We start from the raw sequence: 144179 nt of genomic DNA, 5'->3' as shown, positions 1-144179 counted from the left end.
TTTGTTTATTATTGTTATGTATTTTAGTATATATTTTATATGTAGGTGTATTTTTTTGTATAAGAATTGTTTGTATTTTTAATATAAGTGTTCCATTTTTAGTAGTTATTATTTGAATTGTGCGTTTTTAGTTCTGTAGCGGGTTGTGGGTTTAGAGGGGCATAGGGTGGAAAGTAGTTCAATTATATTAAATGTATTGATTATTTTTTATTTATTAATATTTGTTTAATTGAGATGTTATAGTGTAAAATAATGTATTACTGCCACTGTCCCTGCGTATGGCTGAATCTGAAACCATTTTCCGACGTGTCCTGAAGACCTGGCTATTTTCCAACTCTTAGCCCTCTATTGGTACCCGCAACTGCCAAATGTCTTAGCACGGGGACACCCCCGTTGGGGGTAGCTGAGCGCTTTATACGTTTAAAAAATAATAAATAATAATAAGTATTAATTCATAGTTAATTAATTTAATGTAAATAATTCGTAATTAATTATGGTAATTGTGTAATTAATTTTAGGCTTGTGTTGTGGTGTTTACATGTGTTAAGGGTGGGAAGGAATTAATTTTAATTGATGAATTAATAATTGGATGTTAATTAATTTTAATTGTTGGTAATTAAATAGGGTAATTGTGTATTTCATTTTAGCTGTGTGTTGTGGTGTTTATATCTGTTAACTAATTTATTTTTACTTGACGAATTAATAATTGGATGTTAATTCATTTTAATTAATTAACTGGTAATTAATTATGGTAATTGTGTAATTAATTTTAGGTGTACCCTTTGGTGTTTATAGATGTTAAGGGTGGGAAGTCATTTTTTTGTAATTGATGAATTCATAATTGGATGTTGATTAATATTAATTAATTGGTAATTCATTATTATAATTGTGTAAGTAATTTTAAGTGTGTGTTTTGGTGTTTATATGAGTAACGGGTGGGAAGTAATTTGTATTTAAGTAATTCATATATATTTGTTAATTAATGTTGAGATTTTGATATGTATTATTATTATTTTTTTTTTTTGAGTGGTCAGCCAGTTGACCGGCCTGAATTGTGGAAGCAAGTGGTGGTATCTGACTTAAACACTACTGCTGCGGTGCAGCTAAACCATACCCTGTTAGCCACAGCTACTGCAACCAAAGTTACAACTCCAACCTCAATTACCGCCAGCGCCACAGTTATAAATACAGCCGGTTCTGCAGTCTGCTTAACGCATCTCACCATAGATAACTTAACTAAACCTTTTACGGTCATTTGAAACAAGCATTGGCATAGCCAATAGGTCTTGCCTTTGGGACCTTGTAAGTGTTTTGCCATGCAGCACACTATCCGATATCCGAGGTGCTGTGCAGCTATACAATTACTACACACTGAGTCATGCAGTCTGATTCAGGAATACATGTTTTCTCGAAACACGGAATGGAAAGTGTATCAATTAAAGTGCACAGTTTGAAAATATTTTGCAAAGGACACCCTATGGCTTCTTTGCCTTTCAACGAGGTGGACCCCGGGAGAGAGCATCAAGACTATGGTGGGTGGCAGGGGAGGTTTGAGATTGTTTAAGAAGTTTAAAACACCTACGTGAGAGCAGTACATTATGCATAACACTACAAATCCATTAGCTGCTCACGCAAGGATTCCACACATGCAAAAGAACATACAGCAGTCACTGGCAAACCAAACCTTCATGTATGGGCGAACATCGAAAGTGGAAGCGGCATCAAAATAATACCATCTGCACTTAATATCATTAGCAACCCATCTGTGCAAAGCTAGGACTGCTATGTTAAAATGTATTCACAGACCATGTCCGTTTTACCCTGTAATATGCGCTGGCGCCAACAGCAACATAAGGGGCAAACCCTTTACTAGTTCAGCTGCAGATGGAAAAAGGTAAAACCTAGAGAACAGCAGAAAGTTATAAACTTTTGAACCTGCTCACATATGCCTAACAAGAATGGCTGAGTGGCCAGCAAAGCACTTGCCTGCAGCAGCTACCTACTCAGATGGCACCTCCAATTCCTTGTCACAAGCATTAATGTAAAAGAGAGCAACAACAACAGAAACCATATTGCTTTGGAGGCTGTCAACAAACAGTGATTAAGAGGTATTAGGGTTCCCTTAATAACACATGGACTTCGAGTCCGACAGCGCAGAGAACGAGCAGCTGAGCATTAAACTTAGCATGTGGTATTCAAGATCTTAAAAGAGACAGCCTTAGCATGTGTATATGGTCTAAACATTTTAGAGACAATAGAAACCAAGAGCACACAGGATCCTATAAACCCTTACTAACTGCGCTGGTCCTGAAGTAGACATGAAAGCTAAGTTAGCAGAAATAGTTTGCTTTATCCCCAAAACAAAGAAGTCCCAGAACAAGCCTACTTTGGCTTAACGCACCCCCCAACAAGTGTGTCCATAATGTGTGTTTCTATATGGCAACGTAATTAGACTTACCTCAAGTGCATACAATGGCAATACCATTAAAATAAGGTGCAACCATTCAAAAATGGCCGCTGATCTTACTTGAACAGGCCTGCAATCACCCCTTGTCAGTTTTAAATTCACTATGCACGCATTTAGTCACCCACATATAGGACCCACACCCCACACACCCCCATGCACCATCCGGCATGCCTCAAATGATCTCCGAAAAAGCGACCCTTCTGGGGACCCGTTGGGAATTGCAGCGCCTAGACTCTGCCAATTACACACAGTCCTTGAAAGACCCACCTCAGCCCCAGTCAGAAAGGTGCTCAGGGCCGTATTACCATCTGCAATCACTTATGGCAGCGAGGCCTTTTCAGGCCAACTTATTAAAACCATCAAAAAACTACACCTAAAAGTCTATAAAAAGAGTGTTCAAATTGCCTTATTACCTCCGGGGACCTCTGGTGAGACTTGAATTTGGCCTGGAGGGCATTGCATGGTCCAGTATGGGGTCCTTTCTAAAGTACTTTTATAGATGCACCACAGCGAAGCCAGGCACCTTGAAATATATCCTGCAAAACATATTCAAATATAAAAACAACCTGGGGTCCACTTATCTAACGACGGCAGAGTCACCCTACACATCGACTTGACCATCTTAAATACCCCATTACTCACTCACACTGCAGTAAAAAGCATATTGAAAAACAGATTAAGCTCCTCTCGAAGTCTGCCGACTTGTAAAATATCAAGTCCACAACACCACTAAGGGCCCTGGCACAATCATACAACAACGTCAGCCAAGTTGGCCTCCAGGCTCAATCTTATTTCAATTGCACAATCGGGAAAGCTTGCCTGTCCTAAATGTTGGCAGTGAGGATGCTGGCTTTACACATTAAAGACTTCAATACCAACTGGCCTCTGCTTTCTAAGATTGTCAAGTGCAGACTTTATGGCTACAAATCTGAAACCCTTCTAAACCTACTTGGCAGCTGTCCAACGTTGCTCGATCTCAGGCAAACTCTATTAAAGCCTTTTAACTCACTGCATCTGAACATGCAACAACGCAATGAACTGGATTTTTAGTACCATGTTCCCCTCGCATTGGCAAATATAGGTAAATTGGGAGCGTGGCCAAGATGGCGGCGTAGACGATTGCAAGTCCCGAGAGCTTCCTGCCCCGTCACCATCCAAGGCCGATTGTTACAGCAGTGTCCCCCCCCTGGACCACTACCGAGACCGGGAGGACATCAGAAGCGGGGTGGCAATACCCGACAACAAGAGACCGAGCGCCACTGACCTGAGAGGCGGCCCGCTGCTCTGGATCGCGCCGCGGACGCCAGAGGCGCGTGACCCCCGAGGCAGCGGTGTAGCCCAGCACGGGGCTGGGGACAGGTGGAGCGAGACGCCTGAGTCTGAGGGCAGGCGAGGCTCTGGTGCCCCGAAGGGAGGATCTGGAGGGCCCTGAGCCGCAGAGCGAAGCAGAGCACCCATCCCCCTGCCCTGAAGTGGCGCTGGGAGCAATTTAGCCGGGGGGGCGAGAGGCCGAGGCGGGAAATGGCTCTCCCCTCTCGGCTCGCCCACGGAGTGCGGCGCCAAACTCAGACCCTGAGGAAGAGGTGAGGAGCGAAAGGGGCACTGGAGAAAGGGAGGAGGCCACAGACTCAGCACAAGTGGGGCACCGGAGGAAGGAAGGAAGCCCCAGACTCGGCAATCGGCGCCATCTTGCAGGGAAAAGTGAAGCGGGCCCCGGGGTGAACCCGGGAGAGCCTGGACAGCAACCTAAAAGCTGTCGGCAGAACGCCCTCACAGGGAACCCCGTAATCACCCCACTGAGACCCGCAGACACTGGGCGGTGAAAAGGCCTAAGGGGTCGCAACACCTAGAGCGGCGCCATTTTGAGGAGTCAGGGCAGGGCAGGCCCAGGGGAGAGCCCAGGAGATCCCAAATCCCGGGACAGAAGACAACACGTAGGGGCCATAGGTGATCTGCATGATATCTACCAAGCCCGGATACTACCGGGGCCTGAGAGAACACGGCCAAACCAAAGAGGTCAGGAGCGGAGGCGGTGGCCCTGGGGGCAAGACGAGTTGGGGGGCTACCGAGTTCCTAAGAGGCACGCCCGGCGGGAAACCAACCCTCGGGGCTCGGCCAGAGAGGTTGCGTAGAGACCACAGCGCTGCACTCAGGCCCCAACGAACAGCGGGTCCTGGAAGAGCGGCTAGGCCCCAGGCACAACATAAGAGGAAGGGGTCTCGGCGGGGTGCTGGTGCCTGAACAACGATCAGACCCACAATAGGCACATTGGGATCGGGACCGAGGGCGGAGCCGACCCCCGAGGGAAACGTTGATACCCCAGGGCTACTCCACAGGGCGGTCCCGAGACGCAGATGAATACAAATGGCGGGACTAAGAAAGAAAGGTGACCGCACCCTCCCCGAGATGCTCGCCAAGGGCCAGACGAAGAACGATAAAGGGCCACCATCTCCGGGGGTTGGAAAAGCGCAAACGGACCCCGCGGGCGAAGAAGTGCCCATTACCAGGTCCTTCCTGGAGTCCTTCTTTAACTCCCACAGGCACAACTTCCAGACGTTGAAGCAAGAAGTGGCGGGAGAAGTCAGGGAAATCAGACGGGAAGTGGACGGTCTGGGTGAGTGGGTGGTCACGATCGAGGAGGCAGACCAGGCCAGGAGTGACGAGATTGAACAATTACAGCAGGAGGTTATACGATTGAAGGATCAACAGCTGGACCTGCAGGCACATGCAGAGGACTTGTAAAACCGGTCCCGCCGGAACAACATACAGGTCCGGGGAGTCCCAATCAAGGAGGAGGGGGCGGACATCACAAGCTACCTACAGGCCTTATTCCGAGACATCCTGGGGGAACCAGCGGAATTTGCAGTAAGAATTGACAGAGCTCACAGAGTGGGGCTCCCGAGACGAACATCTGCCCCACCCCCGGACATTTTGGCCTTCCTACCTGACTTCCCGCTCAAGGAACGGATCCTTAGAGAAGCTCGACGGCAACAGCCTATCCGTTTCCGGTGCCACCCCGTAGCCCTATACCAGGATCTACTAGCCATTACTTTACAAAAGCGGAAAGTATTTAAGGTGGCCACGGACTTCCTACGCACGAAGGAGATCCCATATTCCTGGGGCCACCCATTCCGCCTGATCTTCAAATGGAACAGGGCCCTACAGCAGCTGAGATCATTGCAGGACACTTGTGCACTGCTAGATATAGTCCTGCCGGAAGAGTCATCTCCATCAAAGCCGTCACAGGGCGCGTTCAGGGGAGGCTGGCAAAGGGTCGGCCGCAGACGTTCCCCTGAGACGCATTCGAAACCAGGGTCCCACATCATCTCACAAGAAAGGGTCACCACAATAAGAGAGGTTTCCAGAGAAACGTCATCCTCGGAATGAGCAAATAACTAGGGGGGACATCCTAACACGAATACAGTATGGGCCTGGGGGCGGGCGGGGGGCCATGGAGGCCGCCACTGGAACTTGCCTCACCAAGTAACAATACCACAGCCCTGCGTAGGACTAGCAGGACTGATACAATGGTTATCTGTCGATGTTGGGGTGTTGGGGTAGGGGGTTGTGGTTGGAGGTATTCTGGAAGGGGGTTGGGGGAAGAGGGGGGTCATGGGAGGGACAGTTCAGGGGAAGGGGGGAACACCGGTGTGGTGCACCATGGGCAGGGTGCAGGCGTCATTAGAGATTGGAGGCCTCTTAGAACAGAGCGAGGCCTTCACATTCCCCACTCATGGCGGAATCCATGTTACAGGTCCTCACCTTAAACGTAAAGGGGCTTAACAACCCCATCAAACGCAGGGCCGTCTTGTCCTACTTAGAGAACTCCCAGGCAGAGGTGTGCCTGCTACAAGAAACACACTTGCTCCCCAAGGACTGGCACCGGATGCGATCCAGGGCCTTCCCATTCCAGTGCTATTCTTCCACACCAGAGAAAAAGGCTGGGGTCGCCCTTATTGTGGCACGGCACTTCAAAGGGCAGGATAGGGGACAAGGTCGCAGAAATTAAGGGGAGATTCCTAGCTTACAACATCCAGATAGGAGGGTTGGTAGTCATAGGGTCACTTTATGCTCCAAATTCCAAACAGGAACCCTTTCTTAAGGGGGCTGTAGCAGACGTCTTGGCATCCAACACAAAATCCATACTGGTGGGAGGGGACACTAATTTGGTGATGGACCCCGACAGGGACAGGTCAGGCCATCGGTTTGGGTTCACAGGGGCGATCTCCAAGGAGGGGGGACAGTGGCTGGCCAGCAGAGGGGTTTTAGATTTCTGGAGAGGGACTCATCCTAACACCCGTGGTACACCTTTTACTCAAACACACACCACACATACGCGCGGATAGATCATTTCTTTGGGACTACTGAACTGGCCCCTTTGGTCACGGACATCGAGGTTGTCACAGCAGCACTCTCAGATCACGACGCACTCAAGATACACATACAGGTCCCACGAATCCCAGCACAGAAACGTAGATGGCTCCTCAAAGAAACTCTCTTACAACGCAAAGGGGTCACACAACAGCTACATAAGCGCATCACTGAATACCTGCACCTGAACGATACCACAGATGTTCCACTTAAAGCGGTGGTGCGGGGCGAATTAATCACGGTGGCAGCTGCAGAAGCCCGAGAACGTAGGGAAAAGCGACAGTCGCTCTCCGACCAGGTGCTCGAACAGGCCAATAGCAGAACGGGGCCCCCCAGAATTTGGCGCAAGCTTAAAGCGGCCAGGGCCCAATTGGCGAGCCTGGACCTGGATAGGGCAGAATACGCGGCACTGCGTCTAGGCCACACTTACTACATGGGCGGAGACAGAACGGGGCGCCTTCTGGCCAGCAGACTAAAAGTCAAGGTCCTACACTCAAAAATCTCTTCCATTCAAAATCACAAGGGGCAAACACTTCAGGGGGATGAACAGATCGCAGAGGCGTTCCGGGCATTTTATGCTGCACTATACACGGCAGAGCCCACCCCGGAACCGGGGACTGTGTAAGCATATCTTGAGGAGGCGGCTTTCACGGCCCTCAACGAGGCCAACAGGCGTTCTCTGGCCCACCCAATGAGAACGGAAGAAGTAGTCTCAGCGATAGCGCGGCTTAAACCGCTCAAAGCTACAGGACCCGACGGCTTCTCGGCGGGCTTTTATAAAGCCTTTTGCCCACTGATCGCACCGCTATTGGCCAGACTGTTCAACTCCTTCCAGGGACAGGGCTCTATCCCCCAAGATATGCTAGAGGCAGACATCATTGTCCTACCCAAGCCGGGCAAAGACGCATCCCAGTGTGCGGCCTACAGACCCATCTCATTGCTCAATCTAGACCTCAAACTATTCACTGGCATATTGGCTTCGAGACTGGGTCCCTGTCTACCAGGTGTCATCGAGCCAGATCAAGCAGGGTTTATCACGAATAGGCAATGCGCGGATAACACTAAACGCCTGCTCCACGTCATTGACAATGCCCATTTCAATGATTCAGACGCGGCCCTCCTATCGGTCGACGCTGAAAAAGCGTTTGTTAGGGTTGACTGGAGTTATTTAGATGAAACCCTAGAGCGGTTCAGAGTAGGAGAATGCTTTCGCACATGGGTCGCTAGTTGTTATGCGGCTCCCCAGGTGGTGATTCGAGTCAATGGAGTGTGCTCCCGGCCGTTTGACATCCAAAGAGGCACCAGGCAGGGGTGCCCACTCTCGCCCCTGTTGTTCGCTCTATACATAGAGCCTTTTGCACAGAAAGTCAGGGACAATCCGGCGATTGTCAGAATCACATTTGGCGGGAACCGCAGACCATAAGTCTCTACGCGGATGACATCCTCGCGGCGGTAGAGGACCCCACGAGGTCGGTGCTGGCGTTCCTGTCAGAAATGGAAGCGTTTGGAAAGGTGTCACTGTTAAAATCTAGATTGCGACGTAAACATTATCGGCGCCATCTTGTCCCCTTTTAGCTCAAATGTGCGCGTAAGTAGCAGCCATTTTGAACGCCATGGCCTCTCTGCCCACTGCCGATAGCCAGCGCGTCTCTCTCTCTCCCTCTCTGACCCCCGCCAGCATCCCCCGCGCGCTGACAGCCCACGTTCTCACATGCTTGGGCCATAAACCACCCCTTCAGCGCGGCCCTGCCTCAGAGCCACATCCCGTACCCGACTAACACCTCCCTCCGTCCCTTTAATGATCACGCATCCTTTGATGAACCCCCTTCCTCTGTGCCCGATTGTCCCGCCCGATCCCAGGCCATCACCTAGCCCTGCGGATACAGTTTATTGCCCCCTACAGTAGGAAGCTGTCCTTCTTCGAAGAATCTATGAATGATAAAGGCCCCCACCCCATGAGATCCGATCAGCCGCGCACATTCCGGGAGCCGGAGGGATATCCAGCTGCGCGATAGTCATCACCTACTGAGATCAGGGTGGGACTCTTACTGTAAATATGTGTGGGAACGGGTTTGGAGCGGAGATTCCGAGGATGCCGTTCCGTACATCAAAGTATTAACAAGAATGTGTTCTATGTAATAAAGCAATAAACCTGTGTATAAGAGGCCAGGCCTCAAGGATGCGTTTAGAGCACCTCAAGAAGATACTCTGTTGTCTGATTTGACGTGTTCTGCTCCGTCGGAATAAACTCCTGTTTCCTGCCTTCTGTCTCCAGCGCCTGCCTCTTTGTTTGGTAATCTCGAATGGTATGAGAGGCGGCTAACGCCGGGCAAATACTGAAGGGTTCTTGGTCGAATACGGCCCTACCGTTCACAATTGGCGTCCCAAACGTGGGGCCCATCACTGACGCGTGGATCCAGTGGGAGAGGTCCCAACGACAGAGTAAACGACTGCAACGATCGGGAAGAGCTCCTGCCCGATAGACCCTCGTCTGGCAGCTGATCATCCGAACTTCACCGGTTCCGAGCAGACCTCTCTCGAGTGATCTACGGTCCTGACTGGGAACCATCAGGAGTGCCACAGCAATTACGGAGAACGGAGGACGATCAGGCGCTGGAAGCGGAAGACGAGAAACTGTCCATGCGGTCCGGGTAAGGTCGTGTAACACGACGAATTGCGAATTGATTGTTTGATTGTTTGAAAATACTAGTATTACTCATTTGATTGTTTCTGAGAGATTCTCTATTTGCAAACAAGCACGGAGTCGCCATACTCTGTTTAGTCTTTGCAGATAGTGAAGGGTAGGTAACGCAGGCCTTTGCCCCCGTTGTAACCCGTCGTGCCTACTTCCCTCTCCATTTGATTGATTGTTATCCAAGCATTTACTATTTTGGAATTGGTTCTTTTTGGATCATTCTCTATTTACAAAAAAGCACAGAGTCGCAATACTCTGTTTAGTCCTTGTGAATAGTGAAGGATAGGTAACGCAGGCTTTTGCCCCCGTTGTAATCCGTCGTGCCTATTTTTATCCCTCATTTGATTGATTGTTTGACCGAACATTGGTCGTTCGGAATTGGTTCTCTTTGGGTTATTCTCTATTCACAAATAAGCAAAGGGTCGCAATACTCTGTTTAGTCTTTGCGGATAGTGAAGGATAGGTAGTGCAGACTTTTGTCCCCTTTGTAACCCGTCATGCCTGTCTTCGCCCTGTTTGTTGGTAGTTGGTTCAGCCCGGACCGCTTATTAGAGGTGAACCATCCGGCTCCACCGGAGGGCACCCCTAATAAGGACATGTTTACTAAATATGGACTAGTCACCGTGGCTTATAGCAAGCTGTGGCATAAATACACGAGGAAGGATCAGGGAAGTCAGTGGCCACTGATAGGGTCCTTCGATAACGACAAAATAAACGCGCTGGAAACAGCCCTTTATAACAATAAGACAACACCCACTATGCTCGATAGCTTCGGCATGTGGCTCAAAGAAACAAAACAGCGAAAGAAAAGAAATGAGGTCAGGTTAGAAAAGGAATTACGCAAGGCAGCTCACCTGGCCGCTAACAAATTAAAGGAAGAAATAAAAGAAAGAGAGGAAACCAAGCTAAAACAAGATTCCGAATCATCAGGCCAGTGTCCCGTCAGGACACCCTCTACACTTTACCCCGAGCTACCTTCGAAACAGCGAACGAACGATGATTTACTACTAGGTCTCCCGATCATCTACATGCCCCCTCCATACGCCCGGCGAGAGTAGTGCCGGAGCCTCGGTCCTCATGGCCTCTGCGCCGACCGAATCCCTTGCATTCAGCGCAGCACAAGCAGCAACTTCAGGTGATCCCGAAGCGGGGAGGAAAGACCCCGCGATATCGAATAGATTAAGCAAGGACGAACGAGCTGGGATCGATAAGATCGTAAAGACACTGGTGGTGCGAAAGGAGAATGAGGATTATATAATGGATATGTACCATACATATGCCAATAGCCACAGGCGACACTTTGTCGTACGCCTTTGTTACCATACCCTTAATGCCTACGAAGACCGCTACCAAGGAAAAGGCCCTGAAAATCTAACGACTCTGTATAGGAAAATTGATATCGGAGATGGGGACGAGTGTGACGTGACGAACCTCTTCACGCGTACGCTTGAAGTTCTTCGCCCCCTCACGGAACTGAAACCAGAAACTAACACCACGACTCCTGCAGTGACTGAAGCCAGAGTAGAAAAAATTGACACCATGATGCCCATAAAGGAGGCCGCCCCCTATTGGGTTCCCCCACGAGGACTGGGGACACACGACGATATTAATCACCAAGATGCGAGAGGGAGGGTAGTTTACAACTGGGTTTACCAACCATGGGATCGGCAAGACATCCTGACCTTCGGAAAGTCCTTGCCCGATCTGCGAAAGAACCCCACTGCCTTCTATACGGAATTAGCCACCGCTCTGGGTTCAACGATTATGACCCTAGCGGATATCTATTTGTTTTTTGGGTTATGTCTGCCAGCTGATGTGTGGAAGCAAATCCGGAAAGTCGACCACCTTGAGCTGTTCGGACATACCTGGGTACAACTCGGTGATGTAGATAAACAGCGAGAGCCAGGACAGAAACCTATGAAAGCCATTCTAGACCTACCAGATAAGATCGTGCAGAAACTAAAAACCTTAGTCCCAGAAAGGAAAGTGGACTGGTCAGTAGTAACGGCCTGTCGCCAGAAACCCCAGGAAGACGTATCAGAATACTTCTCCCGGTTTGAAACGGTGTTCTCCGATTACAGCGGCCAGGACATGATCACTGAAACCGGACATCACTTGTTTGTCCAGAACTATGTGAAAGGCCTGACACCAGAAGTCTCGCAGAAACTACAGACTAGTGAGAGTAGTTGGGCGGCCTCCAAGCCCGCAGCTATCCTTCAGATGGCTCAATACTATGAGCGACAAAAGAACGAGAACGATCAAGCGACTGAGAAAAAGAAAAAGGACTTAAAAGAGAGGGTAATGATTGCTCAGTTGCAAGGGGTGACTATAGGAAGGGAACAGTATAGAGGGAACTACCAGTCGAATGCTCCTAGAAATCCACCCCCTAGAGACCGCACACCCGCACCCGGCGCTCCACAAACAGACCTCGATGAGAATCAGTGTGCGTTTTGCAAAGGATATGCCCATTGGAAATCTCAATGTCCAGTTCTGCTGGAAGCACTCAGAAATAAAGACACGAGAGACGTAGCGGGCGGGCCGAGAAATAGAGGACAGGGACGAGGGCACCCAAACGACACCAACAATGACAGGCCTGGTAGACCGAACACATTTGACCGTCCCCGACAGAATCAGTGGCAACAGTCTGACTGCGACAATGCCCACGACTTTGCATAGGACTGCCAAGGGCAAGGAAGGGATCCAGTCGAGCTCTATGTTGACCAGCAAGGCCCTTATGTCACCGCTAAGGTCCTAGGTACGAAGTCTCCATTTCTGGTAGATACTGGTGCAACACGTAGTGCGTTGTCTAAGCGATTGATTCCCAGGGCACCCTTGTCTGGCTCACATGTGACATCAATAGGTTTTGATGGAACGCCCTCCACTAATCCCTTGTCCACACCGATCTCTTTTAATTTGGACAATAACACCACTGACACGACGTTTTTGCTCTCCTCCAACACCCCCGACGCCATTATGGGACTTGACTTATTGAAATACTTTCGAGCTACTATTAGGTGTTCACAAGACGGAGTTCGAGTCATTCTGTACGACAACCCAACACTGCTCAGATCTTGCCGCACACAACGCATGTTCTCTATCACTGACACTGATTTGTCCTTGCTCGACACCCTACCTCTGTACCTATGGGCAAAGACCGACTCAGACGTAGGACGCATGATGATAGACCCTGTACACATAACTGTTCGACAGGACGCAGTACTCCCCAAACTCCCGCAATATCGGATATCGCCCGAGGGCGAGAAGGCATTGGTAAAAATCATCCAGTCCCTGGTAGATGCAGGAGTGGTAGAAGAAGTAGTTAGCAATGTTTGCAACAGTCCTATCCTACCCATTGTGAAGAAGCAGGGTGAGGGAGATGAGAAAGCGTACCGCTTTATCATCGACCTACGAGAAGTCAACAAAGTGGTTGTACCCCAGTACCCTGTAGTCTCAGACATCACCACCATTCTGACCCTGATTCCTTCCACTGCCACCACCTTCACGGTAATCGACCTCAAGAACGCATTCTTCTCCATCCCCATTCACGCGGACAGCCGCTACCTTTACGGCTTCACTTTAAAATCCCGCTCATACAGATTTTGCAGAGCACCCCAGGGCTACACTGAAAGTCCCAGCATCTACAGCCAGGCCCTCAAGAGACAGCTGGACGCAGTCCAATTGCCGGATGGAGTGGTGTTGATACAGTACGTCGATGATATCCTTTTGGCGGCCGACACCACTCCACTTGCAGTCACGGCCACCATCCAACTCCTGCACTTCCTCGCGGAAAATGGCCACAAGGTCTCCAAGAAGAAGTTGCAATTCTGCCAACCTCAAGTCACTTACCTAGGCCACCTCTTGTCCAAAGACGGGAGAAAGCTCACACCCGATCGAATACAGGCTATTCTAGAGACCCCTATCCCTAAAACCACGAGGCAAGTCCGCTCTTTGGTGGGCCTCACCTCCTTCTGCCGACAATGGTTGCCAAATTTCAGCCTCATTGTGAAACCACTACTTTCCCTACTGTCTAAAGATGTCCCCATTCCGCTCCCGTGGACCCCTGAATGTCAATCCTCCTTCAAGGAACTGCGAGACGCCCTTTGTTCAGCGCCCGTCCTAGGAACCCCTGATTATACAAAGCCCTTCTCTCTCTACACTCACGAAAGGGAGGGATGTGCTTTGTCTGTCCTGACTCAGTCCATTGGCCCCAAACAACGACCATGTGCCTATTTCTCTGCCACTCTTGACCCTGTAGCAAGAGCTTTGCCTGCCTGCCTTCGAGCAGTAGCCGCTGCTGCTGTCTCTATCCGACAAAGTGAGGGAATCGTACTCTCGAATTCCCTCACGGTACTAGTGCCTCATGCTGTTGACACCCTCCTAAACCAGACAAAGACACAACACCTGACCAGCGCACGACTAACTGGGTACGAACTGACACTGCTCGCACCTCACATCACGCTGAAACGATGCACCACGCTGAACCCAGCCACCTTGCTACCTCTGCCTGAAAACGATCCCGACGTGCCCCCAATACATGACTGTGTGACCCTCACGGACGAACAGACTAGGAGTAGAGTTGACCTCCGAGACACTGCCTTCCCAAACCCTGACGGAGAGCTATGGGTGGACGGCTCTTGCATTAAACTCCCCGACGGCACCACCTCAGCTGCCTATGCAGTTACCACAGCCCGAACTGTAGTTGAAACCGCCCGCATCACGCAACGATCCGCCCAGGCGGCGGAACTGATTGCCCTCACACGAGCATGTATCCTAGCACAGGGGATGACAGCAAACATTTACACGGACAGCCAGTATGCCTTCGGGGTGGTTCATCATTTTGGGCTCTTATGGAAGGAGAGGGGATTTCTGACATCTCATGGTACACCCATCCTGCACGGAGATCTAGTCTCCGCTCTGACTGAAGCGGTTCTCCTCCCCAAACAACTTGCCGTAATCAAATGCCAAGCACACAAAAAGGTGACAGACATCATTGGGCAGGGAAATGCACTGGCCGACATCACTGCCCGAACGACAGCTGAGAAAAGGACGACGACTCGCATGTACATGACAAGGTCACAAACAGAAAAATGGACGGACGCTAGGGAAACTATTAGGGACATCCAAATGGCCAGCTCACCACAAGAATTGACTGAATGGGCACGGGTGGGATTAAAAGATGATGAAGGCTGCTGGCGGACAAAAGACACGAACAAATGGTTGCTACCCAACTCATACCTGATCCCCATACTGACGATGGCCCATTCCCCTGCACACATAGGATCTGCCCCTATGGCCGAACTTGTCTCCCGAGTTTGGCATAACGACAGAATTACAGACTCGGCCAAACGATTAGTCCAACAATGTCTAGTCTGCCTGCAACACAACCCTGGGAAAGGAACTGTCGTACCCCGGGGAGGGTTTGGGGTCCCCAACCATCCATTTGAAGTCCTACAGATGGACTATATCCAGTTAGAGCGATGTCAAGGACTGAAGTATGTACTTGTTGTTGTGTGCGCTTTTAGCAAATGGGTGGAAGCCTACCCAACGTGTGACAACACTGCTATTGCCACTGCAAAAGTACTACTGAAAGAGTTCTTCCCTCGCTACGGCCTTTGCCGTATTTTATGGAGTGACAATGGCCCCCATTTTGTAGCCGAGGTTATCCAGCTCATCCTGAAAGGACTGGGGGTACGACAGAAATTCCACGCAGTTTTTCACCCCAATCTGCTGGACTGGTCGAGCGGCACAATGCCACATTGAAACTAAAACTGGCGAAAATAGTGGCTACCACAGGACTAAAATGGCCAGACGCTCTTCCCCTAGCATTGCTGTCAATGCGTTCCACCCCCACCAAACACCACTTGACCCCTTACGAGGTCGTTTTCGGCCGACCCATGAGTATCTGGTCCGCACCCAAACCAACATCTATTCACGACGTCCCGGACGTCCTAATGTCTGACTACCTGTATAACCTAACTAAAACACTGTCTGTTATTCATCATCAGGTGCTGCAGGCCATCCCAGATGCTTCCAGGGGCCCCGGACATACCATCCGGCCTGGAGATTTCATCCTGATTCGGAACTTCCAGCGGGAGAAGAGTCTGGAACCTCGCTGGACGGGCCCCTGGCAAGTCTTGATCACCACCCGAACAGCTCTTCGAGTGGAGGGGAAGCAAAATTGGCTGCATGCACATCATTGCAAGAAAATCTCTCCGACCCTGACGTCGACCGAAGACGTGACCACCCAAGAAGAGCTCCTGAACAAAGACCGACCATCCCTGAGCTGCTACCCTGAGACAGAGACACTCGAATTGGCGAAATTCCCTGATCCCACTGTGCCATCCAGAGAAGGGTATAACCTGCGACGAAAGGAGGGAGCTTCGGCTAAGTAGACCACTGACTAAGTTATCATTCTCAGTGCGGCGGCCTAGCACTACAAAGGTTGCCAGGAGAGAAACCAAACGAAGTCTGTGGTTCTGCCCACTACCGAGCACCTTGAAGATGATGGAAGCGCCCGATACGAAGATGATGGAAGCAACCGGACATCCGAAGACCCGCTACAGGAACCCGAAAACTGACAGTTTGCACAGCTCAAAGACTATTGCTCTTCTTATCACTCTTCTCCTTTGCCTCCTCCTCATGACTACCTTCTGGATCGTGGAAGAGAACGCACCGGCTCATAAGACATTTCTAACGACTGCACAGCCTACCACCATGAAAGAACACTACCTGGTCTCTCTTTCACCTCAAATCCAAGAAAGGCGTAAGGAGTTCTGGAACAACTCCTTCGTACAGTTGCTGCACCAACACAACCTTGCTGCAAATGCCACAAATTGCTGGATCTGTGGGTTGATACCACATGCCACCGGACATTCCATCCCCTTCATCCCTTCACCTTTCTCTGTTCACGGCTCCTGCCTTGCCTGGCTGATCCTCTTGCAAGAGAGCTACAGAGACAACGCCACTTCCAGCAAAAGTATGTCACACTTTTATCATGGAGTCTGGCTGAACAAAACCGGGAGAGTTGCTGCTCCTTTTTGCCCTCTATCCTCCAATGCCTCTGTTCACATGGACATCCCCGCCAAAGAAAGGGTGGAGATGCAAATATTCAACAATCCAGCCAGACCCACCTTCTCCTACCTCCCGAAACGAACCGCTGCCACCCTGACTATGGCCCTATCTGTCGTCAATGTCTCGGGCCTCGTATGCATCACAGGCCGTGGGACACAAATGGTGGGCCACAGCACTTGCCGCATCACCAGAACTTTGTACTCAACCGACCCACCCTCTTTTGTCACCTCTCCAAACATGTACTTCGTCTGTGGTACAAAAGCCTACACTTGGCTCCCAAAGGGCTGGGGAGGTACCTGCTACATAGCCTTCATCCTTCCTCCAACCTATGTGGCTCCGGCAAGCCATCACCGACAGAGACGAGCAAAGGACATCGAGCGGGCCGACTCCACTGGAGCACAATTCTTGGATGCAATGAAAGGACTTGTTCCACTTTGGGGTCCGATGGCGAACAGTCGTGCCATTCGACATTTATCCCAGGCAGTCGAGACAACGATGAACATTACAGCTGGTATCCTCACAAACAATACAGCCGAGCTTCAGGCGGTCCGTCTGGTGGCTCTTCAAATCCGTTTTGTTCTGGATGTGGTTCTGGCGGACCGTGGAGGAGCATGTCGTATCATCGGGTCCAGCTGTTGTACCTACATACCAGACAATTCACCCTCCGTTTACAAGGCCATCGAACACCTCCACAGACTCTCCTCAGAAGTTCATCAGGAACAAGAAGGATGGTCGCTCGGGAGTTGGTTCTGAAGTACTGTAAAGGACTGGGGATGGAGGTTGCTCATGATTGTACTGATACCAATCGTCGTAATATGTGGACTCTGCCTGGGTATTCAATGCTTGCCACCTCTGTGTTCACTGTTTGCTAACTGTGTTTGCCCTAAGACTCCGAACTTTGAAGCTGAACGCATGAAAGCCTTGTATGATGTAGAAATCCGTAATATGATGGGGATAGACATAAATTGACAAGCTGGCTAGATATGTTGAAAAGGGAGGACTGTTAAAATCTAGATTGCGACGTAAACATTATCGGCGCCATATTGTCCCCTTTTAGCTCAAATGTGCGCGTAAGTAGCAGCCATTTTGAACGCCATGGCCTCTCTGCCCACTGCCGATAGCCAGCGCGTCTCTCTCTCTCCCTCTCTGACCCCTGCCAGCATCCCCCGCACGCTGACATCCCACGTTCTCACATGCTTGGGCCATAAACCACCCCTTCAGTGCGGCCCTGCCTCGGAGCCACATCCCGTACCCGACTAGCACCTCCCTCCGTCCCTTTAATGATCACGCATCCTTTGATGAACCCCCTTCCTCTGTGCCCGATTGTCCCGCCCGATCCCAGGCCATCACCTAGCCCTGCGGATACAGTTTATTGCCCCCTACAGTAGGAAGCTGTCCTTCTTCGAAGAATCTATGAATGATAAAGGCCCCCACCCCATGAGATCCGATCAGCCACGCACATTCCGGGAGCCGGAGGGATATCCAGCTGCGCGATAGTCATCACCTACTGAGATCTGGGTGGGACTCTTACTGTAAATATGTGTGGGAACGGGTTTGGAGCGGAGATTCCGAGAATGCCTTTCCGTACATCAAAGTATTAACAAGAATGTGTTCTATGTAATAAAGCAATAAACCTGTGTATAAGAGGCCAGGCCTCAAGGATGCGTTTAGAGCACCTCGAGAAGATACCCTGTTGTCTGATTTGACGTGTTCTGCTCCGTCGGAATAAACTCCTGTTTCCTGCCTTCTGTCTCCAGCGCCTGCCTCTTTGTTTGGTAATCTCGAATGGTATGAGAGGCGGCTAACTTCGGGCAAATACTGAAGGGTTCTTGGTCGAATACGGCCCTACCATTCACAATACGTTTCATTAAGAATGTTGGGAAGTCCGTGATTTTACCGTTAGGGTGTAACGCCCGCACAGCCAATGGTAGCCCCCGGCGTTATGGGGGTCTATCATCTCGTATGTCACTGCCATACCTGGGCATATCATTGACAGCCAGCACGGCACAAACGGTCGAACAGAACTATACGACACTGCTTACTCAACTCCAGGGTGATCTGACATGATGGCGCCAGCAACCACTCTCTTGGTTGGGGTGAGTGGCAGCAATAAAAATGTCACTGTTGCCAAACGTCCTGTACTTATTCCAGACCATACCGGTAACGCCACCGATAGGAATGATCAAAAAGCTGCAACACAACATACGACATTTTGTCTGGGCAGGCAAACGACCATGCCTTCGCAGAGACCTGACCAGATGTGCCACTTTGGATGGCGGCCTAGGGGTTCCCGACCTCCTTAGATATTTCCACGCATCGCAACTCCGATACCTTCTGGAATGGAGTCGCCCAGAATCAGAAAAACTGTGGTTGTTCCAGGACCGCGCAATGGCTCAAATGTCCTTGTGGAGGGTCCCATTCTTGAGACGCACCGACAGGCCCTCATACATCAAGAGATCGCCTATCACCCGAACGGTGATGCAAGTGTGGGACAAGGTAGTGGTCACCAGGGGCCTTATCACCTTCCCATTGCCGTTGTCACCCCTGTTTGACAACCCGGCCTTTGAGCCGGGGACGATCCTTGGGTCGTTCACCCAATGGAGGTCGTCGGAGTGCAGGTCGGCCGGCCATCTATTCGACCTAGAGGGTTTTATGCAAATACATACCTTGCAAGTAAACAACACACTACCACAGATTCAACGCTTCCAATATTTTCAGCTCCGGCACTGGCTTACTACAAGGGACGTGCTGCCACACGTGAGCAGATACCTCACGGCCTATGAAAGGTGGCTGCATACAAACGGACAGATAGGCAGATGATCACGGACCTTTACAAATTGCTAAGTCCGCCCCCTCCCACCACACGCTCTGCTGGCCAGAAGCGCTGGGAGTGAGAATTGGGTCGGTCCTTTACAGACAAAGAATGGCAAGACATATACTTCAGAGCCCACCACACTGCTCGAAACGTGGCAAGTAAAGAATCAGCGGTTACGATAGCCTACTACTGGCACCTAACACCGGCACGGCTACACCAAAGTAATCCACGCCGCGACCCAGTGTGCTGGAGAGGGTGTGGACAGATATGAACCCTAACCCACATACTATGAGAGTGCGCAGAAGTGAAGGAGTATTGGGAGCAGGTGCTTACAGACATAGACAAACATTTTGAAACGGAAATTCCCCGATTCCCTGCCTACGCAATACTGTGCCTCCCCAACAAAATCACGTCCCCACTCAGGTCACTCAGAGGGAAGCAGTTGGGGCTAGCAATGGGGGCAGCGACACACCATGTCTTATCGCTATGGGGCACCAAGAGAAAACCCACGCATACGGAATGGCTTCAGAGGCTTTGGTACACAATGGGCATGGAGCGGATACAAGCCTCCCTTACCCAGACGGGGGACACTTTCCTGGAAACGTGGAAACCCATGGTCTCTCTTCTGTCCGATGAATTTAATGAGCTCACGTGCCCGAAATATCTTAAGGTGTTACGCTTGGCTGACGAATTCACTAGAAACTTGGAAGCCTCAAAATAGAGCTTACAAATGCACAAATACCAGACAGCGATTAGTAGCTATATATTGACCACTCCGGGGAAGGGGGATCCGGGAGGCGGAGGGGCAGGGAGGGGTTGAGAGGGGGGGAAAGGTTGTTGTTGGGGTTGTTGATGGTATTGTCGGACGCCGCCGAGCCCACACCCACTCTCATGGACACATCACTTTAAACCAACAATGGGTTCGCCCTCGAGGGAAAGGGGGGGAGGGCCGGGCTGAGGTAGGGGGTGATCTTCGCAATTTGCATTTGCCGACTTGTTATGTGTTTGATGCAACAAGATACAATAAAAATGATTTAAACCAAAAAAATAGGTACATTTTTCAAAGCTGTGCAGGACCTTCTTAAAAACACACAACAAAGCATAGAGATGCCTGTCGATTGATAACTCTAAGTCCTTGCGCCATGGACACTAGGCATTGTAATGTTTGACCTCTTTGTAATTGAGTCTTAACATTTGCTATGTATTTATTCAATTTTTGTGGTTGATTTTAAACTATTTTCACTTTCTTTACAAAAAAATCCAAACTGGCTCACTCATACAGATTTTAATTAGCCAAACATCTTAACCCCTCCGCTGCGCCGAACGTTCCGCGCTGGTGCGGAACGTTCTATTGCGCGGGTGGGGCGGAACATTCAGCGGTCATGCGCAGCACTTCCGAGGTAGTGCACACGACGTCCGCTGAACGTGCGCCGCACAGAAGGGGATAAATTCAATTGAAACTGCCTACACACCTTGAATATCATTTTTGGGCACTATGTGCCGGTCATTGCAAGTATCCACTGTTCTCCTTTTTTCTCAGTATAATGAGCCTTTTAAATGTTTTATATTGTCATGGTTTTAAGCAGGCTACACAATAAACTTTGTATTGACTTGTATTTGATATGTATTTTGGGTAATTGTTTATTTTTTTGTCTGTTTTTACTTTTAAAGGGGTAAAGGGTAGGTATTAAATACATTTTAATTAGTATATTTTAAGTTGTTAATAGTAATAGTTTTTACTTTATAAATAAGTTTTCATTCTGTTTTATTATTTTAGAGTTTAATTTAGGTGTGTGTTGTGGATATCATAGTGTTAAAGTGTTTGTCATCAATTAATGTTCATTAGCTATTTTTATTAATAATATTTTTTAAATTGATTAAGTAATGATGTTCATTTTGAGAACAGAATTAATAACACATTTTGAAGTGGTTTGTTATTGGTGTTGTGTTATAGGGTAGGAAATATAATCATTCATGTATTAATTAAATTATTTGTAAATTATAAATAACTTCTAGTTTGAAAGAATTTCTTTAACTAAATGTATTTATTATGTTATATTATATATTATTTGTAGGTTTTATATTTGTAATAATTATAATCTTTTTTCTTTTTATATATTTAATATATTAGATTTTTCATTTCTAAATATTGTTTAATATTGATTTTTTTTATTGTTTAATGTTTTTAATGTTTGTTTTAACTGTTTTAGTGTGAATAGTAATTTTTGTCTCTTCTCTATCCAACACTTTTCCTACTGTTGCACTCACTGGAGTTGGAATAGTATATTTAATTATTTTGCTATCCAACACTTTCCCTACTGTTGTATTGGGAAATTTAAGTTTAAATAATGTTACTGTATATATATATATATAATTTATACTTATATATCAATACTTTCAAAATAATTAATAAACTATTTTCTTTCATTCATTTTAAAACTTTAAAATTACATAAATACATATATATATATATATATATATATATGTATTTATGTAATTTTAAAGTTTTAAAATGAATGAAAGAATATATATAATTTATACTTATATATCAATACTTTCAAAATAATTAATAAACTATTTTCTTTCATTCATTTTAAAACTTTAAAATTACATAAATACATATATATATATATATATATATATGTATTTATGTAATTTTAAAGTTTTAAAATGAATGAAAGAAAATAGTTTATTAATTATTTTGAAAGTATTGATATATAAGTATAAATTATTATTTGTGTGTTTATCTTTTTTGAATTACGTTTATTTGTTATATTTTGTTAAAATGTAAATGTAATTACATTTGTTTTGTTAAAATTAATATTTAATATATATTGTTTTATTTTATATATATATATTTACATCAAGATTTTTTACTTCTATATTTTTTGCTTCAATATTTTTGTACTTAACTGTTTAGGTATGGGAGTCGATATTTGAGTGGTCTGTATGTTTTTCGATATTTTGAACATCAATATTTATGTCATTGATATTCTATCAGTGAACCAGGATGACTGGAAAAGTGCTACAAGCAGTTCCACTTACACTTCAAAGTGACGGAAGCGTGGAGCTTATTTAAAGGGTGCCCCCCAGCTGCGATAATTACAGGAGACGAATTTGATGGAAGAGGCCACCGAGTGAGGCCCGCCTCGAATAGGGGAATGGAATTTTGCAGCAGTTAGGGTATGCGGAGGAACTGTCCGAAGCACGGCAAAATCTATGTTTTAGAAAAGATGAAAGCTGCATCAGTGGTCGTAGAACCGTACCTGCACACTGTGGCCGAGATTTGGAACTTTCCCTGTAAATGCGTGACTCGCACTCGGCACACGCTGTGAAAAGTGGGGTTTTGCCATCATCGACACTGAAATCCAGAAAAAGAGACGGAGGACAGGTAAAGGGCACTCTGGGGACTGTTGTCCTATACAATTGAATGAGATACCAACGAGACATGACAGCAGAGGAAACTTCGAAAACGAACAATTTAGGGGTTACTATTAACCTAAAAACAATCACTTGAACACACCTCTGCTGTTGGGATGAATTATAATCGCTGAAAACCGTTGAAGAGTGATGACTCAACTGTCCCCTTAAATCTGGCAGAATTTTGGACTTGGTCCTTTTTCAGTGTTTAGGAAGTTACGTTTTTTAAATCTGGAACGAACCCACAGTTGCAAAAGCAATCGGCATTTGACAAAGAGTCATGGGACTCGAAACGCGTTATGCCTGAAAAAATCTTTGCAATAAAAGCAACTTGAAGAGAATTGCTGGTGTGGCCTGGCTTGCGTCGCAGAAACAGCGTGTGAGATTGTTTTGGATATATATATATATATATTTATGTAATTTTAAAGTTTTAACATGAATGAAAGAAAATAGTTTATTAATTATTTTGAAAGTATTGATATATAAGTATACATTATTATTTGTGTGTTTATCTTTTTTGAATTACGTTTATTTGTTATATTTTGTTAAAATTTAAATGTAATTACATTTGTTTTGTTAAAATTAATATTTAATATATATTGTTTTATTTTATATATATATTTACATCAATATTTTTTACTTCTATATTTTTTGCTTCAATATTTTTGTACTTAACTGTTTAGGTATGGGAGTCGATATTTGAGTGGTCTATATGTTTTTCGATATTTTGAACATCAATATTTATGTCATTGATATTCTATCAGTGAACCAGGATGACTGGAAAAGTGCTACAAGCAGTTCCACTTACACTTCAAATGGATTTCCATCCTGCACAAACAAAGGAAACTGACACCAGACCTGCCCTGCCTTTTTTCACTGCTCGAAGGTTTGGAGCCTTGACAGGGGAAGAACTTTCCAGTAAGCAGGACAAGGAGCCCCCACAAAAAGGCTGGCATCAGGTATAAATATTGGACCTCCAGAACCACTCTTCAGAACACACCTCTACCTGTGAAAGTTACAGAAGAAGGACTGCCCTGCTGCTTGATGACTGCCTTGCTGTCTGAGAAGGAAGATTGGACCTGCTTGTTTTCATCTCAGGCTACCCAGAGTGACTCCAAGGGTCAGTTAACTGACCTCCAAAGAAGAAAAGGTGAAAATCCCAAAGTTTGGGCTCTTGTGACACAAACAGGCCTATTTGTGCCAAGACTCTGCCACCCGCATCAACTACCAATGCGAAGCTCCAGTGAAACATGCTCCTCGCAGCAACAGTGGCTGTTAGCAGCGACTGGCACCACGAGACCTGCACTTCGAACTACAGCAATGAAAGCTCGGTATGACTGCCAGTACGAATCTACAACATCAACCGTCCATGATGCTTGAAAAACTCTTCGTGCTCCAACAAAGACCGTCCGTGGCACCTGAGTGACTCTTAGCACTACAGCAACGACCATCCACGAATGTTAGCCTCCTCCTCGTGGTCTCCTCCACCACGAACAGAACTGTTCGATCCAGACTTAGAAGCTAACTTTGCAACAGGACTAACCTGGTCCCAGTGTTTGTGCACATGCCGTCATTGTGTGCCTGAGTGCGAGTGGTGCTCTATGCTTTTAGGCACTATTTTCACTTGAAATTTTTAAGTTGAATATCTCTAGTTCTATTGATTGGAATTTTATAATCTTGGCAAAATTTTATTGATTAAATTGCAGTCTATTGTTCTAAATTGCTGTACAGGGGGCCGTGGCAAAGATGCCGGAGTGAGTAGATGTGAAATCGGTCCCTCCACTCCTGCCTCAACAAAATAGCCATATCCCGGGGTGCCCATCCTCCGAGAAGCAGTGTCCGGACGGGCATATGCTCGGAGACATATGGGGTGACACCTGGGGACTTAAACTGTACTAATTCCCCAGAATGGAGTGGAGTACGTGCCGAAGGCCTCGGCATCTAGGTGGCCACCCTCGAGCAGCGAACCCAGCACAGCAGGAAAGGCAGATGGTCACCATTGTCCGTGGCCCCACCGGAGAACAAAGAGAGAGCAAGGGAACAGCGGAGCGGGCCCCACGATGACAACCGCAGAACACTCGCCTCAATGGGCTGTGGCTGAGAGCCGAGAGTAGAGAGGCCTGGCTTGGGTGACCAGCGCACACCAGGGGTCTGGAGAGGCAGAGGCGGCCCGGGAGCTTCCCGACTTCCGGAGGACTAAGCGCTAGAGGCCAGAGGGGCTCATTTGGGCAGCTGGAGAGCAAGGTGAGAGCAAGGGGGCACAGGACCCGGCCCGACAGTGACAACTGCAAAACAAGCACCTCGGAGGGTGGCGGCTGAGGCCTGCGAGTAGAGATGCCTTGATGCGTGCGGCCGGTGCGCACCAGAGACATAGAGAGGCAGAGGAGGCTCAGGGGCTTCCCGACTCCCAGAGGAATGAGCACTCAAGACCTGAGGGGGCTTTTTGGACAGCAGGTAAGGGAGAGCACCTGAGGAGCATGGGCCCGCCGTACCCTGAGAGACCTTCTGGGGCCTTCCGGTGCGGATGCTGGCAAGCCCGATTGGGCTCTGCTTAGGGTAGCAACGCGGTACCAGAGGACCGTTGAGTTGGGACACCAGCAGTGACCGTGGGAGGGGTCGCCCCATTTCCCCACCATGCATCATAGGAGTCCCTGGGCCTAGTGGGCCTTCCCAAATGACTTGTGAACTGCCCACATTTTGAAGCGCGTCCTGGTAGCGGGGGAGGCAACCGAATATACCAGATATATCTCTGAGCTGGCCCCCACCCATCCAGAGAGCTTAAAGAGGGCTTTGGTGGTGAGGGAAGAGTACTGCCAGTCGGCTGTGACAAGCCGGCGGGTTGTATTATCTCTCTGGAGTGGGGCCCCGCGACAGGAGCTGGACAAAAGTGAACACCGAGGTAGGTGTCTTGGGCCCTATAGCTAGTAAACCCCCGCATCAAGGCGTCAGAGGTGCCTTTGACTCCAGGACATGTTGTGGGCTGTAACCGAGTAGGGTTGCGGAACAGCCCTGGCGTCCCTACGACCAGGGAACTATTTAGCAGAGGAGGCGGCTTCCTAGCTTCTCCAGCGGGGCAGACCTGATCTTCTGCTGCAACACTGCAACAGGTGGGAAGACCAATGTGTAGGCATGGCGGCGGTCACTCCGGGCCCTCCTGCTCACAGGAACAAACATGGCGACAGCGCAGACCAAGAAGGAGCAGTCTGTGAAAAACATGCTTACCAAGCAACCTACTCTACACTCCACAGAGCCGTCTGGGGCCTCAGATGTCCCCTCACCTCAGCCTGAGAATGATGAAGGCAAGAAACTCTGCCCCGGTACACTTCCGTGGCCACTCCCTCCAACTCTTCCAAGATCTCTCGGTAATCACTTTGCAGAAAAGAAGGGAGTTCCACCCGGTGGTGGCCTTTTTACAAGAGCATAACATTTCATATTCATGGGGCCACCCCTTTTGGTCAGTCGTTATTTGGGAGGAGAAGACTCATCAGTTACGCTCCGTCCAAGCAGCCTGCAACCTTCTCCACATAACATAACATGTGTATTTGTAAACCGCACGTTCAGCCGGAGGTATTTTGGTGCTGAATAACAGATGTTTATTGTTACCCAACTCAATGGTACTCATTTTATCGACCTCAGATGGATGAAAGGCTGAGTGACCCGCTGGGATTCAAACCTGTGACCATGAGGTCGAACACAGGTCCCTGCAGAGGACGCATTAGTCCATTGAGCCATCAGACACGGCATCTACACAACTGAGGGTGCCTCTGGGAACAACACATGACCAGGCTTTAGGCCTAGTAGGTATACGAGATGGAGGAGGAGATCGTGGGGCAGGGGCCTAGCTTAGTCGGATTCAGCCACAATAGGAGAGGAAAGCAGTTCTAGAGAGCCTGTCTGGAGATATGACGCACGACCAAAAAAGGACACAAAATAAACCAGGATTTTACACTACAGCAGCTGTCAAGGTCGGGTGGGGAAGGACTCCTGGTGAATACTAATGGCCAACATGGACCCCACCTTTTCTCTTACTCCGGAGATGGGAGGGTTGACTTTGAGGCTCCGCCCCTTTCAGAGACACTGCAGTTCTTTGGTTCAATTATTTTTAGTTAATAGGTACCAATGCACGATACCACAAGGGGCTCTAGAACTAGATGACTCTGTAACTACCCCACATAAACTACTGAGATACAAAGGTCCAGCACACATAGAAGCACCCCATTATAGGCAAAAGAGCGATAGGGAGGTGCATTGCATAAATCCACACCTACACGATGATGGACGATGAATGTCTGAAGATACTCTCTCTTAACATAAAGGGCCTGAACAACCCTGTCAAAAGGAGTGCCATTAGTTCATACTCAGAGCACACAGAGGCTGATATTTGTCTCCTTCAAGAGACCCATCTTTTAGCAAAAGACACACACAGGCTTAAGTCTAACGCATTCCCACACCAATACTTCTCCTCCACTGGGCGCAAAACAGCTGGGGTGGCAAATCTTTTTGCATGCAAGTTTCGGGGAACAATATGACCAAAACGTATGGAGCTCAAGGGCCACCTCTTAGTACATCTAATACATCTGGGGACATTCTGCAGCACACATAGAAACCGCAAAACTTGGGGCAATGAATCATTTCTCCTTTTTGCGCAAGTTGAAGACCAGGTTTTCCCTGGTCTTATTTTTGGCACTGCCCCATATTTACACCAGCTTTGTAAATAGGGGGCAGAGTCAAAAAGCAATGGTGTTGCAGCAGAACGACAACTGCAAAACCTATTGCCAGCCCCTTTCAGGCTAAGTGCTGCATGAATAGGGGCATAATAAGGTGAAGGGTTTATTTCCACCAGAGTGTCAAAAAAGTGATGTTCTGGTGGCGATAACCCCTTGTAAATATGGCTCTGACCGTCCACTGCTTCCAAAGTGATTTGTTGCCTTTTCACGTATGGGCTGTTGAATTAACTGTTATATTCAGACGATCGTTGTTTCCATTTAATTTGTAGATTCCCCTGGCGAAGGGCTCATTGGAAGCCCGGAATGCATTGGGAAGCACATTGTATTCATGATTATCTGAGAACTCAATGTTATGAATCAATAATTTTGTCTTTGACATTAAATCGACTGGATTCACATTTCTCCATTGTATTGAGACTTTTCTATACCTCTGAACTATTGTTCTTTGAGAACTATGTTGTTGAAATTGTTCTAAGAAGATGCTTTTGTAGATATGTATATTTAGGTTGCACATTTTGATACATTGGTTGACCCTATTGAGGGCTTCAGTAGTGCACACTGTTTCCTGAGCACTCGCTCGGGTCATTAGTCATGTTATATCATGACATTTTTCTATAAAAACATGAATCAAACCAAGTTTAATAATAGCAAAGACAGAAAAGACTTTTAAAAAGACAATCACATTTGTCATCAAGATGTTAATTCATAAACGTACATAAAAACGGCACACAACAAAAATTACAATTTCTTTGTCAAAGAGCCGTTCTGTACTACACAAATTTAACAATACAGTGAAAGCGTTAACACATTTCGGTGGGTTAGTACGAATGAAGACCACCTTCTTCAGGACAATAAAACTATATCTTCTCCTCTCCTATGTGTTTCTCATCGGTCCGGTGAATTACACTCAATGAAACTCCGTTCCTCAGAGCAATAAACTTGCTAATAAACAAAGATTGCCCAGGGGCGTAGCTAGAGCTTGTGGCGCCCAGGGCTATCCCTCAGATTGCCGCCCCTTGAAGGGGGGGTGGGGGGACGCAGGGCGAAAAAGGATGGTGAGCACTTGAAAGATGTCCGAGAGACACGTAGTATTGCTGCTTATAGTTACCTCGATCATGCAAGTTACATGCACATACATGACACGGTCAAAGGCTACACAGTTGAATACACCAGTGACTGGCAGTACAAAAGAGAGAACACGGACTGCATGATCTATCTGGGGACTCAGAAAACCCACATGTGACATGCGTGGGTGGCGTGAGGTAGTGTCTGCACCTGAGCGGTAATATACCCCAGGCTGTGCTGGAACACATACATTCCTGGCTGTACGGTCACTGTCACATATTCTGTGTAAACTAATCAATGCTGCGCGCTCGCTCCTTGCTCTCAGTGTGGCAGATAGCAACGAGTGTGTGTTGCCACTGCCCTTTATCAAGATCGCTGGAAATCTGGCAATTTCTGTGGCGGGGCCGTGGACGCATGTGGCACACTGACACCAAATTACTGAGCACACAGAGGGTCCTCAGTGGATATATTTCTGTCGTTTGTGTGTTTATTTATAAAGGTTTCTGTGACATTATGGAACATTCAGCAGAATCATCAAAATATCCATCTTTAATCGTTTGGCTGCACTTAGTAGATTTTGCGTCACGAGGCAGAGTATTATGCAGAAAGGGTCTCCTTGGGCACAGGTAGGAGATCCCAAGGTGTGCCACACGTTTATTGACATGCACTGCCTTGTCAGGATACGGGTAATAAGTACAATTGGGTCATACTGAACCCCCTGAGGCTGACAGCGACCTCTCGCCAAAGGGTGCCCCCTTCGCCCTCCTGATACCCAAGGGCTGCAGGTTGGCAGGGAGGAGCCATGGGGTGGACATCTAGATTCCAGCAGTATAGCGACATTGAGTCATGAATTGCTGCGTGGTGATGTCACTGCGCCAGCGTCACAGACTCTTCAAAGTGCCTTAAGGGTCATCTCTCCAATTCCATGTGTGAAGGGCTTCTGAGAGTCTGACTGTTTCTGATGGGGTAGGGGCATGGCAAGGGGAGATAGTAGGCCTAGAGGTGTAGGGGTGAGATAATGCGAATCAGTAAAAATAGCTTCCCGCACAGAGAGGTCTAAATTAAGATTATAGTCAGTGTTCACTGCCAGAGGTTAGGTAAAGTAAAAAGTCCTTCTCCAATTTTAATATAAAAAAGAAAAATAATTAAATACACTTTCTTCGAAATGAGGTAACGGTGTGGTTTACCAAGCAGCCACAATGCACTTTTCCTGCTAGCGAAATAACGCTGAATATCTTTAATGCACATAACAAACAACCCTGTTGCCCACCACAGAACAGAACACTAACCCGAGGCTCCCTGGCAGGTGCCAGCTGTCAGCGCCTTCAGTCAGGCCCGGCCACCTCAGCAACACGTAAATAACAAAACAAACCCCCTTCTCCGTTAGACGAAAAACGGACTCTCTCGAGGCTCAGACTCCACAGGTAGAAGGTTGTCTTTGCAGAGGCTGCTAGTCACAGGCGCTATCCCCTGTGCTCTCAATGCCCCTTTCATCCTTCTGGGATTTATACGGCGCAGCATTGGACCGCCTAAAGCCAGGGACACTGGCATTTTTGTGCAGCAGTGGGAAACCAGATTATGCGGCGGAGCTAACTAAAGGACGCAGTAAAGAAATGCATTTTAAGAGGCGAGGCAGATTATGTGGCGTTCTACGTGTGGTGAGGCAGATTATGCGGCATAGTATGCTACTGAAAATGCACAGCATGGAGGCATTACCCCAAGCTATTTAAACATTTTAGAGCTATTCATATAAAACATGTATGTAGATTAGAAACACTAATTATACCCATTTAGTAGATCGAAATGACAAACCTATTCACTCCCAGTTCATAATGTTGTCTTGCACGGAAGCAGGAACAGCATCGATTCGAACAATGTCCTTTATACTTCCAAGAATTAACTCCTCGCCCTCGACACGACGAGAGCGTAGCGGTGAGCGCATCACTGCTATGTTCTGATCGCGAGGGGGGGCAACAACGGTCGGAGCTAGGAGGACGTCACTAACGCAGCGGGAGTGGGACTTGGGCCGCGCTGCACTGCAGCCTGCACTCCTGACCTACGGTAACTGCAGCAGGCTGCAGGCAGGCACAGTGCAAACGCGGGACTCAATTAAATTGCCAAAAGTAAATCCTGCGTTTGTGTGCACTGTGGGCAGCCTGCAGTTACTGAAGCAGGTCACGTCAGACTCAGTACTTCTAAAGGCCGCCGCAGCCGCAACGGGCCTCCAGACAGTGCCAGGCGGCCGCCTAAAAAATGGTGCCGCCTGGGGCGTACCGGCCCCCCCCCCCCCGCACCCTCCTAGCTACGCCGGTGAGATTGCCTGATTATATATATGATTATGCCAATAATTTATCCTGTGTATCTACTAGATGTAGAGAGCCACCCGGGCTCCTCTATCCAATGTTGCCGTTTCACCCATGCATCCCCACACCCCAAGGCGGGCTCGCTCCGGGGTATGAATAAATCAGGCGGAAGACCGCTCGGGGTCTTTCCGGCGCAATACTAACTTGTTGTCACCATGTCTCATTAGCCTTCCTCAGTCCTCTATCCAGGCCCTGTCCTGGCCCACCACATTGGCGACGAGGCCGGTCTGGACACGCGCGTGCCCGCTCGTCTCCTACCCCTGGAACGACGGCACACTGTCGGCATGTGGCAAGAAAAGCTGCTGAGCCCACCCGCTCTTGCTCCGGCGTCTGGCCGCGCTACCTTCCCGGCGCGCGCTCTGGTTGGAGGCCCGCCCACGCGTCTCCTCACGGGAGCGCTTTTGGCTGGCGGGACTCGCCGAGCGCGTCATCGTCGGTGAGTAATCTTCTGGCTGCCCCCCCCCCACCTGCGCGAACACCCTGCGGCCTGCCCGGCCCCGTGTACACCTCCCGTGGCGCACAGTGCTCCGCGTGAGAGCAACACACGACTGAGGCCCTGAGGGGGAGGGGCAGAGCAGAGCGGCGAGCACGTGGGGCCCCGCGAAGAAGAAAGAAGAGACCCTCGCCACGCTCTGGCTAGCGCAAGGAGCGGCACACCCTGGCAGAAGCGCTGAGAATTAAAGGGCCCAGTCACCTCCATACACAAAACATGCACTGGCAATGAAACATCACGCGGGGAGGCCCCTGAGGAGACAGGGTTGGACACAGCACTGACACCAGACACACACAATTGAGTTTTATCTCCAAGATCCTTCTTACCACCGACTCGCCCGAGTTTACAATCATGGCACATTGGTTCAGACACCAGGGACACGGGGAGGGGGGTGGGAGGAAAACACTTACACTGACCACTAATATGCAGGGAGCTCATTCACCACAACGGAACGAGGGACTGCTCCGAGGGGCAGAACACCCAAAAGCGGAGAGGGCTGACACACTGAGCCATCTGTAGCTGGAGATTGTACGCCACGTTAAGTGTTTAGCTGCCGCCCAGCCTCCGGGATGTGGGTTGTATGGCTGTGTAAATTATTGAGGAAAGCACAGATATGGAAGCGATTATGAGACCGACCTGGTACGTAAATGTTGTGACCCACATTACCTCTGCAATAAAAATTGTTTTACAAAAAAAAAAAAACATGCACTGGCAAGTGCAAGAGGCTGGACAGAGGTTCCAGACAAGAGGAACATCACCAGTCATCCTGGTAACAAATAGGAGACAAGTGGCTGGAACACACAGTCGACAGCTACCTCACCCTCCCTGCCATCCAGTACTACAACACACACACGCACCGCGACACGGTGCAGATGAGCGGCCGGAGCTGCCCCGCTCTGTCGGTGACCCAGAGGTGGACCGTGCCAGTGCACTGCGACGCCAAGAAAGCGCGCCCACGTCTACGTGGGAGGAAGGAAGCTGTTCATAACTCACCTATCGCTCCAGTGAATACCGGAAAGACACCTGGAAGGGCTGAGACATGTCGAACCCTGTGACGGGGTCAGGCCAATCAGGCGATGGCCAGAACCGATCGCACCACAGCCGCCTGGCCCTGCAGAAGCTGCCCAGAATCAAGCTGTGATGCTGGCCCCCCAACCGTCCACTCATGCGCACACAGGTGTAGCGCCCCTCCCTCCATTCAGCGAATCGGCTGACCCCGCGACAGCAGCGCCGAGATGGAAGGCCTGGCTAAGGAGGCTCAACCTCTACTTCAAAGGCACCCGAGAGACCGACGGGACGGTCAAGAGGTCCCTCCTCATCCTATACGGAGGCCCAGAAATCTACGACCTCTTCAAGACGCTCCCCAACACTGGGCCGGACGACGACTACGATGCCATTTTGACCCCCAACTCAACAATGACTTCGAGAAGTTCAAGTTTAAAAGGGCAAGTCAAACCGAATCTGAATCTGTGGACATGTACTATGCAAGACTGCGCCGGCTGGCCAGCACTTGCCCTTTCCTCAACCCGAGAGAGGAGATCAGAGATCAGATCATAGTGGGATGTCGATCAAAACTGCTGAGAAAACTCATCCTCCGACAGACCGGAATATCGCTAGACGAAATCTTGATTCTGGCCCGCTCGCACGAACTGTCTGACGCACGGGTGGAGGAGATGGAGACTGCCCTGCGCTCACCGATGGCCCTGCCCGCAGCTGCCAAGGCCACACCAATCAAAGAAGAAAGGGTTGATGCGATACAAAGGAGGCCCCAATCCGGTCGCTAGCGACACGTGCCTAACTGCAGTACACAATGTGCCTATTGCGATGAAGATCATCCGGCAACGGCGACATGCGGGGCAAAAGGGAAAACATGCCTGAAATGTGGCCGGCTGAACCACTTTGCAGCAGTGTGCCAGGGCGGACGATACAGACCAAATGCCCCCAGGTCCCGCGTGGCTTATGGACCCCGACAAGTGACGCAGCGAGTCCAACAGTTGTCACTACTGGGTGTGGACTGGGCTTGGAAAATGTGCTGGTACTCCATTATTATATGCCCCCTCCGTTCCTACAGCTAACCACCCCTCGTTACTGCCACCACATGCACATGTGCAGGCAGATTAGGTATTCACACTTTTTTAGATCTATATCCTGATGACCTCTTCCTCCCTCCCAGCAGTTACCGCTACATCTGTCCCTGCGCTGTTAGACACCCTGTATTTCCATCTGCAAGCCACCTGCTGTACGATTCACACCACCTTCTCTGCTTCTTCGCAGATGTGCACAGCACTAGAAAATGTCTACACTTCCATGTCCCAACGTAAGCTGATAACACACCTGGACAATCACATTCAACAGACCACTCCAGTGTCAGTTCCAAAAGCTCAGGAAACCTGGGACTCTGATCTTGGCACCCCCTTGACTGATGCCTAGTGGACTTTATACTGCAACCAACTTGGACTGCTATCCTCCAATTACCGGGTCTGCCTCATACTTTTTAAATTCCTACCTCGCTTTTACCACACACGCTACAGTTATCACTGATGGGACGCGTACCCGATTCACATTGTCAGTGCTACCTAGCAACCCACGCCAATTTTATGCTCTCAGCTTGGCATTGTTCCAAGATTGCTGCCTACAGGGCTGAGATTTTTCATATACTAGGGGATGTCCGGGGCATGCCAACCCCTCTCTCCCCAATCATTGGGCTGCTTGGCTATGTCAAGGACGTGCCACATGACTCCCACAGACTGGCTGCTATTAGCTCTTTATGGACAAACATAGAGTAGAAATTCTTTGGGGCAGGTGGTGGGCTCCAACAGCCCAAACTTGGCTCACCGACCTCATGTAGTGTCATGAACAACTATCTGAATGCTGGGAACTAATGCCACCAAGATCTAGACCCCGAGACATATGGGAACCCTTTACTACATTCCTCCTCCGTAGAAACTCGACCCTCCCACCATGGCGGGACACCCCTTGTCTACCGAGGGAGCCATCTGTGACTCATACTGTGATATTCATGTAGTTGTATAGTGTCAATTTCGGGCCCAGGTGACTTGTAGGGGAGGAACAAAGCAGTAGCGAGCGGCCAAGGGGAAGCTTTGTCTAGTTCAATTCTCACATGCGGCTGAAAAGTTGTGGGGTGAATCCAATGGTATAGGTTCTGGGCTGGGGTGCACAGGGCATATAACTGAATTTCAGAGGCTCCCATTCCCAATTGAGATTCCTTCAATGTAAGTAATTCGTAAGTAACCAGGGGTTGACGACCAGCCCATATCAATGAATAAAGTTGGGCCATACGCGTTTAAAAAAACAGACAGTGAGTGGAATTGGGATATTTACAAATAGGTAAAGGAACTTGAGTAACACAATAATTTTAGCCAGTGCGATACAGCCCACCAAAGATAGTGGTAATCTAGTCCACACTGGGATCCGATCTTCCAGCCAGTCAACGGCTCGCCCATAGTAGGCTTCCTGTGCTGTTTCAATAATGAGGATTAGCCAATCCCTGCTACAACGATTAGCAATATGGGACCATATCTCCAAGAATTTTTTATTCTCTATAAATAACCCTGGCTCGTTTCTAATGCGTAGCCCCAATGGGATTACCCCCGCTCTCAGATATCCCAAGAGGAATTCCGCATGGAGTTCAGTTCTAACTAACTTCTTCTTTAGATTGGGAATTTTAATCAATTCCTCATGACCGCTTTTGCTCGTCATGGTAGACCCCCCTGTTCTTGGGTGTTGGTTTAATAGTTTGTTGAATTGGTCCTCAGTAAACCCAAAGGTCTTAAAGGCTATCCATTTTCAGAATTCCGGGAACATTTTTTTCAAGTTCTATAGAAACGACCGAAGAATATATAATATTTCGAAACGGTCTTCTTAACAAACCTCTCCAGTTCAACAGAACTGTGCTATAGCCGTTTTGTAATTTGAGAGTGACCCCTTAGCACACCAGGGGAATAGGGTACTTTAAACAGTAAAGAAAAGGGGTTTCTTCCCTTGGCGGACAACTGAAATTACATACACATAGTGATTATCTAGGCCAACTAAACACATGAAATAGGATCTGCACACTGTAATACACCCACACAATAGCAAATATGATTTTGTTATTTATTTAAAAAAAATTCTTTCTGTGTGTTATGCTACATAAAAACAGATTATTGCGCGCCTTGTTAAAACAACTTACAATTTAATTAACATCATTTTATACACATACTAATAAAAACACATTAAATCACATTGCATCACAGTTAATTAACATCAATTAAAAAAAGGGACAAATGATCACGTTTGGGGGAGAGACAAGACAGACACTTCTTATTAGTCTTTCTATTTAACACATCTGAAACCCAATATTCACAAAATCTAAACCTGGACCCGCTCTATATCTTGTCTACAGGATAGATTTGGTTTCTTTGATTGTGCAGTAGTGGCGTCGATGCGTTTCGATGGCTTTTATTGGTACTCTGCCATCTTTTTCAAGACTAAATGATCAGTCTCTCCTGCTTCTAGTAGGTAGGCACTGGTTGGTTCTCCCTTATAAAAGATTTCCTGTAGAGAAACATATTTTTATGAGTATCTTGCGTAAGTGTCATCTTACTTTTATATACATATCTTACACATTGTTGCTGTCAGAATCAGCCCATTGTTTTATCACAGGTAACTGCATGTGGCTGCATCTCACTACAGTTTTATTCACAATCCTATCTAATAACAACATAATCATTTTACTACAATTTGATTATGAGACTCTTCTCAACACAGTCATATTCACATGTTTCTCAAGACTGCCTCCTCAACCCTATTCTACAACTTTTGCAATTTTGTGTAGACATAGCTTATCACCACCGGACCTGATGTTATGATATCGCAAATTAATTCAACCATCATTCCTTGTATTAGGACATACACGGTTTATTTCCTGGTGAGAAGTCTATATAACCTCCCTGGTCTTTTATGTCCTATACTTCTGCCTAGCAGTGATTTTCCCATTCATATATGCTGTCACACCTGATGTAAACTGGCTATTTATGTTATCACAAAATATTCTCATATTTTTTACCTGGTTACATCACCCTTAGCCGTATCTGTACTTTTTCTCTCGCATCATCCTTTTGATTCTTAATATGTTCCTTCTGCGACAGAAAAGATTGCCTTCATTGTTCTATTTTATCTATCTCATTTGCATTGTGACATATTCCATTAACCCAATCTAATTCACTTTACCTTGATATTAAAAAATACTTCTCCTAGGAACCGCTCTTTCTGCAACTGTGAGTTATCACCTTATTACCTATGGAGGAAGAGAAAACATGCTACCCTCATGTATATGGGATATATGGTGCCACTTTTCACTCTTCTAGCATTAGACAGCAGGATTTCTATATAAAACAAGCATTTGCAATGCAATAGGTCTCGCAGCATTAAAGTTTGAGTTACTGGCATTGTAAATGACAATGCTTTGCATTATTATTTTTTCTTTAATTTGCAATTGGTATATAACCATTGTTTGTGAATGGTTATGCTAAGCAAAGTTGGCAGTAATATAGAGTGCTAGTCTTGCTTGTTCTAAGCATGCTGATTTAAAGCACTCTGATACCTGCGGGTAAAGTTTGCGCCATATAAAAGTGAAAACGAATAAATAAATAATACAAGCATATCAAACTCTTACAGGAACAAGATTAAGCTATTGGTATTGTAAATGACAATGCCTTTTATTTATGTTTTAAAAACGAATCAAAAATAAAAGGCATTGTAATTTGCAATGTCAATAGCTCAAACTCGTGTAAATGCGAGACCTATTGCATTGCAACTGAGTACAGGTCTGTCAAACTCAAAATCAGTCCCAGAGGCCCCCATTCTTCCAGGGCCGGACTGGCTACCGGGCAGTTGTGTGTGCTGCCGAGTTGGGGGCTGATTTCTTTGCTAGGGACCTGCGTGTGAAAAACGAAATTCGTTTTGCTTTTTTTATTTCAATGCGCACGCAGGTCCCCATCAACGGAATAAGCCCCCACCACAGAGAAATTAGCCCCCAGCTCGGCAGCCCACACAACTGCCCGGTAGCCAGTCCGGCCCTGCATTCTTCAAATTAGAACTGACCCTGCTCCTTATGGGACTATTCCATCCCACACATTCACCTCACCCTGTGGCCCACTGCTTCAGTTGAGAAGTGTGAGCCCCCTTCCCGAATCTTACTGAGTAAACTGCGCCCCTGGGTGCTTAACGCTTATATAAGCTCTCTGGCACCCGTGACACGGGCTTCTGTCATACCATGACACACTCAACTACCGAACTTGGAAGAACACTGCTAACCAACTTAAATTTTGGGGTTTCTACCTTTAGCCACAGAAAAGAAAACCTGCCATCCATGCTCTAATCACTTCCAGACTTGACTACGCTAACTCATTTGTACCTGGGTCTGCCTAAATATCTAAATAGGAAACTTCCATTGGATCAAAACTCGGCGGCTAGGTTGCTTTTGAATCTACCTTTTATTGGCCCTAAATTATGGAGCAAGCTCCTTCGAGAGGTTTGTGCTACTCAATTAGGACAGCTGGCGAGTCTTAGAAAACATGAACATTTCATTTTTTAATCAAATTTAGTTGTCTTGGTCTTTTTTTAATCCCTTCTCCCAATACCCCAGATCTGGTAACCTGAGGTATCTAGCGCCTAGAAGCTCTTTGAGCTGACCCGACGCTCTATAAATTTACTTTATATTTACATGACATTCATTTTCTCGACCTCAGATGGTTGAAGAGCTCGGCACAAGCAGGGGCCCATAGATGGTACACGCACGATGAAGACGTTTTTTTGCATGGGGCACGTTATCCTTCTGACATATCAAACTAATATTTGAAAATGTAATCTTCGAATCACATCTATACTGCAGGTGCATTTCCTCCTTGTCATCTCACTTTAAAGGCAGATCACTGCACCAAGTGTATTAACCCACCGAGCTATCTGCGTCGACGGCTGGATACTTTACAATGCAGGGGTAAGGAAGTGACTTCCCCTGGCTACGAAAGAAGGAGGAAGACGACAAGCTGGCGCAGCAATGCATGAAAACGTTTTCTCTTGAAGACAGAGTGGTGAGAGCGGGAGGGGTCGGATGAGTCTGAGACAAACGCCACAGTTCAGGAAAGATGACCTATGGGCAGGCGGAGAGACGGGAGGACGAGAGAACAGGGGAGACAAGAGTAACAGAGGGTATACAAAGAGAGATAGAGAAGGGCGCAGAGAGAGTAGAGGCGCAAAGAAAAATAAACAGAGGGGCGAAATTTAAATTGAAAGATAAAGTAGAGCAGAACAAGAAAAGGAGACAAGCATGGTGGTTATCTTTCGAAAACACAGAAGTGAGTTAAGATCTAGAACCCGGCCCCAGTGCGCGCGGCTGTGAGGAATGCCACACGCGCTCCCTTCTAACCCTGCATTTACGGCCTTCTTAAGGGCTGTGTAATAGCCCTTAAGGTTTACTAGATTCTTATTTGGGGGGGGGGCTTAGCATGTCCAGCTCTATTCTTCTCCTTCTATGACAGCGTTATCCCTGTAAAATTATGCCTCGTGCTGGAACTTTGATGGAAAGTAGCTACGCAGAGGCAGCAAAAATGCAGCGAGACGTATTTGATCCCAAACCCGGACTAAGACGAGGAGAAACTATTCAGGAAATGGTAAACAAGCATTTGCAAGGCTGGCTCAACATCGCACGTTAAACTACATTCTGTGCTGGTGGATATATAAACAGAAGGTCAACGTATCGACCCTAGAGGAATAGCGCTGGTTTATGAGCGTCTAGAGTGGGTCGTCATCAGGCCTGGAATGTGATGGGACAGCCTATAAATGTAAGATAAAATTGTGGTTAGGGCCTTGTGGGAGATAACTTTAAACAAGGACTTTTGTCGGGTAATACTATCCATCTCACTTCAATTGTAGTAGGTGTGTAATTCAATAGTTTCTGGACTGTAGGGGTGGACATTGTCAGCCGACTAACTCCAGGCACGTTATTAGCGCAGTTTTCTAAAAATAAGAAATATGGTGAAACTCAGGTTACTACTCTATGTGAGAAAGGCCTGTCTCACATGTCTGTGTGGTGTGCGGCTGCGCAGTGGCCATCAGGAGGGCGGCCCCTTAGATACGGAGGGCTTCCCCCCGACCCTCTCTAGCCTTTCTCCTCCCCCGGGCAGGCAGAGTCCCGAGGGGAGTTAGGAGGAGCTGGGTGGGCATGTCCGGTGCGGCAGGCGGGGCGAGGGGTACTTAAACCCCCTCGCCATTTTCTCTGCCTCTTTCCGCACCGGACGCGCCGTAGTGTCCTCGTGTGGGGACACACATTTTCCCTCACCTCGGTGCCTTTTGGTGTGCCTCTGGAGGTTGCCCGGAGGCCTGGTCTGGCGTCGGGTGCGGTGCTTCCGCCGTTTGCTGGCTTGTTTTTTAATGCGGTGAGTCGGATGATTAGGTTGTGTGATGGCGCTTTCTTGCCAAGGGGGTAGCAGGGGTGCAGATGCCTTTGCCGCTGGTCCGTGCGCTAGGCCCCTGCCCTGCACCTTGGGAGTTTCGCACGGCTTTGGTATGTTCGCGGGCATTTGGGGTCACATTTTATGGGCCCGCTTTTATGTAATTGTTGATGGATGCCCATGGCGCTCGAGTAGGCAAAGAGGCTGTTTAATTAGGTCGGAGTGCGGGAGGTGTTTGCGACACAAGGCGGCGCCGTCTCTTTGATCTATCCTCCTATGTTTGGGGCATGTCGGCGGGTGTTAGTCCAGAGGTCTTAGTGTAATTTCGGACAGTCGGTGTCTTCACCTCTTCGACGTCTGATGCCCAGCAGGGCTATTCAGCTAGTTAGTTCGGGGAGAATCACCCCCTCGTGCCCGCTCCCCCCCTTTACGGGGGTCTAGCTGGGCTGGGCGGCCTGTTCCTGGGCCGCGGAGGTGAGGCTGTCAAGGGGCAGGAACGTGGCCTTGTGGCGCGGGGTGCGGCTGGACGCGTGGTTCGGGGGAGGCACCGTGACCCTGTGTGGCCCCTTGTCTTTTGTTCAAAAACAGGTCTCTGCACCTCCCGATGCCCTGGAGTGCGTTACCGTCAGGCAGGGGCAGTAGGTTTCGGGCAGAAGTCTCTCGCCCCCCTCCCCACCACGATTTAGCGGTAACACCCCCGCCCCTCCCCCATCGTCATGGAACAGGGGGCCCAATAGGAGGAGCGGGGCTTAATACCCATTTTTAGAAAGGCCTGCCCCGAGCATAGAGCTGCGCGGCCTCCTCCTGGCACGGCAGAAGTTATACGCCATGATCAGGAGCTGTTTTTGGATTTACGATACTCCCAATAGCTTAGGACACAGTTGGTAATTTGGTCTACTGGGAAAGGCACCCGTCCCCTGACTAGTAGATTGAAGGTGTGAGGCCTTATGGGGTCGGGGTTCAGAAGCGGCAGGTATTGCAATTTTCTGGGAATTTCGCAGTATCCTGGGTATGGTTTCTACTCAATACGTGTGGTGAGTTAGTCGGCAAGTGGCTTTTGATCGAGGGGCGCATTGCCCGATTGAGCTGTCCGCTGCAGCTCCAGGCAGTGCTCAGTGCGCACTTAGGGAGCGTTACGGAGCTCCAGCGGAGGTCTACGTGGACCGTTTGTACATTGCCCATAGGCTGTCCCGGGGGTGCTCGGCTGGGGGGTAGGGCGGCTCTCACTCGGGAAGCAGGGGACTACGAGACCTCCATGTGGTTCTTGTGTTCTTACTGAGTTAAGTACCCCATTTTAAGATACGCTTAATTACATCTGCGTCAAGCATGCATAGCAGAGAGGGTTTCTGCTGCCTCCTCTTCCCTCTTCAGATCGTTTCTTTAAATTATTCAAATATTGTGCTGTCGCCCGGCAGACCACTTCTCCGGCAGCATTTTCTGTGGCAGGGGCACTTTCTTCCCTTGTCTAGGTCCCGGGAGAAAGTGCGGACAGCATGGCTCTGCTAAGCCCTTCCTGGGACGGGAAGCAGAGAAACTTGAGGGTTCGGAGCTACAGTGGGACCGCGTCCAAGGGGGGCTTGGGGGAGGGAGCCGACCGCCGGGAGGTCTCCTCCCCCGGGCGGTTTGGGAGGGCTGCGAGGGGTATCACTTTAAGAGTGAGCAGAAGTTTCTAGATTTGGGCTGGTCTAGTAGGACCAGAATAGCCCAATTATAAACCTCCCTCCCACTGCCTACCAGCCACCATTTTAGGTTTGGTGACCTGGTGGCTAGGTGGGCTTATAGCTTTTTTGTGGTATTTAGTGTTTGTGGGAGTTAAGGGAGCGTTTAGTCTGTGGTTCGTTACTTGTTTGCTTTACTCTTTATTATGGAAGACCACAGGGTATTGGAGGCGATGCGCCTTCTTTCTGAGGCGGGTCGTTTGGACCTGCTGGTTGGAGGAGGGCCGGCGCGCCCCCAGCATCAGGCCTCCGCTGGCGTTTCTGCAGCAGTGTTGGCGTGCTCCCCTCCCATGAAGCGTCGCTCGGTGCAGGTAAGCGAGAGGGGCCGGTCCCGTGTGCGGAAACCGGCCCCTTCATTGCAGGCGCGTGCGGCGGCGGGGGAAGGGGGTGCTGAGGGGGAATTCGGCGCTCCCGCAGTTCGCGCTGCTTCAGCGCGACCGGGCTCTGTGGTTCGCCCGCGGTTGCAGGTGGGGGCTGGGAGCGCCCCGCTGACGGAGAGCGAGGTTTTCGGGCAGGCGGGTGAGGAGGCGGGGGCGCGTTTTCTGCAGGCAGCGGTGCGGGCGGGCCAGGTTTTACCGGCGGAAGCTCCCGCTTCGGAGTTCGTGCCAGTTGCCAAGCGGGGGAGGGGGGGGAGGAGAGGGAATAAGAAGCGCTCTGCTTCTGACCCACTTTGTGAGCGCCGCTTGGAGCAGGTGCTCGTTGGGTCTGCACGTGGGGCACGCAGGGGTTCTGTTCAGCTGGATGGGGGACATGGGGGTGCCCTGCAGCATGATCGGTCTGCTTCGCCTGTTTTGGAGCGTTTTGTGGCTGAGACTCAGCTGGAGGTGGACACAGGCGCTAGATTGTTGTTAACACCTTCTACTCGTCCTGCGCCAGGGCTCAATGTTGCTGGGGATTTGGTTTTTGGACATCCTGTTTCCGGGGGTTTGGAAGGCCAGGTGGGTCTGGAGCCCATTGCTGGACAAGTTTTTTCTGCATATGAGGTTGGGGCTATGCAGGGGAATTTAGGTAGTAATGTTGGCAGCCCTTTATTATTTTCTACCCCTGGTTCTTCTGTTGGGGCTGCTTTGTCGGTTGGGGGGGTTCAAGGGGGGAGGGTGAGTGGGCACAGATGGGTGAAGGTAGTTTTACGCCTGGCGCTGTTGTGGTCCAGGATTCTTCTCGGTCAAGGGGTTTTATGTTTCCTGGTTTTCAGGAGGGGAGTGATCATTTGCAGGGAGATGGCAGGAGTGTGTTTCAAGGGGGTCATGGAGCTGTTCATTGTGAGAGTCGTGGGACGGGCCCTGAGCATGGCACAGGGTTGGGGGGCCTGGGAAGGGAGGGATTGGACGATTTTGTGAGGTTTCCTCCTCCTGTGGTAAGGTATTCAGGGGCTGTGGGGGTCTCGAGCACGTTTTTGGGGCGTGAGGGGATTTCCAAGCAGGTGAGTGGGGGGCCTAGTCAAGGGGATGTTAGGGGTCCTTTCATCATGTTTGGTTCTCCGGGATGGGAGCATTTTGGTACGGCTGGTTTGGCACAGCGTGGTTTTCACAGGGATATGCAGGGCCACGATGGGGGTGCGGGGGCCCCTCTTCAGTCTTCCTCTGCAGCGGCAGCGAGCGGTCACTTGGATGAGAGTGATGGTGAGGAGATGGTAGGCGACTCTCCGATTAGGGGAGTGCCTTTAAGAAGTTGTATTAGGGGGCGTTCTTTGGAGAGGTTTCAGGGGTCGATGGTGGATGCTAATTTACAGAGGCCTAGGTCTGTTTCAGGTGTTGTTTTCAGGGACCCTAGCACACCAGTCCAAACTTTTTCTTTTCAGGATAGGAATAGGTGCGGAGGTCCAGACTTGGCAGGGCGCGGTCCAGTCCCATCACGCCAAGGGGAAGTGAGGAGAGTGCCTAGCGCGGCCCTCTCTGTTCCACCGAGGGATCTCGCCGCGGCCAGCACACGAGGGTCTGGCGTGACCCCGCTGGCCCCAACGAGTAGCAGGTATAGGTGGCAGGCCTTGCCGGCGGCTAAGGAGCTACAGAGTCAACGCACAGGGAGGTACGGGCGCGTACAGTCTGCTCCCCCTCCTGGAGTTTCAAAATCATTTAAATGTACGGTGGTTGATACCGGGTTGGGTAAGACCCGTGGTGATTTGTTGCACACCAGTGTCGATTCAGTGGTGTTGGACTACGACGAAGAGAGTCCTGAAGAAGGTGAAGTGCGGGATCCGGAAAGGGGGGTGCCCTCTCATGTTTCTTCTAGTGTGTTACAGGCTCCAGTGGTCCAAAGTCAAGTGCAAGGGAGAAGAGAGCACGGCCCATCGAGTAGGGCGCCTCGCAGACCGGATGCATTGACCTCGGAGACACGGGCGGAGCCATCGAGAGTGGTCTCTCTGTTGCCAGGTGAGCAATCAGCCACACAGGCCAAACCTACGATGGTGTCTGTGGGTACAGGTGGTGAAACCGAAGTGATTAGTGGTGATGGCCGTCTGGTCAAAGGTCGATATGTAAAAGACACAGCAGTTGGTACAGATGATGTGGTAGACGTTACGAACAAGGTGGTAGGTGATGTTATGGCTGGTGCTTCCAGCAAGGTTAAAGAGCCTGTGGCCAGTAAAGAATTAAAAATCAAGAAACTGCCTTACATGGGGGTTACGAAACCGTTAGGTGCTCATCTCATGTTAAGTACCAAGGAACGAATTTGGAATGGTGAGTATGTGGAACTACTGAAGCTACTCCACAGGGAAGTCCGGTCTAAAGAGGGGTCTAAGGAGGAGGAGTTTGAGCTGGCAAAACGCCCCAGAGTGCCTTTAACTATTGAAAACTGGACAGCTGCATTTTTGATTTATGCCAGTGTATATTGCGAAAAGTTCCCTGAGCGCAGCGTGTCCCTTTTTAAATACATGGACGTCATTCGCAAGGCCCAGATCACCGGGGGTGGTTTTGCTTGGTCTCAATATGATGAGGAATTTAGGGCCAGGATGGCTTGGGACCCGGAGGCTAAGTGGGGGGAGCTGGATAATGACTTGTGGCAACACACAATGGGGTCGGCGTCAGGGGGGAAAACCATTTTTACGGCCAGTGGTTTGCCGTTAGTTTATCGGCCCTTTCAGGGGAAGCCCACCCGGGGAGGGGTGGGGGCCACTGCAACCTTGCACTCAGGGTCTGGTTTCTGTTGGGAATTTAATAGGGGCTCCTGTACCAGGGAGTATTGTAAATTTAAACATGAATGCTCAGGTTGTGGTAGGAAACACCCGTTGTCCAAGTGTTGGGACAATCAGCCATCGGAGAGTACACATGGAAAGCAAACGGTTTCAGGAACATCAAATACGACTTCACAATTTTCAGGAGGAAGGGGATACAGAGGTGCTAAGGGTGCTGGGTCCAAGGGCTCGTACGCCAGTTAATTTAGAAAGGCTGCGTATTGCCCTCCATGGTTTCGAAGATCAGTCAGCAAAAGTTACACTGTTGGAAGGTTTTCAGTTTGGGTTCCGACTCGGTTACTTAGGTTCTAGGGAACGGAGGTGGTCTGCCAATTTAAAATCAGCTTCTGAACATGCCACAGTGGTACAAGACAAACTTAATAAGGAGGTACATGAAGGGAGGATGGCTGGCCCGTTTCACGATTGGCCGATCCATAACTTGATTGTTTCACCGGTTGGAGTTGTCCCGAAGAAAGAACCGGGACAGTTTCGGCTGATTCAACATTTGTCATGGCCTGAAGGGTCGTCTGTTAATGATTTCATTGACCCGGAGGCAGTGTCTGTCTCTTACTCTTCGGTTGACGTGGCCATGTCACTTGTTGTGACAGCGGGCGCAGCCGCTGAGATGGCTAAGTGTGACATCAAGTCTGCTTTTCGGTTATTGCCTGTTCACCCGGACGATTGGAGCCTTTTAGGTATTCAGTTCGCTGGTAAATGGTACGTGGACAAGGCGTTGCCGATGGGCTGCTCCATATCATGTGCCTTGTTCGAGTGTTTTAGTACTTTTCTGCAATGGTATTTTTCCCATCAGTCCGGTCATACCCTGGTAACACACTATCTCGATGATTTTTTCTTTGTCGGATCCCCGGGCTCCGCGGAGTGCCAGAAGGCTCTGGACACATTCCAAGGGCTCATGGAGGATTTGGGAGTTCCTTTGGCTCCCGAGAAAACAATGGGCCCTGCCACTGTCCTCTCCTTTTTGGGTATTGAAATAGACTCTGTGGTTATGTCTGCTCGACTGCCCGAGGACAAAAGGGTCAACATGATTGAATTACTGGATGTGATGTTGTCAAAGAGAAAAGTGTTGGTGAAAGAGATTCAAGTGCTTTTGGGTCATTTGAATTTTGCCTGCAGAGTGGTGAGAGCGGGCAGGACCTTTTGTAGGAGACTGGGCAGGGCTTTGGCAGGTCATCATTTGCCCCACCATCGTGTTCGTCTGTCTGCTGGTGTCAAGGAGGATTTGAGAATGTGGAAGTTTTTCCTGAACTCCTTCAATGGTGTTCCTTTGGTCAGAGAGGTTGACTTTCAGTGGGATGTACAAATGTTTTCGGATGCTGCTGGCAGTGATGGTTTTGGGCTCTTTTGGAATGGTAAATGGTGTGCGGAACGTTGGCCCGATGAATGGTTGAATGGAGGTCGCAGCATCACTTTCCTGGAACTGTTCCCCTTATTGGTCGCCTTGACACTGTGGGGGGAGGAATTGGCGCACAAGAAAGTGCTGTTTCGTGTGGATAACATGGCGGTGGTGGAGATAGTGAATCGCCAATCGGCCAGGGACGAACAAGTGTTGAAACTTATGAGAGTTTTTGTTCTTGGTTGTTTGAAACACGATATTCATTTTCGTGCTTTACACATTCCTGGCGTGGACAATGACATTGCGGATGCTCTGTCTCGTTCACAGTGGGGGAGATTCCGTGGACTGGCGAGGGATGCGGACAGATCCCCGACTCCGATGCCGAGTCATCTGTGGCACGTCGGCGAGGTCGGGTCGTTCAATTGGTGGTAGGTTCTCTGTCTGTGTCCACGCGTTCTGCGTATTCCCTTGCGTGGAAGGAATTTCTGGAATCTGGTGCTGTCAGAAGGGAGGATCTGTCGAGTCGGTCGGATGATGTGGTCAACTTTATACTGGACCTCATGGATAAGGGTTTGACCAAAGTAACCATTGCTGGGAAACTGGTGGGGATTGCTTTCATGGGGAAGTTGTGGTGGGGCTATCCTCCATCTGCGGGGGAAATTGGTAGAAGGATGCTTGAGGGCTGGGCCAGGGAGCAAGGGCACGTTGGTAGATCCAGAGCCCCTATATCTTGGCAAGTTCTTGCCAGGTTAATTACGGTTTTGCCTTTAGTTTGTTCGGATGATTTTGAGGCATGTCTTTTCTCAATGTTGATGGCTTTCATGTTTTTTGGTGCTTTCAGGGTATCGGAGTTGTTGGGTTCAAAGTATAAGTGTGGATTGTTTTGGAAGGACGTTTTTTGTTATGATGAGGGAGTTCATGTATGGTTGGCCAGTTCTAAAACTGATCAGACGGGTAAGGGGAAAGGTGTATGGTTACAGGCATGTGCTCCGAAGCTTACTTGCCCTCTACTGCTGGCGCGGCGCTGGCGTTCCTTGTGTGGGGGTGGCGATGAAGTCCTGGTTTTCCAACATATCAATGGCACCCCTGTAACACCTTATCAATTACGTATGGTTTTGCGCAAAGCGCTACAGCACATAGGTCTCGATGGCAATATTTATGGTACTCACTCTTTCAGAATAGGTGCTGCCACTGAAGCTTTTCACAGAAATTGGTCTGAAAGGGATATTAAGCGATTGGGGCGCTGGTCTTCTAACTGTTTCCAGCGTTATGTGAGGAGCTCGGCGGAGGAGGCGCATGCGTCATCCTCCTTCACAGGATTCTAACTCTCTTTTCTTTTTCAGGATCCGTTGCTGGGCCTCGCTCCTCGGTGGTAACGGTCTGGATAGTGGGGCATTCCTTTGTCAAGTGGGCCAGAGTCCAGGCAGCGAGGAGTTACTTTGGAGATCTACTTGGTTTCAATGATCGAATGTTTAACGTTCTTTGGAAGGGTAAAGGTGGGATGCTCTGGAGAGAGTTGATCCCTTGTTTGAACAACAACATGGTGGGCGGTGTCTGCCCGGATATTTTAGTCATTCATTTGGGAGAAAATGACCTATGTGCAACGAAAGGTGTAGTCTTGCTGCGAGCTATGAAACGAGATTTAGGCCTCATTAAGGAACGGTGGGCTGGGTGTCATGTTTTTTGGACAGAGTTAATCCCTCGCAGGATATGGAGAGGAGCGGTGAATCCCAGGGCTGTCGATCGGGCTAGGAAGAAAGTGAATTCGGAGGTGTCTCGTTGCTGTAGGAGCCTTGGTTTCAGCAGGATTTCACACAGGGACATTAAGTTTGAGTCTGTTGAGTTCTTTAGGGATGATGGAGTTCATTTGTCCCGTGTGGGAATGGAACTTTACTTGTTGGAGATTCGTGAGGTGTTAGCCCGGGCATTGGCCATGCAGCGCTGATTTTCTGGTTTCTCTTTCGCTTCGCGGTTGGGGGGCAGAAAGGAAGGCGTGTCTTCCCCGCCTACCTTTCTGGGTGGCGGTGTTTTTGGGTATCATTACGGTTTTAGGCAGATTGCTGTTTGAGTATTAGTTCGAGTATTTCTTTGACAAGTGCTGGGGTATGTTGGTCATGGTTTGACCGTTCAGTTTTGTGAGGGGGGTATCTGCAGGAGTGCAGGGTCAGGCAGGGTTTATGGTTATGGAGGACCTGACCGTTGTTATTGCAATTGTGGTTTGACGAATAAAGTTTTAACGATGACGTATGTTTGTTTAATGACGAAATGTTTTATTGATGATGTAATGTTTTATTGATGACGTAATGTTATAATGCTGTTATATTGTTATTGATGTATTGTTGGGAGCGGGAGGGCTCAAATGTTTTAGGGGTGGGGGAGGGTTCGGGGGGCTGAGTTTGTAGTTATTTATTTATTTAGTGAGGTTTAGTTTTGTAAGGCGTTGCCAAGGTTTGTGTTTGTAATGTGCACCTGTGTCTTAATAAAGCGGCCTTTTACACACACAAACAACTTTTGGTCTACTTTTCTCTCACCCCTCGCCCTCCCTCCCAAGGGGGGCTTGGGGGAGGGAGCCGACCGCCGGGAGGTCTCCTCCCCCGGGCGGTTTGGGAGGGCTGCGAGGGGTATCACTTTAAGAGTGAGCAGAAGTTTCTAGATTTGGGCTGGTCTAGTAGGACCAGAATAGCCCAATTATAAACCTCCCTCCCACTGCCTACCAGCCACCATTTTAGGTTTGGTGACCTGGTGGCTAGGTGGGCTTATAGCTTTTTTGTCCCACCCTCCCTCCCTCAATTTTTGATTTAAATGTTCCTTTTTTCCCCTCGCTGCCTAGTTTTTTCCCATTGTTGGGGGTTTTGCTCCAATTTTCTTTTTTAAGTAAAAGGCTGTTTTGTGGGCCACCGGTGTGCAGGGGTTTTTCTCTTGTGTTTGTATCCGTCGCTAGACACAGGTGCTGTGCGGTGTTTTTGGGTATCATTACGGTTTTAGGCAGATTGCTGTTTGAGTATTAGTTCGAGTATTTCTTTGACAAGTGCTGGGGTATGTTGGTCATGGTTTGACCGTTCAGTTTTGTGAGGGGGGTATCTGCAGGAGTGCAGGGTCAGGCAGGGTTTATGGTTATGGAGGACCTGACCGTTGTTATTGCAATTGTGGTTTGACGAATAAAGTTTTAACGATGACGTATGTTTGTTTAATGACGAAATGTTTTATTGATGATGTAATGTTTTATTGATGACGTAATGTTATAATGCTGTTATATTGTTATTGATGTATTGTTGGGAGCGGGAGGGCTCAAATGTTTTAGGGGTGGGGGAGGGTTCGGGGGGCTGAGTTTGTAGTTATTTATTTATTTAGTGAGGTTTAGTTTTGTAAGGCGTTGCCAAGGTTTGTGTTTGTAATGTGCACCTGTGTCTTAATAAAGCGGCCTTTTACACACACAAACAACTTTTGGTCTACTTTTCTCTCACCCCTCGCCCTCCCTCCCAAAGTAATCTGTATGTGAATCCCCCCCCCACATAACGAATCTCTTTCTTTCTCGTTATTGTTCGGCGTCTCGTGACCTCGGGGCAGGCCAGGGCTGAATCGGCTGATCTTGTCATTCTGCTGCCATGGAAGGTGGTTTAGAGGCTAGAACAAGTCAGAATGCAAACTACTTTGACACCCGGTCCGAGAGGCTTGAGGCGGGTCAGGTTTCAGGGTAACTGACGCTTGTGAACTTACGCAATGAGAGGAGATGGCCTAACGACAAGAACGTCTGCCCTCCAATCTGGGGAACCGTTTCTAGTCTCGGAAACCACGCCTAAATCCCCATGCCTTAAATAACGAAGGTGGCTCCATATAACGCGTTTTAATGATAATTGTTCTTCATTTGTTTGGTACATATGTTAGTCTCAGGAGGGAAAAGAGATCTATATGTCACCCTCATAATTTTCCTTCACCTTCCCCCCCCTTTGTGTCAGAGAATATGAATGGGCGATTTCTATGGGTTTTCCCTTTAGTTTTCAGGCACAAATTATGCTGCGTACCTCTTACCCTGGACAGTACTTGAAGGGCCCGTCAGTGTAGTCAGTTAGACCGCGGAGTACGTTACATTGTTAGCAACCTCATGCAGTGTAGCAGCCTCTTTCAGTGTGGGCGGATTTCTTCTGGTGAAGCAGTGACAAGCTGTTTGTGCATAGCGAAGAAATTTCAGGAAGACTATGGAAAAAGGTTTCAGTGCTGTAAATTGTAACATTTCTGACCCATTTATCAGTAAGCAAGGTGTTTGGTTTGCAGACTGTTATTATGCATGTGACACAAATGCGGCGCACGTGGGTTATGGCGCCCGTTTGCGGCCATTTTGTTGGTGGGATGTCCAGCGCACTTGGGTTATGGCGCCCATTTTGTTGGCGGGATGTCCAGCGCACTTGGGTTATGGCGCCCATTTTGTTGGCGGGATGGACAGCGCACATAGGCTATGGCGCCCGTTTGCGGCCATTTTGTTGGCGGGATGTGCAGCGCACTTGGGTTATGGCGCCCATTTTGTTGGCGGGATGTACAGCGCACATAGGTTATGGTGCCCATTTGCGGCCATTTTGTTGGCGGGATGTCGTTTACATCTATCGTGGGGGATATATAGGTTGTATTGACATCGCTAGTTTGTATGCATTCGTTCAGGCTGCTGTCTCGCGGAGTCGCCTGTTGCCCCTTCTGTCAGTCTGGTGTATGCGTGGTGGCATATGTGTGTTCGCCCCCCCTAAGACATGCACTCTGTGCTACGGGGGCACGGATCGGCCTTGGGCCGCGCAACTCGGCAACACCATGAGCGGAGAGAATAGCTTTCGCTCGAGAGATTTCTTGACGGCCTTCGCTTACTGGGTTGCTGCTTTTTGTGCCGCGTTATGTGACTCCCCCTTTTGGCCATTTTCCAGCTGCTCCCCTGCGGGTCACGAAGCCCACACGATTCTCGCCGGCTTTTGCTTTTGCTGGCTTTCGTGCCGCGTTCTGCGATTCCAACTTCGGCCATTTTCCAGCTGCTCCCCTGCCGGTCACGAAGCTGCCTTCAGCCCTCGCACCCCACGGTCTGGGGGCCTTTCCGGGTTCACGACGGCACACGTTGGTCTGGATGTGGCGTTGTGGCGCACGCGCGCCAATTGGCATGCTGGTTAACGCTGTCAGGGCCGATGAGTGTTGGCATACCCCCAGGCCTTTGGCTCGTACGCCGGCCCGCGAAGCCGTGCCTCTCGCTCCGGTTTTTATAGTCATTTTCCTCGCGCCTAGGGTGACCGCCTCGGCACACAGCTGGTTAGCTCCGAGGAGTCTGGACTCAAAGGGCAGCGTTCGCGACCTGTGGCTAAACGGTATAAAGGGTTTTTCTATTCCTTTGGCTCTGCTATCCAGGGCAACCTTGCGGGCTCCGTGTTTTAACATATCCCTTGTGGGGGCTTCACTCCGAATCCTAGGCCCACCTTCTTAGCACGGCATAGTGATGCTCTCCTGGTCCGGTCTCCAGCTTTGGGGCTGTATGAAGTTATTGGGAATTATTTTCGGACCGGTTTGTACTTCGTGCCGGGCTGCCTTTTCCCAGCTTAGAACGCGTCCTGGGGGCGCGCTATATACATAGCTGGGGGAGACAGATTGCCGTGTGGAAGCAGTTGTAATTTAGGTGAGCGCTGGGGTGTGTTTCTATGCTTTGCGCCTTGGTTGAGAACGAGTGCAAACACTTGGAAGTGCTTCAGTGCGTGTGGGGCATCCAGGCCAGCAGCATGCCAACTATGCATAATATACTCAGTATATACATGGGACCAAGCGCCTGCATATAAGGGTAGATGATAAACTCTGTATGTACACGGGACTGAGTACCGGCGTATGAAGGGTGTGTGTTACATCAGGACATCCGCCAGTGTATTCTGCATGATACCGTTTTGGGTATACTAACTGGGTGTCCCTGTGCAAGTGAGGTGTGACCATCAGGCAAGCAGCAAGCGAGAACGGTATGATGTGGCCAATGTGTACAGTTTCCGGGGTGCCAGGACGATGAGGTTGTTATTTCAGTCTGGCGGGATGCTACACTGCATGAGGTGATGGGATGTACATGCACCTTTTATCCTGTCCCTAGACATGTGCGATACACCAGCCATCCAAATGCTAGTGCATGAGGTGGACAATAGGTACACACAACAGTTTGCTCCGGTACAGGGGAGGGGCAGAACTCAGGCCACCAGCATACACACAAGGTATGATGTGGATAAACTACATGTGGGATTGGAGTGCTAATTTTCATGGGATGTTTACTAGAGCAACCCGTCCACTCCATGTCCAATGTGATCATGTGACTGAGTGTATGTTGTAGGGGATGTGCAATATACCTGAACCCTCTCAGGCCCTCTCTTTCAGTTCCTGATTGGGAACTTGCTCTTATTAATAACCCTCCCCAGCTATCCACCAACCCTACGGTAGCCACGATTAATTTCAATAAATGGATTTCCAGTACCCTGGATCAAGTCCTCCCCCTTACTCCCCTAAAACCTACTATAAGAGCCAAGGTCGCTCCCTGGTACACATCCTCTCTCAGAACCATGAAGCAAACCAGTCGTCAACTGGAGCGAGCCTGGAGGCAGGACCACTCCCAACAAAAGAGGGCCGAATACAGAGCCGCCATTAGACTCTACAAAAAGGAAATTAATATCACACAATCTCGCTTCTACGAGGAAAAAATTAATATGGCTGCCAATGCGCCTAGGGAAATCTTTAAAATCGCCAAGTCCTTAATCTCCCCCCCTCCAGAGCCTCCCTCATCTGAGGGTGTGCAAACCCGGTGTAACAATCTTGCTACTTTCTTCTACCAGAAAATTCAGACTATCTACTCGTCATTTACTCCTGGAGAGGGTAACACTGATCCTATTTCTCCACTCGCCCCTGACTTCCCCACACTTTGTAAACTTGAAAACTTTCCACTCCTAGACCCTACCTCACTAAATAGGTTGATCCCTAAGACTACCTCGGGATCCCCCACAGACCATGCACCCCCCCAGGTCCTCAATAAGGCTATGGACGTTATTCGTCCGGTCATCTTGGACGTCCTTAATGCCTCCATTACCTCAAATACTGTCCCGCCCTCCTGGAAGTGTGCGATGGTCAAAGCGCTGTTGAAAAAGCCGTCGCTTGACCAGAACAACCTAGTCAACTTCCGACCCATCTCATTGCTTCCTTGGATGAGCAAGTTACTTGAGAGGCATGTCAACAATGTCCTAGTGGACTATTTCGAATCGAACGGCATTCTCCGTACCTCCCAGACAGGGTTCCGTCCTTTGCACGGAACCAAATCTGCCCTTCTAGCAGTAACTGAGGAAGCTAGAGCCGTGCTGGACCAGGGAGGTAAAGCTGCCATCATTTTACTCGATCTCAGCGCCGCGTTCGACACGGTCAACCACTCTACTCTACTACATCGACTAAGTGGTTTGGGCGTGTCGGGCGCGGCTCTGGAATGGCTTACCTCCTTCCTGGATAATAGATTCTTCCAGGTGTTTGAGGGCGAGTCGCTTTCCCCCAAACACCCTCTTAGCTGTGGAGTTCCTCAGGGCTCCTCTCTGAGCCCGACCCTTTTTAACGCCTATATGGAGCCGCTAGAGAGGATTGTTCTTCCCTTTGGGGTGCGTATTGTCACCTACGCAGATGACACCCAACTGGTGGTCTCTCTGGACCACCCCGCGGGATCATCCTCCACTTTAGGCCCCTGTCTAGAGGCTGTTGCCAGATGGATGCATTCCTCCCACTTAAAACTAAATGGAGAGAAAACTGACATCATGTTGCTGGGCAATTCCCCTCCATCGGCGCTATCTTCCATCTGGCCTTCATCCCTTGGTCCGCCTCCCCCCCCTAAACCCCAGATTAAGAGCCTGGGAGTTTGGCTGGACAAGGCGCTTGATTTTTCAGCTCAAGCAACCAAAACTGCCTCCACGTGTATTGGGCTGCTGAAAATGCTTCGTAGGGTGCTCCCCCTTCTCCCTTTCCAGGCCAGGAGGACCATGGTTCAAGCCCTCGTCCTTTCCCGCCTGGATTATGGGAATGCCCTGTACATGGGAGCTTCAACAGCAGCAACGTACAGGCTTCAGGTCACACAGAACTGTGCTGCTCGCCTACTGTACAACATTCCTCGTTGGCAGTCAGCCAAGAAGGCTCTCAAAGAGCTTCACTGGCTTCCAGTTGCAGCAAGAATACAGTTCAAGGCCATGTGCATTATGCACAAAGCCTTTCACCGTACCGGCCCAGTTATTCTACACTCTATAGCCACTCCTTATTTACCGTCTAGAGCTTTACGCTCCGGCTCCTTGCAACTGGTAACCACCACAAAATTAAACAAAGCTCGCTGGGGTGGCCGATCTTTTTCTTTTACTGCGGCCAGGCTTTGGAACTCCCTCCCCTTGGCCCTTCGAGAAACTAACAACCTTCTGCCCTTTAGAAAGGCCTTAAAAACTTACCTGTTTGCAAAGTTTTGTTAAGTCGCCATGAGTTCGCCACCTATTTTCAGTCAAAGCGCTGCGAGGCCCCCAGGTAGTTATGCGCTATATAAGTGTAATTACCAATACCAATACCAACCCTGCATGGCGTGGTATGTGGCATGTAAATGAGTGGCCATGCAGAAGAGTTGTATGGAGCAGACACTGTGTGAGGGCTCAGTGTACATGGGAATGAGCACCTGTCACCCGCTGGAGAGGTGCCGAGCAATGGGTCTTGAGTGCACAGCAGACCTAGGTATGACTGCTCGGTCCAGGATAGACGCGTAGTCGGGCGCTCTGTGTACATGTATATGTATGGACAACTGCTCCTGCGCAATTTGTTAGGCCATTTGGAGCGTATCATTGGACCACATTTAACATTGCCGCAAAACATGTAAGTGCGGCGACTGCCATGACAGAATGTATGCAGGCCACAAACAGGGTGGTATTACTGTACTAAATGTGTTTACTACCAGCCACTTTTTAGGTGTTTGGCGTCTATGTTGGGCCGATCATGTACAGCGTAGGGCAGGCACTCCCGACACCTACACGCCTCATTTCATCGTTTCTATTCTCCTCGACCTATCCATGCCTGCGCATGTCGCCGCAGTATGGCGTTTGTCTTCAGTCTGGGTCCTCTTTGCTACGACTCAGAGGCACCCTTGCCGCCTCTCCTTTATCATGCACCAACAGATCCTGCTTGTCCATTCGCCTTTAGAGTAGAGAGGTGTTATAACCTGCACGAGGGCCACTAGGCATCCTTCGATTGTGCTACTTTGGGGTTTATATAAAAGATTTGGTGCGTGCTTGGGCACAGGGATTAAGGGTGCAAAATTGGTCAGTAGATTAAGGGAGACACACCGAAGAGCATGATGTACCTTATCGTAAGAGGCATAGCAAGGGTGCCATGACCCACATGCAAACAGGAACTATGGGACTGAAGGTTTTGTTGTAAGACTGCCAGTACTATGCAACATTGTTTTATCTGCTGTTGACGGATTATTGTCATGGCTTTTATTAACTCGAACAATATAGAGTGTAACGGAAAGAAGCCTCACGGTAGCAGTGCCATTACACCTGCTGCATTGATAGGTATTGGTTCAATGCTGACCAGAAGTGCTGCTTGGTAATGGTAAGTTTAAAAATATTTATTGAGTGCAACATACACCTAAACGGTTTCTTGGCGCTAAAGTCGAAGACAGCCCACTGAGCGGGGACAGTCACTGAGGCAGCGAATGGAAACTGGACAAAAACCTAGGGAAGAGCCTGAGGGAATAAGAAGGTCTTCAAGGCTTTGCGGAAGGCGGAATAATCAGTGAGGGACCTAAGGTAAAAAGGGAGAGAGTTCCAAAACAAGGGGGCAAGAAAAGAAAATTTCGAGCCACCCTGTTTCTTTTTCCGGAAGCGGGGCACAGCTAGGAGGAGTTGGGCTGAGGATCGAAGGTCTCTGCCAGGGACATAAGCCTTGATGGCCGATGATATGAATAGGGGGGCCAGGCCAGTCCTGGCCTGGAACACCACGCAGCCTAGTTTAAACAAGGCACGTTCCCGCACCGGGAGCCAGTGAAGGGTTTTCAGGAGAGGGGAGGAGTGGTGGAATTTGGGGAGACCAAAGGCGAGACGGGCAGCCTGGTTTTGCACTAATTGCAATTTACGAAGGCTGTACTGAGGGATACCATTGTACAGAATGTTCCCGTAGTCCAGGCGGGACAGGACCAGTGCGGACATAATTAGCTTGAGTGCAGGGAAGGAAAAGAAGCGGGAGATAGAACCAATGGTGCGGAGAGTAAGGAAGCAAGAAGAAACCACAGAACCAATCTGGGAGTGCATGGTGAGTTGATTGTTGAGCTTGATACCAAGAGTCTTAACAGAGGAAACCGGAGTAGGAGGGGAACCAAAGGAGGGGGGCCAGAAGAGTGAATTCCAGGGACTGGAGCAACCACCCGTCACCATAAGTTCCGTTTTATCGGGATTGAGTTTCAGGTGGTTGAGGTTCATCCAGTCCCTGATGAAAGATAGGGTAGATTGGAAATTAGAAATAGAGTCAGAATTAGAAGAGAGATTGAAAATGAGCTGGAGGTCATCGGCATAATTAAATACCGAGACCTCCAGGTGCTGTAGAGAAAAGATGAGCGGAGCGATATAAAGATTGAAAAGTAAAGGAGAAAGAGAAGAACCCTGGGGGACACCGCACTGGACCTGGCAGGGGGTAGCTGAAAACTCCCCAAGATGGACCGCCTGGGTCCGGTCCCTCAGAAAGGACGAGAGCCAGATGAGGGCTGATCCTCCTACGCCCGCCGCCTTGACACGGGAAAGCAAGATGGAATGGTCCACCGTGTCAAAGGCGGCGGACAAGTCAAGAAGGACCAGCGCCTGAGGTCTACCGGAGTCCATACCCTCTCTGAGGGTGTCTGATACTGACACCACCACTGACTCGGTTGAGTGCCTTGGCCGAAAACCCGCCTGACAAGGGGCCAACCTCCCGTTCTCCTCGGCGAAGGCGCTGAGAGCAGATGTCACGTGCCGCTCCAGCACCTTCGCCAAAAAAGGGAGAAGGGAGATGGGGCGATAGTTAGCCATCACAGAAGGGTCGGCTCCCGGCTTCTTCAAGATGGGAACAATGGAAGCGGCTTTCAACGAAGGAGTAACAACCCCTCAGGCTAGTGAATCGTTAAGGAAGCCCAGAGGGGGCGACGGACAGGCAGTGTAAATCTGCCGTAGAATATGAGCCGGGCATATATCAGATGGGGAACCGGACTTAATTTTAGGGAGAAGGGACAAGAGAGTTCTTCAGAAAGTGGGGGAAAGGAAGTAAAGGTAGCTGGGGACGGGTGAAGGAGGGGGTCAACAAAGGAGGGAGAAGGCGGAGGGATATTGGATTTGATAGTCGTGATTTTATCGACAAAGTACAGGTTCAATGAGTCGCAGAGTTTCTGGGAGGGGGGGGGGCTTGAGTGTGGTCCGGTACGAGAACGCCAAATCATGGGTGATGGTAAAAATCTCCTTTGGTTGATTCTCGGCCGCTAAGATTTTCGCCGAGAAATATGCTTTCTTGGCCTCAATGATTTTTCGCTTATAGGTCCCCAGGAGGTGAACGTAGTGGGTCCTGGTGTTCGAAGAGTAATCCAGTCTCCACTTGCGTTCGGCCCTTCGAACGGTGAGCTTCAATTCCTTCAGCTCGGTGTTGAAGCACCGATTGGCGTCTTTAGGGCGCCTAATTGAGGTACACCGGAGAGGAGCTAAACAATCGCTTCCCTGCGTGAGCCATGAATCAATGGCTGATGCTTGGGCTGCGGAATCTAGTCCTGATAGAAGGGGAAGAGAGGCCAGGAGTGCGGTCGAGAGATCAGGCAAGTTGACCTTACCCCAGTTACGGGCCCAGGAATTTTTGATGTACATAGGGGTCTTAGCTACTAAGAGACTAAGGGAAAACGAAATGATAAAGTGATCGGACCAAGTGCAGGGGGCAATCACCAACGTGGAGAGGGAACAGTTAAGGGACCAGACCTGGTCAAGAATGTGCCCGTGAATATGAGTAGGGGAGTGGACAAAAGAAACAAAATTGAGAGAAAGAAGGGTTTCTGAAAATTCCTTGGATGACACGCACTCCTTAGGGTCCGAAGGCCAATAATTAAAGTCCCCGAGGACTAAAACCGAGGCATAGTTGACCGATAGGGTGCCGAGTAGGTCTTGAAAGGCCGGGAGAAAAGAAGGAGTTAGTTGAGGAGGGCGATAGACAAGCACTATGGCTAGATGGGGGGAAAGGGAGGAAGAGCGGACCACCAAATAGTCGATTCCGACCAGGGAGGGAGAAGGGAGGACTTGAAACTGGAAATCAGACCGGGCGATAAGAGCAACGCCTCCGCCTGTTTTCCCGTTTAGTCCGGTGGTGGTTTGACTTGTTTAACCAAAGTATCAAACTTAAGCCACTTCGTATAAGTTAGTGTAGCTTGAGAAGGCTGCGCTCACGGCTCTTTTGGCAGTCCTCTTGTTATTTAATTTATTGCAGATTATCAGTAGGCACGGCTGAAGGGTGGTAGTGCTCTGACAGATCTGTGTCTGTGTATTCCAGGACCTGAATAGCACAAGGACGGTGTTGTTTTGGGAGAGGTGTCTCTGGGTCGGACAGAATTGTAGTGTCTTGGCAGAATTGGGCGCGGGTGTGCGGATGACCCGTCTAGGGCGCATGGGCAGAGTTCAGCTCGTGGGCGCATAAACTGAAGTTATGGCAGTGGGTAGCTACCAGTGTGGCATAGTGTATTGACGCGTACCAGTCACAAGAGAGTCCCCTCCGCAGGCAGAGGGAGATTCTCCGTACATGGCAGACCCAATTCACAAGGTAACCACTGAAGCACCCTTCCATGCTAAAGGAGAACCGTAATTTATACGTGTGCAGCAGGGTCTTCTACGCACACTCCTAGGCGCAAGGGTCGTTACCAGACGGGGCATGTGTATCCTGCCTTAGTTTTGCGACGCTTCCCTTTGTATCAGTCGCGGGTGGGACGCTAGTAGGCGCCACTCCCACTCCTGGAGCATAGATTGGGGGGCTTCCTAGTGCTCGTACTGCACGACTAGCCTGACCGCTGCGTGTGGGGGGCAGTGTTGGTCCTGCCTGTTGCCTCTAGAATAGCTGCACAGCATATGAGATGTGTACATTGTAGTGTCGGGGCTGGTGCTGCTGGACTGGGCATTATTGCATCTGTTGTCGGTAAGCAGCGCTGTCTGGGGCTAAGCATGCTGACTCAGGCAGCCTCACTATGAGTAACGGAGTGTGAAGGCGTCCTTGCCCGAGCAGACGGGAGGCCAGCTTGGACCTGTAAATCCCCTCGGACACCATGCGGTCTCTTCCTAGGTGTACACGGAGGTTCATTTAATGCTGGACACTCCTGTATATTGAGCTATTGGTATTGCTCTTATCAGCCTTTTCGCAGCCTTCACTGCTGTGCGATAACTTCCTGGCCACCTTCAATTATACAATTTTCATACTTGCCGTCGGGGCAATTTGCCTGGGGCGCTCATTGGGAAGTGGCCCTCACATTTTTCCCAGCTTTGGCGGGGGATCTGACTGTTCTGTCTGGTAATTTTTCACCCCTTTTGCTTGTTTCACTCAGAGGGGGGGTGGCTGTGCTCCGTGTGTTTCTTTCAGGATTGGGTCGAGCGGCATCACAAACACGTTTATGTGTGGTTGGGCTCCCCTTGGCCTGTTGCCGAACAGCCTCGTGAGTATACTGGAGTATCCTTAGATTCTCAGGGAGCTCCTCCTAATGTGAGCTGGGGCCTGATGCTTTCTTTCAATCCTGTTATATCTAATGGAGGTACACCTCACCAGTTATCTATGATAATACTTTGGTATTTATCATTACAATATTCGCCTGTATTGTTAGAGTATAAAATCTCAAGCGTTTAAATTAAAGCACAGTGTACGCCAGCCTCACCCTGAAGCAATTGTGTCTGGGCCTTGGCCGGCGAATATGTCTGTTTAACAGGAATCAAGCAAGCGTTGTTGGCAGTTGTATGTGTACGAGGCCCGAGTGCAGCAGGAGTACATGACGCCCCGGGCTCTCGTGGCTGACAGATATCTTGGGCCTTCTAATGCCGTTTTCCTTGGAATAAGTGAGAGGCCTGTGCAGGCACTACGTTTAAGATGAAGGTTATGCCGCATATCTCAGTTATGTTAGAGATGACAGGGTGTGCTACAAGCTTCCCACGGGGGTCGGAGTATGATCCTTATGGAACTCAGCTGCAAAACTTCCTAGCACAGAAGGATAGCTTTAACCCCTCATCTTATGTAAATAAAGTGTGCACAGCGTAGGATCTACAAAGTCCTATGTCAGCTTGAGTGGCCTTGGCCGGCAAGAATGTTTTGGGTAACAGCTTCGGCCTAATTTTGCAGGGATAGGTTCTCTGCAAAAAACCTTTCCTCTGTCCAGCAGGAAGCAGTCCGGTTATGTGATTCACTGCTACTGAGAAAGGTTAGTTGATAGACATACATATATAGGTTGCAGGTAGGAAGGAAGCTAAGAAGTGGGGGGCCCGGGCGGCGACGGTTGCCGCCGGCCGGGCTGTGGCGGAGTTACAGGGCAATCCGGAAGCAGAGGAGTTCAGCACTGGACCTCAGCGGGCACATAGGGGTGCCAGAGCCTAAGACCTGGGGCCTCATGGGAGGTTCCGGGAACACGTGTCGTCGCCCCATTCGTCCTTCGGGCGGTTGTGGGCCTGTGCAACCGGGGGTTTGCCTAGTACGCCCCGCAAGGGGCGTGAGTATAATGTTTACCATAAGGGGCAGCACATGGTGGTTCGCCACGGTGCTGCCTGGCTCATCAGGCGGGCAGGTGGCGAGAATGCGGCCTGCCCTTGGATTGCCCGTAAGATAACCCACTATGATTACATAACGTTGTATGTAATAAAATAAACCTGCAGCAGTTTATTCCCAATGTAACACTGGTGTCTAGTGTGTTATTTGCGGGATGCATGCTAAGTGTGGGGTGGGGGGTCCTGTCGCCCTGATGTATCTATGCGGCTGCCCGAGGCCACGCAGTGGCCATCAGGAGGGCGGCCCCTTAGATACGGAGGGCTTCCCCCCGACCCTCTCTAGCCTTTCTCCTCCCCCGGGCAGGCGGAGTCCCGAGGGGAGTTAGGAGGAGCTGGGTGGGCATGTCCGGTGCGGCAGGCGGGGCGAGGGGTACTTAAACCCCCTCGCCATTTTCTCTGCCTCTTTGCCGCACCGGACGCGCCGTAGTGTCCTCGTGTGGGGACACACATTTTCCCTCCCGACCTCTCACCCTGTGTGTCAGCTTGTGGAGGACAGTTTGAACGTTTTAATGTTTTACATTTTCGTTGCAGGCGGAGTTACAGGGCAATCCGGAAGCAGAGAAGTTCAGCACTGGACCTCAGCGGGCACATAGGGGTGCCAGAGCCTAAGACCTGGGGCCTCATGGGAGGTTCCGGGAACACGTGTCGGCGCCCCATTCGTCCTTCGGGCGGTTGTAGGCCTGTGCAACCGGGGGTTTGCCTAGTACGCCCCGCAAGGGGTGTGAGTATAATGTTTACCATAAGGGGCAGCACATGGTGGTTCGCCACGGTGCTGCCTGGCTCATCAGGCGGGCAGGTGGCGAGAATGCGGCCTGCCCTTGGATTGCCCGTAAGATAACCCACTATGATTACATAACGTTGTATGCAATAAAATAAACCTGCAGCAGTTTATTCCCAATGTAACACTGGTGTCTAGTGTGTTATTTGCGGGATGCATGCTAAGTGTGGGGTGGGGGGTCCTGTCGCCCTGATGTATCTATGCACTTGGCCTACCTTCAGTCTTTATTTTGATCTTCAACACCGGCCGGTGGGAAGATCATGGAATGCTGGGCCGCCGTGGCGAGCGCCTAAAAAGGGGGAGGGAGGATCCGGTATCAGTGTTGGGATCTTTTGTGTATAAGAAGCATAGTATGTGGCCACCCATTAACAAAATTACGAGGGCTGAATTATTCATGCAATTCTTTGTGCTTCATCTCATGTTTCATTGCGGAACTAGATGGCGACTAACGAGTGGGCTGTGGATCGTGCCTACTTTAAACCGAGAACGGTGGACTGATCACACATTTAATTGACATATTTTAGGTGCCTCCTACACGTGCTGGTGTGATACAGCCGCGTGTGAAATTCACCAGATAGATTCCGACTAGTGGCGGCCGGCACGTTTCACGATACAAAAATGTGTGCCTCCTCGCAGATGTGGATTGAATAATCTGCGCTGTTTCTCGTGTGTTTCAAACGCTGATGGAAGACTTTGGCGTGTGCGCGCGGCATCAGCAGGATTACTGCTGTCCGCGCTTGACTCTATGTTATCCGGGCCGTGTGATTTTATAACGAGATCGTGGAGTTTTGTGCTGATTTTGTGGTTTTGTAAAAAGGTTTATTTATTTTTATTTTACTTTTTATTTGAAGATATCCAGCGTGGGCGCTGGACCTCTAAATTAAGATAATGTAGCCAGCTACCCCGTGGTTTAAAGTGTCATTATAATCATGCTGTTTAAAAAAATGACTCGACTGCCTGGGGAAAGGCATGTACGAGCGCGGAGGCGCCTGGGGGCATACAAGGAAACACTTACTCAGGCAGGCTGGAAAAGGACGTCTCACTCGGTCCGTGCAGTTTTTCGAATGACGGTCGGGGCCCTCTAGTGGTGCTTATTAGGCATGCGGCGCAAGATGTGAGCGATACCGAAACTTTCCGTGGGGCGGGACTTCCGTCTTCGGAAGCCCACGCACGCACCCACGGAGTGCCACGGAGAGAAGCAGTGCTGGAGATGCGGGGCTCCCATGCCCGAGGGAGAGCCCCGCGGTGGCGGCTGAAGTCCGGAGTGGCAGGTAAGTGGGCCTTACTGGGTGGGGGTGTCTCGGTGCACTTGTGTGTGTGTGCGCGCGTGTGTGTATGCGACGGCGGGGGTGGGTTCTCTGTATGTATGTGTGCGTGCGTGCATGGGCGCTCGTGTGTGTGTGTGTGTGTGTGTGTCTCTGTGTGCGCATGCGTGTGTGGTGTTGAAGCTTCCCAGGAGACAGCAGCTGGCCACAGCGCGCGTTCGCGTGCGCGTGGCCCACTCCGATCGCCTTGTCGATGCGCGTGGCCAGGTGCTGTCTCCTGGGAAGCAGACTCGCTAGCAATAGGTCTCCTGGCGGACACAGCGCTTCGCGCTGTTAAACGCCACGAGACCTAAAAAACGGTACCTACTTCTTTTTATAACTCGCACTGCCCCTGGCGGTTCTTCCTTTGGGTTTGACTGTCTGTTGTTAATCCTTTTTAATATTAATTTTCCCCAAATACTGCTGTTATCAAGATATCAATCTCTGAAATTAGAGAGTAAAGTGTCTCAGTGCCTCGTTTTTAACTTGATGGTTTTAGCATTCGCTTTACAACCCTGAACCAACCCTCGCCCCCCATAGAATTAACAGATTTTAACATCTGCAGGCCTTCACTGGGCAGGGACTGGAGAGAGGCAAATCCAAGGAGGTCACAAACTAACCAGGCTAGAAACTGTCCATGCTCAGACTTTCATTAGAAACGGTGTATCTCCTTTATCAAGCGCTAGACGACAGGCCCGTTCCTGTGCACCACAACAGCATGTCTAAGTAGGAGAAAGAAGTAGAGCAGACATGGGAGGAAAAGCGCGGAGTCCACATGGCAGAGGGCCTGCAAAGGCCTCTATCTGTACCCAATATAAGGAACATGCCTCTAGGCTATTAACCAGATGGTTCCTGACCTCGTCAAACTTTGGTCCATGTCCCACGGTTGATGCAATTTGGAGAGGCTGCCAGTCGAGGATGGCACACACTTCTACTGGTCTTACCCTTGGGCTCAGGTGTTCTGGGTGGCCCTAGTAAACCTCATAAAAGAAAATATGGGAATCGCATGCCCTACCGCTAGGTTCTGTGGCCCAATATAAATGGAGGTGGGGGAGGGGGGCATAGGATATATCCAATGCACTTGCCTATGGGGTGAAGTGGGAGGATGTGGCCTAATGGCTAGAGCGGTCGACCTTGAAGCTGGGGAAACAGGTTCGAGTCTCGGCAGTGATGCTCAACAGCCTGTGATTATGGACAAATCACTTAATCTCCCTGTGCCTAACCAAATTAATGTGTCCGTCTATAACAGCAACTGGTGCTCATATAAAAGGGCTCTGATACCTTCGGGTCGAATTTGCGCCATATAACCGTGCAAAAATACCTCCTAAACCAGTATTTTTTTGTTGGTAGATAAACTCTGGCTCGTTGTTGGAAACAGTCAACCCCTCCATATCTGGGTTTGTGGTGGACAAAGATTTTGGCATAAGTACGTGGAAAAACTGACAGCATTGTTAGTTGGCAGAATACTTACATTTGAGAGAATATGGGGACCCATTAGGCCTGTAGGAAAATACAAGTGGGGGGCTGGCGAATATCCCGACTTGTGGAGAAAGAGTCACTGGTCCGTCACTGAATGTCTGGCTCCTCCGGGCAAGAAGACACTTCCGACTTGGGTCACGTACCCAACGCCAGTTGACCAGGAGGGCTACGGTTCTGCCAGCACACTGCCCGCCCTCTGTTCCTTGCAAGCATTGTGAATCTCTTCAGCATACAGCGTATTGTGGTATCGCTCTGTTTTTTATTTAAATCTTCTTATTGTGATGGGCCCCTTTGTCTCCACTCCGGAGCTCCAATAGGGGACTATCCTGCACCCACGCTTGTCACCTACACTCCGCTATGTCTTAACGTGCTGAGATGCACCGAGTCGGTGTGTTTGTGATGTTTCTATGATGTTACTGAGCAACACATCAAATTAAAGTTTGGAAAAAACAGTGCTCCGTGTTAGCTCATAGTGTTCCTGTTTCTGAGCATTGTTTTGCTTGGGAAATGGGAGGAATAGTATGTGTCAGATACCTACAGAAAGCGAGATGTTTTTTAAAAAAGACGCCACCCACGCTTGGGTGCAAGTTTCATCATAAGGGTGCTCCTGTGCTAGCACCTTAATAAGGAAAGCGGGCTCTATCTTCGAGCCTTTGTAAGTTATCTGTGTTTGATTTGATGTGTAAGAAGGGTCTTAACGACGCGCTTCTAAAAATGTGTTGGAACAGGTGTGGTATAAATGAACTTTATTACTTCCAATTGACCTCTACCATACAAGAGTCAACAACTTCAGGAGTGGGAGAACGTTGCTCCTGGTTAGGATACCTTCCTCATAATCCTGCTTATGTAGACATGTTTCAGCCCTAAAATGCTGGCTAATGCATCCATGAACTTTCTTCAGGACCACAAGACCCTGTCTATCCTGTTACTAAGTAAGGTTCCTTTCAGCGAGTGAAAACACAGGGGGTAAATTACCAATCTGATAGAGGTTTTCTTCCTTTTTTCTATTTCACCCTCCTGGAGACTGACTGGCAGTAAAGCATCAGTAATTGGAGGCTGGATGTGCGCATGCAGGCGCTGGACTTGATAAGCACCAAATGAAGCACATATAATGCATTGCACAGGATAGGTGTAATGTTTATAACTCTCATGGGTGCACATTCACCACTTCCTGGAATTCAAACAAGTTCCATGAACTATCTTTGGAATGCCCACTGCCTACCAAATCCCTGCTCTGGTCAGCTGGTTTATTAACACAAACATTTCATGTGAGTACAGCCTTTTGTGATTGCAAAACGAACTTGTGAGAATTCGAAAAGTGGTTTTACACTCTCAAAAATGGCTATTTTTGTTTTAGCTAAATGTACACGAGCAAAAAGCTTTTTGAATCGGCCCGTTGGATCCACAATGAGTTTCTTAGCCAGAGGTGGAAATACTGGTATAGAGGCCTAATTGGATGCTAGGCATCCTCTGTCCACTTCAGCTATACACTTAGGGGCATATTCTCAAGGAGTTATCGCTGAGTTAACAGCACTTTATCGCAGCCAAAGTCGCGATAAATATATCGCCCTATTCACAAGCTGGTGCAAACAGCCCATATCACCAGTTTACCTGCGATACCAGCCGCAAAAAACATCGCCACAGATGACACCGGCAACTATCGCTAATAAGATACAGAGTAGAGGTTCCCGTGCAAAAAGTCGCGACAACACTCCGCAACATTCTCAATGACCAGCCAGATCAGCGATGAGAACCCAAAACAGGCGATAAGGCACGTTAGCAGCAGGAAATTAATACCTGCTCTGACCTGGTGTAAAGTCAGGCTACAGCCTGCGCCAGAAAAGGGAGCCATGGATAGAGCCCCACATGAAGGGCAACAGATGCCAAGGAGCCCCTGACCATGCAGCTGGGAGCCCCAACTGAGCCACAACCCACCCCACCCCAGTACAGCCCCCTGGACCAACACAGAGGCAGCGCTGACAAAGACAGCGACCCTCAGAAAAAGCACCAACCTCACAGACCCAACACCAGAGGATGTCATTGCCCATCACAGCCTCAAAGGGACAACCATCCTCTGCATCCTGACCACCATTGTCCACAGGCTGACGGTACCAACACAGCATTACAACCAACATCCCGCCTCAGACAAAGCTGCGGGCCGTGCTGCACGTGTTGTCCTCTGGTACCATCCAACCAACAACCGCTCGAGTCGGAGGAGTCACAGAGCCAGCCCAATCCAAGTTTCTCACAACGGTCATGGATGACACCATCAGCTTGCTACCACACTATCTATACTACCCCCACACTGAGCAGGAACAGCCGGAGACCAAGCAAGGCGTCTACGCCACAGCTGGCTACCCGCATGTGTTATGGGCCAATTAACTGCACACATGTCCTACTTGTGCCCCCTGGCAACACTGCACACAATAACCACAACAGAAAGCGCATGTTTTCCACCAATGTCCAGGCAATAGCGGGCCACCAGGGAAATGCTCTGCTCGTTGGTAAGTACCAAATGAACAAACCACACACCCCAACTCCACAATCATGCAACTCACAACAGTGGGAATGCACATGTCACAAACTTACATACAACATGCCAAACAACATGCACACCCACCAGACACGGCAACACAACTTACTGTGGGAACCTGGGCCAGCCATGCACAGAAGCCATCAACGGCATGGCACCTCAGCCACACAATAGCAGAATGTGGGAAGAGGTTGGGCCCAGGCATGTGCGAAGGAGGCAAGTGACAATAGCAGAATGTGGGAAGAGGTTGGGCCCAGGCATGTGCGAAGGAGGCAAGTGACCCATGAATAAGAATGTACACAATCCCAAGTGTGGCGTGGATATGCTGGCCAGACTGCAGTATGCAGACCACACACATATCCATGTCGACATATACCGCTGGTGTTTGGAGTGTAGTGGACAGTCGAGGCAACCATGTCACCCCAGCCAGTGGGGAAGATCGCAGAAATGTAGCCTGTTACACCCCATCTTTAAGTGTGAGCGGAGTGGACTGGCCCGGCATATGCTAGGCCAGCGCAGGGGTGTGAATAAAAGGCACGTAACTCTGGGCGTGGTCCTCTTCTGGAATGCCCAACGTTTCTGCCAGGGCGGTGCCTCTCAACCCGCCACGAGGCCGTCACCGTGAGCGGTGTTGCCTGCGACGCAGTGCGCCTGCTGCACCCAGGGACGCTGGTCCTCGAACCAGTCTTGCCCACCCCTGCGCACCCAGGATTCAATGCTCACCTGCTGACACCGGCGTGTGTCGAAGAGGGTCCACCATGTGCCGGTGCAAGCTCCAAGCCCGAGGCACGCTACCCTGGCAGCCTGCTACGACAATCACAGCCTCCCCGAGCAAGGCCTGCAGTACTCCTTCCTCGTTGACGTACTCTACCGGCTGACACAGTGGACTAGTAGGTCACACATTTGGAGCTGAGTCTTGATTACACTATGGCAGAGAACATTATTTATGGGAGATTTTATGTCACTATACTCCCTTCGATGTTGTGCCACCACGTCTGTGCATAGCATTACAACCACACGTGTCTGTGGGCCCACGCAGACTACTGCCCTTGGGCCACATAGCACTCGGGTAGGACACACAACTGGAACTGAGCATCGATTTTTCAATTGCAGAGTAGATATCATCACGCAAGGAGAGGTGTAAGAGGATGACGCGCTGCAGTCAGGAGGAAAAAAGGATCATTGTTACGGGAGGTGATCTAACACTACCGACAACTGCCCTGGTGTCACTAACTTTGTGCATCGCGAGCCAACAACACGTGGCTGTGGGCCACTGCTGACCTCTGTCTCCGGCCTACACTGCGGTCGAGTAGGTCACACATTTGGGATTGAGTCTTGATTTAGCAATGGCGGAGTCCATATCATTGTACTGGCATCATCGCAGACTGCATCCCCTCTCAGCCCCAGTGCTACTAAGTCTGTTCCCCGGCATTCATGGACACTCTCTGGTCGAACTTTGGTGGCAACTGAATCTATGGACTAGGAGGTTGTCTTCTTCCTCATGTAGCTGATACCGAATTGGTGGTGGAAACAAGGCTGTGGCATTCCATTCCTCCATTTGCTGCTTCCGGATGGCTACTGCTCTCTGCATCATGCCCTGGAGGACACCTTCCACTGTCCCTCGCAACCCTCCGCCACATTCCCCTTGGACATCATCGAGGACCGGCTCAGTCGCGTGGCCCTACCTCACTGGACCGAAAGTCAACGTCCAGTGGCAGTGTGCCTGTGCTGGCCGCTGTGCATCCGGGGCCACTAGTTCTGTGCAGCTCTAGTCAGGGACCCTGTCAGATTGAATATTGGATGGTCTCTGAGACGATGGCCTTGGTGTCATCAACGCCATGTGTCTGTGGCCCTTCTCAGCACTCCAGGTGCCACTGACTCAGTGCACCGCAACCCATGGACCGTTACTGATTGAGTTTTGTGCTGTGTTGGAGTCCTGGGACGATGATGAGGAAGAGGATGCAGGAGAAACACACCCCACATCTGCTGCATTAGGTATTTCCCGAAGGAACACAATCCTAGACAATTTGCACACATGAGAGGGTTCAGCTCTAGTGCCCCAACCTCAGTGCACTGCAACTCATGGACACTTCTGTTTGCATATTGGGTGACCTCTGTACTTGCTCCGGCTACCTCCATGTTGCTCAGCAGTTGTCTCTGTTATGCTGGTTATGCTGGTGTTTTCAGTTTCCGTTTTGATGGTGTTCACTGTTCAAGTTGTTGCCAGCACCAACCACTCCATGCAGGCTGGCTTACACTCACCCCAGCACAGGCGTCACTGCACATGTGGCCCTGCCAATAGAGGGGCTGGGTGCACGTGCCCGTAGCCAGTTCCATATACTTTCTAAGTGTGTCCCAGTGGTTATGTTGTATGCATGAGGGCCCTGGACCCTACGACATTACATTGGGAGTGTACAGCAGACGCAGGCATGTCACTGCAGGCAGCGGGTTAGAATTTGAATTTGAATTTGAATTTAAAGGTATTTATTGAGCGCACGTTCACCAGGCGGTTTCATGGCGCTGTTGAGGAAAAAGGTTCCTGAGTTGGATGGAGAGAAGGTTTAAATTTTAAAAAGCCTGTGAGAACAGAAAGGTTTTCAGGGTGGTGCAGAACTCCAAGTAGGATGTTTTAGATCTCATGTGGACAGGAAGAGAGTTCCAAAATTGTGGAGCAGGGACGGAGAAATTGGAACCTCCCATTCTGCTCTTCTTGAACCTGGGTACCACCAAGAGAGACAAAGAAGAAGAACGCAGTTGTCTGCTGGGGATATAAGGTATAATTTTGGACTGGATGAACGCTGGAGCAGTTCCTGCAAGAGCCTGGAAAGTAATGCAACCTATCTTGAAGAGGGCCCTTTCTCTGATAGGGAGCCAATGGAGGGGAGTAGCATGGTTTGATTTGGGTAAGCCGTAGGCCAGGCGGGCGGCTTGGTTTTGCACCAGTTGAAGCCATCGGATGGCGTACGCGGGGGCACCGTTGTACAGGACCTTCCTGTAATCTAAACGGAAAAGGACCATGGTCATCAGGATCAATTTAAGAGCAGAGAAGGAGAAAAACCGTGAGATCTTCCGGATAGTGGAGAAGTGTGGCTCACTGGTTAGAGGAGGCAGACCTGGAAGCAGAGGTCAGCCCGGGACCAGGGTTCAATTCCCGGCTCGGCGGGGTCTTAAGTCCTAAAAAAAAAATGTCCATGGACTCGACAATTCTCGCTCCGGTGCCTACTCGATTCACGGGTTCACACTCTGTGACTCTGGGCAATAGCTTGCTTAATCTCCACAACGGCCCCTCGCGGCGGGATGCCTGGCTTTCACCTTGCGGATACCCTGCCGGGGTTATCTCACAGGGGAATACCAGGACGGGTTCCCTAAGCAAGCGCTTAGAAACCGCTTGGTGATTTGCGCTATATAAATTCCTACACATTTACATTTACATAGTGTGCAAAGTAAAGAAACAGGAAGAAACCACCGTGCTGATCTGAGAGTGTAAGGTGAGTTGTTGATTGAGGGTAATTCCCAGTGTCTTGACAGAAGAAGAAAGAGAAGGGGGTGAACCAAAAGAGGGGGGCCCAAAAGGTGGGAGACCAAGGGTTGAGTTTACCACCAGTGAGGAGAAGTTCGGTCTTGTCAGGTGGTTGGAGCTCATCCAATCCCTGATGAAGACCATCACCGTCTGAAAGTTATAAATAGAGTCAGAAGAATGAGAGAGGTTAAAGATGAGCTGGAGGTCATCGGCGTAGTTGAACACTGTGACCTCCACCCTCTGTAAAGCAGAAATGAGTGGAAAGATATACAAATTAAAAAGAAGAGGGGAAAGAGAGGATCCCTGAGGGACACCACATTGCACTTTGCGAGCTTGGGAGGAGAAGTTCGCCAGATGGACTGCCTGGGAGCGATCGCTCAAAAATGTGCTAAGCCAGGCCAGGTCTGAACCTCCAATGCCTGCCGCCTCGACACGGGAAAGGAGGATGGTGTGGTCCACCGTGTCGAAGGCGGTCGACAAGTCAAGAAGAACCAGTGCCTGTGGGAGGTTAGCGTCTAGCCCCTCTCTAAGTGTGTCTAAAATCGAGACCACCACTTTTTCGGTGGAATAGAGGGGGCGGAACCCAGCTTGGCAAGGAGCGAGGAAGCCGCTGTCCTCGATGAAAGAGCTGAGGACTTTAGTGACGTGGCGTTCGAGGACTTTGGCCAGATAGGGAAGAAGAGAAATGGGCCGATAATTTGCTAGCGCTGTTGGGTCTTCGCCTGCTTTTTTTAGGATTGGGATGATGGTGGCAGATTTGTGACAAGGGGGGACAGTTCCTGACTTAAGGGTCTCGTTGAGAAAGGTGAGGGCAGGGAAAGGACAGGTTAGGAAAATGTCGTGCAAGATGTAGGCTGGGCAGATGTCAGAAGGAGAACCAGATTTGACGCAAGGGAGCAGGGAGAGAAAGGTTTCTTTAGACAAGGGGACTATTTGATCAAGGTGAGGAGTGTTGGGTGCCGAGTCTGGGGTTATGAAAACTGGGGAGGGAGAGGGGATGTTGGCCTTAATATCTGCAATTTTGTTGATAAAAAAGTTATTCAACGAGTCACACAGGGACTGGGAGGGTACAGGCTTAGAGGTGGTCCTGTCCGAAGAGGCCAATTCGAAAACTGTGGCGAAAATTTCTCTTGGTTGGTTCTCTGCCCGGAGGATTTTATTCGAAAAATAGCAGGTTTTTTCCTCTAGGATGGCTTTCTTGTACTCGGCCTGGATGGAGGAGTACAATGATTTAGAGGGGGTGCAGTAGGTGCGTCTCCAAGCGCGTTTTGCACGGCGGACAGCTAGTTTTTTTCCTTAAGGCCAGGGCTAAACCATTTTTTGACGTCGTGGGCACGTCTTACCCTAATGCGTCTCAGGGGGGCCACTTGATCGCAGGCGTTGGACAGCCATTTGTTTAGAGTTTCAGCTTGAAACAGTGTGGATTGTTCCTCTGTGGCTGGGCAAGAGGTTAATAAGGAGGAGCAGAGTGATGGGATATCAACTTTGCCCCAGTTACAAGCCCATATGTTTTTGGGCAGTGAGGGTTTTGTGGACAGACTTAGATTCAAGAAAAAGGAAATCCAGTGGTGGTCGGACCACAAACAGGGGGCCACAGTAGGGGCAAGGATGGGGATATTGAGGGACCAGACTTGGTCCAAGGTATGACCCTGGACATGGGTAGAGGTGTGAATATGAGATATAAAGTTTAAACTCTGGAGCGATTCCGTGAAATCTCTGGAGGGGGTGTCTTCAGCTGGGTCAGATGGCCAAAAATTGAAGTCACCAAGTATCAGGACCGCCGAGTTGTTTACAGCTAATATGGCTAGCAAGTCCTGGAAAGCTGGTAGAAAGTGGGGCATATTTTTGGGGGCGATATATCAAAACACATGTAATGGGTGTCTGAAAAGAGCTAGAGCGAACAACTAGATAGTCTACTGCTGGAATTGGAGGGTGGAATAATACTTGAAAATGTAGATCAGAGCGGATAATTAGAGCCACCCCCCCCTGCTTTGCCGGGGGGTCGGTCTGCTCGAAGAGCAATGTAGGACGAGGGCAGGGCCGCCAGCAGGTTGGGCAGGGAGTCCTGGCAAAACCAGGTTTCCGTGAGGAATAGTAGGTTGGGTTTCTGAGTGTCCAGGAAGATAAACAGGTCAAGATGGTGTTTTACAGCCGACCGGGTGTTTAGTAAGAAGGCTGAGATGGTTGATGAGTCAGTTGTTTGAGAGGTGGAAGACCTAGGACAAATGGGAGATCGAACTGAATGAGGCCGATTGGGTGGGGTTGGAGAATGGGGGTGAGAGCTTAAAATCCCAGCGTCAATGATATGTTCCAGTGTTACCTGGTTTAGGTCCCAAGGGCCCAAGGGCCTTGGTATGCGCACAGTGTTTCAGGGGAATAAGAAACAGAATGGGCATAGTGCTGTGCCCCTGGCCCCGTCCGGTCGCGACTGGCGCAGACGGGCTTGCCTTAGGCTCGCCTTCGGCGCGTCCGAGATGTGCACATTTTTGTAGGGTGAGGAGATAGGCGTGGCCTCACCTCAGTGGGCGTGGCCTGTGGGCTGTTTTAGTGATGGCAGCGATGACTGAAATCCCAACCCGCGGCAGCGTTTACATCCGCTGCGCGGGGTTCGCCAGGTGGAATTTAAAGTGAAAAGTGCCCAGAAAACTACAAGCATACAGGTAAAAACAACGTATGAAAATTTACAGTTTTTTTAAATCTCGAGTGCCTCTCCCGGCTTCCGCCTCAGGAGTGTCGATAACCTCAAGCACGGGCTTGTACTCAGCGCGGCTTAAATAGGTAAAAAGGGGCATGGCCTCACGTCAGTGGGCGTGGCCTGTGGGCTGTTCTAGTGATGGCGGCGATGACTGAAATCCCAACCCACGGCAGCATTTACATCCGCTGCGCGGGGTTCGCCAGGTGGAATTTAAAGTGAAAAGTGCCCAGAAAACTACAAGCATACAGGTAAAAACAACGTTTGAAAATGTACAGTTTTTTTAAATCTCGAGTGCCTCTCCCGGCTTCTGCCTCAGGAGTGTCGATAACCTCAAGCACGGGCTTGTACTCAGTGCGGCTTAAATAGGTAAAAAGGGGTGTGGCCTCACGTCCGTGGGCGTGGCCTGTTGGCTGTTCTAGTGATGGCAGCGATGACTGAAATCCCAACCCGCGGCAGCGTTTACATCCGCTGCGCGGGGTTCACCAGGTGGAATTTAAAGTGAAAAGTGCCCAGAAAACTACAAGCATACAGGTAAAAACAACGTATGAAAATTTACAGTTTTTTAAAATCTCGAGTGCCTCTCCCGGCTTCCGCCTCAGGAGTGTCGGTAACCTCAAGCCTTAGAGCTTGGACATGTAGCTTAGTTGTCACTCACTCAATACATAAGAGGAGTGGATTGGGCCATCGTATGCAGAGCCGATGTGGGTGTGTGAGTGATAATTGCATGCCTCTGGGCGTGGTTCTGTACTGGAAATGTGCATATGCATGTGTCCCTGTAGCAGTGATGCTCTCCTTTGTGGGCCGTAGGTGGTCCCTGAAGGGTATTAGACACCCACATATGTGATCTAGTTCGTCTTCCATGGGTTCGGACCTCAGCCACACCGGTTCGGCCACCTCCGTTTGGTATTCTGACATCTGGCATTGAAATGGCATGTGTGGCTCGGTGAAGTTTTGTGAGCCAGCCATGCTTGCGGGTGCTTCCTGCTGTGTGGTCTGTTAGGGGCTAGATTCTCCTCTATGTAGCTTGGCTGCCCTGGTGGTGTGTTGCCTGGGTAGTCCATGAGCTGTTGTAGTGCGTCAGTGTAGAAGGTGTGGTGGTCTGCTCCGGCATCACTGATGAGTTGTCTGGTATGCTCTGCTGGAGGTGTTGTTTGTCCCTCTGCAATGTGAAGGGGAGATGCATGTTGACATTGTGTTGACATGTATGTTGGCGCATTGTTCTTCTTTACATGCAGACTGTATGGCAATGTACATTATAACTGTTTGGGAGGTGCCGGATTTTTGTGGTGGACAGTGGATATTTGGACTACATGACGGATGTGAGGTTGTAGGCGTACATTCCCATCTCGCAGTTTCCTGCTCTGTTGGAAGTAGTTGGCCTGTTTCGGTGCATGTACGGAGCCAGTTGTGTCCTCTGTTCTGTAGTGTCGGCGCTGCACATTGTACCACATTCTCGTCAATGTGGATGTGCTGTTCTTGCTTTGTGTGTGTGCGCTGCAGTGTGACACGGGGATCAGGGACATGATCCAGGGTCATTGTGGGTGTGCAGTGTGCTACACATCGTTGTACATGTGTGCCATTGTGCCCATCTCCCCCCAGTCCCCCAGTCCCTGGTCATTCCTCACCCTGTTGATGTTGTGTCAGGTCCTCTCGAGCTGTGTCCGGACTCCCAGCTCCTTGCACCATCTCCACACTGATGACTGTGGCCTCGGTTTCCTCCAGCTCCTCCTGTGGCGCATGACTCCCACCTCCTGTCACCGTTGCTGCCTTCCTGTTGGCATGCGGGTTTATCCTTGGTTTGGTTTTCACATCATGCCAGCGCCTCTTGGCCTCCTCCATTGACCTCCTCGACACTTCGACTGCATTCACGGTAGTCTAATTGGAGTTCAGTTGATGGTAGTGTTCTGTAACCTCCGTGACGCTGATCTGGTTTGCCTGCAGAGTGCACCCATCTTCCTCTCCTTCTTCTCCTTGGCCTTCCCCGACCCCGTTGTTCCTTGCTGGTGGTCTGTGGGGCTTGTGGGGTTCGCGTTCACCTCTGCACTTGGTCAGGGTGCATCCATGTTGCTACGCACTTTGAATTGTTTTTGTGATTGCTTTTATAGTGGATTTTCCCACCAGATGTGTGGGATTTGCAGACCTGCAGCTGCTTTTTGCAGCTTTTTGTATCGCGATTGGCCTCATCGCAACTTTTTTTGCGTTCCCATTATTGAGGCTTTGCGTTGGCTTTTTTGTGGACGTTTGACGCATAGTCGGGGGTCTAGCACATAGTGCCTCCATGTTGTGAATACTTAGTTAACACGGCGTTATTTTCCCGCGATACACTGCAATGTTGAAAGTTGCGTTAAGTTAATTTTGCGATGGTTATCACACGTTCTTGAGAATATCCCCCTTAGTCTAGCAAATAAAGCACGCATTTTGGGCTAGTAACACAGCTATATGGGTCAGTGTACCTGTGATCTGCGTCACCTTCCCGAGGCAGGTTTAAATCAAAGAGGGCCAACTCAGCCTGTAATACTGCTCAATAAATATGCTATTCAGTCATACGTATTCTAGAATGCATGAAGCATTTTATACATATTTTATGCAATGTGCATTTCTATATGTCAGATTCACATGACCAGAGACTGGTTTCAGCTGTGTGCTTTTGGGTGGGGAATAGGTGAAATTCCCTTTTCTTACCTGTGTTAAGCTGATGCAAAACGATGGGCAACTACACCATCTCTCTGTCCCGGATTGAAAAAAGGAGGCATGCAGACCAAATGCCCTGCAAAACAAGAATTCCCCATTCCGGGCGTTGAGGAACACAATGGTCAGCTATTGTATTTAACTTAATGGTAATTACATTACGTAAATTACAATGGCCGGCCTCTCACAGAGCACTTAAAAGCCATTTTCGCAGCATGGGAGCTGGAGTGTGGTGGCTGCCTGCCAGGGGGACTCTACAGGTAGGTACTGCGCAGAGTTTCCTGCTGAAGAAATTGCTTTGAAGTGCACTGTCAAAGGTGCACGGAAGGTAATATTGACCTTGATGCGACAAGCATTAAGGTAAAAACATTGCTCAGCTCTTCAAAGTGCTTCTAAAAGCAATTGTGCTTCCTTTTCTGCCCACGAAGTAGAGGATCAGGTCCAATTCTATCCAACGGCCGGAAAAAATAGGTACAATTCGCCTGTTTTGCTTTCTGTGCGGGCATTGCATTCGCCTTCCATTTCGAGAACTAGGCCATAGTTACATAAGATTGAACATGTGTCTGCTGTTCCTTTGTACTGATCAACCATGAAACAATAATTGGTGTGTTGTGCTGGCATCTAGTGGTTCATTATAAAATGACATACAAACGCCATTGGTAGCAATGTTTTAATGTATATTACAATAAAATTGCACATGAACATGTTCGCAATTCCTCGGGCAGTGTCTTTGGAGTCAGCAGGATAAACTTTGAGGCAGAAAACTGTAGGCCATCCGTATTTTATACATTTCTTAACGTGCCATTTTATCTCTGGGATCTAATTTACACATTTTAAATGTTTGAATAAGATTGTTCTCTTGATTTTTTTTTCATTACAGGTACAGGTGGGAATTACCACGTCTACAGTAGATTTGCTAGGGCAAGAGATTACATCTAGCTTCAGGAGTTGAGCAAGGAGAATCTAGTTAAGTGAAGGAGAGATGTTTCCTAGACGAGTCTCCTATTTAGAGAACACACGGCATTGTACTAATATTTCAAATATGAAATCAAAATGTGCAAATAATATAGCCTTATAGCCAGCCGTAGAGGGCTATATCGACTATTAAAGGCCCTCTCCAGCGTTACCTTTAACAAGGGAGAGGGGCTTTTGTAGCCGGTCTTTAATAGCCGGTATAGCCCAGCTACGAAGGGGCAGAATGTTCTAACATAAAAAAACAAAGCCTAATGGGAGCGTGAGGGGATTGGAATCCCCTCAGGCCCCCTGAAGCCTTTGTTCATAGCCAGAGCTGTGAACAAAGAAACATTGGAATGTTGGAGCTTCAGGCTTATACCAGCCATTATATGCCCGGAGCACTCCATTGTTTTGGAGCTCCCAACATTCCAATGTTCTAATAATGATTCACAAATTGTGATTTTTTGTTTGGGATGTGTTCAAATGTATTCAGTAGAAATTATCGCAATTTGCAAACCGTCTTCCGCTGAATGCATTGGTATTTTGAGAACTAACCTACGTATTATTAGGTTGACTCACAAAATACTGAATTGAAGTTGGTCGCAATTCAGCCTAGCATAATTACACAAGAGGCAGGTTGCAAATTACGACCCACTGCGACTGGCTAGTCCCATAGGCTTGATGGTAGACCACCGTGCCGGAGATTGCATTTAAATAAATACATCTTTTTTTTATAATGTAGCTCGTTTTTTGTAAAAGGTATACAGGATTAGTGTAAAAAAAAAGAAAATATATACAACCATTTTTTAGGAATAGGCAATGGGCCAGTGATCACTGCCTGTTCCTCAAAAATGTTTCTGCCCACATTCACCAAGGAGAAGGGATCTCTTGGGGAACCTGTCCTGTTTGCAAATGGTTACCACGGGGTCCGGTTTCAGAGGGATCGACGCAGGTACCGAGCGAGTGCCTGGCTAAGCGGGCGGTGTGCCATTTTCGTCATCACCCCCCTCCCGAGACCCACGGTGTGAGGATCACTCACACTACAAGTTTGTTACCGTTCTTTTTCTTCATAGGTGCAACAGGTTCCTCTAAATTAGAGGTCAACCAACGAAAAAGTTTTTTCAAGTTGCACTTTTTACATGTACATTTATTTTTCATTTTCACGCCCTCTGGTTAGGGTGGGCCTTAGTGTGCCAATACCGCCGAGGTTCACTTCCCATGGTCCTGATGAATGCCAAGTAAGTTACACCGTAGTGGCAGAAACATGTTGACCCCGATAACTAGACATAATATCGAGTTAAAAATATCGACTTACATAAATATCGACTTCAAAATATAGAATGGATAAATATCGAAAGGACACAATATAGTCAACAAAAATATCGAATTTAAGGTAAGTAATGTAATATCGATTTTTATAAATATAGAAAGTCAAAATATTACAGTATATAATATAGGTTATTAAAATATATCGAATTTTTAATTATATCGCATTTTTTAAAGTGTTTTGTATGTTAGTATATGTGTGAAAAGTGCCTTGGGACCATCCATGCCGAAACTGTGGCGCTGACGAGGAAATTTTTAATGTTCACAATTTTGAACCAATATATAACTGCGGGAGAAGGAACTGATACGGCTTCCTCACCCGAATCCACGGCGCTGGAGCGCGACACTTATAATTGAGGGATCCTTGTAATTCACATTGAGAGGTGTTGCCAAGGTTTACGGACGCTTTAAGGTGTAATGAGAAATCGGAAACAGTACAACTGAACAAACAGGGAGACTAGGAGTAGGACTATAAAACCGCTTGGGCCACTGGGGCTCCGACTGAGGAACCTTTACACGCTACGGACAACGGCCGACGGCTCTTTCTTTCTCTTTTTATCGTAACTTTGGAGGATCCATGTACGCGTTACCGGATGTACTTTCATCTCGCCCTGAAGAAACTCCCTGGTAGGGAGTGAAACGCGTTGGCTGACTGTTTTGCTAATTGCAGTTTGATTGCTTTTAAAAGATAGAATAATATTAAATAAAGGACTTTTTTCACATACCAAATTCTACATTTCTCTTGGACTTTATATTTGTGTGCCCCCACATAAGCTAACAAACTACCCGTGATCTGGAAAACACAGCGACGCCAATTAGCAGCTGACGTCGAGGGTGGCTGCACATAAACTTACAAATATCTGGAACTGGGTTCAAGGTGCAGCATCGTAGGGTCCGCTGCTACATTATTTGTGAACACTGATATGTGTGAAAAGTGTATTTTTTTTTGTAATTTATTTTAAGTAATGAATTTTATGTTATTTACTTTTTGTGTAATTTAATTCTGTAGTGGGTTGTGAGTTTATAGGGGAATAGGGTGGAAAGTAATTCAATTATGTTAAATAAAATATTAATGTTTAGAAATTATTAATTATTTTTAATTTAATTTTGCGTTTTAGTTATGTAGCGGGTTGTGGGTTAATAGGGGAATAGTGTGGGAAGTAATTTAATTGTAATTAATTAAATATTTTAATTTATTTATTGTTATTTATTTTGAATTCATTGTTAATTAATTTTTAATTGGTAATTAATAACATTTTAATTGGTAATTAATTTGTATTAGTTGATTAATTGATAATATGTGAATTTTATTAATTTATTTTCTGTAGGGGTTGTGGGTTTTTAGGGGAATAAGGTGGGAAGTTACTTAATTGTAATTAATTAAATAGTTTAATTTATTTATTGGTATTTATTTTGAATTAATTGATAATTAATCTTTAATTGTTAACTAATTAATTGTTAATTGTTAATTAATTTGTATTAATAGTTAATGAATTTTAATAATTAATATGTATTTGTTTTTTTAAATGATTAATAATTATATTGTATTAAATTGGTAATTACTTTTCATAATTTTTTTATTGGTATTGATATTTAATTTATTTTTATTAATGTATTAAATATTTACTTTCCCTACTGTTAAACTCACAAGAGTGGGAATAGTAATTTTTACTCCTACGCTATCCAACGCTTTCCCTACTGTTGCACTCACTGGAGTGGGAAGTGTAATTTTTACCCCTACGCTATCCAACGCTTTCCCTACTGTTGCACTCTCTGGAGTGGGAATAGTAATTTTTACCCCTACGCTATCCAACGCTTTCCCTACTGTTGCACTCCCTGGAGTGGGAATAGTAATTTTTACCCCTACGCTATCCAACGCTTTCTCTACTGTTGCACTCTCTCTAGTGGGAATAGTAATTTTTACCCCTACGTTATCCAACGCTTTCCCTACTGTTGCACTCACTGGTGTGGGAATAGTAATTTTTACCCCTACGCTATCCAACGCTTTCCCTACTGTTGCAATCACTGGAGTAGTAATAGTAAATTTTACCCTCCCGCTATCCTACGGTAAAAATATTGTTTTTTTTAATTAATATTATGTTAATATAAATATATGTTTAAAAAAATAAAATTGTATGTTTTTGTACAGCTTAAATTAATTATTTTATAGGTTATTTAAGTATTTTTAAGCATGTTTTAGTTAATTATTTTTAATATTTCATTTATTTTAAATTACTTTTGACATTTACAAAAATTCGATATTTTGACTAACTATATTTTTTAAACTATATTTTTGATTCGATTTTTTTGTACTTACCTGTTTGTAGATAGGAATTCGATATTTTTATATTCAATATTTTATCCTCAATATTTTTGTAAGTCTATATTTTTTAAATCGATATTATTTCAGTGATCCGTTGACCCCACCTAAGTGGAAGCAGCCGAACAATTTATTTGGCTCCCTTCCGACACTTTGTTTTTAATATGTCTGATTGGCAATCCAATACATATTTTCTGTGCCCAATCTAGACATTTTTAACCACACTATCATGTTTTCACTTGTCACAACACAAAAACCAGCTCCGCAGTAACTCTGGCGTCGAAGCAAACCGGGGAGGCACTTGGCCTCTCCCGGTGGGGCCCAATGATGAAGCATTTCACCAACCAGGTTGGTGAGTGAGGGCCTTCTATATAAGTCCAATAGATTTATATATCTTTCCCCATGCTCCCTCTTTTGAGGTTATAGTAATCACACTCTTTTGTTGTTTAAACTACTATTTTTTCGGGGGGACTAAGAGTGTATTTTCTAAATTTTCCCTCTCTCTCTTGTTGATAACAAAAATGCAAATGGTTACCGTCAACTTTGACTTGGTGGGAAAATATTAATATTTTGCATCAGAATTTCAGTCGTAAAACAATAATGCATAACTTTAGGAATCTGTATTTGGCAGGGACTCCCTTTACATGCTCCTTCCAAACACAGATTTGGTATTTACTTGCGAACCCAATCGCAGTTTGGGTTTTGTACATTTAAAAATCCCATTCTGATGTTGCAAAGGCTCCAATTTGACCTTTACAACTGTAAATGTCTTTGTACATGAGACCCACATTGCTTTGAATTTTGGACAGTCATTAAATGGGGATGCACAGCTGGCTAGTGAATCCGAATCTTCTATTACAATTACGTTGACTTCCTTTTATGGAAGTGACTTTGTTTCAGTGTCACTGGCAGCGGCATAGGAAGGGGAGTGCGGGCCGCCACGGGTGTCACCACTGAGGGGGTGACAACATGGCAAAAATATGTTTTTAAAATAAAAGAATTACACTTGCAACTGTAAGTATCTTATTTTTCTACTTTCTTTAATAATTTCAATGTGGGGGGCGGACAAGAAATTTTCCGAACCAGGTACCACCTGTCCTTGCTATGCCACTGGTCACTGGCACTCACATTGATGTGAGTGACGATTAAGCAGGTCGGCTGTTGTTCATGCCTACAGCCATGATGGTGCAGTGGTCTACTTTGCTTAGCACCACTTGTACAGAGTTTCCAATAGATGGTCGTGCTCTTACCTTATAGTACCATTGATGGTAGTGTTGAACCTCTGGCTGGGCCAGGAACTCACCCCAGGGTTCACCTCTTTGGTTCGGGAGATGGAGGACCTCACACCAACCAGGGCTGTCTCTGTGGTCCTCTACCAGCGGTTCTGTTAACTGGCTGACCTGTGGCCACTGCAGGTTCACTTGGTGACAGGCGCCAGCTACTGACCACTTCAGTGTGTCAATTGTGCATCAGTAACTTTACCATTATATTATAGGACAGATGAAATTACTTCTCTTGCTGCAATTCTATAATATTTGAGGAAAAGTGCTTAACAAAGTCTGTGAAGGGAGCTGAAAAGTTCACTCAGATCCCACTTTCTATCATTCCGCACGGTCATTGGACGAACCACACACCACAGGCCTCCAGCCTCATGATCTGTCCACCCCATACCTCTTCATTCGTCCTTGTGTCCCTTCATCTACCTCCACATCCCGAGGTCACAGCCTCATGGCTCAAGTTTGCTGTTGGCAGGTTCAGCCAACCCTCACCCTCACTGTTACATCTGTTCCTCTCCAGACTGCTCTGCCACCGTGTTGTTCTACCTGTGGACCTGATGGCATTTGCACGCGCCCTTTGTTTGTTTTGCAGGTTATGGTGTCTTGAGTTTCAAACTGTCTTGAGTTTCAAACTGTGCCTCTTCATAGACGGGGTGCTGTATTACATGTGTTTGCTGGATGGCAGGACATACCCCCAGATTAATCATGCTCCTCTTTTGCTTGTCCTTAATAGCGATTATTAAGAAATCGCTATTAAAGACTCGCAAAACGGGATGCATGTAGAAATCGCAAAATTTATTGCGATTTCTACTGCTTCCTTATTTGCAATTCGTTAATTGCAAATCGCAAATAAGGAAGCGATTTCAAGGAAGTCAGACTTTGCGGTAAATAGCGAACCCAGATTGCGAATTCGCTATTCTAAAATGGTTCATGAATTGCATTTAAGGAATCTCAAATAGAGATTCCTTACATGCAATTCTTCGCAATTTAGCGATTTCAAAATTTGCGATTTTTGCATTTGGGATGATGAATCCCAAATGCAAAAAAAGCGCTCGCAAAGGGCCAGATTCGCAGAATCTGGCACTTTGTGAGCCGATTTTTGCTTCATGAATCTGGCTGATAGAGATTTATACATTCACTGAATGAGATTCAATACAATTACTGGTCCTTTTCTACAACTGTTTGAAATCACATTGACAGCAGCATTTGCAAGATTTCTATTCTGATGGAGGGTTTAGGAATATTTAGCAGAATAATTTACCAGTGAGGCACTCATTCAATCTTGGGCACATATTTTGTTGCGGTAACTACTAAACGTATCAGCTAGATAGAGCGTGTACATTTACCATAGCATTATGAGTTTCAGGCCTCAGAATTGAGGATAATGTGCAAATTGTGCCTGTATTGCCCAAGCCGAAGTAAAAAACCATGCAGGCAAGCACCCATTATAGACAGAATGGGTAGATAATTTGCACCCAGGAAGAAAGGAAGGTCTCAGTCTCAACAAACTACTTTGGCATAAATAGCAGTAATTGCTGCTGACTTTGAAACATTACTCCTTCGGCATAACAGGGACAAGCAAGAAAAGTGGGATGCTGCAGCAGTAAGCATGATTATCTAAAACGTAATGTGAGAACAGCGGCGGCTTGTTCACTAAGGCGAAGGAGTGTCGCCCCAGTGTGGAAAAAGTAAACATAAAATGATAATAACTCAATAATATTATCATTTTATTTTTCCACTGAGAGAGGTTTAAGGGGAGGGGCAGGGCAGGGTTGGGCTGTCGACACAGCCAGCATGGGAGGATTGGTTGGGAATTAAGTAAGTATGCATGATGGTTTGGCCGGAAAAACAGTGATGCACACTTTGCATGTTACACCAGTAGTATACAGCCTGGTGGGAAACATGCACAGTCTTATAGTCCCTGTCTGAGCCCTGAACCATGACGCTCAGACCAATGACCATGCTGCTGTCATGGTGACAGCAGTGTTGTGATTGGTTTAGGGGAGTCTGTGTATGCTTCCTGCTGGAATAGAAGAGAACAAAGGCAAGAAGGCGGTCGGCAGCCAGGTAAGCCAATTTTATTGATTTTCTACAACAATAAAAAACACCCCCCTCCCGGTAATTTTCTTTGGCAACCGCTAATGCGTGATAACTGCTGCAGGCTTTGCTGGTAGCGGAACATAAAAAAGATTCTGGTGGTAGGACTGCACGCCCCCTTTCACGCTAAGTTTAACGTTAAAAGAGCCCTATCCTCAAGGCTTTAAGCCATGTTAAGTGCGTTAACGCTGCCTTGAGACTAGGGCTCTGGCCCTATCGCCACAGGAACATCAAAAAAAGTGACGTTCCCGTGGCGATAGGGGCTTGAGAATATGGCCCTATGTGTCTTCCGAGAGGTTCCCCTTAACCCGGAGATTCTGCAAAGGTCACGAGGACTGCCTTTGTTGCAACTTGTGGGATGTGACAGAATGAAGAGTCTCTAAAACTACAGACTGTATTCGTTTTAATCGGATCTGCATGCCGGCGAGCAGTATTTTTAATAGTTGTCTAAAACACTACTGTATAATCGTCCAATTTAAGTTAATTGGTTGCAGAAGTCAAGTTAAAGAAGCTTTATTCGTTTTCATTTTAGAATCATAAAAGCATATTATAAAACACAAAAATCATCCACATAAATAGGATCCTGAAACCACGTGTACATGACATATATTGCAGTTTTCTGATCCTAATAAAAATTGCAGATACTGCTGCTAATCAAGAACAGCGTTACAAGCTTTTAACATCTTTCTGCGATTAATCACAGCCCATAAAAAACTCAACATCATTTTACAGCAAAAAAGAAACCATAAAGATTGTAAAAACTTGCAGTCCTGCATTGTACAAAATTGCACGATCTCAACAGTGGATTAATTAAACCCTTCCTCTGATCTTTATAAAAGTTCTAAAAGAATCCAATATGTATAGTACTTTGGGTCGACACATTGTCCCAGGGATAATTTACTAAGGACGAAGACCAATCATCCATATTGGGAAAGCTAGTGAGGCGGTGAAATATGTCCATTCTGAATCGAGTTAGAAAGAACCTCTGCCTGTCACTGAGCAATCAATCAATCAGCTTTGGTAAAGCACAGCTACTCACCCACGAGGGTCTCAAGGCATTGGGGGCGTGGCGGGTGGCTCCCTTGATTGCTGGGGTCATCCCAAGAGCCAGGTCTTGAGGTCCTTCCTGAACTGAAACAGTGAGGGGGTTTGCCGGAGTTGGAGGGGGAGGTCGTTCCAAGCCTTGGCTGCGATTCTAGATTCTATATAAGGTTGAATTTTAAATGTAACCAACATCATTTGATTTTTAAGTGGGCTGGGCTGCAGCAGTTCTGTGGACAAACTCAGGGGCATATTATCAAGAACAGCGTCAAAATTATCGCCACTTTAGCGGCAGGAAACTGCAGCTAAAGCGGCGATAATGGGCTTGATAATATGCCCTTGAGAATTCCAATAGAAGCCCATTTTCACACCAGAACATGGGCTTCTATGGGAATTCTAAAGCGGCGATAATTTTAATGCCATTACTTGATAATATGCCCCATGGATCTTCAGTGACATACATTCTGCCTTAATTCTCTTTGACTGATGCGCACCAGGGAATCAGGCTGATCAAAATATTCTGGGTGCCCCAAATCCCTGGAGAGGTTTTTAATATATTTCAACCAAGTGATTTTGAGGACAAAAGGGGATTTGAGACAATCCTCAATAATGTCACGATTAAGTATGGGGTACTCAGATCCATATTTACAAATTCTACATCTCCCATATTTACGATTTCTTCATCTCCCATCATCTCCCTAAATTCTTTGCTTTCCACAAAGATGTATTGCAGACCAATGGCCACCATTGTGACTATAGAAATATTGTGGAATAGCTCCAGTGAATCTGACTGTGGGGGCCTGGCCAGTATTGGCCGGTTGGTTTATTGTGCCCCAATCCACAAATGAATATCATTTTGCAGCACCACCGCCCATGGGGCTGATAGGGCAAGAGCCAGCATCCTTCTAGAAATTGGCTGCATTGTCGAAGGCAGCTCTATCTGTAATTGCTGTTCTGCTTTTCATTGCAATACGTGAGTGGAGTACTAATATTTGTCTTAGGCTTCCCAAGCCTTCTGTTAAAGAAAGCAAGAGACAGTCATCCTTCCAGCATGAAAAAACACCTCAGCACAATGCACTCAGTCAGTGTCGTGTTAAGGACAAGACATATTTTGGGTGCCTCTATTCGTAACAATACTCAACTTTATTGCTCAATTGTGTACTCATTTTAGCCTGCACAATGCCAAACAAACAGTCGAAAGATGTGTTTCTGGGATCCCCAAATATCCTTAAGAGGACACTGGGCAGAGACAGACAGAGGCAGAGGTAGAAGTAGAGACAAGCAGAGAGGAGAGAGGTTCAGATATAGACTTAGACTGAGGTGAGCTAGAGAGAGATAAAGCTTACTTTCCAAATTCCCACGGCCCTCTTTGAAGGGTGGGAGACCTAGGTAATTGCCCACTTTGCCCATGTCTTAAAAAGTTCTGTATTCAGTGGAGGTGCAGTTGATTTTGGCTGTGGCGGAAACATAGATCACAAACATGATGTTATCTAGCACCCGTGGTCACCACAAGCACATGACAGAAATCAACCAATACCGACAGATGAGATAAATCAGGGGGCACAATGTGTTAGAACCGCTGTAATTAAAGGAAATCATATTGAAGATGTCTATTAAAGACATGATCACAAGTGGCACTTATTACAGCATAAACAGAGACTTATAGCTGAATGCGAGGACACAATGGAGAGCGAAGAACATCAGAGTCGTATAGAACGAACACGTGAGACATTAAAGCACACTGCTGAAACCAACAGGCGCAAATTTCTTGAGATCTGAGAGTAAAAATGAGATGCTCTTTATCATGAAGACAATGGGCAGAGCGGACTTTCTTTGCCTCGGGCATCTAGATTAAACACTTTGGGGCAGCTTCACAAGCCCCTTGTGCCACTTTTGCGCCACTTTTTCCATGTTAAAAGTGGCGCAAGGGGCTTGTAAATCTGCCCCTTTAGATTTAAGAGAAGCTCTCATAGACATCTTTGTGATTGGCTTAGCACTGAAAGAACGGAGTCCTTACACAGAAGATGGAAGGGTAGCGGATTTTCAAAGGCGCTCCTTTAAAAGATGCACTGGTGCCACCTAGTGACAATGCATTTAAGAAAGACTGAATTCATATGCTTTCCTTTTTGGCAGGCTCCCTATGATCCGTGCGTGCCTAGTGTACCATTTTAAACACCTGATCATTTTTAACGTTTTATTGAGATATTAAAGAAAAAAGCAGGGGCAACCAAACATCGGTGAGGCATGTTTCTACGTATATTGTATGTTGTAGTAAACAGAGCAAAATGTGCTAAAGCCACAAATAACTATTCGAATCAAAGGCGAGCAAACGGGGATCTATTTGGCACTTGCTACACGATACAGAACAGGTGGTAAGTCACACACTTAATCTCCTGCAAACACCTGGCCTCCTCCACATCTTGTGATGCTCCCACAGAACACTGGGGCATATTAGCAAGAACCTCGTTAAAATTATTGCGTTTTAGCGGCAGGAAACTGCTGCTAAAACAGCGATAATGGGCTTGCTAATATGCGTTATAGAATTCCAATAGAAGCCAGGTTAGATGTCCTGCACATCTAAACTGGGGTTCTATTGGAATTCTATAAAGCATATTAGCAAACCCATTATCGCTGTTTTAGCGGCAGTTTCCTGCCGCTAAAACAACGATAATTTTAACGAGGTTCTTGCTAATATGCCCCACTGTTTTTAAGATTGATCAAAAAGGAACTCATCTACTACCTGGTACACAGACCAGGAAGAACGTGGAGCAGGCAGAAAGTGTCTGCAGGAGGGCTGCTGGGAAAATGGGCTATGAAGTAGGAGGGCAAGTGTGCAAGGAAGGCTTGGGCCTATCTGACAGTGCCATTGCTTGGTTCCCTGAAGTGTGCAGGTGGGGGCAGGTCAGGCACTGTTACTGCCTGCAGCCAATGCCCCTGCTGCGTCTGGAAGAATCCAGGAGCATATTTATGAAAAAATCATGCAGAGTAGCAAGTCACTTTGCTGAGTTGCATGATATGGAAATTACAGGAATGGACCGTATTTGGCATTATACTGTGCATTCCTGTCCTTGTTCTGCACTGGCGCACAATGTGCTGCCCAGCGCCAACTCAGGCACCTTTGTACCATGATGTAAGGGTGCCTGCATTGTAAGCAGCATTGTTGTTATGCAGGAAGGGACCCCATCCTGAACAAAAACAATTCTCTGAGGCATTTTCCTCATTCTACATGTGTTGCAGAATGAGGATAAAATATATTTCTCCTTGTTACCTCTCACCATGGGAGCCATAGCATTTTGATGCATACTACTAATGGTAAATCTGGGAATGGCCCGAAATCCATGGGTGGATGCGTGGGAACATCAGCCTGGGGCAGAGTAACACAACACAGCGATTTGCGCTGTGCTGCATTACTCTAGATTTATCAAGCCACGCAAGGCTAGATAAATCTGACTTAAGGGAGGCATTGCTCTGGTGCCCCATTGTGTGGCACAACGTTGACGCAACTATTTGATCAATTCGGCCCTCAGTTTATCCAGGCTTGGAATTATTGAGTCTGGAGTTTGTGGACCGGATCATTCCAGAATTGCAAATGTATGTAATTTCATCTGGAGTTATTGCTCCAGAAGAAATATCACGACTTATAATGAATGCCTAAGTGCTGTTGAAATGAAATGTTATGTTGATTTGTAGAGCATGCTCATCACCCGTTTAGGTATCCAGATTCTAGAGTAGGAGTAAGGTGCAAGGTCTCTGTGAGAAGTTTGCCTGGTATATGCTGTCCACTGATTACAGTGGGCACCCTGTACCAGTCCAAACAACCCTTATTGATGATTAGGTCAAAGATAACCTTTATGAAAGCTATCCTAGTGGCAGCTATGGAGAGCAGCCTTTAGGCTAAGTCTTGAAGGAATGTAAAGCATCTTGTTTTACCAGTGTAGAACCTCTTGAATAACCAAATGAAAGGAGAATCACACAAGAGATATATCAAATATATGTATTTATTACTAAACACTCTCTACTAACCTCTATAAGAGATTAGAGCACAAGGCACACAATTATTATTCAATAGAACGACAGTAAATAGCACAATACAGAGCAAACTCCACGGGGAGACAGAACCATATTCAAATTTTTTTTATAACAACCACGACTTAACTGGACACAGTGCCTAGAGCACATAGAATTGCTGGGACCCCAAGGAACCACCCAAAGTAGTGACACTGGGGACCCACAGAGGACTGGTGCAGTGTGTGAACACAGACGCGAGTTCCGTACAACTCTATGGGAAAGTCGCAGTTGGAATTTTAGAGTTTAAGGACACTTCAGAGAGGACTTAAAGCAAACCCTTTGGAACATAAAAGGTTCTAAGGCCAGCACCCTTGTGAGTACTGAGATACCCGTATTACCCATCCCAGAGGAGCCGGGTGCATAGGGGTCAAGTGGTGTCGGAAACCTTCATCGTTTTCAATGGCATGACTCAAAGAAGTGCTGCTACCGGGAAGATGAAAAGTGTCCAGTGGAATCCAAGCTTGGATTCGAGGTGAGAAGAAGCTGAAAGCATAGGGTACAGAGTCTGGGTCACTTCAGGGTGACCAGGGGCTCAGTAGACGAATGCCCACCGATGTCGGGTGCTTCAGGTGAGATGACAGGGTGCTTGACTCTGCAGCCACGGGGATCAGGAGATGTCGACAATGACCAAAGTCCATAGGTGAGCTGTCCCATGAACGATGTTGAGTGCTGAGGGGTCAGTGTTCAGATTGAACTCCAACAAGCCTTGGCAAATGCAACCCACGCTGGATGAGGAAAGCAGGCCCGGTGTGGACCAGCAAGGTCCTAGAGACTCTCTAAGCTATGGGGAGTCAGGGCATGTCTAGAGCAACCAGGAAAGCCCAATAGAAGTCAAAGTTACTTTCTCAGGGACCCACAGGTCAACGGACCAGGGATCACAAAGGGACATCGAGCTGATTCACAAATTACCAGCCCACGGAACACTCGTGGAGTGTAGGCCGGAAATCTCTGATGCAATTACTGCTTGGGGTCAGGACTAAACGTAGCCCAAAGCACAGCCTCAGGGATCCCCAAGAAGCATATGCTGCTGCAAAAGTCCTCAGGTGCTCAGGAGATGCAAACCGGTCAGATTCATTAAATGTGCCTGCCTTGAAGGGGAGTAACTCCTTTACTCTAAGGGAGATTCTTCAGTCATCCAGCGTGGTGTAGATTGTCGAGGTACTTGGTTTCTGCTTGCAGAGTTTAGTCCAGGTAAAATCTAAATTCCTGTAGTCAGGTTTCCTACTTTATACCCAAGGAAGGGGTTGGAGAAACTCTGGGGACCCTCCTAGGCGAGGGACAGGACAGAGGGGTGGTTACACCCATGTCCTTTGTCCAGTTTCCCACCAGAGCAGGAGCAAATGGCAACTGCAACTGGTTTGAACTGGACTATGCACAGGGACACCAAATGTGCCCCCAGTGCAGACCTTCAGGCACTTTCAGAATGCACCCACCCAGCCCCAATACACTAAAGCCGGTTTGGGAGGTGGTCACACCTCCCTGTGAAAGGAAACTTATTGTCCAACCTTTCCCTGCTCGAGCACAGCTCAGCAGCAGGAGTGCAGTCTTGTGTCTGTGGCTGGCAGCATCCATTTTGTGCTACCCAGGTCAAGAAAGCTGGTACCGGGTAGACCGGTGCCCCACATCAGTGGTTCCACAAGGGAGGAATCATACCTCCCACTCCAGTTACTGGTTTGGAGGTATGATTCCAAAGTGTTTGACACCAAACACAACATGTTTCTAAGCAGCCGTTTTAAAGTTAGCATTTAAGACAAACGTTTTATTCAGTACACTAAAACAACACCTTAAATTGAAACCCTGTTCATCTAGTTCATAAAATAGAAAAACAAAGAAGCAAAACAATGCACCTAGGAAACTTATTCATGCCATTTTTAATACCACATTTATTTCAACGACTTTAAAATGGATGTAATTATAAGCAAGATGAGATCCGCTAAATTCAGTCTGCATCCTTATTATGCTAACTTAAATACAAGTAAATAAACACTATTTTTTAGTTAATTAAAATGGTCTATCACCTCCAACTTTGACACTTTTGTCTCCCTGCCGACCTTTATCATAACAATTTCATAAACAATTGCCCACCTCAACATTCGTTACAAGATTCAAGCCATTGAGATGTGTAGTGGACAGTAAGGGATTAATGTTTCCCTGAAAGTATAGCTTCAGCTTTTTCTGGACAAAAAGGATTTCATTTAAGAAGGAATTCAATAATAGGCAAGGAAGCAGTGGCCGCAGTCAAATGTTGTGGAAATCTTATTGTGAGCTCTGATGCCTATGGCATCAAGATAGGGCACAGTGGAAACAATATCGATTGAACTTAGCAAAAGAGGTGTAGTAGGGTTACATAGCCTAATGCCTATTAATCTTTAGCCTCTTGTGCAGAAGAATTAAGACCATATTTCAGCATTACAAAAAAATATTGTTTTAAAGAACTATTAGAAATACCTTACAGGTCTCTTTCTCGGGAAAGGAGGATTGGTCAAGATATATTTGGCAATCACATTTTTAGTGTGACTTGCAGCTGTTCCCTGACTCGCGTAGCTGTACCTTTACTTCCTGTGGTCACTACTCATTGGTGCTGCTAGTCACAGTCTTCGTCTGATATGAAACGCATCACCATTCTTTGTATTTTATGCAAAATTCTAACTTTAGGCCTTCTAATCTTCTTTTCACTGCATCAATGTACTGAGAAGCAGCTAGAGTTCAGAAGGTCAGGAGACCACGAGGAGACTGCCAAGACGCCAGGTTGCCAGTGTTTGGTCATTAGGAAAGAAATCATGCATTGGCAGCAACAATAGTTTCTGGGTAGATCAGAAGTCACAAGATGTGTTGAAAGCACCAAACAACACCAGGCAATGCAGTCGAGTGCCTGTGACCTGCAGATGCAAGGACTGCTGAGCCGAGGTATTTTTCAGGAAAGGAGAGAGGCCCATTTATCTGCAGATCAAATTTGGAACTACTGCAGAACTTCCTTCAGAAAAGGAGAATGATACACTGAGAGAAGTGTAAGAGCGCAAATGTAGTTCTTTCATTTGTAGGGGTGCATTATAACCGTGGGTAGTCCGTACCTACATATAATTCTTTGTTATATTAACTTAGACCATTAGAACGGAACTATATTAACGTGAAAGGTGATGTGTTAGGGATAATCTAAATGTAAACATGAAGAAATTAACGTTGCAATTATCTGTGGTTAGCTGAAAACACTAACCTGTAGAATTTGTACGTGCTGCTGACAATTATTCACGTATTTCATGTGCTTATGTAACGTGTTGATTTAGAAATGCTCAGTAAATAGCTTCACTTTATATGTAATTTAACGAGGCCTTTGTGCCATTTCTTATGTTGACCGATTTCCGTAGGCCTGAATTGTATTTTCCCCTGAAAGCTCTTGCATTACATTTATTCATTGAATTTCATGTGCCTGTTAGATCTGTTCTTTCTCACGTTTCTGTTGCAGGTGGGGAATTCATCCTTGTTAGCTAGAATAATGTCTTTGTTTTAGGAGTTAGGCTTCGGGAGAAGATGATACATTAAGCACTGCAACTGATAATGGAGAACTGCTGTACTTTCTCATCGAGTAAGCCTAGGAATCAAGAACATCTTGCTAAGGCCTTAGAGCATCGCTGCCTAGTGGAAATGTGCCTGTGCCTTGGACGGATGGTGTGATGTTGCAATGCATCTCGGGATACTTCCTGTAGGTTCATGTCTCGAAGTTAGGGACAGTGTACGGTGGAATTCTGCTTTCCTTTGATAGAGAGAGGGAATCGTAGAACGAGCTCTGTAGCTTTATGCTACTTGTCCCATCTGATGTGAAAAAGCTTCTTAGGAAGACTTCACAAACTGACAGCTAATGGATCTTGCCGTGGGGAATGCTATGTAGGGATGTCACACTAGTGGTAGTGTAGAGAGAGAGTAATGCTCTATACCCACAAACTGCCAATGAAGGGGAATCTTAACATTTGTGCAGTTATTTTTTGTATCCTGGCCCTCGAACTGATAATCCTGTGCATATTGCATTGTCTTAATGTCATCGGTAGATTTGGCTTTGTATTAGTTCTGATGTATTTCTACAACCTCACTTCAAGGTGCCTTTATGGCCAATTGTTCTTGGCTTTGTAAAAAACAAACTAACTGGCACATGCATCAAGAAAAATTCCCCTTGCAAAAATTGCGAATTGGTAAAATATAACGATAAGCAAAATAGCGAATATATAATATCGAAAACTAAAACTGCTACTGCAAATAGCAAATAGCAAATAATGAATCGCAACCCAATGCATCAAAATTCGCTAATAGGGATTTTCATCAAAATCGCAATTTAGCAAGAGCAGAATAAGGGGAATCTCAACCAGGAGGTAAAGTTGAGAAAACACACAAAAAGTTAAAACATTTTTTTACAGGTGCAATCAATCTGAAACCCTTTAGAAATGCACCAGGAGATTCAAAATGGCAGCACTCTACGTGCTTGCAAGTAGGATGAGGATAAATGCAGCAGCCCAGCCCAGGAGGAGGATACAGGAGAGGGTATTCCGAGTACGCATAACATTGCTGGGCCAAAATGAAGAAGAAATATACGATAAGTATCGTCTGAATCGTGCAATGATAATGCACCTAATTGCAGAATTGGAACCCCTACTACAGCACCAGACCCGTAGAACCAATGCCATTCCTGCACACGTCCAGGTCCTATGTAGCCTGCACCTACTGGCGTCAGGCAGTTTCCAGGGGACCGTAGCGGTAGTTGGAGGTGTATCCCAAAGCGCACTCTGGCGCTTCTTCCGGAAATTCCTTGACGCCATGATGACAATGATCCATACCCACATAACCTTCCTCACAACACCACAGGAGTTGAATCAGACCAAACTGGAGCACTACCAGGTGGCTCAGTTCCCACATGTCATTGGATGCATTGACTGCACGCATGTCCCCATCTGTCCCCCCTCAGCCAACGAGTACATCTTCCAAAACAGGAAGTCTTACCACTCCATCAATGATGAGGTCGTGTGCAATGCAAAGCATATAATAACGGGCATTGTATCACAATTTCCTGGAAGCACACATGACTTGTATATATTCCGCCACAGTACCATCCACAGGTGTCTGCTCGGTGGTGAATTTGGAGAGGTGTGGTAAATAAATAAATAATACCTCTATTTTTGACTGGACATAACAATAACAGATAGCTCAATAAATAAGAGTCAAGATTCGAGGTAGTAGGAGTTTGCAGGTTTTAATACAGCATAAAGGACAGGAACAGGACAACCTGCACGGGCAAGATCTGGGATGGCTAGCCAACAGGGGGGCCCCGACAGCTGTCGGGCAGGAGCTGGAATGAGCGCGCTGGCTTTTAATAACAATACACAAGTATATATACTAAAACAATTGCATTACAGTACATACAGTAGGTGTGACAGTGGGTGGAGTTAGCAACAGTCGCGAAAGATAAGGGTGAAAGTGGGTGTAACAGGAGGCGTATACATAGACATGTGATGTAGACGTAACAGAATATGTCATAAATGGGGCGGAAACATGGAGGGGGCTACCTAAGGAGCCGGGACCTCTAACCTAGTGGTGCGCGCAAGCTGGCAATGACGTGTAACTAGGGAGAAGCTGGGGGCTATGACTTCTGAGCTAGAAGGAGAGACGAAAGTCTGGAGAGTCAGAGCGACATGTACCTAAACACTATCTAGTATCTGATGTTTAGAGAACATGTTGATAGAATCCAAAAGTTATCAGGGCAAAGGCTAACAGACACTAAGACTGGTGCATGCATTATTCTACATGTAGTGTGTGTTGAGGAATATTAAATGACCATAAATACAGTATTTCTCTCAAATGGAGACGTAAAGGCTAGACGATGACTGAAACTATTGATGCGATTCAGTAGCTTAGGAATGCAGAGAAGGAGAGCTGGACTGATAACTGGAATCATAACATACTCTTGGCAGACTGGCAGGCAGAGCCAGGCCGAGCCGGGCACTGTGAGGCAGGAAGTAAGTGAAGGGTCAGGGATACAGGTGGGGGCTGTATCGCTCCTCGGAGAGGGTTCAGGAGACAGGAGCTGAATCTGAGTCCGGGCCCTTTTGAGGCCTAGAAACGGAGACTTTTCAATGAATTTAACGTGCACACTGTAAAACGTGGCAACATAACTTTACATAGGCCTGATGCTCGTTGTATTCACGAAAACTAGGAACTGGCATACTAGAGATGGACACAGCCGTAATTGCGTCTTTAATCGATCATGGGGAATACATATGCATATTAATCGTGCACATATAACATAACATGGGGAACACGTAGGGACACAGAACATGGCAAAATTTACTTTTCCACATTCCCTCCTTGTCACTACGTTTCCATCAGGAAACATCAATATTCATGATACCATCTATCATTTCATACAGTATCATTTGCTCGTCTCGAATTTTCTTGGAACGGGATCTAGGACGGGACTTGGGACTAGGAATACAAGAGGTAGCACAAATGCCGCAAATCGCAGGGCCACATTGTATACAGAGGCAGCAACTGAATATGATCGCTACTGCAATACCTAGAAATGACAATACTTTCCATCCCCAGGCAGAAATTATACTCCAAAACCAACCGGACCATGTCCAGGTGCCTGGATTCTGGTGTAACTGATGGGCAATTTTATGAAGTCTGGTTATAGCTGAATAAACAGACGGCGCGTTGTTAGGAATGAAAATGCAGCAACTAGATCCGATGACTCTACATGCTCCTCCTCTATCGGCCAGTATGATGTCAAGAACGAGACGATTTTGGAGCACGACAAATCTCATAGCAGATTGCTCTTCGGTTAAGTTACCTAGGGCAGAAGCAGTCTCATTCACTACTGCTTCAAGGGTTCTGGTTAATCTACGGATTAACTTACTATTCTGGATAGGTCCTATAAAGAAAAAGAATCCTCTATTGAAATCTGTATACTGTTCTAGAGCAGTTTCAGTTTGATCGACAATCGGGGACTCGATCTCCCTTCTATGTCTAATGTGTACTAGATGTGTGTTTCTGTGATAATCAGATGGGGCTAGGAAAACTGGTGGCAGTAGGAAGGCAATGTAACAGGTTCCCTCCCAATCGAGGGGCAGACGAACATATGCGGTCTGACCACAAACAAAATAAGAATGACCTGAAGCTTTGAAAATAGATTTCCCACTGTCACTATACTCGACAATAGTAGTACAATCACTATGTCCTACATGTACGGAACCGTTATTTCGGACACATAATTCGCCTTTGACTGGTAATACTGAAATAGCAGGTAAGTCTGGAGTAGGATCAGACTGAACATTCAGGACCATAAAATTCGAAGAATAATTACCCAAATTATAAACTTCATTTTCTAGATCTAACCTGGTTCTGTGGGGAAGACCTTGCTTGTCTGGAAAACATGTACTGTTCAGAAGGGACATATCAGTTGAGGATGACGTTAACGTGGACCATGCTCCACATGAGCCATTATGTGAGAACGGATAAGGAAAGAGTGGCAGAACTCCCTTCGGTGTCTGGAAAGGGGGGAGTCGACCACACACCCAACAATTAGTGGCATTGCTGGTCTGGTGTGAATAATGTAACATACGGATAAATGAATTGTTGCGCATAGCAAGACGATAGGATAGTTCGTGAGGAGGTAGATCACTAAACGTGTGCTCTACTGTAGCATTAGAAAACTTATTTACATGAGAAATTGGAAAACATAAATGAAATGCATAACTCGTGCAGGTAATCATCAGGCTGAGAAACAATATAAAACTTAGAAAAACGATACATCGGATTGAGTTTTGACTAACTCTCTCACTATGGGGGTCTATTTCATACATGTCAGATACCTGTCTAACCGTTTCACCTAGGGGAGGACTTAGACAATTAAACTGGCTGACTTATTTTACTAGACCGGAGCTTCAGTTTATACTCCTGCTGCGGAGTTTTCTCTAACAGGGAGGGCTTGATATCAATGTCATTTGCGGGACAGTCCTTGATAATAGTCAAATGTTCAGACTTGAAAGTGTCTATAGAAGTGTCTTTGAGCTGTTTAGGTCTTAGTCCATGAAATTTCTTGACGTGAGACAGATGGACCCACCCCTTACGGCCCTCCAACTTGACGGCAGGACGGGTGGCCAAAAGGACTAACTTCGGCTCCTTCCAGCGAGGCTCCAGCGGACTTGAACGATCAAAATTCCGGACAAGCACTAGACTTCCTGGAACGATTTCATGCGGTTTCACCTCGGTATTGTCTGGAAATGCGGCGGCAACCTGTGAACGACAAGAGTGTAGGGCAGACATCAAGGAAGCTAGGTAATCTGTCAGCATATTACTGGAAACATCTGTAATACTTCGGGGTCTAGGTGTACCCCATACATTCGGGGGGCGGCCGAATACGACCTCATAAGGAGACAGACCTGATCTGGAATGTGCGATCATGCGCATATAAAACAAAGCGACTGGCAGGGCAACTAACCAGTCTACACCTTTTTCTTGACAGATTTTGGCAATACGATTTTCAAGGTTTGATTATGTCTCTCTACGAGACCGGCTGCTTCTGGATGGCGTACACAATGGAACTTCCACTGGTACCCTAACAAAAGGGAAACGTGCTTCATGAGTTCAGATGAGAATGGCTGGCCGTTATCAGAATATACGACCCTTGGGAGTCCATAACGGGGGAAATATTCACGAACCAGCTGCTTGGCAGTGGTCGCGGCTGTGTAATCTGGGACTGGATATGCTTCTGTCCACCTGGACAAAGCGCATACAACTACAAGGACATACTTGAAACCTCGACATCGCTCCATCTGAATATAATCCATCTGGAGGACTTCAAAAGGGTGGTCAGGGGGTTGGAACCCACCTTGTTCCACCGGGACACTTTTACCTGGATTGAGCTGACAACATATCATACAAGTACGGACTTTCTGCTTGGCTGCAGCTCGTAAATGCTTGTTAAACCAAATGTTCTGGATACTGTCTAACATGGCTTTTTCTCCTAAATGTGCAGGACTATGTGCGGTATTAATAATGACTTGAACCATTGAGTCGGGGAGAAACCATGTGGCTTTTCCCTTCGTCACCCATCCCTGGTCTGTCTGGACCCCTCCTTGTTCGGACCATTTCTTGATTTCTTCGGGAGTAGCATGTAACTGGATATCTATGACATCTTGAGTAGGGTCCTTAACTGTCATACAAGTAGTCTGTTCTAGAGTGGATGTCGGTGTCTTGTTAACTGGTATGTCTGGAGTCTGAGCTGTAAGCTTGGCTGTTCGGTCTGCTAGATCATTACCTTGGGAAATAATGTCTGTAACTTTCGTATGTGCTTTGCACTTCATGATAGCGATAGATGTCGGTAAATGTATTGCATCTAACAGAGCTTGAATGAGGAGACCATGCTGAATCTTGGTTCCATGAGAAGTCATGAAACCTCTTTCTTGCCAGAGCACTCCGAAGTCGTGTACAACTCCGAATGCGTAGCGTGAATCTGTGTAAATATTAACTTTCAGGTTCTTGGCGTGTATGCAGGCTTGGGTCAGAGCAACTAGCTCTGCTGCTTGAGCAGACAGGGTGTCAATACGGTGTGTTTCAATAACTTCAGTGTCAGTAGTCACTGCATACGCGGCTACTAGTTCTCCTGTACTCGTTCTCATACATGAACCATCCACATAAAGTGTCAGGTCAGGATCTGGTAATGGAATATCTGTCAGATCTTGTCTTGGCTTAGTCATAGTGTTAACAACTTCCACACAATCATGTGTGACAGGATTTGAAGTAACTGACGGTAACAGTGTAGCAGGATTTAGAACGTTGCAGCGTCTGATTTCTATGTGTGGCTGGAACAGTGTCAGTTCATAACCTGTTAAACGTGCAATTGTCAAGTGCTGAGTCTGTGTTCGGTTTAAAAGAACTTCCACGGAGTGTGGAACTTGTACTGTCAGGGAATGTCCTAATACTATGGAATCACTTTGTCTAATAGCTAGTGCTGTGGCTGCAACTGACTTGAGGCACGCAGGCAGAGCCTGGGCTACTGGATCTAGTGTGCTCGAAAAATAAGCACAGGGCTTGTATTGTCCTGCTTGATCTTGTGTAAGAACAGATAATGCTGTACCATCATGTTCTGTGACAAAAAGTGTAAAAGGCTTATTGTAGTTCGGTGTAGCTAGAACAGGAGCTTGGCATAAAGCTTTCTTTAACTCATTGAAACTAAGTGTATGTTCAGATGTCCAAGGGAGGACAGTCGATACGGCTGCCTCCTGTGTCGTTAACTGTATCAGTGGTTTAGCTAGAAATGCATACTGAGGAATCCATTGTCTGCAATAAGAAGTAAGGCCGATAAAAGCACGTACCTCCTTCTGGGTCTTGGGCTGGGGAAGACTCGCTATTAACTGGATACGGTCAGGTGTCAACTGCCTACCCCACTTGGACAGTAAGTGGCCTAAGTAGATCACTTGCTGGACACAGAATTGAAGCTTTGAAGGAGACACCTTGTGCCCCATCTCGGCTAGGAAATACAGGACTGTAAGTGATGCTCGCTCGCAAGCACGTTCAGAACGGGCTGTGATCAGTAGATCATCGACATACTGGAGCAGGGCAGTGTCAGTTGGCATGTGAATATTGTCTAGTTGTCTCTTAAGTGCTTGACTGTAAATGCTAGGACTTTCTGTGAAACCTTGAGGAGCTCGTGTGAATTTATAGCTCCTTCCATTTAAACAAAAACCGAAAAGGTACTGGCTATCTGGATGAATTGGAACACTGAAGAATGCGTTTTTGAGGTCTATGACTGTGAAAAATGTAGCCTCAGAATCAATGGCTGTCAATAGAGATGAGATATCTGGGACAACTGGATACTGGGGAATGATACATTTATTGAGTTCTCGAAGATCAATCACTAATCGATATACTGGGGGTGCATTTGGATCAGTACGTTTCATGACTGGAATGATCGGAGAATTACATACATTGGAGTCAGTTTCTACAACTACTCCTTGAGCCGTGAGCTCGTCAATAATTTTGGATAAGGCTGCTACAGCCTCAGGTGGCAATCTGTACTGTCTGATTCGTGGTAGCACTACACCTTGCTTGAGAGTCACACGATGGGGTGTGATTTGCATAAAACCAACATCAGTTGGACCTTGCGCCCATAGATGCTGCGGAACATTAGACAATCTCGGATCAAAATCTCGTAAAACATAGTGACCCTTGAAGTCACGTAAAAACAAACGTATTCCCTCTGGGGAACAGCAAATAACTGCACCTAATTCTTTCAGTTTCTTAATGCCTAACAAATTTTCTGGACAGGACTTCGTAAGCAATAGATCAGTAGTTCGGGACAATGGACCTACTTCCAGAGTAACTGGCTTTGATATCTCGTTTACAATAGGCTTTCCTGAAAATCCAAGGGAAACATTTCTAGAGCCTGAGAGCGGAGCCCCTGGAACCTCGTCGTGACTAATAGTCGTCCTACTTGCCCCTGTATCAATCAGAAACTTTCTGTCTTTCCCTAATACTTGACTATGAACATAGGGACCTTCTTGATCTACAGGAATCTCGATGAGAGGCAAGCCTACCTCCCTCTCTAGGCTGTTTCATGCATACGCTTGATACTCTGGATACTCTGTCTGTGCATACTGGTACATCTGCTGTGTAACATGCTGTGTTGCAGCGATAGGCTGCGGTGCTGGAACTGTCTGTTGTGCATTCTGTGGCTGAGAAGTCTGTGAAACTTGTTCTTGTCTAGGCGGACGTGGTCTTTCTTTAGTTTTACCAGTGGCTATATTGTGTTTCAGAACTGCACACTCGTTTATAAAATGACCTGGCTGTTTACAATAATTGCATGTCCCTTTAACGGGAGCTGCAGGATGACTGGCTTGATTCGGACCCCTCTTCTGACTGTCTTGAGGAACAGATTGTGCAACTAGTACTTTCATTTTCGTGTCTTTCATACGTCTTCTCTCGTGTTCTTGCTCTTCTCTGATTCTATTCTGGTGATACTGGAGCATCTGTAACATCTGGGACGGGGTACTAGCTTGCCATGTACTTTTGACTTTCAAATCTCGATTCTTAACTTGTGGACTTGAATTCTCGACTAATTTAGTAACAAAAAGATGAGGGTATGACTCGCTACTCGTCTTCAAACCACTGTTTATTATAAAACATTTCTCAAATCTGGAATAAAAATCACTAGTGTCTTCGTCTTGTTTCTGTTTACAGGCTGAGATTGCATCCCAGTCTTCCTTTTTAGTGGCTAATAGTCTAGGTAAAACTTGTATCAATAATTCTGGTAATTCTTTACATTTATCTCCAAGACCGGTACCTGGTACTCGTATCTTATCTTCAGCTTCTAGAGCTGTCCAATCGATCTTTTTCTCTCCCACCTCCCAATCTTTTTCCTTGAGTTTCTCGTATATGCCCGCAGGCAACAGGACTTTTAACATTTTAATAATATCTGGATACGTGTATTCTCCCATACGGAGCATGTCTTTTAATTCTCGGTGGAACCCTGCTGGATCTTTGTCGTGACAGGGAATTAATTTCTTCATCTCTAAGAGTTCCATCTTGGTAACTGGGGTGTAAACAAATACTCGTTGCATTTCACCATCTGGTGTCCTAACTGGGTGTACTTCTCGTAACGGATGCTGTCTATCTATGTAAAACGGTTTACTTTCTGGAGGTGAGCCATGAACAAAATGTGGGTTCAGAAACGTCCTATATTTGTGGCGCTGTTCTAGAATGACACTAATTAAATCGGTACCTAAACCTTTCCATCTATACTGGAGCAACTCGTTCAGGATATCATGTAACGGACCTGGATCAGAATGTTGACCCTCATACAGTGTAATGAGGTGCTGGATCATATACATACCCACCAGTCGCTGCTCGGCTGGGGGCAGTTTCAGAAACATTTGTGCCACTATTTCGTCTGGAAAAGTGGTAGAATCAGTAATCCATCGGACCGCTGATCGGGCTAGTTCTTGTTCATGCATAGTACTTAACTCACTATAACCGATTCGTGATTTCAGAATTCGATCGGTAGCTTGAAATACTTGTTCTAGGGAGCCTTGTTCCGGTGCTGGAAGATGAAAGACTTTCTTGTGTTCTAGGCGTAAATGTCGGTCTGGAAATCTAGCTTTACCTACATACGCTATTCTGGCGGTATTCTCGTCGTCTACCTCTTCAGTAGAAGAGTCATTTTCTTTCTCGCTTACTTGTGCTTCTTTGCGTTGTTCGTGTAACCTTATTATTTCTTTACGTATTTTCTTGTACATATTCTCAATACTATTGAGTGTCTTGTGCTTACCCTCGGCTATATTATCACTCCACCTTGTCAGAACTTTCATTTCGGTCGGATCTTTAGTCGGGGAATCTTGTTCCCGTATTAAACAATTGATCAGAAACTTTAATAACATGAACTGGATCTCAGCTCTCCTGAGAGACATGACTTCAGCAATACTTTCTGGATCTTGTCCTGTACGAATGAAACGATACATTCTGTCTAGATCTTCTTTCATATTCGGTAGGGTGACCAAATACTCGGACACCTGCCTTATACGTACGGAATATATAACCATACTATCCTCGCCTGGGACTGGATCATAACAGCATTCAGTAAGAAGTCGCCTGATTTCTGCAATGGACTTATATTTAGGCGTACGCTGTAACGCACGTTCATGTAACTCGACTGCTCCTAAACGTCTACTTGGCGGCGGGGTACCAGGAGGACCTCCTCCCGCGGCCCCTATACTGGAATCGTCGACTGATACTCTTCGTGCTGGCAGAGTGACTGATGTGGCGGGAATTTGTACTACGGGCTGGACCGGGGGTACCGTAGCAGGTACTGCAACAGGTGCCCCGGTGACTGGAGGAGCAGGATTTACATTATTTACAGGAGCTGGTGGAACAGGATTTGCATATTCTGGGACTGTGTCGTCCAAATAGGACGAGAGAAAAATATCAGCTGCGGTCGGTTTATGACGTAGCTTGGTCGGAACTAAGGATGGCGGGAAATTACTGGATGCCTCCGGGGTTGCTTTTGGCAAGCCCTCGGCAAGAAGAGGATACATACCCTTAATGAGGGCATTCCTCTGTCTGTCTGACTGTTCGGTTTTAACTTGTTCACCTATTTCGATTAGTTCCCTTTCTTGGGCTCTTTCTAAGGATTCTCTACTTAATTCTGACTTTCTGATTTCTTTTTCGGTTCTTTTATGAGATTCTTTGCGCCATAACTCGATGGCATCTTTCTGTGACTGTCTGGCTTTCTTTTTCCATAATACTTCTTCTACTCGCATGATGCACTCGGCATCCCATGTACCCGATACGGGCCATCTGTACTTTTCTTCTAACTGTTTGGTGTACTCCACCCATAAATCTAGATATAATATGGCACTTATGCCATGCTTCTGATACATAAAATGACCTGGACTGTCCCTAGGCGGGACAGGAACTGCTTCTTCTAACAGACCTTTTCTAGTTTTTAACTGACGTAATTTGGAAAACAAAGGCATGACTGAACTGTAGTCTAGACACAATACACAATGAACACGATAATTACACCACTTTCATACCACGACATTGAAATACATGAATGACATTTAAATTAACAGTTTTGACAAAATACTACCTGGAATACCGAAAACAGAATACATGAATTTCTCGAGAACAGAACGGACTAGAACAGAAACTAGATGCACTGCTAAAACAGTACGAAACTTACCGGTCTCATAAAGAGACACGTCAGGACCCGCATCCACCTAAGTGGACACTTCGTGTTGGATCTGTGTACCCCAAACCCACGGACCAGAGACAATGCAATTGACCCTGTCTAGATACTACCCCAGCAACGGTACTCACCGGGCAGCAAGAACGGAAGGCCTCGGACTGGACTGGACTGCTACGATGCCGGACGGACGAACTTCGGACTTCTGTTACGGGTGGGCCTCCGGATACCTCGGACCTTGAACTCTCAGCTTGGGCTCTGGTCGGGACTCGCCGCGTTCCTCCACCGCCTCGTCTGGATGCTGGACCGCAACCTCCGTCTCCTCCGTGGGCCTGAGGGATACTTGAAGCAGAAATATCTGCACGTGCACGGTATGGTTCCGTCACGGCTGCAGAGGATCAGGGGGCTTGCGTGGCTTCTCCGGCGCGTGGGGAAAGGGCAAGTCCCTATTCGGGCACCATTATGTGGTAAATAAATAAATAATACCTCTATTTTTGACTGGACATAACAATAACAGATAGCTCAATAAATAAGAGTCAAGATTCGAGGTAGTAGGAGTTTGCAGGTTTTAATACAGCATAAAGGACAGGAACAGGACAACCTGCACGGGCAAGATCTGGGATGGCTAGCCAACAGGGGGGCCCGACAGCTGTCGGGCAGGAGCTGGAATGAGCGCGCTGGCTTTTAATAACAATACACAAGTATATATACTAAAACAATTGCATTACAGTACATACAGTAGGTGTGACAGTGGGTGGAGTTAGCAACAGTCGCGAAAGATAAGGGTGAAAGTGGGTGTAACAGGAGGCGTATACATAGACATGTGATGTAGACGTAACAGAATATGTCATAAATGGGGCGGAAACATGGAGGGGGCTACCTAAGGAGCCGGGACCTCTAACCTAGTGGTGCGCGCAAGCTGGCAATGACGTGTAACTAGGGAGAAGCTGGGGGCTATGACTTCTGAGCTAGAAGGAGAGACGAAAGTCTGGAGAGTCAGAGCGACATGTACCTAAACACTATCTAGTATCTGATGTTTAGAGAACATGTTGATAGAATCCAAAAGTTATCAGGGCAAAGGCTAACAGACACTAAGACTGGTGCATGCATTATTCTACATGTAGTGTGTGTTGAGGAATATTAAATGACCATAAATACAGTATTTCTCTCAAATGGAGACGTAAAGGCTAGACGATGACTGAAACTATTGATGCGATTCAGTAGCTTAGGAATGCAGAGAAGGAGAGCTGGACTGATAACTGGAATCATAACATACTCTTGGCAGACTGGCAGGCAGAGCCAGGCCGAGCCGGGCACTGTGAGGCAGGAAGTAAGTGAAGGGTCAGGGATACAGGTGGGGGCTGTATCGCTCCTCGGAGAGGGTTCAGGAGACAGGAGCTGAATCTGAGTCCGGGCCCTTTTGAGGCCTAGAAACGGAGACTTTTCAATGAATTTAACGTGCACACTGTAAAACGTGGCAACATAACTTTACATAGGCCTGATGCTCGTTGTATTCACGAAAACTAGGAACTGGCATACTAGAGATGGACACAGCCGTAATTGCGTCTTTAATCGATCATGGGGAATACATATGCATATTAATCGTGCACATATAACATAACATGGGGAACACGTAGGGACACAGAACATGGCAAAATTTACTTTTCCACATTGGGACACCTACTTGGTACATACATATACCTATTTGTTACATCGTATACCAAATGTGTTTGCATTACTGCGGCTAACCCTTTGCTTTACACCCTGTAGGTGACAACGCATATGCCTTGCGCGAATACATCCTGACCCCTTACCTCAACCCAGCAACAGCACAGCAGTAGTGCTACAACGCGGCACACATTAGCACAAAGAATGTGGTCGAAAGGACATTCGGGTTACTAAAAAGTTGCTTCAGGATCCTTCATAAGACTGGTGGTGCATTACAGTACAACCCCAAGACCTGCTGCAGGATTGTGGCTGTATGGGCCCTGCTGCACAACATTGCCACAAGAAGATGCATACCAATCGAGCTGGATGAGAATGACAATGATGGTGACGACCAATCACACGCACAACACCGACAGGCACATGTGGCAAACACAGCCGAAGGTCAGAGGAGACGTGCACACATCACACAACATCATTTCGGAGGTAGGTAAGAATGAGCCATCACAAGATATCGTTGAATGTGAATGTTTTATTAACATAAGCACTTGTCAAACAAAAGATTTATGTTTTGAGAATTATGAAGGTGATTGCATAGGTTGATTAAGTCAAAATAAACTAGTTAACAGCACTGCAGGGCAATCATAATGTTGAAATGGACCATGGTTACACCACCATGGCCAAAGAGGTGGATATGCATGGCTAGCACCTCTTGCCATGCACCCCAGCCTCTTGTCACATGACTCTGCAACATCAGCCTGATGTGTGGCTGTGGAGCTGAGCAAACTGCACCTTCTGTTAGTGGTCACTGGCAAAGAGACACTACTCAGGCTCGATGCCTTCTCACTACCCTCCTTCCCTTCCAAGTTGATGGCAATCACAGTCCCAGACTGGAGGTGTTCCACAGCAGTGGTCACTTGGCCTAAGGCCCTTGCAACATCCCCACAGAAATGGCCCAGATCAATCTGCAATGACACGGAGCGCTGTGCCAATACAGCAGTGGTGTTGCTGAGCTTGGTGATGGCCCTTGTTTTAGCTGGCATACATAGCAAGCTCTGACGATGCCTCCGACGCCTGGGGGCCGATTAGGATGGCGGACGGACTTGCTTCCGTCGCCACCCCTGAGTAGGAGGGACCGTCCGCATGGGCAGCGGCGGTCCCTCCATGGCAATTAGGATGTGACCGCCACCCTGGCGGTCACATCCTGTATGTTTTACATTGCGGCGGTGCTGTTTGAAGCAGCACCCGCCGCAATGTAAAAAACACGGTGCCTGCCGCTTCGTGCACGCAAAGGCAGGGGGGTACCATAGGTACCCCCCATGTGCACCACCCACGCAACCTTCACCCAGGGGGCCCGCAACGGGCCCCCAAAGTGATTGTCCGTATGCTTTTCCACGGCGGAAAAGCCGCCGCAGAAAAGCATTACTTTCCCTACATCCTAATATGGCTGGCGGTGTCTGATAGACACCGCCAGCCATGTTAGTGCTTTTCCGCCGTGGTCGCCTTCCGACCGCGGCGGAAAAGCGGCGGACACATTGTGAGACCCACCAGCCATCCTGATTTGGCGGTGGGTCTTCAGGCCTCCTCTGCGGATTTCCCGCATACTCCGGGCCGGCGGTGGCTTCCGCCGGCCCGGAGTATGCGGAAAATCCGCCATCATAATGACCCCCTTAGTGTGTTGTCCTGAAAGAACGCACGGGTGAGCTCCTGTGTCTCTGGTTTGTCTGTCAATTTCCTTCTGCAACAACTGTTGTTAGGTCACGCACACAGTCTGACATTGTGCTTATGTTTTTGGCCAGCTTGGAGATCTGCATGTTGATGCTTTATGTGTATGAGGGAAAATGTGGAAGGGACTTCTCTCTGCACACTGTGATTTGCCTGGGAATATGTGCATGGATATACAGTACGCAGAGTATTGGCACTTGCATGCATCTTACCTTGTTGTGTACTTGCTGCACCGGATGTGTCCAATTGGGTGACTCCCATGACTGCCTCGGGCTTGATCGTCCCCTTAACAAGGTCCTCCAGGGCTGTGTTGGCGGGTGCTTTCAATGGTCCCCCTCCTGAGCTAGCTGCTTCCTTCACCCTTTCGGCTATGCGCTCCTTGGCACGTTTCCACAGGTCGTACCACCTTTTCTTCAGATCTTCAATGCTGCGATGGGTGACTCCCAGAGCATTCTCTTTCTCCTTGATGTGCAGCCATATTTTGCGCTTCTCCGCCTCGTCCACCTTCAGGGACAACTTGCCAAACAGTTTGTCATAGCTGCTGCTCACCCCCTCAATCAGGTGTTAGAGTTTCCTGAACTTCATCTTTCTCTTCCTGGGCGTGGCACTCTTCCCTGCAGCATTTTTGTCCATCCTGGCTATGTGAACTGTAGCTGGATTGTGAATGTGATGTGTCTCTGCTCAGCTTCAGTACTCTGCCTCCTCCTCTGAGCTCCTCAGGGCACTGAATGAAGCATTGCCTGGATCACTTCCTGGTTGTGATGTCGTCAGCCTGCTTCTAACGCGACCCAATTTTTGCGAATTCGCTTATACCTAAATCGCAAATACCGATTTCGGTATTAGCGGACTCGCTATTTGCTAGTTTGTGGGTTAGTGACTCGCAATCATGTATTAGCTATGTTTTTAGCGATTTTTAAGGAATCATTAAAATTTACTGAATCTGTACATTCATCCCAGTTTGGGAGTTTTTAAATGCGATTCCTTATTTTTCACTAATAAGGAATACCTTTAGCGATTTTTGATGCATGTGCACCTAAATCTAATTGGGAGTCTATGAGTCTTCTGAGTCATAGTTCGTTGGAGCTGTATGGTCAATTGTCTAAGGATTTCTCTCCTCCCAATGCTTACATGTTAACAAAAAGGGACATCGACCTAGGGTTCCAGAGCAGAACTAGGACATGGAACCTGGCTCCATCAGTAGTCTGTGGTTAAAATTGATATTAAGACTAGGGGTGTTGGGTCAAATGTCATTGGAACAGTTTTGGAAAACTGTACAACTCTTCCCTTGCACCTTTTCTACACAATCTTTATTTTCCACCAGTGAGCTTGACAATCATGTGAGCCCAGTGGACCTGCTCTATCTCATTTAAAGATTCAATATTAATGCTGTTTAGCATTATTAATGAGAAACATTGTGTATGCATCTTCCAGGAAACTACTCCTTGCATGCTGAGTAGCTGATCCAGGTTATTGTCAGGGAAAACAAAGTACTGTTGTCATGCATAGAGAAAAAAATATCCTTCCACCGCATCGCTTTGGAAATGAATCCCACAACCTCTAATTCCACTTAAGAAGTGTGATGATAAAACAATAACTCCTCTTTTGACATTTGCAACTCTCAATTGAAGCTGCATTTGCTTACTGGGATGTACCATCCCAAGTGCACTGCTCAACCAGCAGGGTACCCACTCATGTAACCAACAGGAAGCTCACAGTGAGCCAGGAATAAATGCTTCCTAGAATTCCTCAGAATTGACTACTATTTCAAATCACTGATTCATGCCGCAGCAGAAGATATTTTCCTGTGTCTGAGAACATGCACTGACTTTGCGCCAACTGTAGTGATTCAGTTTCTAAAAACACAAAGGAGTCAGTGGCTGATCATACCCAGTGTTCCTTCTGGAGATCCAGCAGCAGCTCTCTGAGCATCAGTGTTAGGTGCACACCACCCTTACTAAGCCAGAGTGGTTGGACAGCCATTAAAGTTGCCAATCGCTTTGTGCACAGAGAGCAGCAGAAAAAGGTGACACTGTGTGACTCTGCTACCAAAATGAAGGCATAATACTGTGTGAGGCCCTGCACTGTCACCTTACTGGAGCGCTGTGAGTAGGATCCTTAGTGAAAGAACTGGCTACCAAGTGCAGGTAAGTCGCTAGTTGGTGTTTTTGAGCAGTGATCCAGAGCTTAACAACACAGACCTTTTATTTTGTCTTGTTGGTGAGGAGAGGAATATTGTATGAAAATGCCCTTTTTGGATAGTCCCCCCTCACTTTTTGCTCTAATGCTGATGGTTATGACTCTAATAGTGCACTGGAGGCTGCTGCCCTGGCCCCAGTACCAGTGCTCCCACCCTAAAACTGTTATGTGTAAATTAAAAATCCCAACTAAGAAGGGTTTAACCTCCCTCATAAGTTCCAGGTATATGGTACCAGTGGTGTCCAGGGCGTGGGTGGTAAAGGGGTCCCAGGGCTTGCAGCACTATTTGCACCACCCTGAGTGACCCAAAGAGACTACCAGAGGAAAAGAGGGCCTGCCATTACAAACTGCTGGAGCAATGCAAACTGCTCAAAATCGGGTTTACCCTCATCATGTGTGGCAAAATCAAATGCACTATCTCTGATATATGCCACTCACTCCTGTGGGAGGCCTCCTAATGCCCAGGAGGCAGGGTGCCTTATATCACAGGCGTGGACATGTAAGTGTAAGCTTATATAACCGTATAGTGCCCATTACCATTAAAGGATACTATAAGTGATAGGCGGACCATAGGATAACATGGGCTAGCACCCAGGCAAACAAGAGTTTGGCAGCTCCATTATGGTGCTCCCTAAATATGCCATGTTTGGTATCAAATAATGTACCTTCTCCCCCCTGATATGAACCACATGTCAAGGGCAATGTGTCATGCACCCAGGTGGCTACCTTAGAGGTTGCCCTCTGTGTTGCCCCAGCTGCTCTGTGCTCTGGCTGGCAAACCCGCGTTTCCCTCATTTGCTGTCACCAAGACAGGATTCTGACCTCCACCCAGGCAGTGTGATCACTCCCAGGAGTCAGGAGCAAAGGCTTGGGCAGGAAGGAAGTCACACTTACCTCCTCCCAAGCAGGCTAGTGAAGTGGAACATCAAGGTGGTGAGCTTCAAAGGCTGCATTGGGCTGACTCCCAGAGGAGGAACAGCCCTTCCCCTGCTCCAGGCACATTTTCACCCAGACAGGTGGCAAATTAGATAGTCAAGGAGGTGTACATCCCCACAAGGCTAGCTACACCCCTACAGTGAGCAGCTTGGTCTGTACACTAAAGTTACATTTCTGCCATCTTTAAGAGTGGCAAAGTTGAAAGCTTTGTGTAGAAAATGTTACCCACTCCTCGAATGTGGTCACCTCAGAGGCAGAATAGCTGTAGAGACCAGCAGCCCATTGGCTACTTTCTCCTCCACCCCTAACTCCCCTAATCTAGGATTTAATGGACAACCCTAACACCAAAACATCAGCTCTGAACTTCCTACATCAAAGTAGACAAAGAAGGGACCAGTGACAGCGACAACAGGACTTGCACCAAAGCAAAAGAGGGATACTCTGTCTCTGTGACAACACACCTGGCACTGCCTTATCGAGACTCGTCCCAGGCTATTTCTCAGTTCCCTAGACAGAGGGACCCTGTGGATGACTAAAGCCGTGTCAGAATCCCCTGGACTATTGGCACTAGTCCCCTTCAAACTGAGGGTGAAACAACATTCTGGATCCAAACAATCTCTGGCCATCGGGCCCTACAAAGGATCGGCCACATCCCGATGGTCTAGTACATTGTGGGAACTGTAGTCCGTGAAGTTACAGGCAGCTACCGCTTTCCCTGGGACCAACACACATCTAAGTTATTTTCTGCTCCACTTACCTCTGCCCGGCTTGTTTGACGCCAGTCTGGCAACCGACCTCTGCATTGGACACTGCACCTAGGGGGGACTCTATCCAACATTCATCCAACATTGTCCCTGTTGTGCTTTTGCATCTTTTTCCCCTACAGTACCATTTCAGCAGTAAAAGCAGCTCTCTGTCAGCACCAGGAACAGCCAGGACAACTCTGCACTCGGACCCACAGGCAAGGTAAAATGAAACTGGCTGCTGTGGCTTGGTCCTGGGACCCATATCACCTTTACCCTGCAAGGGTACAATGCAACTCAACCTACAAGTGACCGATTTTCTGTTGTGGTTTTTCCCACTGACCACATTGTTAAATTTTCATGGATTTTGAAAAAAGAATAGAAGAGTTAGTGTTGTCCGTAGATTGCAAAGAAATAAACCGTATTCAAAATGAGAAAATGTATGGTGATCTGTTGATCTCTGTGATGATTGACAGCATCGTCATGCCTCTACCTATGAATTACGGTGCAAGAATCACTATTATATCCATAGATAAGTATAAAGAATGTTGCTCAAATAAAGGATTGTTACCCCCGGATATGATTATCACAGCATTTGAAGGCAGTAGAATAGATCTAGTAGGATACTTTGGGCTGATATAACATTCCAGAACAAAACCATACTAGGTAAAGTATATGTAGCCCACAAAAGCATTCATATGTTAGGATGGTAGCATTATGGGATGCTTTTGACATTATAATTAGACCAAGTCAGAGGTGTCTGGTTTCATTGGTCAGTTCATTCACGGATCAGGCACATTGGAGAGAGAAATATTAAGGGGTGTTTCAGAACAAGATTGGCCAAATAGAAATGTTTGTACATACCATTAAGGTTAAAGAGGGAGTCCCTCCAGTCAAACATAGGTTTTGCATTGTACCACACAGCATAAGAAGCAAGTTGACATAAATGTTCAAAACAATGCAGAATGATGGACTCATTGTACTGTTTTAATGCAACATTATGACTTTCGCCAATTGGTCTAGCCAAAAAGAAATTATGTGATTTATGTTTATGTATAGATCTTTGATCTCTCAAAAATGAAATCTGGGTGGAGAATGATCCCATGCCACGCATTGAGGATCTTATTACAGCTGTAGGTCACTCCAAATGGTTTTCAAATTAGATCTTCGTGGGAGTTCCCATCAGGTAGTATTGGACAAACAGATTACTAGGACTGTAAGGAATCAATTTCAGTAACAATATGTAGTGTTTATGCAACAAACATAGATGATCCAGCCATATTTCAACATCTACTACCTTTAATTCCCTAGCACTTAGGACCCGACAACTTTGTCGGAAATGTTATTATTCGAGAATGCACACTTCCTGATACGTTGATGTGATAAATTTACTTTAGAGACATTATTTAATCACCTTACCACTACTTAAATAATGATAAAAAAACAATTGTGGGATACAAAAGTCCACTGATCCCAGCAAACATCGATTGAAGAACTTTGAGAATGACAAATATATGGGAAGCACCTTAAAACTAAAGGATCAAGCAGTAAAAAGATCACATAACAGCTACATGTGATGCCCGGGGTAATATTGCTCAGGAGAAAGAATTAATAATATCCATCTTCCAGGAGTATTGTTTATGTTTTTATCTAGGGAGGTTTGCAGAGTCATATTCATATCAAAATATCTAAAATTCAAAGGGTCTTATTTCCAAGAAAGTGTCACAGCACGGCACCGCAAGCCCTTTAGCTGCGCCACGCTGTGGCACTTTCAAAGCTCAGGTATGCATCATAAGTACAAGGATATGACGGATCTTGTTGCACTCCCCTGTGCTGGTGCACAATTAGCTGCCAAGGGCTGATGCAGGCACCCTTGCACCATGGTGCAAGGATGCCTGTGTCACAGGGATGCTTGTTTATGAAATGCCATGTTTCAACATCTATGTGTACTTTATTAGCCACATAGAACTTGTAAAACTTCATTTCTTTGATAATTGTTTATGTGCAGGAAGGGATCCCTTCCTGCACATAAACAATCATACAAGGTGATTTCCTCATTCTATGTGTGCTGCAGAATGCAGCATGCATAGAAAGAAGAAAAAAAAGGAGGAGAAATGAGGGCATTTCTCCTCTTTGCGCCTCCCTATGTATCACGTCGGGTGGTGTAGCATTCAGACGCACTTCCAGGTTTACTATTTATCGTAAATCTAGAAATTAGTTAGATTCCATGGTGTTGTGTGGGAACACCCACAGCGACACCCATGGATTGCCCATTTCACATAAATTGCTGTGTGTACAGGGGCCATATTTACAAGGACAGGAAAAGCCACATAGGGTGGCTTTTCATGTCTTTGTAAGTGTAGGGCAGCACAATGCGCCGCCGGTGCGTCAAAGAAAGAACGCACCGGCTGCGCAAGTGGCTTGTAATAAGACCCATAGGGTCACACCTTTACAGCGCCTAATTGTGAAAGCACCCACTACTAAGCATGAATTAGGCTCAGCTATGATGGACTTCCTTCTTGGGAAAGCCTATGTCCCAGATTCTATTACTATAGAATTTTAGAAAATCTTTATTACTATGTTGTCCCCTCTGTAATATTTCTTTTCAGCTGTTTTGATCATACTATTTGCAAAGTCTCTGCCTTGTGGAAGGAAACCTACATAGCCATATTTCATAAAAGAAAGATGAGAACCCATTAAATTGTGGATCATGCAATTCCATTTCTTTATTAAATTCAAACATCTCCACCAAAATTAGCGCAAATAGGATATCTCCTTGGACAGGGTAATGGGTAGACCCAATGCACCAAGGCTTTGTACCCCAAAGGGACACTACTCTTCATACCAGTCTGGCAGCTACTATATTTTATATAGGATCAATTCAGGGTTGGCCAGCCACAATGACCATTCTAGATGCCAAAAGGCATTCCACATGGTTGCCTGCATTATTTTGGTTTTGGTCCCATGATGATCAATTGGATAAAAGCTCGATATAAATATATTACACAAAAGTGGTCTGTATCGGTATCACAGGTTTCCTATAATGAGAGGCACTCACTAGGGGTGCCCTCTATCCCTGCAGCTATTTACACCATAAGCGGAATAAAATGTAAAATATCTCAGTAGTTCTTCGACGAGCACAAAAAAAAGATTTCACATAGTCTCACGGGGGAGCACAAAGCAGTGTGAGCACTTCTTAAAACTGCTCCATGGTGAGTTCATTCTCTATCCCTTTAGTTTTCGCCGATGCTGGTAGGTAGGGCAACGCCACCTACGCCCTTGAATACCAGCCACCACTGTCGTCTGACATACTCTCACTGTCTTTAATTGGGGTTTCCCAAAAAAACTCAGCCTAGTTTGACGATATTGTAGTGATTACTTCCAATCTCTTAGTAACTGGTTGCTCTCCCTTCGTTAAAAAAATAAAGCCAAGCTGTTAGTGTTGTGTGGGCTTTCTCCCGTATACAAATAAAACTCTTGTACGTAAGTAGCATAATTCATCCTTACCAAGTTTACCCCATTATCTTTGGCACAAGCTTAGCCACATACAGGTCTGTAATTTTATGGCATCCGTTTGAGGGATATCTTTTTCTTTCCATTACTTGTAGCTACAGTAATACTTCATGAAGATCCCTAGTTCTGATTTACATGTGAACTCGATTACAGATATTGATTTGATAGCTTCTGAAACACATAATTTGGAGGGTTTACCGGCTGCTGCTGGAGGGACAGTTTAATCATTTGAAATACAGCTGACAGATGGACAGCAAGGCTCATTGCATAAGTAACGAGCATAGGGAGTGAACAAAAAGTGTAATCAGAAGCCATAAAACTCTAAATGTATCTCACCCTAATATCCACAACTACAAATCTATTAAGGATATATACTTTACTCTAAAAAAGCCGCATGCTTCGGGGTGCCACATTGACTGATTCTGCCGTCAGCGGATAATTATGCTTTTATAAACTGCACCCTAATACAGACTTTTTCTGCAGACATTTTTCAAAAGCTCAGCAAACCTCTCTGTGTTGCTGCTTTTCCCTCTGCAAAGCTGATATATATGGCTTCTTATGCGGAAACCCCGTGGAGATACTTTGGAATAGTAGTATTCTGGCCAGACTACAGATTGCTAAATCGTAGCTAGATAGAAATTCACACTCAATGAGGGAACAGGGATATCAATTTATAATTTTACGTTGACTTGAAATGTAAATTATTCAAAATAGTATCTAACAATCAAAATTAAGGGCAATCTGGAAACCATTTAGCTTTCATATACATGCACTTTCAACATGAAATGCCTTCCTTTATCCGATTTAACTATTTATACTGCTATTAATTATCAACAATTGGATAAGATGTACTAATACATAGGATTTCCGGCACTATAGTAACATATCATAACAACTTCATTTTTTGTTGTTCTTTGTATACATCTTTTGCATTTTTAAAAAAAGAGATAATCATTATCATTTGCAGACAGTTGGTGCATAGACCACCTGGAGCCATGGGAAACATCCTTTACAACGCAACTATAACAACGCACTACCATTACAACGAAACTATTACAACGCAGGATCCATTACAACGCATGCCATTACAACGCATGCCATTACAATGCAGCTGCTATTACAACGCATGCCATTACAACGTAAGTATGGGTAAGTATTTAATTTAATCTTAACCCCTACACCATCCAACACTTACCCTACAATTACGCCCCCCTGGAGTTAGATTAGTAATTTTAACCCCTACACTATCCAACACTTACACTACTATTACGCCCCATTGGAGTTAGAATAGTAATTTTAACCCCTACACTACCAACACTTACACTACTATTACATTCCCATTAATTAAAAAAAAAATACTTACCCATACTTACGTTGTAATGGCATGCGTTGTTACAGCAGCAACGCTGTAATGGCATGCGTTGTAATGGCATGTGTTGTAATGGACCCTGCGTTGTAAAAGTTTCGTTGTACTGGTATGCGTTGTGAAAGTATGCGTTGTAACGTCATACATCCGGAGCCATCCATGTTTACTGATGTTGGTGGTCATTGATACATGTGCTGTCTTGGGCTATTGATGGGTTGGATGTTTTGGGCCACTAATACACATATTGTCACTGCTATTTAATATTTAGACAAAAAACACAGTTGATGGACAGAATGTAGAACAATGTCATACATTCACCCCAGTACAAGGATCTGGGCCTAAATCCATCGTTTTTTTGCACTCCACACCACCCTGAGTTAGACACTGGCTATATGCAAATCAGTTCTGACCCTGTGCCTCATGGGAACAGTCCAGTCCGAACTACCAAGCCATGTCTTTCCCAGACCGGAATCAAGCATCCAAGGACCGGTTTCTGGCTATCAGCCTTCATTCAGCCTGGATAGCTTGACTCCAGTGGTGTGGAGAGCCTGGGACTCACGTCTGAGCATACCCAGCCCACTCGGGGTGAAAATTGCAAAAAACACAGTTGATGGACAGAATGTAGAACAATGTCATACAATCACCCCAGTACAAGGATCTGGGCCTAAATCCATCGTTTTTTTGCACTCCACACCACCCTGGGTTAGACACTGGCTATATGCAAATCAGCTCTGACCCTGTGCCTCATGGGAACAGTCCAGTCCAAACTACCAAGCCATGTCTTTCCCAGACCGGAATCAAGCATCCAAGGACCGGTTTCTGGCTATCAGCCTTCATTCAGCCTGGATAGCTTGACTCCAGTGGTGTGGAGAGCCTGGGACTCACGTCTGAGCATACCCAGCCCACTCGGGGTGAAAATTGCAAAAAACACAGTTGATGGACAGAATGTAGAACAATGTCATACATTCACCCCAGTACAAGGATCTGGGCCTAAATCCATCGTTTTTTTGCACTCCACACCACCCTGAGTTAGACACTGGCTATATGCAAATCAGTTCTGACCCTGTGCCTCATGGGAACAGTCCAGTCCGAACTACCAAGCCATGTCTTTCCCAGACCGGAATCAAGCATCCAAGGACCGGTTTCTGACTTTCAGCCTTCATTCAGCCTGGATAGCTTGACTCCAGTGGTGTGGAGAGCCTGGGACTCACGTCTGAGCATACCCAGCCCACTCGGGGTGAAAATTGCAAAAAACACAGTTGATGGACAGAATGTAGAACAATGTCATACATTCACCCCAGTACAAGGATCTGGGCCTAAATCCATCGTTTTTTTGCACTCCACACCACCCTGGGTTAGACACTGGCTATATGCAAATCAGCTCTGACCCTGTGCCTCATGGGAACAGTCCAGTCCGAACTACCAAGCCATGTCTTTCCCAGACCTGAATCAAGCATCCAAGGACCGGTTTCTGGCTATCAGCCTTCATTCAGCCTGGATAGCTTGACTCCAGTGGTGTGGAGAGCCTGGGACTCACGTCTGAGCATACCCAGCCCACTCGGGGTGAAAATTGCAAAAAACACAGTTGATGGACAGAATGTAGAACAATGTCATACATTCACCCCAGTACAAGGATCTGGGCCTAAATCCATCGTTCTCCACACCACCCTGAGTTAGACACTGGCTATATGCAAATCAGTTCTGACCCTGTGCCTCATGGGAACAGTCCAGTCCGAACTACCAAGCCATGTCTTTCCCAGACCGGAATCAAGCATCCAAGGACCGGTTTCTGGCTATCAGCCTTCATTCAGCCTGGATAGCTTGACTCCAGTGGTGTGGAGAGCCTGGGACTCACGTCTGAGCATACCCAGCCCACTCGGGGTGAAAATTGCAAAAAACACAGTTGATGGACAGAATGTAGAACAATGTCATATTGCAATGCAATTGTATTGTTCTACATTCTGTCCATCAACTGTGTTTTTTGCAATTTATTATTTAGACAGCAATTGTATATGGCACACTTTTACTCTGAGGCAAACAAAACATGGATAACTGTGGTAACTTAGAACAATATCAGAAACAACAAGGATTATACCTATTTTATTGAATGGATGCCCCTTGAAATAAATTGGGTCTGGACCGTATCATCAATCAGCTTCAGAAAAGTTGCAATTTCAGATGCTTACTGAATGCCAAGAGGGTGGCTATTGTTTGTAGTTCTGCCAGAAGAGAGTTGCAAAAGGATGTCCCTTCACCTCAGAACGATTGGTTCAGGTCTTGAGAGGGTTTGATTTCTTGTGTTTTGAGGTATAGAGAGGTTCTGCATCTCAGTCCCCTTTGGCCTTCAGAGAGGTGGAGCAGCACTTCTGGATAAGGGGGTGTTTTAGATGTATCCCTTTGTATACTGGTAGAGGCTACTCATTAATATGCTTTTTCAGAATACTAATGTTCTCACTGCCTCAGGGTAATGTTTCTGTTGGGAACCAGAAAGCCAAGTGACAGGCACACTATTCACATACTGTTATGTTATGTTATGTTATGTTATGTTATATATGGGTCTTGTATAGCGCAACGGCTACTCCAAAGGAGTGTCCCGGCGCTTTTATGCTCCAGACCCAGAAAAGAAAGCTAAAAAACACAACAACAGACGGAAACACAAGGAAAAAAGACAGTAGAACTCTAATTGGAGAATAACCACGTCTTGAGACCCTTCCTAAAGGCCAACTGATTGGACGTAGACCGCAACGACAAAGGAAGGGAGTTCCACAGCTGAGGGGCCAAGTATCTAAAAGACCGCCCTCCCAGGCGTGCCCTCTTTATGCGTGGAACCGCGGCCAAGGCCAAAGACTCCGATCTTAAAGATCGCGTCGGCCGGTAAAAGGCCAGCCTTTTCTGTAGGTATTTAGCACCCGTGGCATGCAGTGCCTTGTGAGCTAATGTCAGAGCCTTGAACTTTATCCTCTTCCGTATGGGAAGCCAATGGAGGGATTGCAACAGATTTGAGGCACTGGCTCGACGATGCAAGCCAAAAATTGCTCGTGCTGCCGCGTTCTGGGTCACCTGCAGACGCTGTAGAAGGTATTCTGGAAGACCCAGATACAGAATGTTAGCGTAATCCAATCTGGATCCAATGAGGGCCTGAACAATTATTCTCCGGTGTTCGTGGGACAAAAGAGGAAAAAACTTTTGGAGCATCCGGAGGATGCCGAAACAGGTTCCTGTAAGGGTAGCCACCTGGGAATTAAGCGTAAGCCCATTGTCGATTTTAATTCCCAGGTTCTTAGCCCAAATGGAAGCCTGAGCCGGAGGGAACATGTCAGCCGGCCACCAGTCATGCCAGTCCGGTTCCAAGGGACATCCAAAGAAAAGTATCTCAGATTTGTCCGAGTTACACTTGAGGCTGTTCAGATGGAACCAGTTAAAAACAGCCCCAAGGCACTCACGGATACTTTTCCCATCAAATTCTTCGCTCTTACGGCAGGTGAAGAGAAGCTGGGTGTCGTCAGCATATGAGACGATCTGGGCCCCGAAAGACTCCACCAAAGTTGCCAGAGGTCTCTGTCGCCTAAAAGGAAATCTTAATGACTCGGAGTGGGGAGATGGGCTGATCAAACTAAACATGTGTAATCTGTGTGTGCTAGCATTCATGCTTAGTGGACGTCTCTCTATTGGCAGGAAAGGTATTTGTCAATGCCATGGTTTTAGCAAAAGGATAAGGCAACTTCAAAGAAATTAAATTTGTAAATGCTTGTTGCCTTTTTTCAACATCAGAGCTGGGCTCTCATGTCAGAGGAATAACCAAAGTGTATCCCCTTTGGGTGGGAGTAGCTCTTGCAAACTCAACTGGGCCACAGCATTGAATTCCGTCATGGCAGAGTGATAATAATGGATGGCCAGAGATCTTTTTACCACTACCTATACGAGAACACAACCTCTGTGCTCTCCTCGCCAGAGGTCTGCCCAGTGTTTGGATGCATGTGTGGTGTGTATTGGGCAGATGGACTGGTGAACTTGTTCGGCTATTTGCTCCATCTGTGTTTATTTGAGAATGCCGCACAAAATGGTGACGTCCTCTGTGAAAAGCTGGTTATGCCAATCTTGGATATCCCAGGGTATATGCAATGCTTTAATTGAACCAGTGGTTGCAGGTGGGGGGCAGCAGAACTCATTTTTGTACTTATTTTTCTTCGTCCAACATTACCAGAAAACAAGAAACGATAAACGTGCAACAGATAAAGAGAAAAAAAGAGAAATACCACCACAAAGGGAGAAACCAGGAACTTGCACAAGTGCGATAAAGGGGCAGGTAGTGTCTGAAAGTCGATTAAAGGAGGCAGGAGGTGGATTCCAGATTCTACACCCTTGGTATTCAGTGCAAAGGTGCTGCCTGCAGGTTTCTGAGCACAGCTTTGGGTGCAGCAGTTATTCTTCAACAAAATAAGCACTCAGTATCTGTGCACCCTTCATAGTTCCCTAAAATATTCAAACCGAGTGGATGGGGGTACTATCAAGTCCTTTTCCTTTGCCTAGTATTGTTTCCCGTACCCTGGATGTAACTCACTCATAAAACCATTTTCTTTGTTGTACTTATCTCTCTTGACAACATGAGCAGATACAGGCTTCCGGTCTGAGGCCAATGCTCATAAAGCCTTGATCAATTAGAACAGTCTTGACTGTCGACCCGATACACATGAGCTCATGAAATATGGTCAGCCATATGGAAAGGATGTTCCTCCGATATTGGAGGAACACACAAAGGGACATAATTACAAAAAAATGTGGAAATGCGGTGTTACGCATAATTTGACAAGGCTGCACTATGACATTTTTAAAACGCTGGGACGCGTCATATTCACAAGAATATGGTGCACCCCTATGTTTGCCCTAGTGCTGGTGTTAAAAACGCTGCCTAGCGCCAGCGCAGGCACCCTGCCGCCATGTTGCAAGGGTGCCTGCGCTGCAGGGGTGATTGTTTATGTGCAGGAAAGGACACATTCCTGCACATAAACAATCAATAATGGTGATTTGCTCTTTCTATGTGTGCTGCAGATAGAAGGAGCAAAAAACGAGGAGAACTTGTTAATTTCTCCTCGCATTGCCTTTCTAAAACCAGATATTCCCTGGCCATTTGTAATCATGATTGGCTTTCAAACAAGTTAAGGAGTCTTCAGGTGAGGAAATATGTATGATGACCAGCCGAAAAAGGTTTTCAAGCATATCACTGGTGTTTCCCAACTATTTTAATGTGATGATTTGATTTAGTGGTATCTATATTATTGTAAACTAGTCTGAAATAAAGTGATTATGAAATATGTTCGACAAGGGCTTGGTTATGGATGTCCATGTATTTACTTTAATGGGCCAACAATTACACTCTGAGAGGTAGTAAAACCAGAGTTAAGGCTTTAAGAAACCCATTCCTCTGAATTTCTTGCAGAAGACAAGTCTTGCTAGCCCGTAGATGAAATTTCATTGAGCGTGATTTGTAAATATCGTTAGTACATTGTATTTTTTATCTCTAAAGGGAGCAATTATTTTATATATAATTTCCTTTCAGTGCATTTGTTAGAGGTATGTAAAATTGTTGTGGCAATAGCAAAACAGATGTTGGATAAAAGACTAAAAGGGGGCATCTAGTGAAGTGAAAAATATTTAACCCAGTCCTTCACTGGCAATTGACATTCTAGGAAGTTCCTTTGATGTGGTTTGCTTGGGTTTAGAGATCCATGGTGAGATATTTCACTGGATGGCCCCTTTAAACTTGAGAAAATACATTAGGCACAAAATGATCTGAAAAGTGGAAACAGGAGGACGTCGTTTAAAATATAACCGGACACATCAGAATGGAAATGATACGCACGTGCCTCCTTGCCTAATCTGTTCGGGTTAAATTTTTCAAGATCATGTGACCTATTTGTGTTCTGAAAAATTGCCCATGTGAAAATGAGGAAAAAGGCATGAACGTTTCTTAAAGATTTCGGTCCTCATTTTCGAAACTAATTGCAGATGTAAATTAGATTTGCACGCAAATACCACGATTTACGAACGCAAAACCAAGTTTCAAATCAGTATTTACATACACAGGGATTACCACGTGATTATATTTGCTTCCTTGGGCGGAGTGGAGGGGTTCCATTGACCCTCCTGAATGTTTCCACATGCCTTCTAACCTACGAAATTGTGGGCATTCAAAAACAACAAACACATTTTCTGATTCCTTCCCACTCTGGAAAAAGTCACAGATTTATTCCTGCCGTGGACTGCAGTAACTGCCTCTTCCGGGCGTAGAGCAAGGCAGGTTAACCTAAAAATGGCCCGAGGTGTCAGGAAAGAGTTTCTTCCATGTGTATATGTGTCAGAGAAACTGGAATTCCAAAACATTTTAGATCAACGCAACTGGCAAAGGTTGCTTGGTGCCATTTAAAATAATTTTGTAAATTCTTTTTTTTTTTTTGTTTAGAAAGCTTTATTGAGATGCATATAGTGAAATTATTGCCCATGTGAAAATGAGGAAAAAGGCATGAACGTTTCTTAAAGATTTCGGTCCTCATTTTCGAAACTAATTGCTAAACTAATAATAAATGAGCCTATTTTGTGAGCACAAAGTACAAAGAATATAATAAAGAGAGTACAAACGAATCCCAATGGTATCAATAGATGCAAATACTTACTACTACATACAGTGCAAAGAATAAAACCAATATGAAAGGGAAACAAAGTCAAAAAGTACCATAGGAAACATATAATTTTTGCTTTTAGATATAGAAAGACAGAAGAAGAAGGAAATGAAAGAAGGAAGAAAGAGAAAGGAAAAGAAAGAAAGAAAAAGAGACAGATATCAGCAAACACAAGCTATATACTGATAAAGCTGTCCAATGACATTCTAATACAAAAAGACGCAATAAACAGTGACAATCCTGTAATAAGTACATAATATAAAAGGAATGAACAGAACAATCATGGCGGTTGAAAAACAAAGTTAGTGTCCTTGGCATGTAATGCAGAGGAAGAAATATAGTTAGTGAGAGGGGACCAAAAGGCCTCTTTACTAATAAGTTGTTGGGATGTGGTAACAAAGGCTCTATCTAACCTGTGGTGATAACATAGAAGATTCTACCAGGCCGAAAAGGAGACTTTGGAGGCATCTTTCCAGTTCGATGTTATAACCTGAAATGCAATGGTAATCAATAAATCTATAAATGAGCCTATTTTGTGAGCACCCAACCAGCACCCAGACGAACTACTCAAAAATAGGGAAGGAATGTCAAAAGGGAAAGTGGTTGAACAAATGGAGGCAATAGTCTTGCATACTTTTGTCCCAAAAATTAAGATATTAGGATATTAGGGCAAAGAAAAAAGGAATGGCGATATGTACCAGGAGAATTTTTGCAAGAGCAGCAGTTAGAGGATAGGGAAGGGCTACATTTAGAAACAGCCATAGAAGTTAAAAACAGTCTCTGATAAAAATAGTAAAGTGTTTGAGTAGTACTGGCATTGCATGACATATGGTGAATCCAAGCCCAAATAGAGTCCCCAGGGTGTATGGAGAAAGTGTGCTGTAGATCTGTTTCCCATAAATGTTCAATCTTGCTTTTGGGACGAATAGAAGAAGGGAAAAATAGGTATTTGAAAATATGAGAAGCTCGAACAGAAGAGGAAGAAGGTAACAATGGAATGGAGGAGTCAGGGATAGAAGAAAAAGTGTCAGAGAGAAGAGAGAGTTGCACAGTTACACTACGTCTTAAAGAATCAAACTTAGAGAGAGATTAACTGGATAAGAGATTAACTGGATAAGTTATATCTAGACTGAATTTCCTGGAAAGAAAGCCATTGCTTATTCTGTAAGAGGTGTTTAACCTGTAAGATACCTTTTAAAATCCAGTCTTTCCAGAAAAGAGTGCGGTTGGAAACTTTGATGGATTTATTATGCCAAATAGAGGAATCCAAAAATAACTGCAGAGGAGAACGCGATTTGGTGATTTGGTGAGAATCGGATAAAGAGTAGATATGAGATATGAAATAGTGGGAGATTTAAAAGAATGAGGAGGAGGCGCAAGATGCTCTAGCGAAGAGAAGGGAAATGGATGGATAATCGATTCCTCTAATTTATGCCATACTGATAAGGGAGGATCGTCTGATGGGGAAAAATAGGGTAACACTTGTCGAAGTAGGAATGAGGAGAGATATTGGCGAAAATTGGGAATGTTAACCCCGCCTCTATCTTTAGGAGCAGAGAGAGCAGAACAAGAGATATGAGTTTTTCGATTGTTCCAGAGGAATTTGCTCAATATACTATTAAGGTTCTTAAAAAATGTTAAAGGAAGCCGTATCGGTAACATGGAAAGGTAAAAACTACCGGAAGCATCATCATCATCATCTGGGAAGTATCCAACCTACCCCATCATGACAAAAATAAAGGGGACCATTTCTCCGCCATAGCAAAAATTTTAGATGAAACCTCGTCCAGGTTCAATTGAACAGTTGTCGCAATTGAAGCAGAATACTTTATCCCTAAACATGTAATGCAATTAGTGCTCCATTTAAAATCCATCCCTTCCAACATGCTACTAAGACAATATTTATTAAGCGGGAGGACCTCAGACTTGGAAAAGTTCAACTTATATCCAGAAATGGCAGCATAGAAAGACAAAAGATCAACAAAAGCGGGCAAAGATGTAGAAGGATCAGAAATAAATAACAAAATATCATCAGCATAAGCAGTGAACTTTATTTCAATAGCTTTATGAATAAAACCACGAAAGGAAGGAGAATTCCAGAGAGAATAAAGAAAAGGCTCAAGGGAAAGAATAAAAAGTAAAGGAGACAAGGGGCAACCTTGCCGAGTGCCTCGTTGGAGAGTAAAATATTGAGATTGAAAGCCATTAACAAAAACTGCAGTAGTGGGAGAAGAATACAACAAACTAATAAGTGATAAAATAGTAGGGCCAAATCCATGCCACTTATGGGCATGCATCATAAAGAGCCAGTGAACAAGTTTTTTCTGCGTCCAAGGTGATAGCTGCAGTCGGGGTAGTGCTTTTGGAAGCAAGATGTATGATGTCTTGATATCACATCCGCTGGTTAGAATGCACGCTTTTATTTATATGTTCGTTTATGTTTCAGTTTCAAACGGGTATCGACTACAGAAGAATAACACGTGAGAACGTTTCCATGTATTTTTCTCTTTTGAGTTTTCGCATGCACTCACACTAGGGCACATCACACGTGATTGATGGGAAAGTCACGAATATATAAATGTCTGATAATGCTTTTTTTGTTTATGTGACACACCAGTATTCGACACTGAATGTATTTTTGTTTGGTCTTGCTTCTAGCTTTGGTCCCGGATGAAGGGCGGATAGCCCGAAATGCATTGGACATGTATTGTGTTATTTCCATTGATCAATTGATGAACTTTATTACTAAACACGAGATGTTGAGATGGAACTGATGAAAACACAAGAAAAGTTTTCACTTTGAATAAAACTTCGTATGAATCATTCTTTGAAAATTGTGCAATTTGATCATTAAGTGGAGCGCCAGGAGATGCCTGTAATGACTATTGCAGGCACTTTTTTGTACTGATGTTCAAAAAAGACATGGAATTATCCGCAATCATTCTCCCGTTAAACAAAACCTGTTTGCTCATAGCCAATTATATCAGGAATAACCTTATTAATACGAAGGGCAATGACTTTAGCGAATATTTTGCAATCTGAATTGATGAAAGAAATAGGGAGATAGTTAGCGCAGGAAGAGGGATCCTTGCCTTTCTTAGGGTTTAGACAGATCATGGCTTCCAGGAAGGATGCACGAGCTTCCTTCAATGACAAAAAGTATTGAAATAAATATAAAAGGGGAGGGAATTGGGAAAAGCAGGAATAAAATTCAGTAGTGAAGCCATCTGGACCTGGAGATTTGTCCTTTGGAAGTAATGCTAAGGCGGACTTGATTTCAGAGAGGGAGAGGTCCTCTTCTAAAATTGAACAGTCAGGAAGCTCGAAGGAGCACGGGGGAAGTGCATCGAAGAAAGAATCCAACGCTGCTTCAGAGGTGGAGGATTCTGGAGTGTAAAGCATCTTGTAAAAATCTGTAAAACAGCTTAATATTTCATCATCTTTGAAATGATCAACGCCACTAGTATCTGTAATCTTGACCACCTTGGAGCGTTGAGATTTAACCTTTAAATAATTAGCTAATAGCTTGCAAGCTTTGTTACGGCCACCGTAGAATTTAGAGTTAATCTTGAGTAAGGTGCCAGAAGCCTCCTCTGTCGATTTTTTATTGAAGGAAATCTTAAATTAGTTGTTTTAGATTGTTCCCATTATTGGACGTGAAGTAGGCATGTTCTAGACACTTGATAGAGGCTCATAGAGAAGCAGAATCTTTAATGCATTGTTTCTTTTTAGTTGCTACATAGTCAATAATTAAACCCCTGGCCGTAGCCTTAAAGGCATCCCAGATAGTAGAAAAGGGAATATCCGGAGAGGCGTTCCTCAGGAAAAACTCTGGCCAGAACTCTTTGAAATGTTCCAGGAATTTAGGGTCCTTGAGTAAGTAGTTATTAAAGCGCCATCTAGGTGATTTGGGGGATTCGGAGGGGAGATCTAGATTGATCAAAACTGGAGCGTGATTGGAAATAAGAATGGACCAAATATCTGCATGAATTAAATTAGGAAGGAGAGGAGGACTAAAAAAGATATAATATATTCTATAGGAAGATTTATGAGTAGGGGAATAGAAAGAGTATTCTAATGTGTCCGGATGAGAAATTCTCCAAGCGTCAACCCTCGATTGAATTGTAGACATAAAGCATTTTTGCATTTTGTTAGGATTTTGTGAATTCTTGAAGTAAGTAACATGGCCATGCAAAGTCAGAATTGTCCACGTGCAGATTGGCTAATTTCTTTAAGAATGAGAGCCTAATTTGAAGTGCAGAACTCGCATAAAGGATATGCTCTCTACAGTAGCGGTCGGCAGTAGGTGTTTCTGTAGGGCGGTGACGTGGGCAGGGGGAGTGGCAGGGTGGAGGGTAGTAATGTATGGATTACGAAGTTTTACAGGTAAGTAAACATTTAAATAAATAAAACGAATTTCGTTGCGCGCACTGCATCACCAAATGTGATGCAGTGCGCGCAACGAAATTCGTTTTATTTATTTAAATGTTTATTTACCTGTAAAACTCCGTAATCCATACATTACTACCGTCCACCCTGCCCCTCCCCCTGCCCACGTCACCGTCCTACAGAAACACCTACTGCCGACCGCTACTGGCTCTCTAACATCCTTGTTGGTACACTGGAGACCTCTGCAACTTCCCATAAAATCTACTTCAATTTCGAGTCAGCATGGTTTCTGAACGGGAAGGGTTCGGTTTGCTTTAAGTCTTATTCTGATCCATAAATGACAACCACAAACGTGTGCTGAGCAAAATACGGTGAGAGACTAAGTTAATTAAAAATCAGCTATCCAAAAAGGCTCATCTGCAAGTACAAATATCTCATTGCGCGTCATCAAAGCACGATTTGAGGGTATTCAAAAAACTTGCGACTTCAGGAGCGCAGCCAGTAGCAATTTGGTGGACACCTTGAAAACTGTACTGGATATCCCCATGCATCCCCAGGATTTTACCCCAGTTTGCAGAGTATCTCTAGTCCCAAAAAGATTTAAAGATATATACAAACATAGTGTAAATGTTCAGAAAATACCCATATTTTTGGAGGAGTATGGTGATCAGTACACTGGAAATGTGCTCTTTATATGGAAAAAAATAAAATATGGAAGTGTACATTTAGACTGTCTGTCAAGGCCACAGCATTTTGAGGATGGTTACATTGTCCTTTTTGCATTCACATTGGATTTTGGTGATTAAATCAAGTATTCCTTTTGGTAAACTTCAGATGCAACATCACCTGTAGCTTGAAATTGAGGCCCATGTTTTTTTAGGTTTCGCCTACATAGAGTTTTGGCTGTGCTTGAGAAATCTATTGTTTTAAATATAAACTTTAAAGGATCTTACATCCCTGCCTCCTCTCTTTCCTGTCTTTTCATTGGTTCCTGTGTGTGCCACTTTCAAAAATTAAAACAATGTTTTATCCATGTGGACAAAGCCGCTAATATATAAGAAGGGGACTCAGTTCCCGAAATGCGTCTGGCCTGGAACATAAGCTGATGTTATTATCTTTGCTGCTGCTCGTGTGCAAGTTTTGACCATTAAAAGATTGCAACACGTATCTGCCGGAGGCTCTTTCCTTTGGGGCAAACTCTCTACGTTGGATATTTGCGCCTGTGTCCGGCCGCGGAAAGAAGCTCACCGCCAACGGAGTGGGCCTAAGTTAGCGCCAGGAAGGTGCCAGCGCTTTTGGGGAGGCAGTATGCAACAAGTTACAACTGGAGAGCGGAGCAAGTAGTGAAGGGAAGTGCGCATCAATCCACATGGATAAAACATTGTTTTAATTTTTGAATTCAGGATGGACTCACTTGAGCAGCATGCTCCCACACTACGAGAACCAGAATTCCATGAGAATGGCTACGCCCACATGGGCAGGGTCTTTGAATTGAAAAGTGCAGGGAGCTATGCCGTCTTTGTTTTCAAGCATCACAAGCCATTGAAGAAGGGGACTCAGTTCCCGAAACATGTCTGGCCTGGAACATAAGCTGATGTTATTATCTTTGCTGCTGCTCGTGTGCAAGTTGTGACCATTAAAAGATTGCAACACGTATCTGCCGGAGGCTTTTTCCTTTGGGGCAACCTTTCTTCGTCGGATATATATATATATATATATATATATATATATATATATATATATATATATATATACATATACATTCTACGAGTGCACAATAAAGGGTTTGTCCAAAGATCTCCTGGTGTGTCATCTCTGTGTCCTTCTAAACAGCGGGATTCAGAAGTTGTTGATATTAAGAGTAGCGGCTGCTACTACCGATGACATCAGCGTTGCTTGGTTGAGGATCGCTCGAGCAGCACCTTGGAATACATATATATATATATTTCGCTCACTCTCCGTCCAACAACAGAAGATAGGCACTCACAGAGCTTATGTTCGTCCGTTTTAATCTTTATCATCAGCAAAACATTACGCGTTTTGGCTACTGCCTTTTTCAAATGTTGTATCTCTAATTCCGACTTTCGCTCACAGCCAAGTTGAGACCTGTGGCGGACACGAGAGACGTGGGACCGGAACTCCTGGACATCCTGCATTTTGCTACCTGCATCAACTTCCAGAGGTATCCCGAAGTTGTGCATTGGGGTGCTTGAAGCCCCAGACCCGAGCACCTTTTGCACCAAAGCACAGAGCTCCACACTCCATGAGTGGCCCGTGGGCTTGCTTTGTGCATTTCCGCTTGATGCGTCTTCACGGTTCCTAGTCTTTTGGCTAGTGAGCCCCCAAGAAAACAATCCTTTAATACAACTTGCTTTCCTGGTTGCTCCAGGATTGCTCCAACTTCCCTGCAAAGGAGAAGTTACACAGACCTTGCTGGTCTGCTTGAAGCCATCTTGACATCGTACGTGGGGATGCTTTGCCAAGGCTTGTTGGGTTCAATCCAGATACCGACACCGCAGTCAACTAGATCCTTTGTGCGACAGCTCGAATCCAGCTCCTAGTTGTCGTCGACAACTCCTGGTCCTCGTGGCTGAAAAGACAAACTTCACTTTTATACATGAATTCAGCCGACATCCGGTGGCATCTTTCTATCGCCGCCCTGGTCACTGGCAAGTGGCCCAGACTCTGTCCCCTATGCTTTCAGGTTCTTCAGATCTTCGATCCACCCTTGGATCCACCCGGACACTTTTCCTCTGGTCGCCTGCAGCACTTCTTTGCAGATCTCCATTGAAATCAATGACGAAACCCGACACCAAAAGAGACCTATGCACCCGACTTCCGTGGGTGAGGTAACACAAGTAATTTGGTAGTCTCAAGGGTATTGGCCATCCTAGTGTCTAAGTCTAAAAGGGTTCCATCGTAGTTCATTTAGAAGTGTCTTTAAATTGTAAACTTGTAACTTGTTCGTTTCCCATAGAAAGTCAATGGTAACCCGCGGCTGTGTTTAGACACTGCACGCGTCTCCCGTGGGCCTCCTACATCCTAACCTTTGGTTGTTTAGAGTAGCCTCAGCGATTCCACAGGCCCCAGGCCTGCTTTCTAATTCTCATGTGGTTCTTATACCACTATTTTAGTATATGGTTTGTGAGGCCCCTAGAGCAAAATATATACTGTGCAACTTATCATATGCTAATTAAGTAACTTGTATTGTACTTTTACCTCTGACCTCATAAAGAGTGCAGAGGGGTTGTGTTTAGAATAAATACATATATATTTGATATATACCTTGTGTGGTGTGCTTTCATTTGGTACTCAAGGGATTATAATTGGTAAAACAACTCGCTTAATTCGCTCTCTGAAGTCTTAGCCTGAAGACTGCTCACCACTGCTACCCCTAGGATAGCTTTCAATAAGGTTCACTTTACAACCACCATCAATAAGGGTTGATTACACTGGTGCAAGGTGCCCACTAGAACTAGTGGACATCATATGCCAGCCTAACTTCTCACAATCCCCAGCTCCAGATCCAGCAACTCTGGCCGCTGCGCCACATCTTTTCCACTCCTGTGTTGCTTGTTAATATTAAAAAAAAAAAAAAAAAAAAAGATGGTGATGGATGGAGCGTTGACAATACAAACACTCACCCCCAGTCAACTGATCTGGGTTTAATCCATCACCGTTCTTTAGCTCACTCCGCCACCCCAGTTCAGACATGGCTATATGCAAATCAGTCTGACCCTGTGCCTCATGGGAACAGTCTAAGTAATGAAAAACACAGTGACTGAATAAAACAAGTGGGTGGTCAAAAAACTAACGGGACAGGGAGGAAAAGAAAAAACTATGGACCACTTTCACCAGATCACCAGGGTTTTAATTTCAACCCTATAGGGATCTCACCATTTTAATGTGAACATCTGGCCCTTTGAATAAAGTTGTTGGGGTCCAGTTGGGATCTTTTATTGTCACTATCCACTCACTGATTTCTCACACTTCACTCTTGACATACCCGCTCCGCTGCAATTGCAGGCATTGAAGCACACAGGGGGGTATTTGGTCCCCCCTGTGACGAACCCCATGATGAAGCATGTCACCACTAGGGTGAGTGAGGGTTCTTTTAGAAAATAGTTTTTTCTCTTCCTCCCTGTCCCGTTAGTTTTTTGACCACCCACTTGTTTTAGTCTCTGTGTTTTTCATTACTTAGACATAATGTCTCCATAGGAATTCACATAAATAGGCTCTCTTTTGTTGGTAAGAATTGAGATAGCTTGCTTCTCAGGGCCACAGCTATCATCAGTGCAGCAGGTGTAGTTGCATTGGAGCCCTGAAATTCAAATATCTCACAGTACCCAATTAAGAAGAGGAGTGATTTTGGTCGTTTTTGCTTGATGCATTTGCTCTTTCAATAAGTGTCACATTTAGAGTGGATTATGATCTAAAAAAAGCACAATTGAAATGATCTCATAATTTCTACCCCCTGCGATCCGCCATGTCCCTCCCACTCCCCTACTAGTCTTTGCAAAAAAATATTTGGGGGGCACAACTTCACAACATTTTGCTTAAGGAGGGGCTCTGCAAAACGGTTGGAAGACCTCTGCAACCCCTTGCTTAAATAGCTCTAGTATGATAAACTGGCCATACACAAATAGGTCACCAGTGTCTGCAGTAAAGTTAGTTAATTGTTGTTGGACCTTTGGTTCAAATGTAACCAATATCAATGGGTTGTTAATAATTGGAAGCTAGGGGAATAAACCTTACCCAATCCAATCACATAGGCCAGCCTGTGCCAGGCATGCACAGTACAATGCCATGGCGTGAGCCGCAACAGGAGTCAGAAGAGTGCCCACTCCATGCCGCATTCTTTTTCATATGAAGGCGGTGCTCTGCGTGGAGCAAACAGAACATATACTTGGCCTGAGCAACCAAATAATAATGCTCAAAGCTATTGCCAGCCAGTCCCACATGAGTAAGTGGAAGTGTTAAGGGATCACAGATAACCCTAGGTTGCTTTCCTGCCCCTTATAAATCTCAAAAACACTGACTGCGAAAAGCAAACATGGCTCTTTTTAGGAGAAGCAGCAAATTAATGAATAAATGAGGTATGAAAAACATCTTTAACACTGCTATTCAATCCACCATTGAAAGATGACATTTACCCCATCTCCTTGCCTGCTGCTGTATTTTACAATCCATTGAATCATAATTCTCTGAAATAACTAATGCCGGATTTATATTGACTGTGATACCCAAGTATATAAGAGGATAGGCTCACCACTCTAGTGAAATGTCTATTGTTGGTTGCATTTTGTTAGGAATGAGTGGAATTATCTGGAATTTACTCCAATTGATTCTTATTCCACAAAAATAGCCAAATTGCATAATATGCCTCATTAGTGTTGAGAGGATGATCAAAAGTTCTTTCATATATAATATCACTTCATTTGAACAAAGGGGGACTAAATTATTTTTCACAGCTATCCAGGATCCACCAGGAGAGCACTTGCCTTCAAGTATACTGATTAGTGGCTTCATAGTGAATGCATATAGCAGTGGTGATAGTGCATACAGTAGTGCAATTCAACCTTCCAGGCCTTCCCACATTCTTATTTGTCTATGTACCTTGAACATATATGGCCATGCCAATGAATCGAAAACTTTCTTGGCATCTTAAAGCACCACTGCTATAGAAAGCTCTGGACCAATCTGTTGCACCAAGGTAAAAAAAGGTATGTCATTTGTCCGATGTTGACCTACCAGAAAAAAGTCTGACTGTTCCGGTAGTACTAGGCTTTCATGTTTGCAAGCATTTCATTATGATCTTTGCTAGCATTTTAGTGTAGAGAACATGTAAAACTTAAAAACACATCGTACTTTTCAAATACATTGCACCATGCCGCATGGGTTGTTTGGGGACTACCTTAGGGGTGTTTTATATGTATTAAAAAGGAAGGTTTTGGCAGGTCGAATTAGCAATTTTAAACTGCACCACAGGCTGCAATGGCAGGCCTGATAAGTGCTTTAAAGGGCTACTTTATTAGATAGCACAATGAGTGTTACAGGCCCACTAGTAGCATTCAGTTTACAAGCCTTGGTTACATGTAGTAACATATACTAGGGACTTATAAGTAAATTAAATGTGGCAATCAGGTGTGGGTCAATTTTACTATGTTTTAGGGAGAGCGCACAAGCACATTATCACTAGCTACCAGAGGTAACGTGCATTGAGTCCTAGTGCCAACAAAAATGAATCCAGAAAACAGGAGCAGTGAAGGCAAAAGTTTAGAAGTGACCCTGCAGAGAGGGCCAAGTCCAACACATACATGTTCAGCTCTTTATAACTCTGTATAGAATTCAGAGAATTTGGCCCCTATGTCTGAGGTATTCATTGGGCTCCTACATCCTTCTGCATTCGTTAAATGCAGTATGTGCCTTGCTACCCATGTTCGATTTAATAATCAAATGAATGTGAGGCTGGGGTGCGTACACTCGAAATGCTGTCTAACACAAGCACATTTCTCCAAGAATCTTACCTCTTGGTAGTCTCTTTTCTAAGGTTTAGCAACAAGCCAAGGGGTGTGGCTTAGCCGGTGCAATATGGCCCCACTTTAAGTGGGCTCTGCCCGCCAAGCCTGTATCCGCCACGATCCTGTAGACAACGTCAGAGCTTGCACCTCGCTCTGAGTGATCCTGTTCCCGTGCACACTGGGGCATCGATTGCTGCCTTTTTGGCCCTTTGGGGCCTGCCGATGCACTGAGTTGCTCCCGCTGATAGCTGGTGGGCCCTGCTGGGCCTGATCGGAGACGCATGGCTGGATTCCCCACCGCCCTGCCGGGAAGCAGCTGCCGACTCTTCTAGCACCGGCCGCCCCCCATTAGGCACGGCGGCCCACTGGTTGCTTACCTGCTGCCTGCTCCTCGCTGGTCCTGGTGAGTGCTGCTGCAGTGGGGGCTTTCGCGGCGGGGTTGGGACCAGCGTGCCTGACGGATGCCTGCCACTACTTGTTGTCACAAGGGTCATCATCAGTGGCTCTTCCATCCCCCCCTCCGGCCTGGCCGCAGCCTGCTCCTAGAGTGCCTGTACTTTTGTCACTGAGCCCAGACCACCTGCTCTGCTCTCCCAAGCTGCGGTGTACCCTGCACATCCCTGGGCTCTGCAACCCTGACACTCCTGCTGTAGTCTCCCTCCTGCTCTTTGGTGGCCTCTCTCACCGGCCCCTGTCCGGCCGTGGGGAAGAACAACCCAAAACAACCCAAGATCGCCTTCGATCAGCGCCGGCAGACACGCCAGGATGGTGTGGTCGCCGACGGGGGTGACCCAGCCGGCCAAGAGGATGTGGCTAAAACACGGGAGGACGATCTGAAGACCATCATGCTAGACGTCAAATCCACAGTTACTTGCATGGCGGCCCAGCCCAACCAGCTGTCGACCCATCTAGATGCTGCCAAGTCCCGAGTTGACTCGCACGACGCTCATCTGTTGCACGTTGAATCAAGGGTCTCTGATGCTGAAGACACCACCACTCAGGTTCTCCACAAGCTCCTTAAAATGGATAAGATACTCAAGCTGATCCAGAACAAAAACAAGGATTTGGAGGTGCGCTCCCATAGGAGAAACCTCAGCATCACAGGAGTGCCTGAGTCCACCAATATCTAAAAAATGGAGGACTTCATGGAACAGCTCATCTGCAAACTTTTAGGTGATGCCCTATACTCTGTTTTTATCGTCGAGCGGGCCTATCGCTCCCTCGGCCCTGGCCCTGGCCCTGGTCTGCCGGCTCATACAATTATCGCCAAACTATGGAACTTCAGGGACTGCAATGCCATCCTTCAAGCTGCCAGGGACAGGGGTGAGATTTGTCATCAGGGCAACTTCTTGTCGTTCTACCCCGACACACTATGGTGGTGCAGACTGCTCGCCGTGAGTTCCTCCCAGTGAAACGGATCCTCCAAAAACACGAAGTCTCATATTCCCTGGCATATCCTGCCAAACTGCGAGTCCGGCAGGACTCCAAGATGCTCGTCTTTCTGGATCCCAAGGACGCTTTTGCCTTCATGAAGAAACTGGTTCGGTCACAACACTCTTCTCCTGCTAACTCCCAGCCCACTGCCGATGGCAACTTGAGTGATAACAACTGAACCTCCCCGGCTTCCAGACACTCTTGATAACTGCACTCCTTGTTGCTTAGCTACCTGTTTTGATCTTGCCTACATTGAACTTTTTCCACAGGGCACTCTCTACCATGTTTATTCTTCTGGATCGACACCCCTGACTCCCGGGTGTCATCCCTTTCTGTTGTCTGCTATGACTCGAGGCTTGGCCACCCAGCCTTTTAGGCAGGGGTGTATGCTGAGCGACGCCATGCCTCCACGGGTTGATTCCCTTTTTGGAGATAGACTTTTCCCGTCTCAGTTGTGAGTCCCTGGGGTGGGAATGGATGGAATCTCAGCCTGATTGGGCGTTGGAGTGGGTGGTTGGGAGGGGTTTGTATATTTTGAGGTATGCATTTTTTTTGGGTCCCTTTATGCCACGTCATCTCAACTGATAATTGTTTTTTATTGCACCCCCCACGCCCCTCTGTCACTGCATTGTGTCCTCATTGCTTGTCTGCTTCCACTAGCCATTTTCGAGGTTTTGTGCTATTGGGACTGTCGCCTCTGAATGAGGCTTTTCCTGCACTTCAAATGTCATTGCACTGTGCTTCTTGTTTTGCTCCTCACTGCATTTGCCCACCCGACTGCACGAGGTTATACCTGTACTTTTAACCTTCCTCGACATTCACTTCTTTGGTAAGGCACTATGACAGATACCACGGTCTGGACCTGGAACATCCATGGTCTTAACGACTACAGCAAGGCGCGCCTAGTCCATGCCCACCTCTCCCGACACAAAGTAGACATTTGTTTTCTACAGGAGACCCACCTGCTACCCGATACCTCCTCCAGACTCCTTTCCAGGCACTGGGGCGAATTAAAACCCTCCTTTTAGTCAAATTAATCCTGCGGGGTCTCTGTCCTGCTACGCAGAGGGCTGTCACGGCAGACCTCCCAGGTGATTATTGACCCGAGGGGCACTTTGTGGTCCTTCACGGTACCCTCCAGGCCCAACCATTGACCTTGGCTGCGCTATATAGTCCCAACAATGATGACCTGGATTTCTTTGCCCAGGTTTGGCACCACATCTCCTCCCTGGGCCCTGCTATACTCCTCAGGAGGAGGGTTACTTTAACATCACCCTGTCTACCACGCTTGATCGTTCCGGCCCGCACACTTCCCACCCGTGCACAGCTTTACTATTGAGCTCTATTCTCACTGATAACTCCCTATTTGACGCTTGGCGTCACACTCGGCACGAGGCGCGCGAGGGCATTTGCGTAACAGGCTTCCGAGCCTGCTGGTCCCACTTGGAACTTTGGATTATCACTCCGGATGCATTTGCCTGTCTCACCTCTATTAAGCATATGGCACACACCCTCTCAGATCACGCTCCTGTTCACCTCAGTCTGCGCCTCCCTCACACCCCACTTCACCTGTTCTCTTGGCAGCTCCCCCAAATGCGCTACATGACTCGGTCTACTGCGACGAGATTCAGACCGCTATCACAAATTATTTTGAGCTTAACAAGGGCACTGTTGACTCCCCTTCCACGCTTTGAGAAGGATTTAAGGCCGTCATTCGTGGGGAATGCATTTCTAAGCAGTCTGGCATCTTACGCTCTATACACGGCTCTCTAGATAAATTAGAGTCTGAGATTAAGCCTCTGGATTCCTCCTACTCCCGGGACCCTAACCCTGATTAGCTTGCTCAGATCCGGGGGAAGCTCACTGACTTTGCTGATGAGGCCGGCAGAGAGCTCGCATTCCTGGGCAGGCAGAGGCGTAGCTAGAGCTTGTGGCGCCCGGGGCTATCCCTCAGATTGCCGCCTCTGGGGGGGTGGGGTGCTGTGGAAAAAGAACGGCGAGCACTTGAAAAAGGTCCGAGAGACAGATAGAATCGCTGCTAAATGTTACCTCGATCCAGTGGTTCTACAGCCTAACCGCAGGTCCTTTTCTCTTTTTGGTGTTCATTCTTAGTGTAACTACGTGACCTGCTTTCTAAATGTCCATAACTGTCATTTTAATTATAGTCAGCTGCAGCATGCGTTTGCAGCAGTGTTAGATCTTCTGAGAGTTTCTCGTTGCTCAAATGGGTCTAATTTTTTATATTTATGTTTACTCATCTTTATTGCTTGATTTTAGCTTGCAAGAAAGTGTCACTCATAGGGGTTGGAATGTCACTCATAACCACACTGAAATTATGAACATGTCACACATAGCAATCTGAAACCTTGACAGCTATGGATGGCACGTGTCATGCAGCAATTTGCTGACTGCCTAACTTGGCAGCAACTCTCAAATTATGCAGATCCGCAGCCAGAATACCTGTGGATATTAAAGTGCGCCCTATGGCGGGGCTCACAGTCGGCCTGCTCCAAGGCACACTGCATAGAACAGGACGGGCAGACAGATTGTGCATACAACAGTCTATGCATCAAGCCTCCTCTTCATATAATGAGGCAATGGGTATTGGCAGTTGTGTGGGGAATTACAATGCAAGACACGATTAACGTGCACACTACTCAATCATAGAGGCAAGTAACAACACTGCTCTCTGGTGATTGCAGCGCAAGCTCTTCTGCGCAAACACATGCTGTAGCCAGCGAGTGAGGTGACCTATGATTTAGCCAAAGTAGACCTGTCCTAGAGGCAGTAATACCTGCATGCTGTAAGGCCCCTGTGAGTACGTAGTCTCCGTGTCTAATGATATGCTCCGTGACTCACAAGAAGAAAACTTAAAAAGTGCTGCTACTCCGTACTGGTGAGTACCCGCCCATTTAAAGCACTGTGCCATGTCCAAGGGCAAGGCCAGAACCTGCAACACACTCCTTCTACACCTGGAAGCATTTCCATTCGGTGCTGTGTACTTTCACTAACCTCATCACCAAAAGTGACGTGCATCTAGTTATTTTCTGAAGTGCCAAAATCAAAACCAGTGTACAATCAATGGAGAAAACATAAAACGTACTTGTTTTTGCTTCAATCTCTCAAAGATCAGCACACACTACCACAAGAGTCGAGAGTCAATGTCTCTCTCACACGATCTGCCCCGGCCCGGGCCGACACCCGAGGTCCAACCGACCCACTTAGAGCGACAAGTGAAACAAGTGACTCGCTCCTGTCATAAACTGGGAATAAGTTCTATTTCATGTTAATCCCTGGAGGCATGCACACACCACCACGTGCGTTTCCATTTCAGCATGGTTCACTGCCGCAGGCGGGCTCCGAAGTATGTTTGCAAATTGCAGGGCCCAGCCGTCATTGGTAGCGCTTTTGCCACTACTATATTAACGGTTCTGGGTGGTGCGGTTCTTCCCCCAGCTCGAGCTTGACGCTCTCTCGTGTACTGTTGCGGGCGGAGCTGAGCCTCCCGGCAGTCTCCATAGCTCCGTTTAGGATTTTCTGGCTGCGGGCCTCTCTTCCAGTCGCGGCCCGCCCACAGCACCACAGGCCATGGGTGCCGGCTGCGACCACACCAGATCACTCATTCTTCACGCCGACAGGCAAAGAACACTTTTGCTGGTGCCGGTGTGTGCAGTGCGGTTGCACGTACACACACTGGCCATTGGCCAATCAGGCGGTACGCCGCAGTGGCGGCAATTGGCAGCAGTAGTGAGCACTTTCAAAAGGAAATGGGACAGCGCGTGTGGCACCAGTGGCCCATTGCAGCGGCCCTTATAATTTATATGGGTACACTGGCACTACTGTAATGTCAGTGAGTGCCCCCATATAAATTATAAAGGCCGCCGCAACGGGCCAGCAGTGCCGTGAGGCCGCCCTAAAAATAGTGCCGCCTGGGTCGGACCGCCCCCCCCGCACCACCTAGCCAGTGTGGGCAGGGAGGCGCGGGCATGCCGCTTCGATGAGGGTGGGCACCCCGGAAAGACCCTAGCCAACCTTCTCCGCCCTCCTCATGATGCGTCCTATATAACCGCCCTCCAAGACGGAAGACCTGACAGAACCACCTCTACTGAGGAGATCAAGGTGAGTTTATCGAATTTTACTCACAGCTTTACATGGCCGGGACTGTGCCCCCGTGCGAGGTTCTCGATCAATATTTCGATACTCTTCAGCTCTTCTGGCTTGGCAACCCTCACCGGGAATTCCTTGATGAGTCCTTCTCCAAGGAAAAAATCCTTGCTGCTATTAATGGCATGCCCAGTGATAAGGCCCCTGGTTCAGATGGCCTGCCAGTATCCTCTTATAAGTCCTTTATGCCCTCCTGGTCCTGCACTTGGCTGCCATATATAACGATTCGTTTGAGAATGGTCAGTTCCCCTTTTTGCTCCGCGAGGCACTACTCACACTACTTCTAAAGCCAGAGCTCCGCAACTCATATCGTCCTCTTTCGCTAATTAATACAGACGATGATGATGGATGTATGTTGGAGGGGCCCAGGGTTCAATTGGTAGAAACAACTTTGGTGGCTACCCCGCTGAATCCCATTTGGGAAGTGCTCTGACCACGAATCATACTTCCTCCTCGAATCACAGTGAGGAAGACATGGACTGTTTTTTCCCTCTCAGATGGAATCGGGTCGGCGTCAGGTTCAGGATCTGATTCACTCTAGTGAGGAGATTGTGGACAGTGATAAAAGAGACCCAACAGCCACAATGCGCAAAGCAATGAGAAAAATAAGTCACCCCAATCTGCAAAAAAAAAAAGCCTAAAACGGGATAATTCTCGAGCAGATTTACTCAGTACCCTTACAACACCACCCCCTAAAGGCGACAGTATTCTCTCCTCAACACCTCCAACTTTATATACTGTCCTTCAATGCATATTTTCCTATCGTGAGGAGACATGCCAAGATAGCAGCCGCGCACAGTTAGCCATGCGGAAGATTCATGGGGCTGTTAGAAAATCCGCAAAGTCATGCACTGTTATTAACAAACGTCTGACAACCCTTGAAACAAGAACTGAAACTTTGGAAAACGACTTGGCGGTGACACAAGCAAGTACTACCTCACATGATGCTCAACTAACTGACATACAGTGGAAATTAGAAGATCATGAAAACCGGCAACACCGGAACAACTTGCGGGTATAAGGTGTACCAGAGGGAAAGGAAGGGTCAGATACCCGGGCATGTATTTGATATGTTATCTGAAGCATTTCCGGACTTAGATGGTTGGAACTGGGCTCTAGAAGTACAGAGAGCACACCGAGTACCATTTAATCTTAAACTACATGTGGGATCGAACACAAAGCCCTGTACTATTTTGGTTTATTTTGGCAATTTTTTATTGCAGCAATCTATATAAGATAAGGCTAAGCCGCCAACAAAAAGCGCAGCGGAGGGGATTCTTTTTTCATGTTCAATCTGATTTCTGCCATTAGATGGTAGAGAGACTATGGCATCTTGGGCAGATGATTAAGCCAGTGCAAGACCCGGGGGGCAAGCATTCCTGCTATATCCGGCTCGCCTAAAGGTGCTCAAGGGAGATTATACCTGGTTCTTCACTTCTGAGGTCAAGGTTAAAGAATATCTGGAGAGCTGGGACTTGAAATCTTAGATTGATTAACTGAGCATCTGATTTTTGCTAGCATTTACTCCGCACTCTGTTTCTATCTGTTTTATATTCATTCTTTTTTTCTCCTAAAGAGATTTTTCTGCCCTGGCTGCCAGGAAATAAGACATATTGATCAGGGAGCAGCAACCATCGCAACAGATTGAGTCAGTCTGGATGCCTTTCAACAGGGGATGGGGTGGTGGGGGGATTCAAGGGCACAGGGGGTAAGTTAGGTAGGAAGTAGGGGTAGGGGATTAAGGGTATGGAGCACAGGGTGGATGGAGAGCAGAAGAAAAAAAAATGGAGAGGGTGCAAATAAAAATTATGAGAGAGCAAACAAAAGTAAGAAAGAGCAATTAAAGCTGAGAAATGGGTAAAATCAACATCTGCCCAATTAATGTTGGAGGACTTAATGATAAACTAAAACGTATCAGGGTTGCCGAAATACTAAGAGCGTTAAAAGTAGACATAATATGCCAACAAGAAACGCATATTCCCTGGGGCAAACAAGATATTTTAGCTATGAAAGGATATACCCTTGTAGCATGTTCCACTCAAAATTCGACCATTAGAGGGGGTAACGATTCATGTAAGAAATAGCATTGGTCCAGCTAAGCGAGTCTTGGAAGACAAATGGGGGAGATGGGCTAATGCACTACTGCCTATGGGACTGACCATTTGTACGATATATGGGTCAAATGAGGAAAATTCACAGATTTTTAACAATCTAGAAATTGAATTAGCATTATGGCCAAGTCCATTAATAATATGCGTAGATCTGAATATTCATTACGAAACCGGCTGTGATAGAAGTAAAAAATATCAAGGGAGAAAACCCCATGTTCATAAGGCTTTATCGGCCTTGAGGACTAGTTACGATTTGAAGGATGTGTGGGGGGCAAAATATCCTACCGACCCCGGATATACGTATTTTTGAAATCCCCATAAGAAATATGTTTGATTAGATAATTTTTGGGTTTTGTCATCTTTGATCACGACCTTAGAAATAAAGAATGTACCCAATTATTATCTGACCATAATACTATAGTTATGGATTTAGCATTTCAAATCGAGGCCCGCTCACAGATCAAGTGGACATTTGATAGAACGCTACTAACCAATGAGCAATATTTGAAACCTATTAAACAATGGGTGACAGAATACTACGAGATGAATTGTTATAGCTCTTCACGTTGCATAGTCTGGGACAGCTTTAAAGCGGGTCTTCAGGGACAAACAATTAGCTTTGTCTGTCGGGTTAGAAAGCAAGAGAAAAAAGAAACTAATACTATGATTGTAGAATTGGAAGAATTGGAAAAAAACATACTAGTGCAATTAGGCAAAAACAGGAGACTGTAGAGGTATCACTGAGTCAGAAAATAATGGTTGCAAAAGCTGAAATAAACAGCTGCTATAGCAAGGAGGGGGCAGCCACTTTCCAGGCACATAAAAATGAGAGCTATGAATATGGGGAAACCGTAGGTAAGATGCTCGCTCTGCAAAGAGGTGTCAGGAATAACATAACTACAATCAAGGGACAAGACGGCATACTCCATACGGAAATAAGAAACATTATTAAGGTTTTTGAAAAATTCTATCAAGATTTATATCGACAAGATAGTCTTGATCTTTTTTTGCCCAATGAAACCGAAACAGCACTAGGAAGTCAGCGTATGCTTAGCGAAGAAATTAAACAAGAGATAGACAAAGAGATCACGATAGAAGAGGTATTTTCAGCCTTACAGTCCATGGCTCCATGAAAAGCGGCAGGTCCCGATAACATTCCCCTGGAATTATATAAAGGAATTTAAGAGGAAATAGCTCCGCCACTATTGGACCTGTTTCTTGGAGTACAATACAGTGGGGTTCCTCCTGAATCCTGGCAGGGAGCAGATATTCTGGTCTTTTTAAAAAAAGGAAACCCTCTGACAACCCTGCATCTTATTGACCTACATCCCTCATGAACATAGACACTAAACTATTTTCAAAAGTTTTCACAACTCGGTTAGGGGGATCATAGCTCATCTAGTGGCTTTATACCGACAAGAGGCACAACTGATCATATCAGACGTGCAATAGCCCTGTTTGATATAACTGAGGCAACTGATGAGCAGATGACTATGATCCTCCTGGATGCAGAGAAGGCATTTGACCGTGCCTCATGGCAATATCTATGGTCTACTATGGTACAGAGAGGGTTTAGGCCTGGTTTTATAACAGCTATAGAGGCATTATATCATGCACCATATGCGAGACTAAATATAATGGGTCTAGAATCAAGTTGCATTGACATTGCAAGAGGGACAAGACAGGGTTGCCCTTGTTCTCCTATATTATTCGCCCTATATATCGATATTTTTATACAGCAAATCCTCCAAGACCAGGTAATCGCACCAGTCACCTGCAACGTCTATGAATCAAAGATAATGGCCGACGCCGACGAACTTGCAGTGGTAACCACCGACCCAGAAAAAGCAATCATCCAAATTCAGAAAATAGCCAGCGATTATGGCCTTAACTCCGCTTATTTACTGAATACAGGGAAAACCCATATTTTATGTAACTCTAAAACTCCATGTAATGATCCTTGAAGCCAAGATGAGGTAATCTATCTTGGAATCAAGATTAGCAGTAACGTGGACCCCATCTGGAAAATAAATATGTTACCTATGAAAAATAAGATTCGTACAGATTTAGGGTTTCTAGATAGACTTCATCTTTCTCTTATAGGACGATGTAATATACTCAAAATGGTTATGCTCCCTTAGGTTCTATATATGATGAGGTCCATTTCTTTAGAAATTGAAGATCTATTTTTAAAGAAACTAGATGGTATTTTTAGCAATTTTGTTTGGAAATACTCAAAAATTCGACGATCCCTTAAATTTTTAACATTACCGCAAGATCGAGGTGGATGGTCCGCTCCTAATACTATGCAAACTTTTTACAACAGATGGCTTTAGTGATCTCATCAGGCATTGGGTACAGACAACAGGATATAAACAGGGACCTCCCCTCGATATACGAGCTAGCCATAGGAAGAGCAGCGCAGGGAGTACTTCTTTGACAGATGGAGGCCAGTTATTACAACAAGACCAGATTTACGGTGGTAATAGCAATTTGAAAAAAATGGTACAAAATTGTAGGGCTTATGCAAGTGAACAGAGGCTCTTGTTCATTGAGCTGCAGAGAAGGTATGGTATAACAGCTGGAACATATTTTAAATATACACAGCTTACCAGCTTTTTAAATCAAATCAATGAAGAGGGGATCTCAATGAACAGGATTCTTTTAATAGAGGCCATGTCACAACCCCAGATAAAAATCAAAATTATTTATAAAATATTGATAGACACACTCCCCAATGATCTGGAGTCAGTAGAAACCAAGTGGGATACTAGAGTAGGAGATCCTGATGTCGATCTGTGCTGATCACCAGCATTAACCAAGGGGACATTTCTCACAGCCAACTTAAAAGCCCAACATTATTACACTATATGCAATCTCTATTTCACTCTTGCAAATCATCATCAGTGGGGAAAAAGAGAGGATGACAAGTGTCCTCGATGTGATCAAGGGCCAGCAGACATA

At 46.7% G+C, this 144179-nt stretch overlaps 1 protein-coding gene across 1 annotated transcript; it reads left to right on the top strand.

Moving 5' to 3' along the window:
* The first annotated feature begins 43208 nt into the window (after positions 1–43208).
* On the top strand, positions 43209–134636 carry LOC144824337 (uncharacterized). The gene is made up of 4 exons (XM_078683455.1): positions 43209–43291; positions 43567–44030; positions 47528–48060; positions 134160–134636. Exons 1-4 carry the CDS (start codon positions 43209–43211, stop codon positions 134634–134636), a joined length of 1557 nt encoding a protein of 518 aa, XP_078539581.1.
* Positions 134637–144179: the final 9543 nt, after the last annotated feature.

Source organism: Lissotriton helveticus, chromosome 3_1, assembly GCF_964261635.1.
Source record: "Lissotriton helveticus chromosome 3_1, aLisHel1.1, whole genome shotgun sequence".
Classification (NCBI taxonomy): Eukaryota; Metazoa; Chordata; class Amphibia; order Caudata; family Salamandridae; genus Lissotriton; species Lissotriton helveticus.
This window is presented reverse-complemented; position numbering and strand designations above follow the sequence as displayed.

What these genes read in the sequence shown, in the direction of transcription:
- LOC144824337 (XM_078683455.1), top strand. Translation starts at nt 43,209, where the DNA reads ATGGGGGTGCGGGGGCCCCTCTTCAGTCTTCCTCTGCAGCGGCAGCGA. An exon ending in AGAGTGATGGTGAGGAGATG is followed by an intron (nt 43,292 to 43,566) that starts GTAGGCGACTCT and finishes TGTTCCACCGAG; the next exon opens with GGATCTCGCCGCGGCCAGCA. An exon ending in AGTGGTCTCTCTGTTGCCAG is followed by an intron (nt 44,031 to 47,527) that starts GTGAGCAATCAG and finishes TTTCTTTTTCAG; the next exon opens with GATCCGTTGCTGGGCCTCGC.